The 120,507-nt window shown below is 41.2% G+C and overlaps 2 protein-coding genes across 4 annotated transcripts; both read right to left on the bottom strand.

Moving 5' to 3' along the window:
• Positions 1-642: 642 nt before the first annotated feature.
• SMC5 (structural maintenance of chromosomes 5) lies at positions 643-51,033 on the bottom strand. 2 transcript variants are annotated; one of them, XM_063129334.1, is made up of 24 exons: positions 50,815-51,033; positions 48,537-48,678; positions 47,056-47,108; positions 46,712-46,874; positions 45,048-45,182; positions 41,179-41,319; positions 39,998-40,159; positions 37,825-37,896; positions 37,016-37,271; positions 36,088-36,242; positions 34,398-34,511; positions 33,136-33,230; positions 31,419-31,551; positions 30,183-30,356; positions 26,358-26,527; positions 24,283-24,406; positions 21,899-22,021; positions 15,100-15,225; positions 11,910-12,005; positions 10,244-10,348; positions 9,260-9,379; positions 5,035-5,214; positions 4,851-4,946; positions 643-1,578 (listed from the first exon to the last, which is right to left on the bottom strand). In XM_063129334.1, exons 1-24 carry the CDS (start codon positions 50,988-50,990, stop codon positions 1,450-1,452), a joined length of 3,240 nt encoding a protein of 1,079 aa, XP_062985404.1. In that variant the 5' UTR covers positions 50,991-51,033; the 3' UTR covers positions 643-1,449. The 2 variants fall into 2 exon arrangements, with proteins under 2 accessions (XP_062985404.1, XP_062985405.1); XM_063129335.1 differs by lacking the exon at positions 9,260-9,379.
• A 7,500-nt stretch (positions 51,034-58,533) lies between these two features.
• Positions 58,534-114,000, bottom strand: MAMDC2 (MAM domain containing 2). Of its 2 annotated transcripts, XM_063128561.1 has the most exons (14): positions 113,912-114,000; positions 113,482-113,595; positions 91,186-91,457; positions 89,660-89,744; positions 86,856-86,993; positions 80,158-80,414; positions 78,636-78,729; positions 78,148-78,294; positions 73,452-73,717; positions 68,350-68,443; positions 64,539-64,691; positions 60,837-61,096; positions 60,622-60,706; positions 58,534-60,233 (listed from the first exon to the last, which is right to left on the bottom strand). In XM_063128561.1, the coding sequence occupies exons 1-14, from the start codon at positions 113,940-113,942 to the stop codon at positions 60,169-60,171; spliced, it is 2,061 nt and encodes a 686-aa protein (XP_062984631.1). In that variant the 5' UTR covers positions 113,943-114,000; the 3' UTR covers positions 58,534-60,168. The 2 variants fall into 2 exon arrangements, with proteins under 2 accessions (XP_062984631.1, XP_062984632.1); XM_063128562.1 differs by lacking the exons at positions 58,534-60,233; positions 60,622-60,706 and having other exon boundaries at positions 60,982-61,096; positions 64,543-64,691.
• Between the last annotated feature and the right edge of the window lie 6,507 nt (positions 114,001-120,507).

Raw genomic sequence — 120,507 nt, 5'->3', positions numbered from 1 at the left:
CGAACTTTTCAGTGATGGCCCCTCAACTATGGAACAATCTTCCCAAATGAGGCTCACCTGGCACCAACATTATCTTTTTGGCACCAGGTCAAGACTTTTCTCTTCCCCCAGGCATTTAACAGCATTCTAAATGACCCCTGGATAGTTGGTGTGTAGGCTGTTTTTATGCTTTTTATGGTTTCGTATATTGTTTTTTAAATGTTCAATGTTTTTAATCTTTGTAAACTCCCCAGAGACCCTCGACTATGGGGCAGTATATAAATGCAATTAATAAATAAAATTAAAGTCCTATGTTTACTCGAAGTAAGTATCACTGCATCCAATGGGGGTTCAGAAATCCCTCCCCTTTTCAATTGCAGCCCAAATTATTGTTCTGGGAATTGCAAACTGCTTCCACCCCTCCATAGTCTTCTCTATGGCAGACAATCTTTATATATGATCTTGACAAATACAAAATCCATGTATGAGTAAATCTATTGACCAAAACAATTCCAGAGACTTAAAAGCTGAACATATTCATCTCATTTATGATTTGAGGCTCACCGTATTTTTGTTTGCATTTTTCTCATATTGGAAGAATCCAAAAATTGAGTTAGTTTCCTGTTCCACTCATGGACAATGATTCAAAAAGTGAAGATAAAATTAAATTTCCAATATAAATTTATTATACAAAAAAGTTTGTAGGATTTTTGTATGCAGAAGATTAATCTTTTTTTCTAAATAAATAAAAAAAGTACATGGGATAAAATTTAAACATGTCCCAACTTACAAAGATGGTACATTGTATAAAATGAACAAATACCAGTCGAGAAAATAGTTCTTTCTGAGGGTAACATAAAAAGATATAGCATATTTTATGTCTTTGGCAAGTGTTTGAAAATATCCTCTTCTAGATCACAATTGAATTAAGAAGGTACTATAGCATCAATTGGGGAAGGTACTTTTTTATACACCATACCATATGAATTACATAATAAGAACTTTCAACAGCATGTATAATCTCTTTTGAGTTCACAACCATGGACAGTGACAACTGTTAAACTTACTTGTTAAACAGATTTGGTGAAATCTTTACCAGTTCACCAATAAAACCAAAAGCTGTATCAGAACATTTACAAGATATATAAAAAGCATTTAAAGACATCAAAGCTCCAAAGCTGTGAAAGATTACAAGCATGCTTCTTTTCTCAATCCATCACCAAAGGCAATTGATCACAGTTATGAAAAAATTCTTTCAATCACTTCCCAAAAGATTGTTGCTTGCAGTCCTCCAAAACGAGAAGGCCATTAAAAAGTGAAGTACTGACTGTAGTCACATAAAACATAGGCCATCAATGGCCACTTCAAGAGCTGTGCTTTTAAATAAACAAAGAAATTTAGTTTTTCAGTCGTTCCCAAATAATTTTCTTCTAGATTACAAAAAGCATCAGGAAGTTATCTACTGATTAGTCAAGGCTGAAATCGCCGCCGTCTCCTAAGGAAAGCCTTTAAGTCCCACTTGCTCGATTCTAGCATAGAGGATCCATTGTAGACCAACAATACAGTCATTTTTTCTGCATAACTTAGGTTCTGCAAGAGCTGTTAACAAATAAAAGAAAAAGCTCCATTAAAAATAGTTTGTGTACTTATAGTTAATATATATCAGTGCTTGTCACAGCAACTATATTCTATTTCTCAAGAACACATTGACATCCCACCTTCCCCATTTTAGTTCAGCAAAGCCCAGTAATATTGCCAGGTGGGCAAGACAACACATGTAGTATAAATTATGATTAGTGACAAACTTGTTTTCTGTTATTATTAAATTCTAATGTACTCTTTAGCACCATATCGACTACATAAACATCACCACACCAAGGACATTAACAGATGCAACCCAAGAGATTTCTGCTACTGGCATGTTTGCAAGATCCCATATTATAGAAGTACAAGCAGAAAGATAAGAAAAAATACATGCACAGGCAAGAAAAACAGGAGGATAAATAGAGAGCAAATACGGAAAGAGTCAGATATTAGATTATTATTATTTTTAAGAAAAAGTCTTTGAAAGAAGAAAACAGGGAAAGTTGGGATAACTCGAATAAATTATGTGATTTCCTATTCATATTATTTATTTATTACATTTATAGCCCGATTTTTTAACTCCAAGGAACCCAAGGCAGCATACATAATCCTCCTCCCCTCCATGTTATCCTCACAACAACACTGTGAGGTAGGTTGGGCTGAGAGTCTGAGACTGGCCCAAAGTCACCCAGTGGGTTTCCATGGCCGAGCAGGGACTAGAACCCAGATCTCCTGACTCCCAGTCCAACATCTTAGCCACTACACCACACTGGCTGGTGGGCACTGAGAATAAGGAAGTTAGTCATGGCTATGGCTACCTTGTGCCTTAGTGCTTCTCTTCACAGTGCTGGGCAAGGTACCTACAGCCAGTGCCACTGCAATCATCTTCCTTACTCATAATTTATTTGGGCCCTGCTGCTGAAGTGTTGGAAATGAAGCTGCTTTGCCCAATAATATATATGGAGTATTGGGATGAGGCTGCCACAGCTGCTCCTAACATCCTTATTCTGAATGCCTTGGGGCCCTGCCCCCAGGAATCAGGGGGTGGGGCCCGAGACAGTGAGAATAAGGAAATTAAGGCAGCTACAACTACCTTGTGCCCAGAGCTTTTCTTTATAGTGCCAGGTGATTAAAACATATTGAAAAGTGCTTTTTTAAAACAGGAGGCCAGTACCCTGCACGCCCCCGCATTTGCCTAACTGTTCCCTGTGCTGACACTGGGCCCAATTGTCATTCAGATAAACTATCTCCAAAGGTGCTAAGAGTGCCCTAGAATAACACAATGGCCTGGTTCAGACAACACGCTAAACCAAGCTGCTTAACCACAACATGGTTAAGGGAATTCCCTTAACCATGTTGTGGTTAAGCAGCATGGTTCAGCGTGTTGTCGGAACCAGGCCAATGTATGTATGATCACTTTAAAGCCCCAATGATTTCAGAAGAAGAGATTAAGTGTATGCTGAACTCCTGTACTGAAATCATTAAAAGTACTGAATTTCACCAGTTGTTCAAACAAGTTAATTCTTTTAAAAATCGGATATGGAAACTGTTTTCAAATAACTAGCCATGTAAATACCTGTTTACCCTTTAAATCTTCAAGTCTTCAAAACATGAGAATCACAATGGGTAGGATCCAAAAAATGTTCTTTATGTCAGTGGAAGGAGTCCTTTCAGAAGAGAACTCCTTCCACCTGAGGAAGGGAATGTTTGGAACCAAACCCAGTACCACTAAATGTTTCCCTCAGTAAAAATACGCTCAGCCTTTTCTTTAACATTTGCAGGGTTGTGGGACTCTCTTGGGAGGATGCTCTTTGGAACCTGGGCCAGCTTCAGGACCTCATTAACATGAGCAAAGAAGAGAAATAGGAAAGCTGTTTTCATACAGGTGGGACACAGGCTTGGATTTGTCAGTGCCAAGCATGAAAGGGTGTATCTAATGCTGGCTGCCTGCCAGCGTAACAGAAACCACTTCTTGATCTGGTTTCCTCTCCTCCTTAAGCATCCCACCCCTGGTATGGTCCAGAGCAAATGGGGCAGGGAGGAAGAGACCAAGGGCAAGTCCTGTTGCACAAATGAAGTCTGTTTGCACAATGTTGGTGGATGTAGGCCAAAGTGTTTTATGGGTTAATACGTACATCTTGAATTGAGCCTGGAAGTTAAATGGTGACTAGCATGACCCAGAGAGGTAGTGGTAAATCTGGATGTGCTGGAGCTCATCATGCCAGCCTCCATAGGCACATGCCAAAGAGGAATCCATAGTCATAACATCCCTCCCCACCCCGGGGGAGAGTTCAATTATTTATACACAAAGGAATTTTCAACACTGTGGCTGAAAACTCCATCATAAAATGTAGACATCCAAAAACATACCAGCAATAACACCTCCCAACTAGGTTTAAGGACATGACTGCAATTCTGTGCATTGTTACCTGCTCCACTGAATTCATGGTGCTTAGCTCTTATTTATTTATTTATTTATTTATTTAAGGATTTTTATGCCGCCATTCAGCCAAAAAAGGCTCTCACGGCGGCTTACAAAAGTTTCTTGACAGTCCCTGCCCGCAGGCTTACAATCTAAAAGACATGACACAAAAGGAAAGGGGATTGGGAGGGAGGAGGGGGAGGGGGGAAAGGAAAGCAAATTCAGGCACTACAATCTTAGTTGTAAACAGCAGTTACAGTTGACAGCAGGAGGGAGGGGGCTCTCAGCTGGAGCTGGACCCAGGCACGGTGGAGAGGTGCCTGGCTGCTGCTTCCTCCCTCACTGGTGGCCTCTGCAGTCAGTGTCTACTTCTGATGGCATAGGTTTAACTTGTAAAACATACTGAGCTTTAACAAAAGATCTTCAGACAGTTAAAATACAACCATTAGCTTTTAATAATGAAAATGATCTTCAAAGAAGTGTTGTCACTTGAACTGTTAAGTGTGAGGTAGGACCCTCCATCAAAGTAAAGGGAAGAATTGTCCTCACTTCCTCTATGCTAATATGTCAGAAACAATAGTAAACCTTGAAAGTTTCATTACCACCTCATCTCAAAGCAAGGAGTGTCCCTCAATTATCCTGGCACACCAGCAAATGAGGTTATCGCTCATGCTTTAAAAATAAAAAGTTTTGGAGCTGTGCTCAGCTGCATTCTCCCTCCTACACTGCCGATGTGACCATTTAAAGGCAGATTTTATATATTATGGGCAACCTACCTGGTAAGATATCCATGAGTATTATTCATTCTCTCAACAAATAAATCTAAACATAGCATGCACATAAAACACCATTTTTAGTCCCTCACCTTTGGTGTAATAAAGAAATACTGAGAAGTGCTCTCTTTGCAGGCAGTTTTTACCACTACATCAAAGACTCTCCTTTCATTAACTGGGTCCATCCCCTTTAAAAGAAAGAAAAGCATTAACTGTTTCTCTCCTGCTACTGCATACAGTTGAGGAAGTCTCTCTTTCATTACGGAGTAAATGTACCTGATTTATTTCATCCACTACTCTGAAGGGACATCTGTTGAGTTCCTGCAAAGCCATTAGGTACAACATAGTTGAGACACTTCTCTCCCCTCCGCTCTGATGGTGTGGAGTCAGCTCATGAAGTTGGGTGCTGCTGCGGAATTTGACTCTAATCCGAATCCCATACTTGTCATATTCTTCCTGTCAAAAAAGGACAGCAGTTCTACAAGTTGGCACGTAGTCATTGACAATACATCAAAAAGAGAAACACCCAATGGTTCAATTCAGACATCCCATCAAGTCAAGGTTTGTACTAACCATAGTTTAGAACCCAAACCCTGTTTTGAACTTCCAAACATAACACAGGCAAGCCATGATTTAGAGCTGCTTGTGTGCTTTTGTTTTCTATCGTCTTGGCACTGAGCTCCATATATTTATTCCTGTCTCCATGGTACAACAGTCTCTGGAGGCAGAGAAATAAACCATTCCCCATTCAAACATCACACCAAACTAGTTAGCACACAAACCATGGCTGGTAAACCAACTTCAAACCACGGCTCATCAACTCAGACATCACAAACAAACTAAAGCTTCAAGTAAGACAATGTAGTGGAATGACGAGACAACCATGTTCAAATCGTCACTCAGCCTTGAAGCAGACCTTCCTCACAGAGTTGTGAGCTACCCTAAACTCAGGGATGGGGAAATTGGGGCCAGGTTCATTTAGCCCACAGAGAATTGTATTCCTTCCATGCGGCCTTCCCCAGCCCCTGGAGGCTAATAAGGCCTTGGGGAGGTCACAGGGAAAGGAATCCCTATGATGATTGAAGATAAGGGGATACTCCTTACTTGGTACACCGTTTGCCCTCCTAATTGGGAGGGGTATGGGTGCTTAGCATTTTGCCCGCCCCACATCCTCTCCAATGGGCAGGCAAAGCCACCATGACCACGGCACAGGGTAGAGGAGCACTCCTTCCAGTGACGCCTCAGTTGGAGGGGCTTCAGCGTGTGCTGGCTTTCACCAGCCCACACTGAAGCTGAATGATATCAGGGTCCACGGCCCTGCCCTGATGGTGTTTAGCTCACAGAAAGGTCAGAGAGGGCAAGCCCTGACCTCTCCAAAGTTCCCCACCCCTGCTAAACTCCTTGAAGGAACAGCAAGAGACAAACATCATCAAAACATCTGTGACAATAATCAAAGTTATGCCTTTTATTTATGGTTCAAATTTTTAATTAAACAGATTAATCACTTAAAGAGCTTCCAATTTTTTTAAAAAAATAATCCCTAGATAATTTTAGAAGAGGTATTGTCATACTCATCGAGCCTGTTCAGACAACACTCTAAGCCATGGTTGTGCCACTAATCCTTTTGCAGCAAGTGGTTAGTGAGTGTGTTTAAACCGTGGTTATGTAGCCACCATGCTTAGGAATAGTTCACATGACACTCTAAGTCATGGCTCACATGACGCAATAAGCCATAATGTTTAGCTCAAAATGCTTAACTATCACGGTTTAGTGTGTTGTCTGAACAGGGCCATTCTATCTACCCAGGTTGCTGCCCGGGAGAACTGCTGACACCACTGCTGGATCCCTCCTCACCTGTTGGAGGAGTTGACTCAGCAAGGAAAAGGGATGACTAGCCTGCCTTATCATCAAGGCCAGGTACCACACTGGGCACTTCGGAGCAGGATGTAAGGCAGCTATTCTACTGATTGGTTTGGGTCCCACTGAAACCATTGAAAACTATTGCCTGAGTAAGCAGAAACACAAAATGTATTTTTCGTCTTCAGAAGAATTGGTTTTATGAGCATATAGATTTATGCAAATACAATAACAATGAGGCGATTCTCCGCTCCAATTTCCAGAGCAGTTGTCTCTCCACCCCGTCAGATTACCCATTGGAGAACTGTTTGTTTTCGGATAACCGCCCTATTACAGCCTATGGGAAACCAAAATGCTTACAGCTGTCATTTTTAAAGGTAAAGAGATGAAACTTGGCACTGTGGCCCTTTCTACACCATAAGGGTGTAGAGGAATGCAGGGAAGATGATCCCGAACTTACCTGCTTCCGGGATCGTCACCCTGCGTCCAAACAGCTGCATGACGTCCCAGGTGTCGCACCCGTCACAGCCGCCATTTTATTTTATTTTTAAGGAAGAGCTGGTGCGCACTTGCGCTCCAGCAGGAAAAAAAGGTAAAAAAAAGAAGAAGCCCTGACCCGGATTCCTCCCGTCCCGGCTCCTTTCCTCTACTGACCCCCACTACTCGGGATGATCCCAAGACTGCGGGAAGAATTGGGTTTTAACAGGAATTGTTTATCCCTGGGAAAACCTGTGCTCATCCCCCCCATTGCCCCTGGGACTCAGCTGTGACTAGCCCAGATTTTCAGGCTGGTGTAGAAACGGCCTGTGAGAGCTCTTAAGTAGGGATTTAGCCATGCCAAGTTTGAAGCTGATCCCTTCATCCTTTGATTTTTAGGGAGTGAGAGGAAATAAAAGATCCTCCTCAAACCATTTCTCCCCCCATATCCAAAACTGCGCAGGACCTTTTATCCTTTACTTTGCTGATGCACAGTTGTGCATCTTCAGTTTATAAAAATAGAGATCTGCTGCATTCCCTGATCGTTTGTTCTAATGGGGTGAAATGGGAAGCTGCTCTCCCTATGAGAGGTCAGACAAAAACAAACATAAATATAATACCCTTATTTTTATATATATTTTGAAAGCATACAGTCTTGAGTCTTGTTTTCAAAACGGGAGATACTAGTACTAGCAATAGCAAACTTTTCTCTTGCCGCTCCTTCTTCTCTTGACTTTATGCCCAGCCAAGTTGTGTCCATACTTGCAGTACACAGATCAGCCTTTGGCACAAGATTCTCTTCCGTATCCTAATACTGCCTTGTGAGACTGTATAGATCTACAATGCCTGCCAGTCATCATCACTTCTTGGGACAACTCATTTACGTGGAATGGTTTTCATTATTTTCATAATGTGAGCCATTTTTCCAAAATCCTTCCTTTCAGCCAACATCAATAGTGCACATGGGGAGTGGGACTATTTGTTGCTCCATGAGCTAGCAAACGAATGACTTCCAGTTTGGGGAAAAATGGGTTATATCATTTGCAATCCCTCCACCTAAGCAGTGTGATTGGAGGGGCCCACAGATGTCAATCTCAAAACTATCCCTCCCTCACCCCGCAGTGACAGAGTCTTCCAAATATGGAAGTGTTCAGCTAGTTGTCCATCATCATGAAACGACCCCTCATGTTGCCTAAAAAACTTTCAGATACTTACGGATCCATTCAGGGCTCCGAACAATCTTCTAACCGCACTACAGGTTTCCGACAGTTTTAAAACCTCCCCCTAACAGCACCGCAATTTAGGAGGTCCATTGGACTCCTGGATTTCGGTGCGGAGCACACACACCCAATTTCTATGTGTGTTGAGGGATTCTCCAGAGGGATTCTTATTAGTTAGGCCTGGGCCATCAAGTGTCCAGGATGAAAGGTAGGCTTTACCTTATTACAGGGACATTCCAAAGTGCAGCACCTCATTTATCCCCATTGGAGTGAATGGCACCCATTCATGAATATGTGAGAAAGAGGGTACATTCATGGGCACCATTGAGGGTAAACCTACCCTTGCTGTTCCCTATATTTGTGGGCTGATGGTCAGATTTTCCATTTTCTCCACTGTGTCTTACTCTGTCAAAGCAAACCTATACCTTTTTATTCAGTAGTAAGCCCAACTCTCTCTATTGGCTCTTAGTCCTAAGTAAGCCTGCATAGGAGTGCAGGCTGCACTTGTTTAGAATTCAACAAGAGCTACTGAGAACCGAGCCAGAGAATCTTTGCATAGCCCTGCTCTTTGCATCTACATATATCTGCTATCACTGTCTTTTCTTAGTCTGATACTGGAGTTTGACAGAGCCTTAGGAACTAGTTAGTATGTATATTGAGTGTTTAGGTGCTGCAAGTGAAACCACTGTTTATATTGTATCAGATAAAACCTATTAATAAAATTGGTTGCCAGTGTTCAACTGAGAACATTATTGTTAATTCCACCATGAAAAGAAATGTTTTCCCAAGAAAGAAAGCTATTACCTTCCAATAACTGTCTCTTTAGTGGCAATATGAGAAAGCACGTTATTCCTTATTCTGTAATTGAGATGTTTCTGTGTCTGAGTGTGTGTATCTATGCAGGGCAGAGATTTCCTCTCAGTGTTACTTCATCCTGATAACCATACCTCACTTTCTGTATGAAGGTCCACTTCCCCTGCACACTGCATGGAGCTAAAAAAGCTACTGAACTTCTCATTAATTTGTTCAACCAGCTGTTTCAAAGGGTTTAGCCACTTTTCCTTAACCTAAAAATAAAAAGACTCATGTTAACAGGAGTGAATTTAAAGCAGAGGATTCCATCGTTGGTACTATAGTAATCATTATATTGACATCTGAAACATGTTGTACTGGATCCAGACATAGTCACTGCTTAGAGTAGATTCATTGAAAACAATGGGACATAAGGTAGCCATGACTAACTTGCCCCACCGGTTACCATCAGTCTACTCTAAGTGTGAGTATGTCTGAATGCTGATTAGTGACCCTAATCAGCATTCTGCCCCATGGCATGGGGCTGGGAAAGTGCTGGTGCAACAGCTGTGCTGTGTTGAAACTACTCTTGCACACTAGATCCTGGCAGCCTTCATGAGCATGAACTGATATCATCTCCAAGTTGTACTGATTTCTGGAAGCTGCTGTGCAGGTGAATGACCCACACTGTATGCTCCCACCAAGCCCACCTCCATTCATCATTCGCACTTGGCGATGTGCACAAGTCCATCCTGCTCAGGTCTGCTGCACAGTGGTAGGAGGCTGCCAGGTCTATCCACCACTACCATCTCCTAATCCCCAGAATATCAGGCTTGGATGAGTCCTGGGGCTGTGTTGGTGGCGGGCAGGGCAGAGGGACACAGATCCTGCATTCTATCTGGCTGTCCCTGTACATGGCTCTTGGTATTCGTGCAGCTGTGCACTGCCTCTATGGGCTTGCCATTCACAAGCAACTCGCAGGGATGGGTTTGTGGACTGTAGGTATTATTATAGTTTGTTTGTTCTGAGGCCAACAGCTATTTATGCTTTCTTCTACAGTACAGTACATTAATGGATACTTATTTCAGGAAAAAAATAACAGTGGGAATAACAGCAATAATCACCAATATGCATAATACCTGTGAAATATTTTTCCTATAATTGTCCAACTCTTTTTTCTTTTCCTCCAGTTCCAGTGTCATCTGCGCTATTTCTTCTGTCCTTTTATTACATTCTTCAACAACCTGGAAGGAAGAAGTTGGTCTTTTTAAAAGGCATACTTTCCTAAATGGACAATATAAAACCTTTACTGTCTAAAGCTCAAAGGAAAGTACTTCAATACCTATTACTTGTTCACATACAAAAAGCACACGAAACATGGCTGCATGTGTATCTATATTCATAATACAAAATGTATTTCTAGTTCAAGTGCAGAGAACCCAAGGCACAGCTGCAGACAGAAACTCAAGCGACATGTGAGAATGGCTGACCTGTTTAAAATGGGATCTTTCATGATCAAACATAAAATGGGTATATCAGTAGGGCCCACTTTTAAGAGCAAAAAAAGGCATGTGGGTGGAGGGCTGAATATACCTCTCTTACCCCTCCCCAGTAAATCCCAAAAGATTTATTTTTCTCTCCAATTCTGGAAGGGAGTCTGGCAAAGAGAAAAGTGACTAGAGGGAGGGGCTGCAAATGTATTTATTTACTATATTTATTTGTATCACGCCTTTTGCCCAATGCTGGGCCTCAAGGCAGAATTACAAAATTTAAAACATGTACATTTAAAACCTATGGATATATACAAAAGTTAAAAATATATTAAATATGTTCCAATATTAAAACATTTAAAATACATGACAACTGGCATAGATGGAGACCCAGATTATTCGCCAAAGGCCTGCCAGAACCAAAAAAGTGTTTGCCTGCCTCCAAAAGCACATCATGGAGGGGAGCTAGTCTAGAGAGTTGCAGAGCACTGGAGCAGCCACCAAGAAGGCCTTCTCCCGCATTCCCACCAGGCATGCCTGTGATGATGGTGGGACTGGGAGAAGGGCTTCTCCTGAAGATCTTAAAGCATGGGCAGGCTCATAAGGGAGAATACGGTCAGGTAATTCAGGGCTAGACTACTTGATATGTTCTGTATGTGGCATGCAGCTTACCCTCTCTGTTTTTACTTACAAATAAGCGCAAATGGGGCCCAATCTGCCCCGGTACTACCACATGAGGGCAGGAGAAATTTAAACATTTCCCTCCCAATGGCTAGTTTTCCTAAATTCTCCCCAAAAGAAAAAAACCTCCAACGATGCTGATAGAGACCTTTTCTCGGGGGAGTGGTGGGGAGAGGGAGGAATTTAGGAAATATGCAACTGGAAAATGAAGGTCTAAATCTCTTCCATCAACACGATGATCCTGATCCAGGTCAGGGGCCTACATGCTTACTTGTAAGAAGAAGAAAAAAGACGGTACACTGCATGCTACATATTAAACATACTATGTAGTTTAGTCCTTACTTTATACAGATTAGGGTACACCTAGTATTGCACAAGTACATCTACCACTATCAAGTGAAACATGAGCCAGAGCTATTTCCCCTCCCCCCTTGCTTTTCTTTCTTCTTCTTTTTTTTAAGAACAGAAGCAGCATAGAACACCCTGGTCCTTGGGTAAAAAAACTATTTAGAATTCTAATACATTCAGAAACTGGCATTTACAACACATTGTTCCTGCTGCTTAGCTTATTATTGTTATTGTTATTACCAAGCAACCTAGTACAGTGTGGGAGTCATATACTGGGAGTACATACTGAAGCGCTGAGACCCGTGAAGCAGGAAGCTCTCGATTTCTCCTCATTCAGTAAAGCGTCAATTTCATCCAACGTATTTGGAAGAGCTCGGAATGCCTAAAAGAAAAGGACCTTTGTATCAAATTTCTGTAACATAAGATGCCAAGGACATGGAACAAGCTTTTCTGCTTTCAGCTCAAGCAGGCTTCGACCTCACTTTCCTGGTCAGAATCTCCAGGAATCCACAGACATGCTTTGCAAGTCACCTCTGGGAAGTTGATGACGACGAAGATGACGACGATTACAACAGCAAGAGCAGCTGCTTTCTCTGGAGCCTCCCACACCTCATACTGGGTCTTGGAAAGCAGAGAGAGGCCTTGCTGCTAAGCCTCTTTACAGGGATGTCCAATAGCTTGGAAATGGGGACAAGAATGGGGTGTGGTGTCACAGCTGTGCTGTACCTCGAAAGAGCTCTCCCATTGCTGTTCTAGGGAAAATCTTTCCTTCCCTGCCCCCTGGCTCCACAAATACCACAATTTAGTTAAAACTTATTTATGAAACTAGATTGCTGTGTTGCTGTTGCTGTATTGTACTGAGCTGTATGCATTTGTATCTTTTAGTACTTGAAAGGAGACAAAACCGAACTGAGCATGAAAAGGACAATAAGAGACAATGTCTTCTAATTCTACGTATGTTTGCTGTACCCATTAATAGTCACTGTCCTTTCTCGCAAGCTCCCTCCCTTGAGTCAGGTGACTCCTCAGAAGCAGGGTGGGTGGCAGGAGAGCAAGAGGGCCACAACAGACTTCCCTTGTCCGCTTCTGAGCTGGAAAGGGGAGCAGGGTATTGATTTAGTGCAGGCTTCTTGAGGTGCTCCAAGAGCCAGGGCAGCCCAGGACCAAAATGGCAACCCTAATTTTCCTCTCCGGCTTGAAGTGGGAGAGGGGATGGGGATCTTGCCCGTAGCTGTGCTGCATTTCCAAACACTGCTCAACAGCCGGGACGCTCACCTTCTCATCAGCTTCAGGCTGAAGGCTGGAACTCTTCTTGTCACACTTGCCAGAGGGCAATGTAACACGGGGAGTGGAATCTTCCCCTTTTATGATTGTCTTGGCGGCAACTACTCATAATATACCCTTGAGCAAAAGTTATGCTTCCTGCTAAAAGCTCCTGTTACACACAGATAATTTGGGACTTTAAAAAATACACCGACTGAAAGGGGTCATGACTAATAGAAAGATAAATTGGCATTTAAGCAATTTTATTTTATTTTTTCCAACGTGCAAAGGAAAATTATTTTGTAGAGTATATAACATGAGTGATAGCCCAGCATAATTATGATAATTATGTCTTCAATATTTTACAGGTATTTCTATAAGTAGTGGGCAGGGAATAAAGTGAACTAGATCATGACAGAGCCTTGATTAAAATCTATGCTCATGCTCTAGTGGTGAACGCTTTGAAAAGCAGTTCAAGAGAAGCCACCGAAAGGCTTATAAACCAGAGGTACTTTCCCCGCCCCCTCTTCATCCATCATACAAGTAACTAAAACGGAAGCAAGCTAGCTTACTAATGCATAAAAAACTATTCTACCCTTTGGAGGTTCTGCTGGAAAGAATACTAACGGAGAAGGGCTGGGACACTGTTCGGAGATCTGATGACACCAAGAACTATTTCTCTTTTATATCTGAATCGGATGAGGCAGTGGAAATGCTGAATCAATACCTGGAATCAGTAACGTGCTGGATGAGGACCTCAAGTGGCCTCTGTGGCACGGAGTGCCTTCCAGAAGCTAGAGCTAGTGCAGCAGCCACAGCCTTCCTGAACAGGGAGATCCATGCCTGGGTAACATCTAGCATTGACTAGTGTAATGTGGTGAGTTGGGCTGCCTTTAAAGACTGTGTGAAAATGGCAGTTCAGAATACAGCTGCTAAGGCTGGTTATTGTGAACACAACTAGCCAGTGCTTAAAGAGCTACACTGGTTTCCAAGCCATTTCCAAGCATAATTATGGCGTCGGTTCCAGAGAAGAACATTGGGTGACTGTGCATCAGCCTAGTCAATTGAACTGAAGGTGCCACAGGGCACTATTCTGTCTACAATATCGTTTAACATTTATATGAAGCCATTGGGAGTGGTCATTAGAAGATTTGGGGCAAGGTGCCATCAGCATGCTCTATTTCTCTGTAACATCTGAGTCAGGAGAGGCCATTGATGGATGCACTGATGGATGAGGACCAATAAACCAAAGCTGAAGCCTGATAAGACAGAGGCCTTTTGGTGAGCAGTTCCCTGGTCTGGGAACAGGGTTGTTCACCTATTCTGGATGGGACTGCACTCCCTCTGAAGGAAGAAATATGTAGTTTGGGGGTGCTCCTAGATCTATTTCTGTTATTGGAGGCCTAGGTGAATTCGGTGGCTTGGAGTACCTATTACCAACTTCAATAGGTGCAACAACTAAGCCCATTTCTGGATTCGGATAGCCTAGCCACTGTGGTTCATAGACTGATAATCTCAAAAACTGATTACTGTAATGCACTATGTGGGTTGCCCTTGCCCCGGTACAAAAGCCACAGCTAGTGCAGATGCAGCAGCTAGGATGCACAGTACGGCAGCCAACCATGTACATATTACACTTGTTTTAAAAAACACTGCAATGGCTGCCTATTAGCTACTGAGCCATGTTCAAGCTTCTGGAATGGACATATAAAGTCCTAAATAACTCAGAACAAGGATACCTAGTGAACTGCCTTCCCCTATATACACCCAGTCAACCTGTATGTTCTTCAGAAACAGCCTTGGTTCTGCAACCAACACCACCTCTCAAAAGCAGGCCTTCTCAGTAGTGGTAACCACCCTCTGAAACACCCTGCCCCACACAGTTCTGGAGGCAGAAAATGTGGTGTGTTCTAAACACCTCCAAAAACTGTACTTCTTCCCACAAGCTTTCCCTAACTTATAACTGACCATCACAATACTGTGCCATTTTACTGTCTGTTTTTATTGCTTCTTTTTATCTTACCTTTCTTGTTGTAATTGGAATTCATTCCTATTACATTGTATTGGATATGTATTTTATTATATTAAGTAGTACGCAAGTATTGCTACTAATAATAGTTGATTATATTTTATTGTTTACGTAAACTATCCTGGAGACATGGGTGGAAGGCAATGGCAGTCCGTGCGCAGGATCCCTCCATCGTGATACTTACTTGGCAGCAGTCTTCTGGAAGGTTTTGGTTTTGACCAAGGTTACAAGCTTGCTTAGCTTTCCTCATTAAATCCTTACATTTCTCCATAAGGCTGCGTTTCCTTTCTTCCAGCTCAAAAAACTGTTGCTATAATAAAAAGTCACAAAAATAAAAGGCAACATTGTTTTTATGAAAACATTACTGACTTGCAAGTAAACACAGTTAAAAGTTTATCAGTGCAAGGTCTTCAGAATTTGTGATACACCAGCTGAAACTTATCCGATGGCCACCAAATGAAATTATTTTCTAGCATCTAGATTTCCCTCCCCCCTTTTTTTTGTCTGTGAGTGGTGCTGTTCTGGTTTTGCATTTGTCTGGCTGGACAGGAACATTCCACGTTGCTTTTTTGTTATTGTTGGTTTTTCTCTGACTTACTTGTGCATGTTGAGGACTTTCCTGAACATGCATATACGCTGATCACAATGTAAGCCACAACAAATTTTGTCTATTTTAAATGGGCTGCACCTCACACGGACTGGGGGAAGAACTGCCATCTTAGCCAAGTGAAATGACAGAGTGCGATAGAGGGGTGTGTCCTCTCCTGAAAAAGTCCTCCCTAGATCTTGGGGTTTATACCAACTACTACCTGGTCACTAATGCTCCCTTTTGGGGAAGAAGCTTCAGGATGGTAGCTGTGCAAGGCACTTCAAAGATAAAATAGCTCAGTTTCATGCTAACTTGAATGCTGCTTTTAGAACTGTATCTAATGACAAGTCCTGAATCTGAAGAGGTTCTGAACCAGTGCCTGGTTGCAATGATGGGTTGGATGTGGGCCAACAAACTGAGACTAAACTCCAACATAGTTTGCGGGTGTTCCAAAGTGACTTTTAGTGGTGAGACGCGCCTATCGCCAGCTTTGGTTGGCATGCCAATTATGCCCTTCCTTGAACAGGGATACCCTTGCATTGGTCTAGGAGCTGCAACTGGTGCACAATGCAGCAGCCAGGATGCAGAATGGGACACCTGGCCACACACATAGTACACCAGTGCTGAAGCAACGGCTCTCGCTGCCAACTAGTTATTGAACCAGCTTCAAGGTTTTGCTGCTGGCATATAAAGCTCTGAAAAAATTGGGACAAGGTTACCAGACATATCACCTTCCCTATTAAGATCATCAGAAGAGGCCTACCTGGTGGTACTACAACCTGCAGGTTGCTATCTGGTAGCAGCCTGGAAGCGACCTTTCTCTGCGGCGGCACCCCTTTGTGGAATGTCCTCCCCTTTGCTATGTGGGAGACACCAACTATAGCATGTCTTATGCACCAGTTAAAGACCTTTCATCCAGGCCTTTTCTGGCTGGCTGTACTGCCCCAATTTGTTCATTGTTAGTTCTCTGATTTAAAATGGTTTCCACTGAGGATTTTATCTTTTATTTTATTAACAGATGTTTTACATTTACTATTTTAAAATGTTTTAACTGCTGACATTTTGTATTTTAATTTTTATGTTCTAAACCACTTTGAAATGTCTTTTTAGATATAGTCAAGCGGTGTATAAATTGATGAATGCAATTTTAGGTTTCAGTAATAGAAGAGCCATAGTTTCCAAGCCACAAGAAATATTCTGCACTAGTTTGACCTCATGTGGAACACTGTGTCCAGTTCTGGGTGCTGCACTTCAAGAAGAATGTAGACAAACGGGAATGGGTCCACAGGAGGACAACAAAGATGGTTAGCCCTATGGAAAAACTAGTTGTATGAGGAACGGTTAAAGGACTAGGTGTGTTTCACCTGAGAGGAGACATGATAACACTCTTCAAATACCTTTAGGGCCCTCTCACACAGACAAAGACAATCTGCTGCTTCAGAGACTAAGGGCACAATTCTATGGGTGTCTATTCTATGCCCTACTGGCCAGCGCCAGGCAGGGTGAGAGGAGGGCAGAGGTGATTTCGCCTCCACTGCTGTGCTTAAAATGCAATAACCAGCTAGGCGGTCCTCTGATGCATCCAGCTGACTTCCCTTCTGGTGGGTGGGGAGGGGACTGGAGAGCCCATAGGATCCTGCATATCGAAGCGTCTCCTTTCCCCTCCCTGCCCACCAGCATGCCTCTTTTTCTCCCTTGCAATTCTGGCCCTGTAAGAGAAGATTTCTGTGGTGGAAGTGGGAGGGAAGGCCAAAATGATTCTCCTCCTCCATTCTCATAGCTGTGTTTACGGGGAGGTGATCTGCAGCTTCATATGGCATCCCAGATGCTGTCTAGGGGCCATGGGATTGCTCTCTAATGGACTTAAACTACACAAAGGTAGATTTCAGTTGAACATTAGAAGAAATGTCTAATAAGTAGTTCGAAAATGAAACCAATTACCGAGTGGGTTGGTGGGCTCTCCCTTATTGGGAGGTCTTCAAGCAGAGGCTAGACCGCTGGACTTCCTACATCAAGCAAGGAATTAGAGGAGAAGGCACACAAGGCCAACTCTACGTTTGTGCAATATTCTTTCAGAATGTCACTGTAGTCTAACAGAACCATGAGGGGGCCCTCCAGTGGCAATTTTAAAAATATATTTTTTACTGAAAACAGTATAGTTTAGCAGCTACATAGCCTACACTTTGGAATCTATTCAGCATCCATTATGACGAGCTCCTAATAAGATTGCTTTCAAAATTCTTTTATAAGCTAGTTAACCTGGGGGGGGGGATAAAGTAAAACGTGTCTTCGTAAATAAGGAAGCCAAGGAGTGACTATGGCTGTAAATACTCCACTATATGACTGAGCTGTGGCAAGGCTCAGGCATTCCTCCCTCCCCATCTTTTCCATGTGCCAGTCAAGGAGACTGAAAGCTTTTGCTCCCAGTTTTAAATTAGCCACTGCTCCCCCAAGACATCTAGAGCTGGGAAATAGTGGTTGTTCTCAGTAACCCATGACTAAGGCCTTAGCTAGACCTAAGGATTATCCCACGCAAATGGAGAGGTCATCCCTGCCTGCTCCCGGGATCCCCTGTGTGTCATTTGGATGCACAGGGATGATCCTGGGACGATCCTGGGATATAAGCCTGGTCTAGCCATGGCCTAAGAGTTCAGGTGTCACAGGGAATAGTGGTTTGCCTAAAAACCCTCTGACCACCTCAAGAGTTCGAGAGAAAACAGGAGGTTGCAGAAAGTATGTCCAAGGCTCACCTTGGCTTTATGACAGAGCAGGAAACCATCTTTCCTAAGATGTCTGAACTGGATCACAGGGCCTTGCTAGACCTACCTGAAAATTGGTGCTTCAGGTGCGGCGAAGCCGTGCTACAATTAGCACAGGCCGCCGCACCTATCTACACGTCAGACGCGACGAAGCCCCGTCGCGTCCGCCATTTTGTTGTTGTTGAAGGGGCCGGTGTGCGCAGGAGCGCTCCACCGGAAAGGTAAGGTTTTTGGTTTTTTTTTAAAAAAAAAAATAGGGTCTCCCCCCGTCCCCATCCCCCAATTTCCCTCCCCTGGCCTGCGATACCCCCCTGTCCCCACCTCCTGTGTCCTGCTGCCGCCGCCACTGTCCCCAGCCAGCGTTTCCTGTTGTCGCCAACAGCAGGCATCACAGGCCAGACATGGCGAGCGCTGGGATGGGAGCGCTGTGGCCGCCCGCCGCTTTTCCTGGCTACTCACGCGTAAGTTCAGTAGCTGGGAAAAGCGGCGGAACAGTCCACACACCCGCGGTCCCGGCCTTAGCCCGACCTGAGGCCGGGACTGCGGGAAAAACCGGGCTAAATGGGGTTTCATTTACCCCACGCCCAGGGAGGTTTCACCCCTGCCTGACCCCGGAATCCCCTGTGCGTTATCTGGATGCACAGGGGCGAGCCTGGGGCGAGCACCGGGCTAAACCTCTATCTAGCAAAGCCCACAGTGAGTCAGAAACGAACTCCCTAAATAACTTCAAGAATTGGTACCTGAATTTGCTTGCTTTCCTCTCCCCACCGCCATTCTTTTTTATTATTATTATCGTGCCTGTTAGATTATGAGCCTGCAGCCAAGATTTGTCTTATCTTTTAGTCTCCCCTACAGTGCTTAGAAAAAATTAGGTGCTTTTTAAATGAATAATAAAATAATTACAATTATACATTTATATTCATTCATAGGAGTCATTTTAGAAACCCAACCATGAGGAAAATATCAAAGAGCTTTAAAAGTTAAAAATCAGCTAATTGATAATACTCAGTGGAGTCTACCAGACATGACTGCTCCATTCATTCCAGAGAGGAAACTGGATAGTAAATAGAGGAAATGTATCTCTTATCTGTCAAAAAGACAATATACATGAGGAAAAGCTTATTTGCATGAAACATGTACGTTGGACTTCTAATGAATAGTAATAAACTTTGCCCTTGTTTTGTGTGTTGGGATTTATAACCCTTCTCAAGTCACGAAGAGATAGTCTACGGAGAACCAGAATTGTTCCACCTTCTTTTTTCGTGTTGTTCCGTTGGCATTAAGAGAAGTTGAGGAAGGGGGGAGAGGTGGCAGGCTACCAATAACAAAAATTTGTAACCAGTAACCAATATTTCCCAGTAGAACTGATCTGAACGGACATGTGTATGAAAATTACTCCTAAATTATTACATATTAGCAGTGGGGGGAAATGATTACTGTGTTCTTAAACAGGTTTTAAAATAAATACCATGGTGTATGTTCTGAATAGTACTTGATGGACTTTTCTCCCCAAATGTGTACCGAGTACATGTACCAAAGTATTAAAAATCAACACAAGCCAGACAATTAACAAGTCTCTCTCAAAACAGTTGTCAAACACAAAGGTGACTGTGCCAATTATCTGATGAGCAGATGGGACTAACAATCCTCCCTACTGTTCCATATGGGTCACAAACACACATTTGTCACTCACATTCATTAAGAGAATTAAATAACCAAAATTGCCTAAGATAATACTAGGGTTCTCGACTTAAGGTGCCACACTGAACACTGAAACACACAAAATCGGCTAATGTTCATGGGGCATTTTTAAACGTACATGCATGTTAACAAGGAAAACATATTCTAATCCAATATTTTATTTTCCTTAATGAATCCCTGTGCTGACAAGCTCACAGAAGGCACATAGGCAGCATTTGTCTCCCACAGAAAAAGAAACTGTTGGGTTTTGCCTGCCTGCTGCAACTTGTACGAAGCAATTTCATACAAACTATCAACACAGTTCACTAATATAGAAACAACAATTCCAAAGCATATTAGAAGCAATGGAATTTCACTTGATTGTTCAGCCTTCTGATTTATATAAAAGCAGAAGTATTTAACTGCTGCTATTACCTGAATCCACAGCTCAGTGCAAGCCTTGGCTTTCTTAAGGAGACAAAAGAAACCATCAGGATTCTTCCTGCCCTTCCCCCTATTCCTGTCCAGTTATGTGGGTAAAAAGGATGTGAAATGCTGACCTACTCTTACTGAGGCAGTGTAATCTATGTGAGCACTGTGCCTCTTCATATTATTTTGCTGATGTTGATGGAAGGCTTATATGAGCATAGGAAGTTACCTTATACGGAGTCAGGATGTTATTGATCCATTAAGTTGAACTTGTCGATCCTGGCAGCAGCTCTCTGGGGTTTGAGCCATGGGACCTTCCCAGTTCTATCTGGAGAGGCCAGCTACTGAACGTTTTGCATGCAAAGCATGTGCTCTGCCATTGGACTAAAGAGCGTCACATATATTTAGTAGGTTTTCAAGTTCCCAAGACATGGTCTGAAGTAGGGCTGTGCACAGCCCCACCCCGGACTCGCCTCAGAGGCCATTTCAGAGCTTCTGAAATGGGGTGCTTTGCAGGGTGCCCTCCTCGCTGCCAAAGTGATATCCCACCACCCTGAAGCGGGTTGGCCTTGTGGGTTGCTGAGTGCCGGCCACATGGATGGCACCCAGGAAAGATGGCACAAGGCCAACTGGGAGTCCATGGGACTCCTGACTCCCACTCCTCCCCTCTCACAGCACCCCCCCCCTTCCGGCCCCCCAACCCACAGCTGCTACCACCAGGAATTAACTGCAAATTAAGTCTTCCTCTCAGAGAGCCAAGCCACAATTTAAAGTTAAGATCATGGTGGCTCTTTGTTTTTACTACATCTATGGCAGCATACTACAGAGGCCATAAAAGGGAATGGCCCTTTACAACTGCTGTAGTTTGTGGCCATAAATATAATAAAAACAGAGAACTGCTGTGATCTTAACTATAAATCACAGCTCAGCTCTCTGGGAGGATGTGATTTATAGGTAAGTCTCAGCAGTGGCCGGAACAGGAGGTGACCAAGGAGGGTGAGGAGGATGGGGAGGAAGAGGGAGGTGAGTCCAGGTGAGTCCAATGGACTCACCTGAACTCACGGACTGCCTTGCGATGTCTTTCTCAGGCAGGGGGGGGAGCAGCCCAGCACTGCCCTGAAGCGCTCCAAGGTTTTGGTGCCAATCTGCCTTGGGCCAAACCAGTACCGCCTTCAATCCAGGCCGAGGCAGGCTGATTGGATTCGGAGATTTGGCCTGGGGTGGCGCACAACCCTAGTCTGAAGGCACACAAGGCAGACACCTTTTCTGAAACTCAGCAGATCTGGGTCTGGTCAGGGCTTGGAGGGGAAAGACAGTGAACTGCATGTATTGGGCAAAAGGCGGGATACAAATAAATAAATATAATAATAATAATAATAATAATAATAATAATAATAATAATAATAATAATAATGTAGCCACCTTGAGTTCCACAATAGAAGAAAGGTGGGATATAAATGTAATACATACATACATACATACATACATACATACATACATTAATTCACCCAGTTTAAAAGCCTTACCTCTACAGCTCGAAGTTGTACAGTTGCAGCTTTATATTCAGCCTCAAGTCTGTTCTTGTGGAATGTTGCTGTAGTATTCCGTAGAACCAATTTTGTTTTGTGTTCATTCAGGGTCATACAATTCTACAGAAAGCCAATATTGTTTAGAACCGGTTATTCAGAAAAGGTTACTAAAGAGAAGGCCATTTGTCACAGCACCATGTACATTGATGGTGCTATATAAATAAATAATAAAATAATAATAATAACAGTAATAATTCTTCAATCTAGTGCAGATTCAGAGGCAACACCTTTTCTGTTGAGCAAGCGTTTTATGGCTGGAGATTAATAAGGTCCACTTAAAGTGGCATGATTTAAAACAGGTGAAGCTTATACTTTAAATGTAGAATTTTATGCCATTTTGTGTGAGCATTCTGTTATTACGAGTGTTTTATTAATCTAAAAAAAGACAAAACCAAGAAGTACAATGTTCATTTCACTAAAAAAATGTAGTTCAAAGGTCTCAAGTGTAGGCCAAATATAATGTTGACAACGCCTGTGTGAAAGTATGCATATCCCAGTTAGTTGCTACAAAAAACATGTAACAGTGTTTGCATAAAGTGTAATGTGGCTCTGAATCATTCTAAATCAGGAGATTCTCAGCTATTTACTGTTCTATCTATATCCTTGAAGCCTAAGAAGAGCTTTGGCTATTGGGCGGTATAGAAATGCAATAAATAAATAAATACACTCTAAGCCAACTTTTCCAACTTGGGTTGAGTATTCCACTTACCCTACTTCTCCTTCTACGTACTGATCTGTTGACTATAACCTTAGCCTACTGTTGTATAGGTTCACTAGTGCCATACCTGACACTAGTGAACCTATACGACAACCCTCATCTCTTCACATATAGTACAGAAGTGTGGCCCTTCCTCTCCTGTGACCCTCAGCCAGGCACTTAGATCTTTCTTCCCCATATCTGCTGAGGTGATAAACCTAAAACACAAGAGGGCCTAGCAGCAGTTCAGTCCACACAGAGCAGGCCCAAGCAGCAGCAGCCGCGTCAGCTAGATCGGAACAAATACTGAAAGACACTCACTAGCAACTGCACCATTATGGTTTGTTGATACAGGAGATGCTTTCCCCCACAGAGTTAGTCAGTTGTTGCATCAGGTATGTTGACACTGGGGAAAATGTAACGATTCTCTCTTTTAACATATCTGTTGTGGTAACTAGAATGGTTTGGACTATGACTGAACAAATGGCATGAGTAGCACCTGAGACATCGCAAAGGAAAAGCAACAGAACGGTTGCTGTTCCCCCCACCCGTCCCAAAAGGTCCATGACACATTGTGACTTTTTAAACGTATCTTTAAAGGGAAAGCACTTCCCATTTATAGCATGGATGCGTGAGAGCACTCATGAAGAACTTTTAAAGAAGCAAGCCTCAGTAAAGTTGCAGTTGCCTCCATAGGAATGCTTTGCACATTTGTGAACCTTTTTGCACTGTGAACCTTTCCCATGCTGTGTGTCTTTAGAAATGGTGCAGTCTACCTCTCCAGTGCAGGAGTGCAAGTGGTAGGAAGGATGAAATGTCAGCAAAGGACAAAGTGAGTATGTGCTATGAGCAACTGTGCAGATTTTGCAGCAAACGTGGAAGGTAAAGGTTCCTTCCTCTATCAAGCCCTGGCTAGAGGATCTTTCGGACTTAGCACCAAAAGAGAAGGTGCACAACAGAAGAGGGGCTCTGTGTATTTAAAAAATGGGAGTTATTCCTTGCAGTTTATGAATCACTAAAAGATACTATTTAATTTAAACTGTTATGCTCTTCATGTGGCCTTAAGGATTCTCAACCACCCTTTTCACATGCCTTGGGTCTACTTTATTTCCATTTTTTCCTCCTCCTCATTGTCTTTATAGGTACAACTAACAATAAAATAGGTCATGTTGGGGGTGGGGTGGGAGGAAAGGGGGGTATAAAGCCTGTTCTTGTTTTGTTGAAAAATAAAAAATGTTAAATATTTTAAATAAAGTTTAAAAAGTAGGAAGGTACTCACTTTCTCTCTCTCTCTCTCTCTCTCTCTCTCTCTGCAGCAATATTCTGTATTGCTGGAATATCATCCCATCATGACTAACATCAAGTGGTAACTCACATATCACTGATCAAAAGCTTTCATTATCACCTAGTACCACTCAACAGAATACTTCTAAAATGGAGGCAGTAACTGAGTGACAAGCAACTAAGAGTTGAAATTAAGTAATCAATACATGTGCCAATCAGCATTTTAATCAATACCTTTTTCAACAGGGGAAGGAAGAAGTAAAAAATAGTAATTCATCATAATTTGAACCATTTCATTATATGTAGTAGTAACAGCAGCCCTTGGGAAAGTTGTGTTTACCTTTATTAGTTGCATAAATTCTGTTACATGTTTTACTTTCTGGATGTTGATTTTTTTTATACTAGCATTTACTCGCTCAGACTCCTCTTCCAGGTTGATGGCATCTTGCTCCATCTGTCTTAAACTGTGTAAGAAGGATTTATTGGAAAAGCTTTGTGAATTATGATGAAATTCCCACTTGAACATTACAGAGGTTGGATTAATGAATATTTCTGACAACTAGAAGGCAGGATAGCTACTTTTCAAATACAGGAAATCAAAATATGCTGTGTGAGCCATTCTATAGGCCCTAAAAGACTCTCCAGAGCTTGTTACTGTTAACAAAAATCTAATTTTCAATCATGCATCTAGAACAAATCTATCCCATCACCATTCCATTAGCAACTTGTATCTTGTTTGAAACTACTAAGCAAAGGTTATCCCCCTAGACAATACAATAATGTTTTCATCATCATTATCCCAATCCCCAAACAGAATTCAATTAACTTTTACCCATCCTTAGACTGTGTAATCACATCACAAACACACTCACTTTTTTTTTTTTTAAAAAAAAAGAGGTGCGTGCATGCCATGTTCAAGGATGTCAATTATCTAGCCATAGTTAGGGACTTTTAAATTTCACTGTCCTGGAAACAAATATGTGCAAGCAGTACTCTGTGCAATGGGGCTTCCCCACATCCTCCCCCCCCCAAAAAGCCCTTAAAAAGCTGCCTCTGAGGATCAAATCTCTTTGGGCTCACACAAGAGCTCCTTTGGATCTACAGCACTGATTTCAATCGGAAAGATTTAGACGATTTATATGAATCAGACTTGAAAGTGCTGGATTTAACAGGATCTTGCCCAAGAGTAGCATCCTATTGTGCCTATGTACTCACGCGACCCACCACTTGCACATTTGCATTCCTAAAAGTGACCCCTAACAAGTGCAAAAGGGACAAGGTAGCAGAACGGGGCCGGTCAGCAGAGCTCGCAGGAGGGAGCTTCACTGACCTGTCTGGATCCAGAAATTAGTGTTTCTGCTTGTTTACGGGATCATTTTTTAAAACACAAAAGCCCCGGTGCACAAGATTTGGGTCCTGCAACCACAGTGGAACTAGCAGAGGCAGATCAGCTTCACTGGATACTGCCCCAGTATTTTTCTTCCAGGTATTTAAACACTAGCTCACATGTGATTTGGCAAGTACATGGGCTGTTTTCTGCAAGTTAATGTCCAACAGTTTCTAAAGGCACACACATGGACATACTGTTCCTAAAGTTTTCCTCAATTTATGTAACTTTTGTAAACAAAGCAATTTAATGAAATTGTCCACACTGCTTGTTTACATTTGATTTACAAACAACACAACATGCAATGGACAGGTAAATATAGTTCTCTGGTTGCTGCCAGGTGACTGAAAGGTTTGCCTGTGCCATCCAAACATATGTTAAAGTGTACATTTCAGTCACATTTCCAAGCCATCTTCTCCTCCCTGTTTCCACTAATTATTGCTGATCTTTACAAGATTATATAGTAGCTTCTGTAGCCTGCCATTGAAATCTAAGCAGCCAAACTAGAGCTGGGCATGAAAGGAAACGCTGTAGCCTAAGTTTAGGCCAAAGGAACCAAACTGCCCAGGCTGCTTGGAGATACTGACAGGATGAAGAAGCTAAGGAGGAAGAACGGAAATGAATTTCGGAATTAAAAGCCAAGCAAATCTGACTAAGATCAAAATCTAATTATGTTTGAATTCAATTTTTAAAGTCTTTTTGTAAAATTCCATGTTCCAGTCTAGATGGGCTTCAGATGATCACACAACTGCTATATCAAAGCAACACCGAAAAAAAAACGTGATAGGCAGCTATCACAGTACAAACATTTAGTATGAGAACGAAGAACTCATTGCTAAGCTGAAACCTGAAATAAATAAAAGGCTGAGAAGTCAATGTTTTAAATCAGGCTAGTCATTCAATAATCCCCAATTACAAATTAGATCTTGTGTAAACTTTTTCAGTAGTAGGATAACCATTGTTAATTTTTTTTAAAAAAAAACCTCCTGATCCTAAATAATTAGCATGTAATATATAAAAATGTATACCTGTCATGTTTCATGCTGATTTTTGATTCAAGCTGCTTCCTTTTGTTTTTCTGGTCCAAAAGCTCTTTTTTCTGTTTTCTTAATTCATTGTCTCTGTGTTCCAGACATTTCTGTTTCTCAAATAATGCAGCCCTATGAGAATCCAATGACTGCAACTGCCTGTTAATTTCCTGAAGTAACCAGCACAGAAGAAAACCCAATTTTACAATGTTCTCAGTACAACCTTACAAAGGCTGTGTGTGGACTTACTGCTTTAAACCAATCCACCACCTCATGCTATTCCCATGTTGAGTAAAGCATCAATTTTGATAAATTTGCTTAACTACCTCTGTTCTTTGCCTTTAACACTAGTCAAAGGGTTCTCTATTATCTGCATATTTACTCAGAAGTAAACCCCACTGCGTCCAATAGGACTTACTCGTAGGTGTGTATAAGATTGCAGCCTTAATCTATTAATTTACTGACCTGCTGAATTATTCTCCTGCATAAATAAATAACTTGCCAGAACACATGTCCTGCTGAAAATCCTCTTTACATACTTGCTTAATATCAATTAACCTTGAATATTCCTCACATATTTCAGATTCTCAGAAACCAAGCACATAACACTTTAGCTACCTTATCTTTTAATATCAGAACAACAGAGGAAAAATATTTTAGCAGTAACTTTACAATAGGTCGAAATACAATGTTTCCTCACCCTGGGATTTAAGATCCTCAAGTGATGGCCATCTTCAGAAACAAGGCAGCTAAGAGCGTGGCCTTTTCTGTGGCGGCACCTTCTCTGCAGAACTCTTTGCTCAGGGAGACTATTACAGCCAGCTCACTGAGCTCATTTAGAAAGTTGGTTGAGGTTTCTTTTCAGGGCATTTAGCAGAGTGACTAATGCAACTGCTGAGGCTTATTTTAGCTATTTTTATCAGTGATTTTCATTTGAATTTTAAATTGTGAGCTGTCTGACTAAATGATGGAATAAAAACATTTTAAATGAATATATGGGCAGTCAGTTGGTCTTCAGCAAGCGATCAGCAGGAGCAGTAACTCATTCAACCACATACATTGTTAATGTATGAACACAATCCGCCAAAAATTAGTTTCCAAGGGAAATAGAAGGAGCTATTCTAAAAACAGGAGTAAAGGTCTACTAATCCTAACTGCTTAAAGCATTAATGAAAGGGCCTTTAAATGCATGGCATCTTAAAAGGTCAGATGGCCATATTCTTGTCTTAGATATTACAGTTTGTGCCAAAACATACTTATTTGGAGTTTACTTTCAAGGAGTTGTGCTTAGAACTGTAGCTTTACAAAATGGTAAAATGGATATAAAATACCAGTCAAATTGTTGAGGCCAAAGACATTACAAAGAAGGAGCTGCCTTGTGTTGTACCACAAGGTGAAATCCTTTCCCCAATGCTATTTAATATTTACATGAAACCACTGGGAGAGATCATCCGGAGGCATGGGGCGGGGTGCTATTTTTGTGAACCGCCCAGAGAGCTCCGGCTATTGGGCAGTATAGAAATGTAATAAATAAATAAATATCAGTATGCTGATGACACCCAAATATATTTCTCTATGCCTTCAACAACAGCGTCAGCTAAGGCCAGTGTTTCTCCTGTGAATGAATGCTTAGAGGCGGTAATGGGCTGGATGAGGAAAAACAAACTGAAGCTAAATCCAGAGAAGACGGAGGTGCTTGCTGTCAAAGGTCATAACCTGGGTTTGGAGGTGTGTCAACCAGTTCTGGATGGGGTTACACTCCCCCTGAAAGACTGTGTTCACAGCTTGGGGGTGCTTCTAGATCCGTCACTCCAAATGACAGCCCAGATAGATGCGACGGCCAGGAGTGCCTACTATCAGCTTCGGCTGATATGCCAGCTGTGCCCCTTTCTAGAGTCGGAAGACCTAAAGACAATTGTGCACGCGTTGGTAACTACGAAGCGCAACTTCTGCAATGCGCTCTACATAGGGCTACCTTTGTGCCTAGTCCGGAAACTTCAACTAGTTCAAAATATGGCAGCCAGGTTGGTCACCAGTACACCTAGGAGTGACCACATCACACCAGTCTTAAACTCCCTTCAGTGGCTGCCAATTAGTTTCCGGGCGAAGTGTAAAGTGTTGGTTATCACCTTTAAAGCCCTACATGGTTTGGGTCTAGGCTACCTGCAGGATCGCCTTCTCCCGTACAATCTGTCCCACACACTCAGGTCCTCTGGGAAGAATTTACTCCAGCCAACAAAAACAAGGCTGACAATTTATTTATTTATTACATTTCTATACCGCCCAATAGCCGGAGCTCTCTGGGCGGTTCACAAGCTCTCTGGGCGGTTCACAACTATTACCCAGAGGACCTTTTCTTCTGCTGCTCCCAGTTTGTGGAATGGCTTGCTGGGGAGAGTTTCGTCAACTTAACAGTCTTCCAGAATTTAAGAAAGCCATGAAGACTGATCTCTTCTGGCAGGCCTACCCAGTTGAATTTTAAGATGCCTTTTTAATGGTGTGCTGCTTTTAATGATGCAGTGGTTTAAAACATTTGAATTAGTTTTATGTATTTTATGGTGTTTTTATTTGTGTTGTACACCGCCTCGATCTAGAGGGAGAGGCAGGTAACAAATAAATGTATTACCCTATTTCTTCGATTCTAAGATGCACTTTTTCCCCATATAAACATCTCTAAAAATGGCGTGCGTCTTAGAATCGCGGGTGTGTCTTAAGGTGTTTTTTTTTTCTGTTGGTGGTACTGAAATTAGTGTGCGTCTTACAATCGATGGTGGCTTACAATCGAAGAAATAAGGTATTATTATTATTATTTATTATCTCCCAACTTTTCAAATCATTGGCTATCTATTTTCCTGAAACATAATCGTAAAAATTTTTGACTACTGTTTGTTTAATTTCTAATATGGTTAAAGCTGCATTTTAAAACCTCCCTTTCCCAAGTTTTAGTTGCTCTGTTATTTATCTTTCTTTTTAAAACTAATTCAAATTATTGTTGCTGTGCAGAGGCAGAAGAACAATCGAGACTTTTGTAGACTTGCCGCCTTCCACCCTCCTGTAAAAGTACTTTTAGGGAGCAATTCTATGTCCTCTAGACAGTGTCTGAAGGGACATAGGATTGTTCAATTTCCTAGCTCTGAGCTTGTAGACAGGGCTCCGAGCTTGGAACCAGGAAACCATGCTCCCCACCTCCTCCCCATTCCCCTTACAGCTAGCATGGAGTGTAGCGCGTTGGCTACCTCTCTGCAATCAGAAAACGGAGCGCAAAGACGGAGAAAAAGCTTGTGTTACCAGGGGCGGGAGGGAAGGTGACCAGTGGCATTACGCTGTCTCCTATGGCCACCCCAGCCTCCTTCTCCCCCTCTCCAACATGCTGTTGCTAGATGGGCAGGGTAGGCTGGAGCTCCCGCTCTGCAAAGGATCCCTATTTGGAGGCTAACGGGAATCACGACAGGACTGTGCCCTTAGCTAATCAACTTCAAGCCTGCCTAGCCTGTTTGCCCTCCTTGGGGGCAGGGCTGGGAATGGGGAGGCTTTGAGATCCTGGCGACTCCTCTTTCCTCCTTGGAAAGAGGAGCCACTGTGGACCTTGCCATAGCAGCTGAGGGAGGGAGGGGCGGAGATCCACAACTGCATCTTCTCCTCCATGCTTGCAGCTCTGTCTACAGACGTGGAGGTGATCCTATGGTGTCTCAACACTGCCTAGGGACCATCAGGTTTTTCTGCATTTTTAATTATTTTGTATTTTAAAAAATTATATATGTTGTGCTGAGAGCTTCAGCTATATGGCAACTCATAAATGGAAACAACAACAAAAAACCAACGTACGTTCTTTCGATTTTCCAATTCACTTTTTCTTTCTGCATCCACCGTGACAGTAAGGAACTGTGCTGGCCTCAATGCTGAGTTACTAGAAACAGTTTGATTTGTGTACGAGGATATTTTTATCGCATATCTTTCTTCTGCTGTGTAGATTTGTCTAAGTTTGGTTTCCTTTATGACCTAAGCATGAAAGAAAGCCAACACTACAATTATACAAAGTGATTCTGAAAGAAAATTTAAAGAATAGGCAAGAAGTTGTATTTTTAGCAGCTAGAACACAGGTAGTAACAAAATAAAAACAGTGTAAATCTATAGATCCCAAAACCATAAATTCCCCACCCCCACGCCCCATACAGTAAGCAGAGGGTTAAAGGAAGGGGGGAAATAAACTTCTCTAGTCTTGCTCTGCCCAGTCCCCATAGGAATCCCCTTTCCCCAACTTTCCTACCATGTCTGTCTGACACTGTAAAAAAGCAAGGATGCTCCTTTCATTCGTCCCACTATTCAAATCCCTCCCAAAGAAGGCTCTCCGGCACTGCTTTTGAAAGCCTTTAGGCCAGGGATGTTGGAATTCTGCCCTCCGGCTGAAAGAGCTTCATTTCAGAGGAGCTCTTGGGGGTTGCATTCGAGGGGTGGGCAGGGCCCGAGGCAAAAGCGGTAGAGCCAAAGTAGCAGATATACCAGCATATTTTAGCTTAAAAACTCTTCATAAGCTCTTCAACTAAGCCTCAGAGACATTTCGGCCTTTTTAAATGGAGAAAAAAACTGCACAATAGCTGGAAACTACTACCAGGCAAACGGTGATCTGAGGAAAGGCAGCATGACCGTCTGGGGAACCCCAGACAGCTGGATTTGGACTTTGAGCCGGACGTTCTGCACCCCTGCTTTAGTTGATTGGGAAAAACTCTGCTAACCTTCTGAGTTATGGGCGCATGAGAGATGGAAAGGAAGTGGAGTCTTAACTGCTGCTGTTTTAACTTTTTTGTCTTCTAATTTCTATATGTGCGAGCGTATATATGTGGTTTTAAGCAAGTGGCTTTTTAGATTGCTTTATCTATTTTTTTACATATTATTACAAATCCTTTTGAGAGCACCAACGTGAAGTAGCTTAGATATTTAAATATAATAAACAACAACCAGCAGCTATAAATATCCAATCATCAAGCACTAGTTATTTTCAGAATTAGATAGCAGACGTCCTAAGCCCTACAGCTCCTTCCCACATTTGATAACATGCCTCACCCTTTCAATCATATTTCTGGTCTTTTCTGTTCCCACAGGAACCTCATGAATGCGATACTGAAAGCACAGGTAACTCATCACAGGTTGGGGAGCATCAAATAACTCTCGCAAATACGACAAAAATCCATATCGGCTGAAGGAGGAAAGAGAGGCAGTTAGATACTTTCCCCACTTATCATGAAAATTATCTATCAGTTCTCAAAACAAGATGTCTTGTGAGCAACATATATCAATATTGCATCAAGGGATCTTGCTTTGAGGTCCAATTTATGCAACACCAAAAGCCAAATATTGCAAGTTTTCCACAGCCAGAATTATGCAAATAATGATTACTTAATCAACTAACTGAGGCTGATTTACCAGTCAGAGACTCCACATTTGCTGCTCTTCCCTAATTTCAGAACAATGCAATATCAGAAAGGAATTCTTGGAACATTGACAGGCAGTAAGGAAGTTGTCAGAGAACTGTTAACAACTGCAAAACCTCTCTTCCCTCCATTAACGTTATCGAGTCTAAAAACCTCTGGCAGACACTGTTTTCACTTAAGTTTACTGGTACAACTAACCAGGAAGGCTAGAAACCCATGATTTTTTTAAAAAAAAAGTTTTTTATTAACACAAATTAAAATACATCAACTTCACATTAAAACAATCAATCAAAAAGAAAGAAAGAAAATATTACATAAGTTTGCTCAACTGTTAACATTTGTAATTTATCAATATTCATAATCAAACAATACAATACAATTGCTCCCCTTCACCCTTTGGGATCTATTCCTGCTTCCAAAATCTCCTTACTTCTTCTGGTAGTGGTTTTCCACTTCCCTTGGAGAACACATATACCAGGAACTGTTTCCAAATTCCCTCAAATTCATTCGTATTTGTTATGCCTCTTCTTACTTTTATATTACATGTGAATTTATCATTAATGGCAATATCCCAAATTTCCTTATACCATTCTTCAATACGATAATCTCCTTGGACCTTCCAGTTCCTAGATATAATTAATCTCGCTGCTGTCAGCAAATTTGTTATCAATTCTTTAATTTCCTTATTACACTTTAAATTTCCATATAATGATAGTAATGCCACACTAGGTGTCTCTTCAATCTCCATTCCAACAATTTCTTTTATCTCATTAAACTCTATTTTCCACAATTTTTGTACATATTCGCATTCCCACCACATATGTAAATACATTACTTTTTTCCCACAACCTCTCCAACAATTTGCTGAATACAGCTTATTTATTTTATTTAATCTTACTGGGGTTAGATACCACCTCCATATAATTTTATAATAATTTTCTTTAATTCTCACCGACATGTTTCTCAACACTCTTTGTCTCCATATTCCCTCCCAACTCTGTTGCCCTATCTGTACCATCAAATCTGTTTCCCAAACCATCTTTCCCATATTCTCTATCTCCCCCTTCCCAACCAATATTCTATATATTCCACTCGTTAAACCTTTTATCCTTTTATTTTATCCCTTTTCCTCAAATTTTGTCAATTCTCTGCATTCACCATTATCTCTTAACCATTTCTTCGTCCATTGTTCCAATTGCCAATAATTTAACCAGGTTAAACCCATGAATAGGATTTTCAAATATCTGGTTGTCATTCCAGGTGCAAACAGCCACTTGAGTATAATCACTTTCACACAGTAACGTAAGCCCATTCATATAATGTAAAGTTTTAAGGTAAGTAACACTTACAGTAGTTCTTCAATTGGTTTTGAAGGTAGGTTTTCAGCACACGATTCAGGAGGTGCACACACAGCATTCACTCTTAGTTTCTGTTTATCGCGTATCTAAGCAAGATTACACCAATGGAGAAAGAACACAATTCTTACATTGCATGGTAGCAGTGGTCTTTGGTTGTTCATAAATCACAAAGGAGAGTGGTTTTCTTAGAAAAATTATAGCTGTGTTTGAACAACACAGTAATCAATACTGGGTTAACTCAATTCCACGGTTGATTATTGAGGGGGTACTCCCTACACAACATGATTATAATCAACTGTGGTGTGGATTAAGGTCAGGGTCAAGTGGTACTTGATTGACACATAACCTGCCCTCTCTCTCCCACTGGTATCCCATCAGCCATTGTGAGTTCTGCTTGGTGAATTAGAGCAGTAACCACTGCTTTGGTCGCTCTTGCCAGGGGATTCTGTTGTCACCGAAAATAACCAACTGTGTGTGACGAAATAGGCAATGCTGCCTGACAGACGACAATAACCAACGGTTGTTCAAATAATCAATTCTGCAGTGTTGGTTATTTGCGTTGGTTATTTCAGCAGAATAACCAACCGTGGTGTGAAAAAGTTCCAACAGACAATACAATAAACCACTGTTGACTATTTAACCCACCGTTAGTTATGTCGCCGAATCCAGTTAAAGTCTACATAAACAGATAGCCCCAGTGGCTATCTTTCACAACTTTCTCAAGTAGTAGGAGTAACAAGAGAGGGTTTTTTTACAACTATCAGCATTTCTGCACTTATTTGCATCTATAAAAGACAGGATCAATGTGTGCCTCATTTACTCTTTTTTAGTTATCTACACCCTGTTTATTTAAAAGCAAAATGAGTTTTCTGACCTGGAGGCAGCAGCCTAGCAACAGTGAACTTGGTAACAGAAGAATAAAGAAATTGACACTGCAATCCTGTTTGTCTATTTAGAAGTAAGAGTTCAATGAGACTTTCACTTCTGAACAATCATATATTCACCTTTAACAGGTAACAGTCGAATCGTTTTTTTTCCTCTCTAAAGGATACAATATTTTAGGCACTTCTCTTAATTGGGGGCGGAGTGGGAATACTATTTAATTATTCATTTGAGAAAAGAAAAATTAGCAGCTCTCCATCATTATTTCATGCTACTACCATGACAATAAAAAGACACAATGCTGACAAAAGAACAGCCTACTTATTAGGGGACTTCTACACCAACCAGTTTTTAATCATATATGTCCTTGCCTCTCTTAGAAAGATTTCCATATCTTCTCTGTTTTCAAAGACAAAGGACCTCATGTCATTGGATGAAATGTGATTTTCCACGTATTTGGCATGCTTATGATCTTTCATATTGATCTGTGCAGAAAGAACACATCAACAATTACAAAAGGAAGTGAAAATTCATAGGAATACGACAGTAACATTTACGTGAAGGTTAAGGAATTATACTGACATAGAATCAGAAAATACTTGGCTCTTACATGGACATTAGACCAGTAAAAAGTAACCTGGCTGGACATGCCTGGATAATGAAATACTGAAATAGGCAGGAAGTACTGAATATTACATAATATTGTATAAGCATATCAGATTCATATTTGTTTGTGTAAATACTTGCCCTTGGAGAATCTTTTTTCATTTTTCGCAAGATATAATTTCAATGTCGTTTTTATTAATAAAAAAATAAATTAAAAATCTGGTTTAAATGTTTACAAAGAAACAAAATGTAATTTGACTTATTGTTTAAAAATGTATAAGGCTTACTACATTCTAACTATTATTACAAAAGTGCCTTAATTTATAGCTTGGGTGTTTGCACTTCAGCCTTATTGTGTATTCTTGTGTCAGTGGATAAACTATCTTTGTGTCAGTGCAGCTTCTTCCTGATGTGCTCAGGTAACAGGAAAATGGGGAGGAGCACACACAAACACATTTCCCCACAGCAATGTCAACCCAGATTCTGGAAATGGAGCATTGAGCTGCAGTGTGGAGTTTCTCACGTTACCTGAGCAACACAGGAACAAGGCATTCCACAGACACTTCCGACGAGGCAAAAGTCATGAGAGAAGGGAGTCTGAGTTTATGAATAATATATGGCATACCTCAAACACAACCTTTGTGATGCATGATAGTTACGTGGTCAAAATTACAGAAGGAACTGAATACTACATACTGAACTATACAACTCTTTGCTTGATATATCTGGAGGCATCCCACAATATCCTAGTTGCAGGAAGCGAACTTGGGGGCCATCCCAAAACAACCAGGTATTCCCATGAACTTCTGTCCCAATAAAGGTTGCTTTGAACAGTACACTTTAGAAAAACCCATTTGATTAAATTAACCTAATGATCACCATATAGTCTCAAAACTAAACAATCTCAAAAAGATAAACATATCTCACTTTTAATTCTGATAACTTAATTTTTTTACATTCTCAGAAACAACATGAAACAACTCACTCAAAAGAAGTGATTACATTTGGTAATCTCATCCATAATTAGCTGCAGAACTGAACACAGTCTCACATGCTATGCTTTTAGTGCTTAAGAGGAAGCTTTTATTTCACCTCAAATGGCAATACTTTTCTGGAACTTCAGTGATGGCAAGGGTAGGGCGGGGTGGGGAACAGTCTCCCAACTGGAGCAACCCAACAAGAGAGAGTTACTGAACATGTCTTTGTTATTCACAGTATGTAATACATCATCTTCAAAATACAAAGGCTTCTGTAAGTTTTGTACTAACAGTTGCATGAGGCAAATTACACCCACACTACCAACTCAAGACGTCAAGGTACATGCATGCTAAGTTTGATCACTCATGTTAAAACAATGAATTATTTAGGAAAGGTTTAAAAAAAGGGTTATAGCAGAAGTGTCATTTAAATTTTAGTGATGACGAAGTCACACAATATTGAAGCAAATCAGCTTACTGCAAGCATCATCGGGTCACAGACACGTCCTTTAAACCGGTCTCTGTTCTGTCTTAGCCACAAAAGAGCAGTGTGTGTGTCTCGGTATCTTCCTTTGAGCTTCTCTTCCTTCATATTCATCATATTTTCAAATTGCACAATGCGATCAGTTACCCCTGTAATTTTGAGACAGCTTTAAACGTCATGTTTTCTATATTTCATTATCACAACAGGCACTACTTAGTTACTAGAGTGATGAGATGTCTGGGATGAAATGCCTATAGGGGGACCCATAAACTTTTCACTCTCTTCCACCAGAGGGGGATCTTAGCAAGCAGCTGACTGACAAATTTACATGGAATTTTTGTGAAGGGTTCAGCATCAGTTTGGTCCCTACATCTACACAGGAAGACAATTTTCATTTTTTACTGCTCCATTCTAAGGAGTTAAGTCCTATAGCAATAACCAGCCTGCTCACCAATATCAACAACTGTGCTAGCAGAAATCTTAAGTAGAGACTTGGGCAAGGATTTAAAAGGCTATACAGAGAGGTTCACTAGCTTGAAAGGGACTTCAGAGCCCCTTCCCCAAAACTGACTCCAGACACCTGGCAAATCATCCCCCAAATCTGGAAGGACTTCAGGATCACCATGAGAATATAGCATGAGATGTGATCTGAGAAAAATATTAGGGAAATCTTGATAGGTTGAAATGTTTGGTCACACTTAGGGCCAAAATACAAAACGTTTCTTAGGAACTAAGCTGCTCCTTTCCCCTTCCTGGCTATGAAATTCACAGGCTGAAATGAACCCAATGGGGCTGTTCACACAACACGCTAAACCACACACATCCGAGCAAGTTGAAGGGTATGGGCTGGCTGTCAACTATCAAGCCAATTTATTCCTATGGAAGTAGTATTAACAGCAACTCCAGAATTAAGACCATTTACCTCTTTTGTCATTCAGCAACTTCTCATTTTTTCTGTGCAGCTCCTTTAATTCACCATCTATATTTGCTTTCTCTTCCACCAACTGTCTAAGGTCAGCATTAATAGAATCCACTTGAGGCTGAACATTTACACAATTGTCTGTATTTCTTAGCTCATCAGTCAAATCTTCAATCATTTTACAAGTGTTCTCTATTCTCTTCTGCCGATCCATTTCTGTCTCTCTCTTCATTCTCAAAGCTAATTTAATGTCTTCAATCTAAGAAAAAACACAGAAACGTTTTGCTATTGGCATGCTTGGAAACAAATTCCCACTATAAAGTAGCAAATTGCATCTTAGCTAGAAATTAGGAAACATGAGTAAAAAAATTTGGTTATCTAAATGCATTCACCCTAATTCCCTCCAATGCCAAACTTGGGTGGCTGCATGTCTATCAGTTTGAAAGCAAAATGGAGAGCCCTCCAAATTAAACCAGCTTGCATTATTGATTCTGGGAATTGATGCAGCCAAATTTCAGAGGAAATATTACCTACACTTTACAAGTCTAAGGTGCATGCCTGTGTGTCTAAATAGTTTTTAGACACACAGGCCTTTGTCTATTTAAAGTGCTATAGAAGGAAGTTATCCTACTGATTTTTAATAATAGCCTGAAATATTCGCCAAGATCAAGGAAATTAAAAATGCAGGCTTCATCATCACAGAATCCTCAATATTTGCATTCACAAAATTTGTGACAAAACTGAATGCCACTTCCAAAAAATTAACATATAATCAACACAAATTAAGGGGTTTAAAGCCAAAAAAGTCTTACTTCTTTGTCTTTTCTCTCCAAAGCATCCTGTTGCTGTTTACATTTCTGAGAAGTTTCTTTGATAGCTGCAATCTATAAACCAAGAGAATTTTTAAAAAGAAATAAACTCTAATTATATATTTTCCAAACAAAATGTGTTAAAGAACCACAGCCAGCATGAACATGCTGCTTTTACGCTAAACATTTATTGAATGGAAGACAGCACTTCTACTTGATAGTGACTATATAAGGAGAACAAGAGAGATCCAGTGATGTAATTGTTACAGTGCTGGACTGGGACTGGGGAGACCCGGAATAAAATCTTACCACTGAAATGACTGAGACTTAAATTAGTCATGATTAGCTTAAGTTCTATTAATTGCAATGGGTCTACTCTAAGTAGGACTAAAGTTGGATTTTACCCCCTGGGATCTAGTTCTCATTTAGCCATGAAGCTCACTGGGCGACTTTGGGCCAGTCACTGCCTCTCAGCTTAACCTAATTTACAGGGTTGTTATAAGGATAAAACGGAGGAGGAAGATCATATCAGCCATCTTGGGCTGCTTGGAGGCAAGGTGGGATAGAAACGTAGCAAATAAATAAACAATAGCTGCCTCTTATTATAAGAGTTCATAAGGTTGCAATTTGAATAGCTATAGTCTTATTGGAAGACCCTTGTTAGATGCAAAATTACAGAATTGGAAGGGATCATGTAGCCCAATCCCCTGCTCAATGCTGGATAAATTGATGAATATTTCTATTTTGGTACTTCAGTTAAACCGCACTGGAATCAGAAAGTTTTTGTTTTCTCCACAAATAATATTGGGAGAGAGCTTTCCTTCCTTCCTTGCGACATCATTGGCTACCTCAACTGAAGACAGTGACCCAGTTCCCATGACATGACAGACCACTGAAGGTTAATTTATTTATTTATTACATTTCTATACTGCCCAATAGCCAGAGCTCTCTGGGCGGTTCACAAAAATTAAAAACATTCAAAGTATAAAACAGTATAAAACCATAATATAAAATACAATATAAAAGCTCAACCAGATAAAAACAGCATCAATGCAAAATTACAAATTTAAAACACCAAGTTAAAATTTATTTATAGACTGTTAAAATGCTGGGAGAATAAAAAAGTCTTCACCTGGCATCTAAAAGCATATAATGTAGGTGCCAAGCAAACCTCCTTAGGGAGCTCATTCCACAGCCGGGGTGCCACAGCAGAGAAGGCCCTCCTCCTGGTAGCCACCTGCCTCACTTCCTTTGGCAGGGGCTCGCGGAGAAGGACCCCTGAGGATGACCTTAGGGTCTGGGCAGGTACATACGGGAGGAGGCGTTCCTTCAGATAGCCTGGCCCCAAGCCATTTAGGGCTTTAAATGTTAATACCAGCACTATGAATCAGGCCCGGACCTGGACTGGCAGCCAATTTACCTTCGAGGAGCTGAGGCACATGCTCGGCGCCATTATAAATATGGAAACCCAAACTTGGGATTATTTTATCATGCAAAGCCAGATGGCAGGGGTTATTTGAGGGTTAAAAAAACCTTGCATAACCCTACAACATGCCAGCTCAGTTGGCAGAAAAGGCCATTCCCCAGTTGGGGATTGAATATTCATAATGGCGACCCGTACACACCACAGCTCCTCCACCTCCTCGAGGGTAAATTAACCCTCAGTGGGCTGGCAATTTGTGCAAACCTGGTCAGAGGGCCAATGAAATCAAAACACTTCCTTAGAAAGAATGGGTGGATGAAGCTTTCTCTTGTATGTCTCTGGGACCTGAACCAAGACCCTGACCTGGAGAACACACCCTCTGATTCAAATTCCGATAAAGCTAGCGGCCACAGCCTGGCAAGATCTGAGTACTTAATTTGATTTGTGCAGATTGTTGCTCAGGTGATCCAGGACATCCTTCTATAGTGCACTACCCTATACATTGTGGTTTGAACTGTGTGGGATAAAATGACGCCTGGCAGGCTAAAGGCCTGGAAGCTAGACAACATGAAACGTTTCAATCTACAATTCTAGTACACTGACTCCTTTCTAACTCCCTGTTTATGAAAACAGCTTCCATTTTAAATTTCATATATCTCAGACTACTATCTTAAACCTCTTATATGTGCATTAATTATATTGACTTCTATGAGACTTACAAGCAAAGTGACACCAGGAGTCTAAAATACATACCTTCTCTTTGATCTTGGTATCCAAACTCGCACACTGCTTCTCAACCTCTTGGATCTGATGTGTCATGGGAGACTGTGTTTCTTTTAATGCTCTTAATTCGTCCTTCTGACGATCTCGACTTTGCTTCACCGTTTCATACTGCTTACGGACATCTTCATATAACTAGCAACAAATACAAACAAAATCTACAACAGGGCAGGCAACAAGTGGCCCACCAAAGCTGTTTGTGCGGGGGGGGGCTATGAATCACAACTGCCATCGCTGTGCCATCTTGGGCTCCCCACAGCCTGTCAAACAGCTGTTTGGCAAGCTCCTTAGAGCACAATTCTACTGGGGGAAACAGCACTTTTCCGTGCACCTTGTTTCCCAGTAGAATTGCTGTTTATGCAGAGGAGCACAGGGCACATGAGGATTGCACATCCTGTTTCCAGCAGAATGCGATTCTCCACAGCCTGCCAAACAGTTGTTTGGCAAGCTGTTTGGCGCCCCATTCTGCTGAGAAACAAGGCACACGCACCCCCGCACCCACCCACCCCGGCTTATTCCGTAGCAGAATCACTGAGATTCAAGTGGTACAGCCCCCACCCCAAACTTCCAAAGTTGCCCAACCAAATCTACAAACTCAGCAATATCAGTTCTGAATCCAATACAACAATTCTGCACTTACACAGAATTGCAGCATACACAAAGACCGGAATATAATATTAAGCAAAAGCAGCAAAGATAAATAAATTTAAACCTTAAAGAGGCTACTATGATATTTCAAAAACATACAACTTTTATGGTCGGGCAAATACTATTTTCTCTTTTTTGTTCAGCACATTTGTTGTTCTTATTTCCCCTGTTACATCGGCCTGAGTTCGATCCCAGCGGAAGCTGGTTTCAGGCAGCCGGCTCAGGTCGACTCAGCCTTCCATCCTCCCAAAGTCAGTAAAATGAGTACCCAGTTAGCTGGGGGAAAGGTAATAACAGCTGGGGAAGGCAACAGCAAACCACCCCGCTATAAGGCCTGCCAAGAAAACGTCAGCGAAAGGTGGCGTCCCTCCAAGACTCAGGAATGACTCCGTGCTTGCACGAGAGGTTCCTTTCCTTTCCTTCCACACTTCACTCAAGTACATTTGTTGTATACTTTTGTTTCTTTTTAAAGACACATTTCCAAAAAACTTTTAAAAAGAACTTACCACCCAGGGCCTTTTTTTCTCAAGCATTGCAATTAAATCTAGATGGCGCTTATGTTCATGATATCGCTCCACGTCTTGCTTATATCTTTCATTCTTTTGCTTCATTTTTTCTAAGTTGTTATTTTTCTCTGTGCATGAATTCTGTTAGAAAATAGATTTTAAGATATTTACTTGGCTGATTTAACAAAATTAAGTCTTATTTTGTAATTGCTCCATGCTATATTTGCAACTCAAATGTTCACATGAGAAGTAGGATTTCTATCCTAGTAGTATGCTACTTCTTGAACTTCAAATGGATCTTATTCTGCAGAATGCACATAAAAAAAAAAGGAACCAAACAGTTTGGTATCAATAAACCCATCTAATTTAGCCAAGAAAGCTAAATCATTACAGCATCACTACCACAAGATGTAGTGATGGCCACCAATTTGGATGGCATTAAAAGGGGGTAGATAAATTCCTTGAGGAGAAGGCTATCAACGGCTACTAGTCCCGATGGCTCAGTGCTACTTCCAGTATCAGAGGCAGTACACTAGTTTCTGGGGAACATGGGTGGAAGGGTGCTGTTGCACCATGCCCTGCTTTGTTGGACCCTGGTAAACAGGTGGTTGGCCATTGTGTGAACAGAGTGCTAGACTAGATGGACCCTTGGTCTGATCCAGCGTGGCACCTCTTATGTTCTTAACCTTAGCCACAAAGAGGAATTCTGTACTTTGCTTTAAGTCCTCCCAATCCTTGCAAATGGGAGAGTTAACAGGATAGAAGACACTGAATGGCAATATTTAACCAATAATATTCTGTACCAGTTATCTCCTCTGGTTATTGCTGAACCTTTAAACTATACATTTCCTTTTCCCTAGATGCCATATAGCAGGGGTAGGCAACATGTGGCCCTCAGCCCAATTTCAGGCAGCGCTCTATGTGAGATCAGTTGAGACCTCTGGCAAAAGCCAGCTGTCCCTTCCCTAGCCATCCACTGAGCAGGAAGGAAGAGGGAGAGAAAAGGGAGCAGCAGAGAGCGAGAGAGTGCAAAGGGGTGACCCATCCACTTTTGGCTCTGGCCCTGCCCTCTGCTGACGTATGTCCCCTGATTACCAACAAGAGAAAGCAGCCATCAACAAAAAGAAGTTGCCCATCCCTGGGATATAGCATATGGAAATGAGCTAGAGGGTAAACAGATAGTGCCGATGTAACATCTAGAACTCTCTTAAACACAGTTAAGAGATCTGGAGGGGGTCACAGTACCATGTTCTTTACCTCTCCTCTTCAGACCAAATCCCCTCTTCCCATCTTAATTATGGTTAAGCATTACGTTAACATGATTAAGGTTCGCCTGGGTTTCCACTTGACCAGGATTTGAAACCAGAAGAATTTCAACCATGATTAACAACAGAATCAATATAACTCCTAATATACAATTTCATTACATGAAATGTTATTTCCCTAGTTTTCCTTATGAAAGGAAGTCCGAAGTGGCCAACAATAAATACAACACAATATATTATTTTATAAACAATAAAATATATAAACAATAAAGCAGTTTAATACCATACCAAATTCAGGATGACAAATCAAATAAATTTAAATATAAAACAATATTTCAGTAACATAAACAATTAACATCTAACTAACTTAGCCAATAATATACCTCTGCCACCAGCTAGGGTAACTGGGACCACTAGATGGCTGCAACTCCTGCTTCCCAAAACTTGATGGCAAAGGGGAGGCTAAACTAGACCCATCCATGAGCCAGAAAAGCAGCACCTGCTCCGATGCTTGCTTGTCTTTCCTTTCCTATCCCCATTTGTTTTTATTCTTGTATTGTGTCTGCAAGGGTTTGTGCACAATTACTCACTGCCAGCTCAGGAAGAGCAAACCCTTAGCAAAGTGATCCGCAGGGCTTTACGTGTTGCACTGACCCTTGGGGGGGGGGTCCCCTTTCCATTTCACAGCTCCCCAAGTGTCCAGCAAGTCATTTTAAGATTTATCTAGAGTCCACACCATTTTCATGGCTCTCGTTACTGCGAATGGTAGCTTTGAGAAGGGGGTGGACCCTAGATCACCCTTAAAACCACTTGCTGGAGAGGCAGGGAATCGTGCAATGGAAGGGGGAATCAGCAATGGTTAGCAATGGTTAGGGATCACCTTGCTAAGGGGACGATCTGGTTCCTTCTTCCTGAACTGGCAGTGGGTAACTGTCCACAAATTACCCGCTGACAGCTCAGGAGAAGGGGCCAGTGGCCATTCGCAGTAACAGTTGAGCTGCAAAAATGGGGTGGGCCCTAGATCACCTTTAAAAAAAACTTACAAGGGACTTGGGGAAGTGTGCAGTTGAAGGGGGAAGCCCCAAGGGTACGTTCCACATTTCAAAACTTGAGGGAAACTTTGCTAAGGGGTCAATCTGGTCCCCTTCCCCCCCCAACCAGCCAACTGTCCAGCTGTCAAACTAGCCTATATACAATCATGTCTTGTCAATTACCTTGTATGTTTCCTAGTACACTTTGTTCCCTTTGACAGCTGAAACATACAAGATGACAGACAAGACAAAATTATATACAGTTTGACAGCAGTAAGTGTGGACTTTTGCAACTATAAAAAACCAGGGAGAAATATAAATATAAGTATATATATACACACACACACACACACACACACACACACACACACACACACATATATATATATATATATATTTATTTAAAAAAACGATCAGGAAGATATTTGTGCACATTCCTGGGGCCAAAAATAAAAATAACATAAAAATATGGCCCCATTTGTGCAAATGTCAGGGCCTGAAAAAAATGGCCAGGGAACTCGACTGGGGGAATGATGAGAACAGGGAGGAGGACTGGGAGGCACACAAGGTGAGTACTGCTGCGAAACCCTCCGGGGTTCCTGCTGGAGCCAGCTGGAAAACCGAGGGGAAAAGGATGGAGAGAATAGCCCACAGGAAGCCCAATTGTCTGTTGGGCTCACTGTGGATTGTTCTGCGGACAACCCATACTGCATGGCTTATCCGCCGGGGTGGTTTGTCAGGTTGTGCAGATTCATCCTATGTATTAAAATCCAAAATGTGCTTTCCTGTTTCCAGCTGCTGCTCAGACTTCCTCAGCTTAAATGTCTCTTCCTGGGATTTGTAGTCATATTGGGGAGAAAACAACAACATGGAAACTAAAAAATAAGCCTGCTGAATATGCTAATGTCTTGTTCACCACCACCAAGTGAATGACCTCCCTCTCTGTTGTCCCTCTGTTGCCCAGCAAGCAAAGACCTTTTTATTCAAGCAGGCTTTTGATGTATAAATGGGTTGGATGCAGCTTTTATTCTGCTGATGTGTTTTTAATGTATTTGTTTTTATTATTGGCTTAGCCAAGTTTTATCTATGAATGTAAGCCATCTTGAGTGCCATTTCTCTTGGTAGAAAGAAAAATGCCTAAGAGGCAGGAAAGAGGGGCACATGAAAACCAAAGAGGGAGAGTGATGAGATACAAGAGCCATAGTAAGCAAAGAAAAAATCGGAGGACAAAGAAATTTGAAAAAGTCAGAATGCTAAAGTCATACTTGTTTTCCAGTCTTTAGACTAGGCTGACAATTCAAAAATAGCACAGACAGAAAACATTATCCCTTATTTATTTATTGCATTTCTATACCGCCCAATAGCCGGAGCTCTCTGGGCGGTTCACAAAAATTAAAAACATTCAAAGTATAAAACAACAGTATAAAACCATAATATAAAATACAACATCCCTAGCTTAATGAAGGGGCTGCTATTGGCACACAGTCCTCCTAGAACTGAAAAACTATTACGTATTTATTTTAAAAACAAGAACAGGCTGAGAAAATCTTTCCCATACACTTCAACCACTTACCTCAAGTTCTCGTTCTTTTTGCCTACAGTTTTTTAGGTCACAGTGATATCCATACATTTCTGGAGGACCAACTGATTTCTCTGTGGCTTCAAGGAGCTCAATCTTGGATAATTTTGCAAATTCCCCAACTTTGTCCTGCAAAGCAAGAGTCAAAATATTTGCAGTACTTTGTGTACAAAAAGGCTGTTCAAGTAATAGTCTTTAAAATAAACACTTAGATTTTAAAATGATGTAAAGATCCAGTACACTATTTCTAATGATTCCTAATTATAAGGAATGCACTCCTCCACTCAAGGAGTACAGGCTGTGAAGCAGCTTCCATAGGCCCTGGGACAACCTTCCCCCACCTCACTAGATACTTGCTTGCATGAGCAAACCATGACTTAGGCAGGGCCTTTCAGCATCTCACCAGCAGCGCCCACCCTGTCGCTAACTCTTCTCCATGCAACTCTTCCTCTACTGGGAGTAACCTGTGTATCAGAACCTGGAGAAAAGCTGGGAAAAGGATGCTGCCAGTGAGACACAAAACAGCTTCAGTTGCTACTGAATGATCTTGCTGGGTCTCACTGTGTTCAGAAGAGGAGCAACACATCACAAGCAGAATTCAGTTCACTTAGTAGGGAGGGTTAAACAACGGGGCTCTGGGGGAGTCACTTCCCACCCTTCACAGAGCGCAGGGTTGTACCCGAGGTGTTTATCCCACAGAATTTCAGCTGTACCAGTGCCAGGTAGCAGACAAACAATACAAGTGTAAACATTTGGGTTAATTCTGACAGGTGAAGTGGTATTATAAGGAGTTATTGTGTTGCATCAAATATCATTCATTTGCAAATATCACACCTATTTCTTGCACTAGATTTCTCAAAATTGCTTTGCTTTTCCACTGTACTGTTGCATTCCCACAGCACGTCATTCTTTAGAACAGGGCTGGGCAACTTCCCTCGTTTCAACGGCTGCATTGGGTCTTGGGCAGATGGCTAGGGGCTGCACAACCGTGCATGCACACAGTCACATATCAATCCTACTGCAGATCCCTGGGGTGGGGTACTATAAGAAGACTATTAAGTAGCATGGAGCAATGTTAAAGCCTTCCTCCCACCACCACCAGCGTTGCAGTGATACTGCTGAAGATTGCCATGGTGGGGAAGAGGCTTTAAAAGCTCCCCCCATCCCAATGATATTGAGTAGAATTGCTGAAATGAGGATAAAGTCTCCCCACCGCCATCACAGCAATGATACTGAAGACTGATGAAAAGAGGAGGAGGCTTTTATCCTCACTCCTGTTGCAGCAGTTCTCCAGGGAAAGAAGACATACAGGGATGACTCACTGTACACCCTCTTTCCTTGGAGATTTACTGCAATGGGGGCGAGATAAAGCTTCCTCACCATCACAACAATGCTGTTGAAGATCACTGCAGTGGGGAGAAGGCTTTCACTTCACCCCATCAAAGCAATTCTCAAGGGAAAGAGGGTGCGAGGGGAATCACTCCTCTTTTCCTGAGGCACTGAGCTCCTGCCAAACCACCTCACAGCAGTTTCAGATGCTGGTAGGAGCCTACAGTGCCAGGATAGAACATGCAGGAGCCACACAAATAACCCTCAAGGGCCACATGCCCACGCACAGCTAGTATTTACATTCTCTTAAAAATTAATTCCTTTCGTACCTGTGGAAGAAACTGGCAAAGATTGCTCACTTGAATATTTAAGGCTGAAACTTGGTCCTCTACCATTTTGAGAGTGGAAGGCTTATTATTAAGAAACCATGTTGATTGGTTGTTTGTAACAGACATTTCTCGTGTGATAACAAGATTGGTTGGATTCTTAAACCTAACAAATAGAAAACAATTGTCACTTTTTACCCCTATCCATAAAATATTTACTAAAACAAAATCAAGAAGCATGCCCCTCTAGTATCTCAATGCTGCAACCTGCTCAAGAATTTTTTAGTAAGGTAACTTATTATACGTATTTATACAAATAGAAAAAATGAACAAGTTTGATTACTCACACCTCAATTTCAATTACTCCTTTATTACAGCCGCGCTTCACATAGTGACCAACCTGAGGAAAAACAGAACGTAAAAATAAACATAAATGCACAATTTTATCATCATCTTATCAACTACAAGGTGCCTAACATTTTCTAAGTGCTGTACGGACATTTAAAGACAATACAGCCCCTGGGTTCTAGACACAATACAATCAAATATATATGGATACAAAAGGAAAGGAAGCATATATGGGTACAAAGTCTTGAAGTTAGGTAATATCAGCACCCAAGGCAGCATTCCTTGGTCCCCTCGCCAATGGAAGAAGCCAGAATGGGCTTCCCTTGATTCCTGCAGTTCCAGCGCAACTAGCAGTTGTAGACATGTATTTTCTGGGGAGGGGAGGGTGGGGAGCAAGAAATGTAAAAGTGATGGAATACGTTATGAAACTAGCTTCGAAGCCAATACAGCAAAATTAATCAAGATCCTAAATTTTCCTTTGTCTTAGAGCTGATAAAAATATCTAGGAAAAGCATGTTGTACCATCTTCATGGTCCTGTAACCCCAGAATATAGCCTGGGTTCATTTCTTCCTGTTCAGTTACCTATCCAAAAGCAGAGAAATTCTGGCACTTTCAAAAACATGATCCTTATATACATTCCAAGGTAAAACATGCCCATAAGGATAGTACCACAGTGCTTTTTCTCAACTGGCTCTTGTTCTAAGAAAATGTGAGCTCTAATGTGGACTATGTTCAAAAATTACAGCATACTGCCTAGCGGTTGTTCCTATTTAGTTATTCCTCCTTAATAGGTTATTCTTATGGTATCTACACTATAATCTTTCAGACACCAGGTGAAGAGCTTTTTATTCTCTCGGCATTTTAACAGTTTATAAATTTAATTTTAACTTTGCTGTTTTAAATTTGTATTTCTGCACTGCTGCTGATTTTATCCTGGTTGTGCTTTTATATTGTATGTTATATCATGTCTTTATACTGTTTGTTTTGTAGTGAATAGTTTTAATTTTTGTGAACTGCCCAGGGAGCTTTGGCTATTGGGTGGTATAAAAATGCAATAACTTAATAGTTACAGGATTGCTAGAGCAGTGAAATAGCCTCTCAGCTTAACTGAACTGCAATCTTTTGGGATAGCTCAATAAAAACCATGAGCAGCCTTTCTTCTGAACTACATCCAGACACTCAGTATGTCCTGTGCATTGTACACAAGATTAGCAAGCAACTTTATACCCATTCTCTAGAGCGCTACAGTACATAATAGTCACCAGAGTATATCAAATCTTTGGAAGGAAGTCATTTGGGAAAGGAGGTACTCAAAACGTGGATATGGGAGTCAATTAAGAAAACAGAGCACAGTATATTGAATTTATTCTGGCATCTATTTTCCACTTATAATATGAAAATAATCTTATGTGGTTTAAATATGCTATCATAATTGACTTCACTAAAATCCAATATTAGGTTACAAAGAGTTATTCTCACCTTGTCTGCTCGACCTATGAAAGAAGGTTTTCCTGCCAGTCCCAGGCATATGGCACAAACAATGCTTGATTTACCTGTTCCATTAGCTCCCAATATCATATTTAAATTAGGTCCTGGATATATCTCACAGTTATCATAAGTTCTGAAAGGCAACATTATTAAAAAAAACTAATGTGAGAAATATATGAAAATAAATCAAAATTTAGACTACAAAAACAATTCATTATATTAAAGTGGTGCTCTGCTTTTCAAAACCACCAAAGAAATCCTTATTTTGCTTACTGTAACGTCAGGGATGCAGGACTAAGTCTGCAATTTTATACCCACTTACCTGGGATTAAGTCCTATTGAACTCAATAGGAATTACTTTTGAGTTGACATGACTGCAAGTAATTTTAAATACTATAAGCAGCATAAGAACTCTGGGTTGACACTGGAGAAATTAGAATTTGGCATCACCTGAAACACAGCCTGTGCCTAGGAAATAGAATGGTAAAAAAAAAAAACCAACCTTTGCCACCTAGCCAGTTTCTTAAGAAAAACAGCAGATTAAGGCATGGAAAACAAAATATTCATGCAAATGGAGTCGAGAAAGGAATCATATTTTGACAAATCAAACATCCTAGCAGAAACAATAATCCTACCTAAAGCTAATCCTGATTACATGCCCTTTTCAATGATGGACCTTCAGAACCCTTCCGGTCCATGGTCCTGCATCAGGAATTAGAATCAATAAAACTAAGCAAATGCTTGTGTAACTTGCTGTCAAAAGACCTCCAGAGATAGTGCTTCCTAAGAGCAATTGTAAGAACAAAGGGTTGAATCCAATATTAGTCCTACTAATCTAAATCCCATTCATTTTAATGGGTCTACTTTAAACAGGATTAAGATGGGATTTAAGACAAAATCTTTATCAGACCAGTAAACAGTAGTGCATTTCCAGGAAATCAATCAGTTACTGTTCATCTGAGTATTTGCAAAGCAAGGCAGTGGTGAACACGTCATAGGCAAAAAAAAAAGCAATTGCAAAACCACATTTATTCACAAACTTCTCCCTTGAAGCCTCTATTTAATGGGATTTACTCCTAGATAAGTGTGCACTGAATTTAAGACTGCAGTTCAATTATGTACATGTTTACTCAGAAGAAAGTGCCCCTGAATTCAACAGGCCATACCCTCAAGTAAATCTTGATAGGAATACAACCTTCGGCTGAAATCCTATACCCATTTACCCAAGAGTAAGCCTGACTAAACTCAATGGGCCTTAGTTCTAAATAGGTATGCAGAGCAGGTTTGGATCCACTGATAAATGTATGGAAAGAAATTAATAGATATTTTTCCTCCTTCCATCTGCATCCCCACAAAAGCCTCCTTGGCGGGTTTGGGTGCCCACCTGAGTACATGGGACAGACCATGGAGAAGTGCAAGAAAGGAAATCATCAAAACTGGACAAGCCTATACAGAAATCTGCCCAATGTGAAACAATCTCCCCACCCCACCCCCAATTCTGAGGCTTTGAGTAAGGAATATGAAACCTTCCTTTCATAAACTTCTTTCTGCTCACTTATCTTAGGACCCAAGAAATATTACAAGCCCCCTCATGAGGGCAGTGCAGCCTAACAGGCAGGCTGAAAACCTTTTAAATAAAAAAGGGCAGAATGCTAAAGGGTACAATTCCCATGCTTGGAATTGCAGGACTTTTTCCCTATCCAAACGTGCATAGGATCCAAGTATGTTCATGTTTTTTATAATATGGTAAGGCAACTTTGTGAACCGCCCAGAGAGCTTCGGCTATTGGGCGGTATAAAAATGTAATAAATAAATAACTTGGGAGGGCAGTGCAGCCTGAGAGGCAGGTTGAAAGCTTCGTAAAACCAATAAGGGTGCGATCTTGTGCATGTTTAGACAGAAAGAAAAGCCATACCATTGCCGAGCTGGGATCTGTCTAAACATGCACAAGATGCACAGGACCCTAAATTGCTGCTAGAGACACTAACAGGATCCAGGGCCGCGCCTTCAGGCCTGCTGAGTCTGTGGGCTTTCCATCACGGCGTCAGGCCCGAAGGTGCCCGCAGAAGGGGGCTCCCAGGAGCGGCCCAAGCAGCAACGCCCTCCTCTCAGCTCTGCTCCCGCTTCTATGGCGGGTGGGAAGCGCCTTCTCCAGGGAGATTGGAAGCTCCGCCCTCCACTTGCGGGAGGCCACGCCCCTTCCGTGGTGTCACCGCCTCGTTATTGACCAGCCGCCCGGCGGCTACCCGTGTCTCCCTCGCGCACTCACAGGAAGTTCACCATGGAAATCTTCACGATGGCACCCTCCACGAAGGGCGTCTCTCCGTGCGGCCGACTGGCCGCTTCCGGCATGGCTGCCCCTGCGCTTCGCTTATTACTACGTTTGTTGCCACCGCGTTCTCCCGCATCGTTACCCCCAGGTTTGCGTTTGGCGGCGGCCGCCATCTTACCACCTCCAACAGCGACCAGCACGAATTCTGAAGTGCGTTAGCAAGCCGGCAACGCGCGCCCGTCTCCCATTGGCTGTCGCGACGCGACGTCAGGCTGCGAGCGTACCTCATTGGTTACGGCAACCGTCGGGCTTGTGAGTATTTCCGTTGAATAGAACTGGGCGATTATTTCCTGTTACTGTTACGCAATCTCTAGGTAGGATAGTTCAGTAGAAGTCAATTCCTATTGGCTAGTTCGGGAACGGGCATTTTTACTGGCTGGTAGCATGAAATGGGCGTTCCTTTGAAGGGTAAACTACTCTGTGGTAGACATCTTTGTGCCAAATAGCAGATGGCACCTTGTTCACGTGATGTAGCTATGACTGCAGCATTGGCTGTTGGAAAAGGAGGTGGGTTACGCTGTCTAGGATATCTAGAAAATGATAGCTGCGCTGGTGCATTGTGGTGGGGACCCAAAATCCATAGATGAGCAATACTTTTAAACGCCTACCAGTGACTAATCCAGGCAGCAGCGTCTATGTTGAATCTAAACTGCAGACTTGATATTTGTACCTTTTGTCTCTCTTCCCTTTTCCTCCCGCTTTTTGTTCAAGGCTGTGCACAGCTATTATTATTATTATTATTATTATTATTATTATTTGTATCCCGCCTTTTTGCCCAATGCTGGGCCTCAAGGCGGCCTTACAAAGTTTAAAATATACATGGGGGGGAGGGAAACAAAACCATAAACAATTAAAAAATACACAACAAAATTATAAAACATTAACATAGATGGAGGGCTGGATTATTCTCCAAAGGCCTGCTTGAACAAAAAAGTTTTAGCCTGCTTCCGAAAGCCCATCAAGGAGGGAGCCAGCCTAGCTTCCCCAGGAAGAGAGTTCCAGAGCACCGGAGCAGCCAACGAGAAGGCCCTCTGCCATGTTCCCACCAAGCGTGCCTGCGAAGAAGGTGGGACTAAAAGAAGGGCCTCTCCAGAAGATCTCAAAGCACAGGCAGGCTCATAAGGGAGAATACGTTCTTTCAAATAACCTGGACCCGAACCATATAGAGCTTTATAGGTCATAACCAGCACTTTGAATTGTGCCCGGAAACAGACTGGAAGCCAGTGGAGCTGTTTTAACAGGGGAGTTGTCTGCTCCCTGTAACCAGCCCCGGTCAACAATCTGGCTGCAGCTCTTTGAACCAGCTGGAGTTTCCGAACACTCTTCAAAGGCAGCCCCACGTAGAGCGCGTTACAGTAATCCAATCGGGATGTAACTAAGGCATGTGTCACCGTGGCCAGGTCCGACATCTCTAGGAACGGGCGCAGCTGGCGCACTAGCTTTAACTGTGCAAATGAACTCCTGGCCACCGCCGAAACCTGAGCATCCAGGCTCAGGGCTGAATCCAGAAGCACACCCAAGCTGCGGACCTGCGTCTTCAGGGGGAGTGTAACCCCATCCAACACAAGCTGAATCCCTATTCCCTGATCTGCCTTTCGACTGACCAGGAGCACCTCTGTCTTATCTGGATTGAGCTTCAATTTGTTCGCCCTCATCCAATCCATTACTGCCAACAAACAGTGGTTTAGCACAGAAACTGCTTCCTTGGAATTGGGTGGAAAGGAGTAGTAGAGTTGGGTGTCATCAGCGTACTGGTGGCACTGCACCCCACAACTCCGGATAACCTCTCCCAACGGTTTCATGTATATGTTAAATAGCATGGGGGACAAAACAGAGCCCTGAGGGACTCCACAGGCCAATGGCCAAGGAGTCGAACAGGAGTCCCCCAGTACCACCTTCTGGGTCCGTCCATCCAGGAATGAATGGAGCCACTGTAAAACAGTGCCTCCAAGACCCATCCCAGCAAGGCGGCCCAGAAGGATACCATGGTCGATGGTATCGAACGCCGCTGAGAGGTCCAGCAGAACCAGCAGGGACATACTCCCCCTGTCCAGTTCCCGGCGAAGATCATCCACCGAGGCGACCAAAGCTGTTTCTGTCCCATAACCAGGCCTGAAGCCAGATTGAAATGGATCTAGATAATCCGTCTCATCCAGGAATCCCTGGAGTTGGGAGGCCACCACACGCTCCAATACCTTGCCCAAAAATGGGATGTTGGAGACTGGCCGGTAGTTATCCAATACAGTGGGGGCCAAGGAGGGCTTTTTCAGTGTGGGTCTTACCACTGCCTCCTTCAAACAGGCTGGGACCCTTCCTTGGCGAAGGGAGGCATTGACCACTCCACTTACCCACTCAGCCAGTCCCCCTCTGGCAGCTTTTATAAGCCAGGAATGGCAAGGATCTAGTATACACGTGGTGGCTCTCACCAATCCAAGGACCCTGTCCACATCATCGGACTGTGCAAATTGAAACAGCTAGAAACTACAAATCCCAGTGTGCAATGTTCCAGAATTGGAGGCGGTTTGATTCAGCATGAGCTGCCGGGATATGTAGTCCCTCTGGTAGTAAAGGTCTTCATAGCTCTCCTGTGATCCTGGAGACTGCAGTAGGATAAAGTTTTTCGGGTTCTGAACATGAACATGAACCTACTAGTCGGTTTCAGTGGAAAGGGTTGTGCAACATTATTTATAATCTTGTTTAGTGGCTATTTCTGACATGAGTAACAAGGAAAGGACACTCCTGACATGATCAGAGGTATTCCCTTCAGATGATGTGGCCGACGACACCACATCACGCCAGTCCTTTTCCAGCTTCATTGGCTACCAGTCCAGGTCCGGGCCCAATTCAAAGTGCTGCTATTAATATTTAAAGCCCTAAACGGCTTGGGGCCAGGCTATCTGAAGGAACGCCTCCTCCCATATGTACCTGCCCGGACCCTAAGGTCATCCTCAGGGGTCCTTCTCCGTGAGCCCCTGCCAAAGGAAATGAGGCAGGTGGCTACCAGGAGGAGGGCCTTCTCTGCTGTGGCACCCCGGCTGTGGAATGAGCTCCCTAAGGAGGTTCGCTTGGCACCTACATTATATGCTTTTAGACGCCAGATGAAGACCTTTTTATTCTCTTAGTATTTTAACAGTCTATAAATTAATTTTAAATTTGTATTTTTGCATTGCTGCTGTTTTTATCTTGGTTGTGCTTTTATATTGTATTTTATATTATGGTTTTAATACTGTTGTTTTGTTTTGAATTGTCTTAATTTTGTAAACTGCCCAGAGAGCTTCAGCTATTGGGCGGTATAGAAATGCAATAAATAAATAAATGATGCTTCGCATTTGCGAAACATTCAAACTCTACATTTGTCCTAGTCCAGTGATGGTTTGTGACTAATTATTCAATCCTATGCACACTTACCTAGGAGTGAATTATTGTTGTTGTTATTTTCATTTCTATATTGCACAATAGCTAAAGTTCTCTGGATGCTTCATAACAGTTAACAAAAATTACAAATAATAAATATATAATACACATTATAGTTTTTACAATATAAAATAGAATATAAAAATGCACAAAATTTAAAACAAGTTAAACAATTTAAATGCCATTAAGTTCAGTGGGATTATTTGTTTAATTATATTATCTCACTCTTTCTCCAGGGAAGTCAGGGCTAGGTGTGGTTATTTCCCCTTGCATAGAGAGCCAGAGAGGTGTAGTGGCTAAAGTGTTGGACTGAGAGTCAGGAAATTGGGTTCTAGTTCCCACTCGGCCATGGAAACCCACTGGGTGACTTTGGGCCAGTCACAGACTCTCAGCCCAACCTACCTAACATGGTGGTGGTTGTGAGAATAAAATGGAGAGGAGGATTATGTATACCACCTTGGGTTTCTTGGAGGAAAAACACCAGGTCATAAATGCAATAAGTAATTTAAATAAATATCACCTTCATGACGACCCTGTAAAGAAGGATTCTCTGAGATACAGTGGCTGGACCACAGTCACCTAGTGAGTGTCATAGCTAAGTGGGGATTTGAATCTGGTGCTCCCCAGTGCCAGACAGGATTTATCGCGCTACCAGTCAGAAAGCATTGGGCAGATAATCTTTTTTCCTTAACAGAAATGATGGGAAAACATGGGAGGGTTACGAGTAGAAAATATGATTGTCCAGACCCCATCTTCTTAAATTCCATGAATGAGGCAGAGCGATGGCATGATAAAAAACTGATCTGAAAACATCCTGAGTCATGCACTCTTATGAGTAAACTATGCATGGGACTTTTAAGTCCCATTGAAAATAATGGGATAAATTAGTCATAATTAACACGTCCCATCGTTCCTTTCCATGGGATACTCATAACTAACTTCAGCTAGGTTTGGTGCCATTATCTCAGTAATCTTTGCTACAAACCTGTAGGAAGATGCAGAATATTATCGTCACATGTAGATGGTAAACATAGTTTAAATTAAAAGGTAGTTACTTGCCTTTTATTACAACACCTGTCCCAGTAATGAACATGTAGAATTTTGCAACAGGTGAAATCCAGTAGTGAGCCTTTGCTCAAATTAAATCCTCTAAAGGTGAATATTAACATCTACCTACCGTTTATATGGAGCAAAAGGGAGGATGATAAATATGCATTATGCACTAAAAGAAACATTGCTCCTAGGATGTGAAGCTTCCCTAGATCAGTGGTGAAAGCTAATTATAAATTTGCTGAAGAAAAACATGTTTTATTTGTATTTGTCCACTTCTACCTACCACTTGTCTCCCACTTCCCAGTATTTTTTTTTCATTTACTGATAACATGGGAGTGGGTGGTTGTTCCTGTGAAAGCTGGCATTGCAATAAACTACCTTTATCCAGATTTATCCAAATAGTACTGTGAGAGCTAATCACTTAATGCAGCTTGGTCTATCCCTTTGTTCTTTTCTTTTTCTTTCTTGCATCCATCAGGTGTCTTTTCAGTTTTTTTCTTCTCCAGCTATCACCAAGCAACATCTTTTAATCTTTCTTTACATTCTATGTCCCTTCTCATGCCCTGCATTCTGAGCTTATAACAGTAGGGGGAAAGGGTTATTGCAGTTACACATTTTGTTGACCTGGAGGATGATAGTTCTGAAGTGTCCACCAGATGTCATTCTAATATTAGTTACAGAAGAGACAGAATTTTTACAAGTATATTTTTGAGACATTTAGGGGTTGTTTTAAAAGACCCATTTTTAAGAAAAAGGCACAGTAGAATATATTGTCAGTCCACAATGATAATGGGGGAAATGTAAATTGGTTTAAATTTATTTTGTTAAGAAAGGAAGTAATTGGAAACATTTTAGTATAGGGTCATAGCAAACAAGTAGAAAAATGTTACAGGGAATTAAAGGAGAATTGATGGATATAGTGGATAAATGGCTGGATATATATATTTGCACCACTTCGCCAAGAACCTCACTGAGGAGCACTACTGAGCACATAGTTCAGGCAATCCTCATTTTCCTGAGGTTGCTTATGAGGATGACATTGCACAAGAATGAAAAACACTTGGTGTACTGAAGTTCTGTAAAATATTTTTCACTGTTTCTCTTCCCTATTCTAATGGCAAGCTCCATACATACTCTCATCGCAGTTAAAAAGATCACATCTCAGTCTGCACTAACACGGAGCTGTTTTACCACGTATGTGGTTTTTGCAAAATCCTCTTTGCAAGATGCTACAAATAGCTTACCAAGTGATTACATGCATACTGTTGTAAGTTACCACTAAGTAAATGGTCCTCTGTATCCTTCCAGTCGTCTTGGGTCAGGCAGTACAAGGGAGAAAAAATATTTCCTTGAACTGCTGCTGCGCCATGACTAGTATGGCCTCTGAAAACCAGTTGCTAGTTGAACTAAGAAGAGAAGTCCAGATTAGGAAGCTCATGCCTCCAGCTCCTCAGGAGACCACTAACAGCCTGACTGAAGCCTACTCTTGTATTATGAGTTGGTTGGGGTGGGTGGGTGTTATTTCTAGTGTTTAAATTGTAAACTGCCTTGAGTGCCTTGTTTTAAAGGTAATGTATAAATGTAATAAATGTGTAAATAAACTAGAACTATTCAACACATCTGTACAGCAAAGCTGTGTTGCATCAGAGATGCACCATTCTGGCACAGGGTGATAAGGGAAGAAACCCAGCAGTAACAATTTATGCTGCATCCATATGTTGCATTGGTGCATCCAAATACTTCAGATGGGCAGTAGAAAAAGCATTCTACCATTATAAAGGGGTAATGGGATTCTAACATTCATAAAATCAAAAATGTTTCACCAATCTTCCTGAAATTTACATGTTCCAGAAAGAAATGTTGGTTTTATATACCCTGAATATTTCAAGAGGATTGGTGAAAGATTGAGGGAAGGAGGGGAGTTTAAAGTACAAAGGGGGGGGAACCTCTGGATCAAAATGGTTCTAATAATTTAGGCTGGTTATTTTTTTTTATCCACAAATTTGGAGTGTTCAGCCCCTTACCCATTAATCCAGTGGTGGTGTCTTCTTCCTCCTTCATTGTAGTTGGTGGAATGGCTTTTCTTTTCTTTAAATTACTCACGGTTGATTTTTAATTAATATTTATTCATCCTATCAGAGTGAATACAGAGGCTTTCCTCAGGCATAGCGCACACTTGCTCAGTAGCATCGCTTTCCCCTCCTGCCTCAGATAGATTAGAATGTTGAAAATAAAATGGCCGCCTGCTTCCTCTGGCAGACATTTCCTTAGTGGAATTATCAAATTCCATTGAGTGTAATGGTCTTACTCCCAGGTAAGTGTGTAGGGGATTGTAGCCTTTATAGTTAGTAGGTCTGGATAAACGTTGAATGGCCAGTGTGGCACTCTTCTTGTTGTTCTATACTGGATTCTTCTTTAGCTGCAGTATCACAAAACAATAGAACCCTTTCATAAAGCCTTATCCCACTATTGCTTTAAGTGTAGATGCCCACTATAGCTCAGACCACATTCTCTTGCCAAACAGTGCTGGCTCCCAAGTACTGTGGGGGGCGGAGGGTTCTTCACACCAAATACCCTCTGTGGACCCCTCTCCTCCCTGTAATTGCCCATTTGCTCTCACTCTGGGCCCAATCCCTACTGAAACAACAGACAAGTGAGGAGGCTGTGGCAACTGCTGTTCCATCTGCTCACTGCTGCTTTGGCCTTGGGAAAACAAGAAAGTAGCAATGGGAAGAGAACCAGCAACAGGGTGAGGAGGCTTTATTGGTCAGCACTAGACCCCTCCCTACTGTAGTATCCCTCAGGCATAGGGACCATACGGGTGAGCTTACCTGCTCAGCCTCCTGCTTGCCCCTAGACTACCAGGCAATAACTTCAGAGCCTTTTCCTTACTAGATTCCTTTATTATTGAAACCTCCTGGAACAGTGACACAACAAACTCCCTGCAGCAAGGCCCACACCACCAAGTGGATGAAACAGAGGCCCCGCCCAGGCCTTCGATGAGGACCTGGAGACTAGCAGCTACAGGCCACTTATTATTATTATTATTTATATAGCACCATCAATGTACATGCCACATATCACACCTGCTGAGACTTGGGCCTCAACAGGTGCTCAGCAATGTTGACCCCTAACACTGATGCTAATAGCATAAATGAGAGGGCTTTTCAGGAGAAAGAATAACCCAAGTATTTTATTTTTAAAAAAACCCATGTTTTCATTCAGAAGTACTCAAGGCAGCTAATAAAAACCATTCCAAGAAATAAAAATGAAGTCATCAAAACTGCAAACAATAAAGTATCCATTAAAAATACAGAATTCCAAACAGCAAAGAGTTTCCTGCAGCCATTTATCATCCTTCTCTTTAAAAGACACTTCTAAACCAATTTATCTTTACTTGCCACCTAAAAAAAAGGAGGAAAAGGGCCAGGCAGGCTTTTGTGGTGAGGATATTCTAAAACTTAGGTGCCACCACAGAAAAGGCCCCGTCCCTGTTCGCCACTTGCCTCACTTCTGACAGCAGAGTACTCTGAGGAGAGCCTCCAATGATAATCTTGGAACATGGATAGCCTTGTTGGAAGAAGAAGTCTTTCAGGTATACTGTTTCCAAATCTTTTGAGCCTTTAAAGATCAGCACCAAGAGTTTTAACTGCACCTGCAAGCTAGCTAGGAGCTGGTGAAGTTTTTAAAGCAGAAGTGTTCATTTCCAAAAATGCAAGTTTCTATACTGTCCGCCACATTCTGGATCATCTGTTTTTTCCAAATGCTTTTCAAAGGAAGCCTGAAGTAGTTTGATCTGCACGTCATTACTACATGGATGATGCTGGCATGATCACCTTCTCCTGAGGAAGGAAGCTATTGGTACACTAATCAAAGCTGATGAAAGGCATTTCTGGTAACCTTTAATTGGATCTGGAGAAGTTACTTAAAATTACATTTTATTAGATGGTTCAAAATGTTAGAAAAGGATGTATACATGTGCACACACATACATATACAAAATACAATCCATACATATTTATAAAATATTCAACAATCAAATGTGTGGCATCTATATCTGACAGGAATGCAAATCATTTGTGATAAAGTATGATATAAAGACCATTCTGTGCAAGTCCACTGATATATTTTTTTAAAAAAAAACTGCATTCCAAACTGAGCTTCCTACAATGTATGCTGGTCAGTGCTGATGTATCATAATTACACTTTTTACAGAACACTTATAGAGGTTCATCTGTTAGTTGCTGGGATGATGAATATACTCATTTCAATAATTGCTGACAAGCAATAGCAAAAAATAATCATTTATATGGGACATTTAATGCATTACAACCAAGGGATTCCTGAAGAGATTGGTTTTCCTGAACAACAGCTGAAACGGTTTCAGTCTACAGAATATTACTAGTCTTCAATAATATTTTCTTAATTATTTTAAAATTCTTAAACTAAATCCATTATTTGCCCAAGACAAAACATTCACTGAATGCAGATTTAGTTAACACAATGACAGATTGTGTCCATTTTACTTTTTGTAATTATGTGCTTAAAAATATTTATTTTTTAAAAAGCATTAATGTCTATTACTGCACACTGTGCAAAATGAATAGCCCTTTAGATTAACTGATGTCACATGCAAAATAAAATACAACAAAAATAAAGTGAGGGAAGCCCTGAGTCAGTAACTCTATTACTAAGGTCATCAAAGTTCAGTCTTTGTTGAATTCTTCCCATGCCTTAAGAAAATAGTCCAGTACTTATTACTTTGGATGGGGGGAAGCTGTGCAGTTTCTCCTGTACCTAAGCAAGGTGGTGCTTCTGCAGAGCTCAGTATTCAATTTCATTAAAATCAGCAGAAAATCCAGAAGATTGTAAGGTGGTTTCTCCCATTTCTAGAAAGGGAAGGGAAAGAATATTTGAAGCATCTGTATATTACTATACGAGAAATAACCTGGGCTAATATGGGGCAGGGTGGGTACACTTAACCAACAGACAAATAATAAACTGCTTTAGCTCAAGAGAGTGACCTAGTGGAACTTAAGCTGTTTGTAACATTTGGTAAGAAAATTTAATAATTACCAGTAAGAGCTATTGTAGTAACATCTACTTAGATCTGCAGAGTATCAACACCCAATTACCGCTAGCACCTGACTCATGTGATTTTTGTATTTGTGATCTAAATAGTGTGTAAATTGCCTAAGGAGCTTGTGAGTGGAGATGGCAACTCAAGTACTAGAAGTGAAGTAAAGTAAAAAAGATCTTTAAGCAAACTACATTTACCTTTACAAGGTCCTGGCTGAAACAAAATGTCATCTATAGCAATGTCACTTCTTATTGATACTCCACGAATTGCTTCAACTATAATCTGCATTAAAACCAAAAACACAATTTTATTAATTGTTCAGCATTAGAAGTGAATTAAATGGTTATTATCTTGGGGTAACAAATCATGAACATTCCCTCTGATGGGATTAATCCCTTAAGTATTAATTTACCTGATGAGATTTATCACATGTATATTCTATTAGGCCTCGTAACCATGTGACGCTTTGTTCACCTCGCCTTCTCCAGATAAGGGTTTCATCCTTAGCTCCATTCTCCTTCACATAAATATTTAATAGCCCAGTCCCAGCTCCGTACATGTGATAAAAAAATATAAGACACTGATGTCCGAAGGTCCGTCGTAGTAACCTTGAAATAAGCCGTGCTTTCTGTCCATAGATCATGTGAGATGCCTCTATATACATATAATATCCTTTAAAAAATAAAAGATAAATTTTGTAATTGGTAGCCTAGCTTGTCCTAGGAATTATGTTGCTCACTGTTTAATTAAAAGAAAAGGCACTAGTTGCTTCCACAAAAGAGCTCTTTCGTGCTGCCAAGACATTACTTTTTTGCAGTTAGTTGGAAGTAGAACTAAAACAGTGACTCCACGCAGCACTTAATGTAATACTAAATTATCCAACAATGTGCAGATAATTCTTTAAATTCAGTATTTACCCATAAGTCCCATTCAGCAAAAGTCCCCTTACAGCTTCAACTCACTGAATCCTCCTTTGCATGACTGGAGGATTAGTGATGAATTTCCCCTTCTTAGACATCTGCTGTCCTAGATGAAATGGTGTCTGTAATAATTTTTCTTTTATAATTAAATAATACTGCTTTTTTCTTAAAAGCAGGGTGGGTGTGGGGAAAAAAGGAAAACTGCAATTTTTAAAAAGTGAATAGAAAGTGGCACGAATGAGCATTTCATTCAACCATGATGTACAGGAAGAACTAAAACAGCTTAACTCTGCAAACAGGAGGTTTTTGATTAAAGGCAAGGTAGCCCTTAAAAGTCTCAATAGCACTCTGCCTGTCCTCACTGGACCAGCTGTAATTACATGCTATCACTTTCCCAAAAAATGCAAATTACAAGAGGAGATCACAGAAACCATGTACATGCAACAGTTTGTCAAGGGCGATGTCTTAATTCTTTGTTGTTGTTGTTTAAAAAAGAGTGAACAAAGGATAGAAATTCCAAAGGAAAGGGCTTGTGTGGAAGCAACTGCTATGGTCGTGATAATATTTACACTACAATCAAATTGCCCATAGCAGTGATAAGTGTATGTTAAAAAATTAGTAACAAATGTGATAAACAAATTTGGAAGTGTATACTTGGAAAGGCTTTTCAATCAGCAAACACGTCAACTAACAGAAGGGGGGGGAGCGTTTTGCTCACTCCCCCTAAAGTACCAGCTAGTACATTGTTCTGGAGAGATCCCCAACCCTCAAACAAATTTGGGTGAGGCTAAAGAGGCAAGGGTAAATCAACAAAAATTCCCCTCTCTAGATCAAAAGCTGTTCCACATATAGCACTGATTGGATCCCACCCTCTGCATATAATACACACTAATTGCAATATATGAATATGTGCAGAATTATTCACTTATGTCTATGCTTTCTGGTCAGATCAGAGATCTTCTTAGCCTCCACCAAAGGAAGTCAAAATATTCTATTTCAAAAAACCCTTGCCTATGTACTTGGAATTAATTATGAAAATTATTAACAGTTTTGAAAATGTGTTTTGTATCCATATATGTTGTTCCCTCTGTAAATATAGCACTGATTTTTCCCCTTTCCAAGATGCAAATGGTATGATACGATGGGAGAAGGAAGGTATGTAAGAGGTAGAAGGGGGGCATTGATCTGTTATGTACAATAGGCAAAAGTTTATTGGCAGAAGGTTGTTAAAACACAAAGGGATTGTGAAGAGCTCCAAAGGGATCTCTCCAAGCTGGGAGAGTGGGCGTCTAAATGGCAGATGCGGTTCAATGTAAGCAAGTGTAAGGTGATGCACGTTGGGACAAAAAAAACCAACTTCAAGTATAACCTAATGGGATCTGAGCTGGCGGTGACCGAACAAGAAAGAGATCTTGGGATTGTGGTGGACAGCTCGATGAAAATGTCCACCCAGTGTACGACCACTGTAAAGACAAACTCCATGTTAGGCATTATTAAAAAAGGAACTGAGAATAAAATGGCCAGTATCATACTGCCCTTATACAAATCTATGGTGCGACCATGTTCAGTGAACAAGATGTTGATTCAAATCCATAAAAACTGATGAAACTTAAACATATGGAAGGTTGTGCTGTGAAGTCCAAGCAATAAAAATAATTTATTATAGAAGACATAACTTTTTACTCTGAGCACCACGGATTCAGTGCTTTTCAGGTGAGACGTAAAAACGTACCAGAAAAAGATGGATGCTATCACTGTCAGCAGGAGCAGGTTTGCATATTCAAACTTCATCCTACCACTAATAATCAGCAAGTTCATATTTTCCACCTTCTCTTGTATGATTCTACTTTGATTTGCTCCTTATATTGTCAAGAAAAGTAAATTCTTTCCCTTCCCAGTGGCTGCCCCAATCAGTCCTGAAAGTAACAGAATCAATGGCATTCTCCGAAGTTGGAAAGAGAACCAAAATAATCAGGAACAGCTGTTAGATACTAAGAATGACTCTGAATATGTACTGAATTGTATAAATTACATCAATTTGAAGTTAATCCTTTTTATTAGAGGAATGTTATGGGTAAGTGGTGTTATGTATTTTCCTACAGAAGAAAGTGGGGAATAGGGGTGTTGGTGTGCATTTTCTGGCTGTCTTCACACTAGAGGCCTTCAAGAGGCAGCTGGACAAGCATCTGTCGGGGATGCTTTAGGGTGGATTCCTGCATTGAGCAGGGGGTTGGACTCGATGGCCTTGTAGGCCCCTTCCAACTCTGCTATTCTATGAGTCTATGAAATCTAGTATTTATCAGAATGAATTCAATATTGAAAATGACCTGACGCCAAGACATCTACCTCATCAATTGCCAATGTACAATAGTTTCCGATGTTGCTTTCTGCTTCTTAAGACTGGCTGGGGATATTCTACTCTAGTTACCTTCCTCTACAGAGATAAAGTCTATAGATGCTCAGGTGAAGTCTTTGCTTTCTGAGTGATGGTACATCATTTGTGGACTAGCATTATCAGGAAGCCCACCAGGTAACCTTGGTATAGTTCTTATTGCCAGGATAAGAGTTTTTCATTCTACCATGTTTTTACTTGTAATAGTTTAAGTTTAAGTGGACTGACTGGATATAGTAATGTTATGTTGCATTTTAAGCTTGTTTATGGATTTCTGTGCGTGCACGCACTCGCGCTCTCGCTCTCTCTCAAATCCAAAGTGAGCTTTTTAGAAAAAGAGTGGAATAATTAGGAAGATTTCTCAAGTTTTGAAGCTATTTGAAAGGAATTTGTTTTCTTGAGTGTGTTTAAGGAGTTGGCATCAGGCACCATAGCTGCCACCTTTCAATGGACCCATTTTGATGTGTCATATATGCATCTCTCCAATACACAAGGCAATCAACCACAGTAAAGTGCAATTAGAGCAAATGTTTGTTATTAACAGGAAAATAGCAAACATTTTAGCAGAGTTGTTTTGTCTATTTTTTTATTTAGCTCTGCAACTCACTTTACAGTATAAGCAAGTATGGTCAATGACTGGTGTACATAATAGAAAGGACGTTGACTCAAAGGACTTTGGAGGCTTCTGCTTTACCTGTAGTGTGCTGCTTTGCATTAGAAAATGTTCAGTACCCTTCTATGACCTTCCATATTATAGCCAGTGCCATCTCACTGAAAGCTCACAATTTGAACTGTAACTCACCTACCCCAGTAGTGTGGTCTCCTTTCGGTCCAGTGTAAGATGTAGGAGTCTGACCTCTTCGCCTATGCCAGCCACTCCGGTTTCTCTTTTGCTGAGTAAATGCACACTCATTTTGTTCAAAAGTACATTCTCCAGGAAAAGCAGGCAATATATCTGCAACAAAGAATTTGCAGCATTACAGTTTAAAGTGCGTTTGAACCAGTCTTATATAATTAAATTGTGTGTGTCTGTAAGTGATTAGATAGATAGATAGATAGATAGATAGATAGATAGATAGATAGATAGATAGATAGAGTAGGACAGGCAATGACTGCCTTCACACAACACAACATCATGACTGGTTGTGGTGTCATCCAGCATGTTCCGCAGGGTGGCCTATTTTTTGGGAACAAGTTATCCTGAGAACCCATGGCTTGTTGTACAGTTATTTTCACCCATAATGGGTTATGTTGTCCAAACCCGGGAGACTGATTTTATTGTGAGTTGAGGTGATAGGCTATGGAGCCGCTCAGCAAGAGCATTAAAAAAAACTGTGCCACTCATGTTTCATGATCTCACCAGTGACTGTCCTTCCAAAGTACTGAAACAGCACTTTGGAAGGACTGTCACTCATTCTCTGGCATTTTTGTGGTCCCAAAAAAATATGGAATTGCAGTCATATTATTAGTCTTTTGTACGTGTGCATCTATGGCTGACCGATATGTGTAGTCTTGCCTGGACAATTTCCTTATCTGTTTCAGCTGTCAAAGGCAGAGGAGGAGATAAGATACAAGGAAATGGGCAAGATGAGGTTGCATATCAGCTAATTTGAGTATAGTTTTGAAGGGCTGGGGGGAAATGGAGCTGGGAGCACAATTCAGAAGCACTGAAATTGGGAAGGAAACGGAAACAGAAAAAGAGTAAGTGCACCAAAAGCGGGAGGACAATATGCCATCCTTGGTGATGTGATCCTCTCATTCTTAAGCACTGGACTGACACATCTCAGTGTCCCAACCTTTTCAACACTTCTCTGAATCTCTACCTACTCCAGAAAGGGAAGATATTAACTCCCTTCCCTTTTTGCAGCTCCTTTTCAGGGCAGTTACTGCTGCAGTTACTGTGCCCCTCTCCCATTTTGATGCACTTACTCCTTTGGCTGCCTCCCCCCATTTCCACAGCTTCTTAATTGTGGCACTGGATCCCTCCTTTCCCTTACTATTATTTCTCCCCTGGTCCATCACAATTGTACAGGAAGTAGCTGATATGCAACCTCATCTTGTCAGTTTCCTTCTATATTATCTACTCTCTTTTGCAGCTCCTTTTGACAGCTAAAACAGATAAGGCAAGGACTACACATATCAGATAGCTCTAAGTACACACTTACACCCCCGTGAAAAACCATTTTTTTAAAAAAAAAATTGTGACCACAATTGCGTAATTTTGAGGCACCATTTTTTTTAATGAGATGAACAGAAAGGGGTACTGATCAGAGCAGTGAGGGGAAGACAAGACAGGTTTTAACACAAAATCCCCTGAGATATGTGATGGAACAGGATAGAGGGCTAAGGAGGAAGGAAAGAGCGGACAGCCCATGGCAAGCTTGATTGCCTGTCAGGCATACCATAGGTTATTCAGCAAACAAGCCACGCTGCATAGCTTATTCACAGGCGTGGCTTAGTGTTATATGGAAACCCACCCTGAGTCATCAGTTTTACCTGTTAACTACACAAATCTGATGTTTAGCCTTATCTTTTTTCCTGAATTTGTCAATTTGATGTCTTTTTTCTGGTCACTTAAAAATAACCCACTGCTTTCTGAAAATGCCAAGCAAAATAGCATAGGATTCCTAAGTATAACATAGATTAAACCACCACAAACAAAATAGACCTGATTATAGATTTAGAGGAAGAATTTAAGTCTGGAATGGATTAGGTGCAGACTGTGAATATATCATAGTCTCTACAAATACATCATAGGCAGCATAGTTCATTATGACCTTACTGCATTCCCATTCTTCAGTGCAGACAAGAGAAGGGAATTCCAAATGAGCTCAGTCCATTTTCCACTACCACTGAAGTCCAATTTGAATGCTTCTGTTACTACTCAATTACTCGATGTGTGTGGAGAATAAGCTGCACAGTGGTTGTGGTTACCAGGAAGGCCTGTGCGCCAGCTTTTAGTGCCTGCTACAGCCAATGACAGCATTTGGCTGCACTAACTGCTGGCATGACTTGAAGCTGGGCACTTTTTTCTCCAGTGCCCTCTGGGGCTCTTCAGCAGACTACAAGTAGTTGGTGAACTCTGCATAGTCTAGGTCAGCCCAGCTTGTTTGCAAGGGTAATTTGGGGCTAAAACGAGGCATGTTTTGGGGTGGAGGAAGTGGAAGGAGTCCTTGCAAGTCCAGGCCAGGAATACTGAGATCTTTATGCACAGCAATGCATGTGACTACCCATCTGACATGATGAACCCACATGTGCGAACAGCCTCTACACCTGTACCACTGGACAAGCGAAAGGCATGGTTATTTGACTTCAGTTTGTGCCCTTACAGCTAACTATATAACAATAATGTCATACAGAATGTCATATGATTAGAGATGTGAAGGCCTGGGGAAAAAGCGTGAAAATTCAAAAAAAAAGTTCTGTCCCCCATTTTTTTCCTGAAGCTGTTTTGTGTGTTTTTCCGAAAAATTGGAAGAATTGAAAATAATGAAGAAAAAATGGATTGTGGGATGTTTTATTTTAACGTGATGAATAAAAAGTTTAAGACAAAGTGTTCAGATATTTACTTCTCCAAATGATGTCTAAAAACTATAAACAGTACAGTATCAGATTATTACAACTTCTGTGCACCAAGGACAAGCAAGTCCTAGGTTGCAAACTGAGACTACAACTCTCAAATGCAAGAGCAAGATGCATTTCTGCCTCTAGGGGGCACTGCCATTGAAGCAGAGACTGAAACTGATAGTGATAGCTAAAGCTCAGAAAAGGAATCTGATTAAATTTCATGCATATTCATTGAATCTTGGTCTCCCCCACCCCTTTTTCTCAGTTCTTTTATGGGAGTGGGTGCTTTATGTCTGCTTGACACTGTGGAGGACTAGCGGAGAAATAAATAATTTTCTTTGTTACTAATGTTGATGGTTTCTTCTGTTTGTTTGTTTTTTTAAAAAATTGCCTGTTCCTCATAAACTGGCAAAACCAAAGAGGTTCCTTACAGTTCAGGAGTTTGTAGCTCCATTTGTTACCAAAAAATAAAAATTTAAAAAAGTAAATTAAATTTGTAATAATTGTTTGAATACACTGTACTTTTAATATACCAAATTTTATGCCAAACCAACTTGAACATAATCACATTTTATGTCCCTTAAGTAACAAAGTGACTTTCAATCTGTAAAAAGTGCTAATATTGCATTATTCCATTTTTTTCTGGGGGGGAAAAACCAGGTTTTTTTCCATGGCTTCAAAATTTCCGGAAAATTTACATCTCTACATATGATACCCTGAGAGAAAAAGATGGAGTGGAATCCATCATTGTGCAAGTGGAATGCCACATATGGCAGGACTTTCTCCCTCTTCAGTCCCCTGCCCCTCACACAAATCTGCTGTGGTGGGTTCCCTAACCCTCCAGAGTAGATTTAGAGGGCACATATGGTTGACGGGAAATGGCCTCCCCTCCTGATTCCACTCACAGTAGCAGATGCAGCAGCAAAACTACTTCATTGGCTTTTGTCAATGAATTCTATGCAGCAAGAGATTATTGTTGTTGGAGAGTACACCTCAACAGTTGTAACAAAGACATCATATGGACATCATATGCACATTTAGCTTACCAGCAGCATGACAGCTTCCTAAACTCACTGATACATCGTCTAATGCCACTAGTCCACAATCCCAAAAGCTTCTACACCAGCTCACAAACACCACCTGAAATTTGCAGAAAACATATGCCAACCATTTTTAAGGGCCTTCATTTTAAAAGTCTTTGTAGTACACTTAATTACAACTTTATTACATTAATAACTGATGGCTGAGTTTTCTTGTTTTCCTAACCCCCCTCCCCACCCCATCCATCCCTTTTTTCCTCTTGCATTATGCCATTTTAGATTGTAATCCTGAGGATAGGGACTATCTTGTTTTCATTGATCCATAGGCCACTCTGTGAATCTTTCCAGCTGAAATAAAGAAGTTCCTTACCGTTCAGGGGTTCCTAACAGTTCCGGAGTTTGTAGCTCCATTTGTTACCAAAAAAATTAAAAAGTAAATTAAATTTGTAATAATTGTTTGAATGCACTGTACTTTTTATATACCAAATGTAATAATTTTGTGCCAAATCAACTTGAACATAATCACATTTTATGTTCCTAAAGTAACAAAGTGACTTTCAATCTGTAAAAAGTGCTAATACTGCATTATTCCAATTTTTCTGATTTTTTTTTATTATTATTATTTTCCAGGAAGAAAACTTCCCCCCGCCCCCAAAGGCTTCAGAATTTCTGGAAATTTTACATCTCTATATATGAACCCAGTCAATTATTGCTACATGGTAGCCTGTTTCCATTGCTTTTCATAATGGCTTCTCTATGCACAGTAGCACTAACGGGGATTTTCTCCATACCTCTGTAAATCAAATCCTTAATCTGTGGCAAGCCACTGCAGTTGTGTGGACACAGCCACCACTGGGAATAATTTAGAGTAGGCTTCATGTAATAGTGCAAGAACAAGAATAACAAACATGTAATTCCTGGTTGCCGCTGTTTTCAAGAAAGCAAGGTATTTGTTTCCATGAAGAATTGTTATTGAGAGGTAGTAGACAGGTGAATAATGCAAACTACATGTCTGACTTTAAGAAAAGGCCATTTGTTGCCTTTCGTTTTACACCTGAAAGCGATTTCTTTCCTTTTTTTAGAATAATTAATTGCAGAATCAATGCATAAAGGCCAAAGTGTGCTGAGTCTCTTACAGCTGGCTGAGTTTCCATTGTGGGCTGTAATTTTTCCACCGTTACTTGGCTGGTTTATGCTCAAAGCAAGAAGCCCTTTTGCAAGAGACAGCAAATGCAATTATAAACGTGTTGTTTTCTGGGCAGTGTCTGGAACATCTTTGTAATTACTTTTCAAATTAAATTGTAAAGAAATTGACTTGAAATCCTGGTACACTTTGTCAACATTCCAAATCTGGATGAGGGCCATTCAGATGTATTAATTAATCCACACAGTCCTATTTGCAGCTTGAACTGGTTAAATAGCTTGCAGGTAACTGGTCAAATATGAGTTGTATCACTAGGCCCTTTTGGTGAATGCTTATTTTCCAACTATTAAGTGGCAATCAATTGTTTCCTGGGAACTGTACAGAAATTAAGACTGGTTATGACTGAATATTAACTTAGAAGTGATTGATTTTTAAAAAGTGATTGTTCTAATAATTCTTGGAGAAGGTATCTAATTAGATTACATATCCTCAAAGGGTTTGAATTTTTATAGTCTTCTGTTAATTTAGTATCATGTATATATCACATTTTATCAGACCAAATAAAATAAGTTGTCTTACTCCCTGTGATAACTTCAACATTAAATCAGAAACAATTACTACAAATAATCAGTCATGGATATCATTATTGAAGGTAAATAATGCTTTGTTTTTCCACTACCTGCTTTTCCAGAACTAGCACAGGCATTAGTTAACCATATTTTTTTCCTTTTTTTCCTTTTTCCTTTAGTAGCTGAAAGCCTGTGATTTATGTCTGTTGGCTCAGCTGATTTTTTTAAATCTATGCAGTAAATACAAAATAAATTATAGTTTCCAGTCGATTATCTCCTGCACTATCAAACTCATTGGCCACAACACGATGCACTACAATTTGAAGCATAAAGTGCATATGTACACAATGGTTTTTTAAAAATAAACAAATCCAGATTTAACTACAGCATTTCCATCTGCTATTTCCCCCACACACACCCAAACAGAGAGAGAGAGAGAGAGAGGTTATATTACAAGAAAATATGGTTACAGTTGGTAAATGTGCTAAGTATTTACTTCCTATGGTTGCAGCAGGGTGAGTCAAAATATTTTAATAGGATCCACTCTGAGTCTTTCTACCAGATGATGCTAGGAAAGTGGTCAAGTTTCATTCTTTCCAAGAAAAAAAGAATAAGGTTTTGAAGATGAGTTTTGAAACTGAGGAGTTGGGCACTGAACTATATGGCCCCGTTCAGAAGACACCTTAAACCATAGCTTTAACCATGGTGGTTAAGCTAGAAAGCCAGGCTATGTTCAGAAGACACCTTAAACTAAGGTGTTCTGTTTCAAGCAGCACACATTACAGGTGTTCTGTTTCAAATAAAGAAATGAGATGTCAAGCTGGATCCTGGTGAGCTCATGTGTCCAGAAAGATTTAATGGCTTCCTTTATAAAGAAAAACAGCAACAGCAAAATCAAAGATAGTTGTGCCAGTCCATGGGAAGACAAAAAAATAATAATCCACAATGAGGCAATACTTTTATTAAAAACCAAGCAGCGGCCCAGTTGCTAGTTTCCTGTACAAAATACTCCAGCCAGCAATTGCTTCAGTGGGCTAATTCAAACAAATCCTACAAAAACCTACACATCCTTAGACACAGAGTTCATTCATTGGTCTGCTATGCAACTTTCCCAACTCAAAGAATAGATATGTTCTCAAATTGCATAACCAAAAACTAAAATATGAATCTAATTTAATATTTGTATTACAGACAATTCTTTGGGATGAGGAAAAATATGGAGTAAAATATCTTTTCAAAAAGTGTTAAAGTTCTTTCTTTCAACTGTAAAAGTTTTATAACTAGGAAGGCTCTAACAGGAAGAAACAAAAGAGAGATCTGATTCTCTCATTCTGTCTGACATTCAGGGACAGCCAACAGTCAACTTGGCTGCCAGGGGACTGTTTACTATTTCCATACACAGCCAGAAAATCAAAGTTGCATAAATCAACTACAGGCCAGATCAAACAACTGCTAGCCGTGCACCACCAGGATATTTTCCTGCATGAGATTTCTGAATAGAAGTTACATGAGCACACAACAATACCTATTTATTTTAACAGGGTTTGTACAGAGGAGATTATTATCACTTTGTCATCATCCACTATGTTGGTGGGTTGTTGTAGTTTTTCTCATATGTAATATTTTACCATTTTTTCCCCAAATGAAAAGAATCTGTTACATTTATAAGAGTCCAGCCCTGTGCATGTTTAGACAGAAAAAAAAATCTGGGAGTTGTAGGACTTTCTTCTGTCCAAACATGCATAGGATTGTGCTCTGAGACATAGAATGAAGCCCACCCCACCCTGCCACTGGTGATGGTGGCAGGGGATCACAAAAAACTGATGAGGAAACTTGCAGCATTTTGTCATGCCTTGCTGCTACTTGTCGTTTCCACTGTTATTTTGTAAAACACACTGGAGAAGTATTACTTATGAGAACAGCACTTGAATCCAAGTTAAAATACGATCAGAAATGGGCTCAAGCAAAATGAAAGGACACAAAGGCCTCATGCTGAACCACATACTGGACATCCTACATGATGTTTTGACATTTATTTATTTATTTATTTATTTATTTACGGGTGCAATCCTATTGGATCCATCCTTGATATTTGTAAGCCTCTGTACTCAGAGGCTTATGAGTATCCAGTGCAGAGCAGGACACACACAGGAGGCAATCTTTGCCTCCGCTGCGCCTCCCACTCTGTAAGTTAGCTAGATGGCTTTTTAACCTGTCTAGCTGTGGTGTCAGGGAGGCGGAGGGACAGAGGCTGGGGAGGCCTGGCGATACAGTGTGGCCGCCACCCTTCCCCTCCTGGTCCACCAGAATGTCCCAGCTGTGAGGGAACAGGTGGGGGCAGGAAGCTAGGACTCTTGGGTTTGAAGTCAAAGCACTATCTCTGACCTCAGATCCAGGAATCTGAACTATCCTATGAACCCCTAGGGGTCATAGGACTGCCACCATGGGACTTTGAGCACATATAGGCAGCCCCCAGGTCAAACCCAGACTGGAATGTGTCTAGATCATCAGTATCCTCCAAGAATGCCTGCTGTTGCAAGTCATGCCCTGTTCTTTGTTAACTTTCATGCATAAAGGCTAACACATACACACACAGCCATAGTTACACAGAGGCAGAATCTCTCGTTTCTCCTATCCGGCAGTGTACCCAAACCACAGAAGGTAACATAGCCATTCTTCCTCTGATCACTGGTAGTAGTTACCACCATGTGTCAAAAATCTTAATGTCACGGCTACTGTATATCCTTTCAGTTGAATTTGAACTAAAAATGCTGAAGGCATCTAATGATGAGCAGTTTACAAGTATGCATATTGGTATGGCCATCTCTTGGCCTTCTTACGTGTAAAAGCCAAATGATTTGCAGCTAGTGCAGGCATTGCTGCACGCACAATAAAGGCTTGTTTTGATGGGATTCTGGAAAGACAAATAATTCCTCAACTATTGAATTGCAACCCCATCTTCTCAGTCTTTTGAGCAGTCAAGTATAGTACAATTGTCACATGACGGGCCTAAATTGTCTTGTTCATTGTTGGGCTCTTTCGTCAGTAGCCTCAGCTGTAGAGTTAACAGCAATGGGCGAGTTCAAATTTAAGTGAACAGATATAAGCAAAAAGATAATGGATGGAGCCTCTCTTTCCAGGAAGAGATCAGCATATTACATTCCATCCAAATAAAACCCTCCATTTTAGTTTGATTAATTGGGAATTCACCTCCTTTAGAACTGCCTGCTGTTCAAACCATTTAGAATAGCTGTGCTCACATTTCTCTCTGTGGGGGAAATTTCACTAGACAATATAGAAGAAAAATGTCTGCCTCTTGCTTTAAGGTCAAACCATCATGACTCATTTAGGACAAATTGAAAACAGTCACCCAGACAGAAAACATTGGTTGTTACCTTGCAAGGCATAGGCTTTTTGAAGGTGATTTCAGCTTGAGTCCAGACACCTCTGGGAGTATCCAAGACAGACCAGATTTTTTCTTGAACCACATGGTTCTCTTCAAAGATGTAAACAGCCAGGGTATCACGCATTTCAAAAAAGCCATATAAGGCATAATAAAACCGCAGACAATACTGTAAATTTCCTGGCAGAGTGAGGCTGTATAAACGGCCAATGTACCCAGGCTGCGATGTAAACTTTGTGTTTGCCAGCAAGTAGTAACCTGCAAAACAATACAATGTTTAAAACACTTGTAAGAATCCCTTGCAACTACTCATTTTAGGACACTTCTAGGCATTTTGTCAGACTTTGGTGCTACAGAAAATTTCCACTGGCAAATTTTCAAATTATGACCGCTGCATGCAGATTATATAATACATTTCTTAAGATCTGTTTAAAATAAAGTCTCCTAAATAAGCGTTCTGCCATTAGTATATTTTTTTCAGTTGCACTTAGCCAATTTCCAGTTGTCACAGGAGATTAACTCATTTCTATTTTACAATGAGTTATTTTCCTGCAGCCTGGCTTCACCAGCTCGACCAGCAGGCAGTCTCAGTTCCAAAGCCACCACCATTCCCTGACTACAGGATTGATGCTATGTCACACAGCACGTAGTTTTCCTCCACCAGATCGTCAATGGATAGCCCATTTTAAAAAGCCAATCTGGAATAGATTGTTGGAGCTTGAATTTTATATAGCACTATACACACAGCATAAGAAATTATAATATACAAAGGAGCCAGGAACATTGGTACCCAGGTCGGCTGAACTAATATCATATCATATTGCTATGTCATTGACTATACTAAATGCTAATGTGACTTAGCCTCAATCATAATTCATTTTTACTAAAAAAATATTTTAAAAAAGCTATTCCAAGGCTGTCCATGAGGGTCAGATTCTAAAACTGGGGCAGCAGCTATACCACTACAGTGATTTCATAAGGGAAGATTAAATCACATTTGGCCTCTCTCTTGCTATTTTGTCCACATTTAGTCATTATTAACGTGGACAAGGAAGTGGGGGAAAAGGCATTTGTAATGCAAGTGAAGATCAGCCAATGTAGTTACCTAATTAGTGAAGCACGAGCCCATTCTAACCGCATATGTGAAAATGTTCCCTAGAACCTGCACCCTGAAGGAGCAGGTTCGTAGGTTGGGGGTTCTTTTAGATCCATCATTGTCACTTGAGGCTCAGGTGACCTCAGTGGCACGGAGTGCCTTCTACAAACTCCGGTTGGTGGCCCAGCTACGCCCCTATCTAGACAGGGATAACCTGGCTTCAGTTGTCCATGCTCTGGTAACCTCCAAATTAGATTACTGCAATGCACTCTACGTAGGGCTGCCTTTGAAGACTGTTCGGAAGCTGCAGCTCGTGCAAAATGCAGCGGCCAGATTGATTTTGGGAACCAGAAGGTTCGACCATATAACACCTGCTCTGGTCCGCTTGCACTGGCTGCCTGTATGTTTCCGAGCCCAATTCAAGGTGCTGGTTTTGACCTATAAAGCCTTACACGGCTTGGGACCACAATACCTGATGGAATGTCTCTCCCGGCGTGAATATACCCTGTCACTACGTTCAACATCTAAGGTCCTCCTCCAGGTGCCTACTCCGAGAGAGGCTCGGAGTGTGGCAACGAGGGACAGGGCCTTTTCGGTGGTGGCCCCCAGACTATGGAATTTATTTATTTATTTATTACATTTTTATACCGCCCAATAGCCGAAGCTCTCTGGGCGGTTTACAATATATGTGCTTCTGAATAAGGGAAGGGGTTACTTGATACCTGAATGTACATAACAGTTTAAGTCTATTTCATGTTACATATGAACAAAGTCGGTGAACATTTTTGGAAGCTCTGAATCTCAATTAAGAAGTGTCTACACTTTCAGAGAAGAGTGTCTTTGATCCTCTTACATGCCACTGCATTTCAACTCAGGTTAGACTTCAACAGTAAGCCGAGCAAATCTGTACTGTAGGGATGCTGGATTTCTTAACACCACGAGCCCTTTCTTGTCTGCTGGTTGCCCAATCAACATTTGCAGCAATCCTGTCAGACTAACAAACCCCAGAGCTTCACCACAGCCAGAGGCTAAGGAGAAGTCCCCTTGAGTGACAAAACCCAAGAGGACTCTGGAACAATGCGATGCAACTTCTGGCAGAGAGTCAGGCCACAGGCCCAGAATGAGATCTTCGTGTTCAGCTGGCATTACACTCATGGCATTGGAAGCACTACTTTCTGTGGCCTTTCCAACGTTCTCTCTTTTTTAACTTCCCTTTTGTTTCGACACTTTGCTCTTAAATCGATCCCTGTGTTTGGGTTCCTGAGTTCCACAGAAGTGCTGGTCTTTGCAGAGCTCTAACAAGTCTTCTTTCGCTGGAACGCAAATCATACTGTGTAATTCGGGGCTACCTTTTTTGAGGAAGGACAAGCTGACCCACACTAGTGCCCTGGGATAGCGGAGACAGATAGGCAAGAGGGCATCCCCTGCCAGCTCCTTCTGATCTGGTTTGGAAGCAAGGCGCTGGATCTTCCGGTTTCTGGCGGATGTAGGCTGACACCAGACTGAAACCTGCCTTAATAATTTTCTGCTCCTGAGAACACAGAAAGCCCAACTTGATGTGACTTTGCTACCCAAGAGAGATGCAGCCACTTTTTCCTCTTCTTCCATCTGCACATTTTGGGAGCACGTCTCCGTTAGCTGATCTGATTCGCTGGTTATAGAAGATGTCACCACCTCTGCTTCAGTGCTGGGGCCACAAGAATGCTCTCCCTGACGAGGCTCGCCTGGCACCAACGCTGCTATCTTTCCGGCGTCAGGTTAAGACTTTCCTCTTTGCCCAGGCATATAGCGGCACAACTTAATCACCCACATGTTTAGTATTTTTAACGGTTTTTAATGCTTTGTGTGTATGTTCTGTGTTTTAGAATTTTAAATTTTGTATACTCGTTTTTATCTTAATTTTAGAATTTCTGTAAACCGCCCAGAGAGCCCTCGCTATGGGAGCGGTATATAAGTGCAATAAATAAATAAATTGTTCCTGGCAGTTCTGAAATAGTACTTCATTTAACAAGCCTATGATAAATCAGCCCTGCTGATTGCTGGTTGCTGTTTCTCTTTAGGAGGAGCTTTAGGTTATCAAGCAAATGTTGCATGTATTATCACTTGATAATCTTGCTTGTCTGTTTATTATCACACGAGTATTACTTCTTACCATCTCAGGAAACTGCTTAAGCAAGAAAGCCATGCAGTCACATATATAATACCTATAAAATCATTCCACATGCTTCAGAAGGTAGAAACCGTGGCTCAGTGGTAGAGCATCTGCTTTGCATACAGAAGGTCCCAGATTTAATCCCCAACATCTCCAGAGAGGGCTGGAAAAACTCCTGCCTGAAACGCTGGAGAGCCACTGCCAGTCAGCGTCGACAGTACTGGACTAGATTGAGGGGCTGTAGTTCAGTGTGATAGAGCACATGCTTTGCATGCAGAAGGTCCCAGGTCTGATCACCAGCTCCTCCAGGTAGGACAAGGAAAGACTCCTGCCCGAAACCCATGAGAGCCACTGCCAGTCAGTGTCAACAATACTGGGCTAGAAGGACCAATGGTCTGAATCAGTATAAGGCAGCTTCCTGTGTTCCTATTTCTCAATTTACCAGTTGCTGTTTTCTGGTATCTGTCCCTGATAAATCATTGTCCTTAGTTTTTGCCATTTGGCAATGCCTGATTGAAATGTTCAAAAAAAAGAGAAGGTGGCTGTATTGGTCTATAAGAAGAAGAAAAAATCCATAAACCACAGTATCGTAACGTCTTTATTAGGACCAACAAACGATCACAAAGTCATGAGTGATTTAGTATGATTTGCCAGCATTGTCATTCTTCAAGGTTGAATTCCATCCCCAAGACCTCTGTGCAGACCGAAACAATCATTACTTTAAATCTGTATCTAGCAGCTACACTTTTTTAAAATTATTTTTACCCTCAATGAGGGACAAGGGGCCCCTATCCCTGGATCAGCACCTTGTACCTACTCTAGTGTAAAAATGGAGTGGGGAAGAGAAAGACATAGCTGCTAGATACAGATTTAAAGTTGAGAGACAGTGTGGTATAGTGCTTAAAGTGTTAGACTGGAACTTAAGAGATCTGGATGCTAGTTCCCACTTGGTCATGAAGCTCATTTTGTGATTTTGGGGAAATTACTGACTCTCAGCCTAACCTATCTCACAGGTTTGTTGTGAGGATAAAATAGAGAGGAAGACAACCATGTAAGCCACCTTGGGTTCCTTACAAGAAAAGAAAAAGGTGGGATGTAAATGTTGTAATAATAACATTAACAACAATGGAGGTGGTGGTGATGATAAATAATCAAATAAAACAATAAAAATAAGAAATTAATGTCTCATTTGCCCCTATGTTAAATCTGGATCTTATTTCTTGTGAACATGTAAAGTAATGCATGAAGACTAAGGTCACTACCAGGGTTCCCTCCCAAGGAGCCTGACCATTCTTTGTGACAATCTAAGACCTGTTGGAAAAATTCCTCTGAGTTCCAGATTTTCCACAACGCTTGTGTGACAATCTGTAATTCAAAATACTGAGGAATTTCATTAGCGTATCCCATGTGTTCTTCCAATTAAGAGGATTTTTCACTTACCCATGCCAGTAGTATGGTCTCCTGGTCTGTATGCATTAGGCTTTACTTTTACCCTGCTCCAGCCAGGGCCATCCTTGTGATCCTGATAAAAATTGCAAAAATCCTCTTCAAAATTGCAACTTGCCAGTGTGGGACTGAAGGAATTTTCTGAAAGGTAACAAAAAGAGACAGAGCAAGAGGAGAAAAATAAAGAACTTCTGTTTTTAGCAGGAGCATACAGATCAGTATCAATAAGCATTAGAAGAATAAGGATGACTGAGTCAATTTGTTTACTTTTATTTGAACATTTCTAGCAGTTGTATTACTATTACACAAGAACAACAGGTAAAAAGACACATGAGGATTCCACTGAAGATCCTCAAAGGGTTAAAATACTTCCTCCCCCACCCATCTGTGTACACATGGAAGTAATTAAACAAGCCAGTGGAGGGAATGAGGACTCTTGCATATCCCCATCCAGCTCTCCCCCTCAGTTCAGGGAAAGTTACCTGTCTGATTGCTGCAGAAAACTGGAGAGAAAGAAATGTCATCAACAGCAATATATCCCCCTCTGGCACTGTTGAAAGCAACTTCAAAAATAACCTGGGAACAAAATCCAAGCACATTACTTTATTGCTATAAAATGATTTATTTCATTGCAACCTGCATAACACACTTTCATGCAGGAAAACTTCTCATTTATTTTGCCTTCAAGTTATTGATCACAAGTGCAGATTAACATCCTGATGACACCAAATCTCTTCAAGAAGCAAAATTCTGCCCTTCACAGCTGACCCCTGATACCATGCATGAGAGGAAAAACTGGAAACCATGCTGAAATAGCTGGCTGAAAGACTCAAGGAAAACATAACATTGGGTTAAAATTGAAATACGACTAAAGGGAGAACATAAGATTCTCAAAATATTCAGGAGCAGTACATAGGAGATTAAGGCTGAAATCCTAGGCATGCTTTCTTGGGAGTAAGCCCTACTAAAATCAATGGGGTTTACATGCTAAGAAGCTCACCTGCTAGGGGAACATTAGTGGGATAAACACATTCAGTAGCTATTAATCCAAGATCAGAGAATGTAAGAAAATGACTTCAGCTTAATCATACTCATCACATCATACTAAGGAATTGTATTGAAAGGCTCAAACAAAATACAAAGCAAACTTTTTAAGGGATGCAGTACTTGAACCCCACAATGATTAGCTGAAAACTCTTTTTCATGTCACTAAACTAGGGCAACTTCAATGGGTCTGGAGGTAAATTTCCACCCTCTCCCCCAGAACACAAAAGAAAGGCAGGTGGCTTTAACCAGAGGAGCTAGCTTTATGCAAGGAAAAAAAATGTTGCTCCTTCCTTTTCATTCTTAAAACCTTTGTTTCATTTTTACTTTTCAGTTCCACATACACAATTTTGAAATGGGCACTCTCACAAAATGGCTGCTATAAGGATGGGGCTTGTCCAATCATAAAATTGCTGCTACAATGGGCATGACTGGTCACAAAACCCTCATTTCCCAGAAGGCAAACTGGTGAGGTGGAAAAAAAAGTAACCTAATTATAAGGCAGAGGTGAGTTTTGCACTCCAAAACAAAAACTACTCTTTCAAACCCAAATAAAGGTGGCCCTAGAGAGCTGCTCTTCACTTTGCAGCATGTCAGCCTCCCAGTTAAAAAGCATTTTTAATTTTTAAAAAATCTTAAATGAAATCAGGAGGGCCAGGAGCTTGGTGGGTGCCAAAAACGTTTCCCTGGGCACATTGGTGTCCATGGGTACCACCTTGGAGACCCAGATCTAGAAGGGGCTCGTGCCTCTTTGGAAAGAGCCACAGCAATGCTGGGGGAAGAACAATTTGTGAGACAACATTTACTTTCAAGTGAAATCCACAGGATGTAACAGTTTTTAAAAAAATTCCACCATACTGGAGAGAAACAAATGGCACAAAAATGGCGTTTTCATGCCATGTTATTTTGTAAAACTCGGTAATATGCAAATATGGAAGTCAGATGTTTTGGTGGGCTTACCTCCATTGGGTATGGTGCACTGAATTCAGCTTCTCCTAAAACCCAGTCATTACTCATGGGACTATCTGCTTTCCAAAGCTCTTCATAAAAGCCATTAAAATCTCTCATGTAGATGGTGAAAACAATGCCACTTTCCTGCTGTACTTGGTAATAGAAGGACAAACAGCCGGATAGAGGGGTTGTTGTTCTAGGTGAGACTAGCTGAGCCACTTCTTGGAAATGCTTCACATAGAGGGAGTCCACATACATGTAGTGACCTAAAAATAAGAGCAATCTGTTTGTGCACAATGACATGGTTTCTACAACACAAGGGGCAATATCCAAGGGAGTAATTCTGCTAGTGCTATTGGGAACTAGGTATCAAAGAGGAGAATCCAACTAAAGTTGTGGTTGCTCAAGTGCGGTTGTGCAAGCAGTTGTGCAATTTGCTTGTATAACCCATTGTGCTACCACTTGAGCAAGCATAATGCGCTACCACTTGCACAGTGGAAATATTTGGCTGAGCTCTGCTAGTGCTACTTGAGTTTGCAGAATGACACAGTTGGATAATACCCTGAAACAGTGGTGCATACATTGGATGCATAACTTTTATAAGAAATAAATACTGAACATACAGCAATGAGCTCCTTAGAAATGCCAGGGCGAACAAGATTGACATTTTTATGCTTCTCTTTCAACTTTTTTCCTCAAGGACAGCTCTAGGTTTGAGTATGAGTTTATGTTCCTCTTGTTCAAGAATTAGAAAGATAAAGCAATCAACTGTAAGTCTTTTTTTTCTCCATTCCCTCATCTGTTGTTAGTTCATCATAATATTCATGACAGCACCTTACAAGTAATAAAATGGATTGAAAAGAGATGTTCTGAAGAAAAAATGACCTTGTTTGCACATAACATTAACCCACAGTTTATTTAACCCTTGGTTTGTTGCTCTACCCTGGATTTGTCTGGGAGATGATCAAATGAACAGTGGTTTGTTTTCTCAGTTGCTGAGTTATTTCCTTCTTCCTTTGCCTGCTTTCTCCCTTCCTCCCTTTGCCTGCTTCTTCCTTTGCCTGCTTCCTGCCCAGCAACAAACATTTTTGTGTTTGTTGCTAGGCAGGAGTTTTACAATTGTAGAAGTTATTTATTGATGTTTTTCAAATTGCTCGTTTAAGTTATTGGGACACTTGCCCTTTGGAATATGAAAGACTTGGCTTGACAACTAATGCCTCTTTTATGGCACCGGCAAATTCCTGGTTCCCTGTGAACTTGCAACACAGATTTTATGTTGACTATAATTTGATCAGGACATCTTTATTTTCCTTTATTATTATTTTTTAGTGCTAGCAATTAGTAAAACTGAAGTCAAATTATATGGAGCCAACTTGTCCAAAAAGAAATAAAAGTGTTTGCTAACGCTCATCTACGTTGCAGCATAGATGATTTAGAAATTTCTGGCCTATGTGTACTCAGCACAAAACAATAATAATATTCTGTAACCAGAAAAGCTGAGCATTACTTGCATAAATTATGTAAATTAAGAAGAACTGCACATAATTGCTTATTTTGCATTATTTATTCTGCCTTTATAAGTCATGAGGAAAGACAAGAAGCTATGCAGAGAAATGAGGCCTCTCCCCTACCCTTAAAATCCTACTGAAACTGATTATGGATTCAGAGATTTCATGAGATAATACCCCCACGCTTCTTTGCCACTACATGGAATAGAAATGTACTTTAAAAATAAAATTAAAATGGAAGGTTTTTAATTTTCAAGATATCAAAGTTTGGCCCAGAGGGAAATTTGGAACTTGGAAGCAAAGTGACTGAATTCCTCCAAATCACTTGCTGCATTCCTGAAACTTGCCTCTGGTTAATGTAGACTTTTTAAAAGTATGAAAGGCTTTTACAAGTTTGTAATAAGTTGTAATCCTTAAATTCAAGTCACATTTGGTAATAGTTTCTTATGTGTCCTGGAAGCAGCATCATATGATGTCCAACATTCTAAAGCCTCCCACTGCCTCGGTGTTTCTGAAACACATCCCCGACCCCAGTGAGCTTGTGTAGGATCCCTCGGATGGGGAGGGATCTACCCAGGGATCTACCCACCCCCATGTGTGCATGCATGCATGCACGTGTGGCTCCTACCAACACCAGATGCAGCCCATGGGGCTAAAAAGGTTGTGCACCCCTGTTGAGCACTCAACAAAGCCAAGAGAAGAAAACAGTGGGCATAGTGCCATGAGTTAAAGAGGACATGTCTAGTTTAATTTTTCCTTCTAGGGTAACTATGGAGTCTTATTTAAATATGTATTTAATGCATTTTAGTCACCTTTTTAGAGTCTTCTCAATATTTATCATTTATGTTCATTTTACTGTACTAAGGCCTGCTTCTTATGAATTATTTTATATTCAGTTTCAATGCCTCCCGAATACAAAATATAATGATATTCTGTCAGTTATGGGAAGTGCAACCCTTTTTAAATCACCCCTTTTCCTTTAAAAGACACATACATTCTGATTGGGAAAGGATAGTATTTTGGAAGGGGAGAAAACACCCCAATTTAAAGAAAATGCATTCTTTATAATTGATGTAGTATACAGTATTTGAACCGGAGTACAAAATCTCTTTATAAATAGCTCTCAGAAATCCTTCAGCTCTTGGGGGGGGGGAGGTTTACCGTTAAAAGATGCTCTTCTTTTTGGAGCAAAATAGTGGAAAACTACTCCCACTAAACTAATGCTCTACGTGGGCACAACGTCAAATAATTCCATGTGTCTGGCAATGCTGTGTCTCTTCTTATGATCTAATTCAGTAAATCATCCCCTTCAACTTTCAATGTTTGATTCATTTCATTATTTCATGCCATTGCTGTACAAAATCAAGCAAATGCTTTGTAGTTTGGAAGGATGAGAACTTTAGGATGATTTAAAAGCTGTGTCCAATTTGTGGCACTTCATTAACTCTATCATTTAAAAATGCTGAAAGAAATGTCAAAATTAATGTTTCACTGTAAAACATTTGCATTTTTGAATGAGATATAACAATAGCATTTACTGCAAAATGATGATTTTATTACAACGCTTTAAATTTCTCTCTCTACTATTTTGGATATTGTCCATCTAGCTCTGTGCCTGCAGTGAAGCATTTGAGCTGTTTTTCATAATTGTTGCTTCCAGTATTATATGACAGGTTCCTGTTAAAATTCAGGGCTGCTTCACACATCAGAATTTTATCTCTTTATGAACTATTCTCTATAAGATTAATTTTTCTAGAAGTATGTTAACGTATTTGTGTGGTCTACTCTCTGCCACCCCCTTCAGTGATAGCATTTTCTCAAGTTTAACACCCTCTAGCTATTCTAACAAAGATTTAGGAATGTTACTATTATTAAAAATAACTCAAGAGTCCCAGCCATGCACCTAAAGGTTCTCTCTGGTTTCTGACCTCTCCAGCTCTGCAGGAGAAAAACAAAGAAAACAAATGAAGAATTCTAACATAAAGGTTACATATGCTCAAGTCAAAGTCATAGCTGTAGAACTGCCTTTTTCATCAAACTCAAAAGACCACATGAAAATGAGCAAAGTCTGCTGAATGAGCAAAAGTAGCCACTGGTTTTGACATCTGCTCTAGTTTTAGAGCCAAAATGCATCTGTTGCACTCAGTCTTTCCAGTGAATAAATATAACACTTTGTGGTTTAACATCTCTGAAGAGGTCTCTAATTCAGAATTTGAGAACCCTAGTTTGCAAAACACTGAGGACACAAATTTCACCAGTAATGCAATCTTTTGTAGAAGCAATGATATATTTCCAGTTCGAGACATAATATATCACAATATTCTCATGCTCCCTATAATTTTACAGACTAGTTTCATGTCGCTTACATCAGCTCATTACAAAACTGCTCTGATCTGTGTTCAGTAGATGCATTTCTTGTAAAGAAACATACTTTTTATTGTATATGTTTTCAGCACTTTGGGGAAGAAAACAAATTAAGAGACAATTTTTATTTTTCCTCCTCTGAATGTCCAAAGAGGGGGGGAATTCTATATCTGACAACACTGGAGGGATTTACTCTTTTCGCAGAAGGGATTCTGATCCAGAAGAAGCTGCTACAGGAGGAAGGAGGAGGGTATTTTCACATATTTTCCCCCACCCAACGCTACTTAAGAGGGTCACCTGAAACATTGGAGGAGGCACTGAGGGAAGAAGAAATCAGTGAACATTGTCTTCTCTCCCCTTCCTCCAGCAGCATGATCCATGACATGTTAGCCGGCAGCTGGGCATCAGGCCAGGCTCTGCACCCTCCCTGCTATTAGCAGCCATACGCTTGGTGACTTTAAGAAAGTTTGGCTTGAGCTATGGTGGACAACTTTGCCATTAACAAAGATTACTCAGCAGCTTTGGGTCATGTAGAAAGCACTAACTATGGCATTACCTAATCAATTGAAGCTGCATATATTCAGAAAGCCCGAAGACAGGCAGGAGGAAAAATTAAATCAAACATGGGGAAAAACAGTCTTGGGGTAATTTCTTCTTATGAGTAACACCCTCCAGGTTTAAGGAAGAAAAGTTGTAATTTGTCAAGGTTTCACAACCTTGCATAGTTGGTAAACAGCTCTTCTGGAAAGAGTACACATTCCCCAGAAGCACCAACCTTTGTGTTTATTGATGGCTCTGGTAGTTGGGTGATCAACCACATTGTTTTCAACTGCAATTCTAGGAATTTTCATGCAACATTTCTGCTTTTTGTCACAATAACTATGATGCCAAAGTCTTTCTATAAACTGGATTTTTAAAAAGTGTTGTGCACTTAGTGTGCAGAATCGTGATTGGTACTAGCCATAGCTGATGGACCTAAAACATCTGGGTCCTTGCCATTGGATGCTTTGGACTCTTGGCCATCAAAGTCTTTGGCAGGAGCTCCAACTGATCAATCTTGGAGAGAAACAAACCCCAGAATCTCACCGCCCAGAGAGAATGATCTAAAGGGCACTGGCTCTGTCACTCCTCTACTGCTTATTTTGCCCAGACAAAGCGTCATCTGACTACTTTGATCCTCGCCTCCCTGCAAAAGCCTCTTTTAAAATACACATTTTTACTCTGTTGAAGAAAAACAGGAGTTTTAAAGTGCCCCAGTCTTCAGCTTCTAGCATGGGTCAACCTGAACTAGGGAAAAGTTAACTTTGAATTCCTATGCTATCTTCAGGAGACCCTTCTACACATTGTGCCCTCCTGCCCTACAGCCCCTTTTCTATGGTGGGTGGGTGTTTGCGTGAGAGTGTGCATTCAGATTTGATCTAACTGTGCACTGTATTTAGTCAGAGCCCCAGCCACTTTGTGTGGCCTGCCCTGGTGTTTCAGTGACAGGGATCGCGTCTGGGACTCCTGTGCCTAAATTCAATGCCTAGTGGTAGCGGTGTCCAGGGAGTTAAAGATGTAGTAAAGAAATTTAAACTGGAATGCAGCTTGTTCTATCCCCTTTTGTTATAGTGACTGTGTATCCAGATTATTCTGAATTCACAACCCCTCAACTTCCTAGACGGTGTCATGAGAGAGATCCACAAAAATCCGTGAGAGCCCAATAACAAGCGTGCTATAAAACACTCGTCAGATGACACTAAGACCATTGCTAGACGAGGGTTTAGCCCGGGCTGATACCCGGGCTCACCTCTGTGCGTCCAGATGACGCACAGGGGATCCCGGGGTCAGCCCAGGCTAAACCTTCCCTTGGCCCGGGATAACTGGCACCACTTTTGGCCCGGTATTTCCTCAGCCCGGGGCTGCGGAAGGTCTAGCCCATTCCACATCTTTTCCCGGCTACGCAGCTTACTCATAAGTAGCCAGGAGAAGCCGAGCGCTGTGCCCATCAGGCGGGGGGGGGGGGGAATCGCAGGGGAGAAGGAGATCAGGGCTGGGGGGAGAGATGGGGGCCAGGGGCAAAGAGCGGAGTCAGGGGACATCAGGGGGGGGAATCGTGGCCCGGGGGGAATCGGGGGCAGGGAGAGTGTGGAACCCTTTTTTTTTCAAACCTACCTTCTCGTTGATGCGCTCCTGCGCACATGGCCTCTTTAAGCTAAAAAAAAATGGCTGACGCGACAGGGCTTTCCTTTACCCCGTCATGTGTTGCGTGTAGACAGGAGTGACAGCCCGCGCTACTTCTAGCGCAGGCTGGCCCCTCCACACGCCGGGATTTAAAGGTAGGTCTAGCAAGGCCCTTAAAAGACCTGGGAAAGTTATGCTATGTGAAGTTCAAACAGGAATACTATGAATGAAACTAAAAAACTAAGAAAACAGGCCTGAAAACATTTAGTAAAAAAATTAATTCACAGTTTATTTGGAACCTATACAAAAGTACAGTTGTACTCATACATGCCATTACCATATACATCAATATTTTAGGGCAGGAGCTTCTATGGAATGCTGGCCCTTGCACGTTTTCAGGTTTTTTTTTCCAGATGAATGTCCCTTTTATGTCAAAAATGCCATTAGTTAATTCGGTTTGCCATTTCTCCTCCATCCTCTCTTTCTTCAAGCGTATTTTCTAAACCTCTATACTATGCAGTTTCAAAAAATTCAGTCATGGTGTCCTCTTATTTCAATCTGAACAAAGGTCTTTGGACATAAACATGTTTTTTTTAATTTAATACCTTTTCATAATAATAGTTACAGATTTCCTCCCCACCCCTTTCTATGTTAATGACATCTCTTGCTTACCAAATTCACTGTTAAGAGTGTGATCTCTTGGAAGGATGGATTGCGAATTTCCCATGTTTCCTCCACCAACAAACCAGTTCACGTTGGGGTTCCAGCGGTTCATAAAACCACACAGATGATTTTCCTCAAAATTACATTCTGCAGTTGCAAAAGAGTATTACTGAAGTTCTGAGAGCACAACATTCATTGCACAGCACTCCTAAACATCTGGTGCATTGGCTACAATCAGCTCATTGTATTGCTTTTTGCTGTAGTCGTTTAAATTAAATGCAAACACGACATTTCTATTTTATTCATAGAGATATCTCACAAAGCTTCAACCATACCCTCTTATCATCATATTCCCATCCACTCTGACTCATTAAACTTTCAACCAAACTATCAGTCAACACACATAATAGTAAAGAGGAAAGAAACGGCAACTAGTGGACAGGGAAGAGGAGGTGAGTCATATAGGGATTTAAATTTCAAATAGTTCCATAAACTCTAGACACATGCTGTCCAATCTGGTACTAACATCTGTTAAGTGCCAGATGCACCAAGACCACCCTATCTCAAGAGATCCTCTGTCCAGGTCCCTATATCTGGAGGCTTTACTGCAGTGCTGCAAAGTAAGTTGTTTGGCTACCAATAGTGTATCAGGATTTTTCAGTCTACGCATAGCTACAGATCTTGTCATCAGTAATGAATAGAAGCAAACCTACACATTCACATAAGCTCTGACCTTCATTATTTCACAAACAGAGCTGGAATTGAAACCACATTTCCCAGGTCCCCCCAGCTCTAGATTCTTAACTGGACAACCTGACAAATGTGGCTAAGGGCACAATTCTATGCATGTTTAGACAGAAAAAAAAGTCCCAGCAACTGTCTAAACAGGAGGAATTGAGGTCTGATACTACAATCTAATATATTTCTTAGCAGATGTAAGTTTCACTGAGTTCAATGGGGCTTGCTCTCAGGTAAGTGGATATAGGACTGCAGCCTTGGGAGAAAGTCCCAATGAACTCAATGAGGCTTACTTCTTAGTAGGCATGTACAGAATTGCACTATAAATACGCTATTCCACTAAGTCAAAACAGTACTCAAATCTGACTTACTTCAATCATGAGCAGGAGGGTGCTAGTGTATTCATGTCCTAATTGTGGGTTTCCCACAGGCAGCTGATTGGCCACTGTGTTAACAGAATGCTAGATTAGATATGCCTTTGGTCTGATCCTGCATGACAGTAATGTTTTTATAAATAAAGCCAGTGTGGTGTAATGGTTAAAGTGTTGGACTGGAAGTCAGGAGATCCGGGTTCTAGTCCCCATTCAGCCATGAAGCTCACTGAGTGACTTTGAGCCAGTCACAGACTCTCAGCCCAACCCACCTCACAGGGTTGTTGCTGTGAGGATAAAAATGGAGAGGAGGAGGTTTATGTAAACCACCTTGGGTTCCTTGGAGGAAAAAAGGTGGGAATATAAATGCAATAAGTAAATAAATAATCTGGCAAAACTGACCACTGCTTTGGAGCGCCCGTATGTTCTGCTGCAGAACTCTCTAGCATTTGCACATGCACAAACCAATTACATTACCAGAACACACCAGCTGCTAAAGGCTTTTGTGCAGATGCCAATCTATGCGGATTAGTCCTTCCCTGCCTCTCTTTTGGCTTGTGTGCCCCTGACATGCTCCAAGGTGTAGAGTCTACTACACAATCAAATTGCACTGGTATGGTTGCTATGTCCTGAGTGTTTTACTGTAGCAACATTAAACAGGTGCATAAGAAGTGCCCTGATGCTGGAACAGACCGAGGGTCCATCTAGTCCAGCACTCTGTTCACACAGTGGCCCACCAGCCATCGGCCAGGGATGAACAAGCAGGACATGGTGCAACAGCACCTTCCTGCCCATGTTCCCCAGCAACTGGTGCACACAGGCTTACTGCCTCAAATACTGGAGATAGCACTCAACCATCAGGGCTAGTAGCCGTTGATAGCCTTTGCCTCCAGGAATTTATCCAACCCCCTTTTAAAGCCATCCAGATTGGTGGCCATCACTACATCTTGTGGTAGTGACTTCCATAATTTAACTACGTCAAAAAACATCATACCAGTATTATAAACATGTCTTGTTGCAGTACTCAGAAGACTCAGGCAGGATCTACACTACTGCTTTATAGTGGTACTGAAGTGTACTGACAACTGTTGGGGGCCATGACACGTCTACACCAAGCAGAATATAACACTATGAAAGTGGTATGAAAGTGATATGTGGCATGTGTCGAAAGCAGTAGTGTAGATCCTGCCTCCATATACCGCTTTCATACCACTTTCATAGTGCTATATCCTGCTTGGTGTAGATTTGGCCTTGGCACAGGTCTCGATCCGCCAGGACAGACTATGAAGAACTGGCAGTTGCAAGAAAGCCAGCGCTGCAGCAATGTGCTCCTCCTGCTTTTGCCTGCTGCAGGATTGCTGCTTGTGATCCTGAAACTCTAATTCCTCCATTCCAATGCAGAGCCCTTCTGACTATTTGGGCTGCTGCCTCTTCTCAGGGATGGAAATGGCTATTAATCAGGCCACCATAATCAGATGAAGATGTATATGTAAAACATGCATCACTTACTCAGGTTAAAATTAATACAATATTTTGACTTTATTGTGGAGTTTTAAAACAGCATTGCTATAATAAACTACAATTTAAAAAATCAATATAAATGTTATACTAATCTGAACTAACGTTCCTATTTCAAGTAGTTTCACAATTAAATACCAAATTCATAGATGTTAACTAGAGGTAATTATTACAAAAGCTACCTACCTATACAGTAGCCAGTAGTTATTCTAATTTCAAAAATTGCTATGCTGGCAAAAATATCTCTTCCCAATACACCTTCTAGTATAATCTACAAAATAAGCCAAAAACAGAAGAAAGTAAATACTCATATTTTTCACAGAATTGTTACCATGAAAAAAAAATAGTTGCATGGAGATGTCTCCATTTTGTGCCAGACTACTATGACCCTCCTTCTTGCAGGGTTCTATGGATGAATGGGCTAGAAGTGGCAGTGCCTTATGGCTCTAGCAAAGAGAGAGAGAAACCCAAAATCAGAGGTGGACAACCTCTGGAGGTCTGCCCCCCCTGCCCCATGGGCCGCACTGTTCCCCCACCCCCTGCATGTGCCAATTTTTTAAAGATAACATCCGTAGTGGCTACAGGGCACTCTGTAGCAGGTGCGCTATAGCAGCTACCAAGCACTAAGAGTCAACATTAGCTTGTAGAGGAACTAATTTTGATTCTTTTGGCACTTGGTTGCCACTACAGATACTATTTAAATATATAAACTGAATTTAGAGGGCAGTGTGGGCAGCAGAGGTTGCATGTAGCCCACGTGTTGTCCATTGCCCACTCCTGCCCTGAATGTATGGCCAGAGAGAGAATGAGAACCGTCACTGTGCTCTGTGCTCATGGTTTCACAAGCATTTCACATATTAATGTATCATACCTGAAACCACCACCTGCTCCATTTATTTTAAGATTTAAAATCAGCCAAAAAAGGTAACTCCAAATGCAGTCAATTACAGAAACATTTGTAGTTTTTATACAGCTCTGTAAACAAGGTCAACATGGGAAAGAACCCTGTCTGTATTCCAGTGAATAAGCTATAAATTTCCACTAGATTTTCTTTGATGGTTACTGCAACTTCCTGATCAGTTTTGCTAAGAAAAACATGAGATGCAATCCAACAATTGGCTGTAGCTCTTTTCACTGTGACACAATGAATGCAAGGGAGGGGTGGCAGGCCCCACCAATATGCACACCTTAATTAGAGTATCTGTAGCTACTCCCCACATATAAAACTGTGTACATCTAGGCTCCCTGCAGATGATCTAATGAATGTGTATATGTTGAGGGTGCAGCTCCGGATGCCTGAAAATGGATACAGTTGTTCCAGATGTTTAAGGCACTATGTCTTCATGGGAAGGGAGATAAACACAACCAAGAAGTCAAGGTATACATGCATTTCCCTGGAGCTCTTTATCCATTTATCAACAACTATCATGCTCTTGTATGAATAAGTAAAGTAATTTAACCCAAAGAAGTCCCTATCAAATCTTAGCCTTATTCATGTTTGGATATAGTTTACATATAGCCTTTCCCAGTCTGGTGCCCTCCAGATGTTTTGAACTTCAGTTCCCATCAGCCTCAGCTAGCATGGCAAATGGCCAGGAATTCTGGAAGTTGTGGTTCAAAGCCTCTAGAGGGCACCAGCATGGAAAGTCTGATATACATGATTGAAAGCCTACAGAAGTAGATGCAATGACTTGTTCCAAAGTTATGCTTACCTTGTATTTGTTTGTACTGTTTCTTATATCTAGACTGGCTATAAGCCAGCTCTCTGAGCGTTCTGTTGTTGTCCAAAGCAACTGATCAAAGCTTTCACCTTCTACCCTAAGGTACAGATTTAAGGTAGTAGGATCTATTGGCAACTCTGAAGATGCTGCAATCTGATATATAAGTCTAATACAGCTCCACTCTTCTGTATAGAGTTCAGGACTAAGCAATGCAGCCGTGTCGCCATGTGTTCCCTGTGAGGTGTCCACAGAAATGTAATGACCTGGAAATTCGCAAACAAAATTGGATTGTTAACTGGAAAAAAATGTGACATTTACCACTGTAGCCTTCTCCAACATGGTACCCTCCAGATGTTTTTGATTAGACCTCCCATCAGCCCCAGAAAGCATTGCCAATGGGAATTGTAGTCCAAGACATTTATTTATTTATTTGTTTATTTATTTATTTCATTTCATTTCTATACCACCCATAGTCAATGCTCTCTGGGTGGTTCCCAACAGTTCAAACCATGAAATATAGCAACATATAAGCAATCCATTTACAAGTTTAAAACTACAGTATAAAACCAGCGTAAAAACCAGAAGCAGTGTAAAGATCTAAAACTACAATAAAATATTTAAAAGTAAAAATTTAAAATGCCTGGGAGAATAAAAAGGTCTTTACCTGGCACCAAAAAAGTAAGTGCCAGGCAAACATCTCTGGGGAGGACATTCCACAACTGGGGTGGCACAACTGAAAGGGCAACTGAAAAGACATCTAAAGGGCACCATGTTGGAGATGGCTGCATTAGATTATGTGCTGCATTCCCCTTCCACACCCCCGCTTTAAAAAAGAATTGGAGAAATTCTAGAGACAAAACTGGGAAACATAGGCATGTACCCTTCATACATGATGCTTCCATATAACTTAAGAAACAATAGTATTTACCATGTTTATAATTCCAATTCTAATAAGCAGTGAGTCCCACTGAGCTTACTGGGGATTCCTTCTCTGTAAACACGCTCATGATTACACTGCATGAGTAACATCAGAAGAGGTCCAAGTCAAAAGGGAGCCGGGAGTCAGTAGTTTGATGAATAAACTATACATCTATAATGATTTCTTCACTCATTGTGTTCTCTTTCCAATACAATTAGGGCAATGAGTCACTGGGGAGAACATACATCCTACACCAAAGGGCAACATGCTGTATCGTTTTCTGGCAGAAATCCCTTTCAGGACAATTGCCAGCTAGCACAGTTCGTTTTAGAATTTCCCCTCCAGGCTGTTGTGAAGATTGCCAAAATCAAGCAAAGAATCAAGGAATACTCAGCACAGCAAGGAATCAAATTAGCAGTACAGAACTTTGAAAGATGACCAACAAAACATTTTTAGTTTGATCGTTCTCAAAATAAATATTTAAGAATGCAGCTTGTCAGAATGGAACTCTCCACACAATTGGGCTGGTATTTACTTGCTATTTACTGTGTAATCTGTACAGCACCATGTACATTGATGGTGCTATATAAATAAATAATAATAATAATAATAATGGTAGAAGGAAAGCTTTCCCACAGATACAGGCATGATCAGCCCAATGCATTTTGCTGCCAGAGGCAAAGTACAAGATAGTGCCCCCTCCAATTCCATGTACAAAAGACAACTGGGATGTCAGTTGAATCTTTCGTCAACATTGGCAATGGGAAAGATAAATGGCAAATACAGATTTTTATTTCTAAATAGACTTCTAAAAGCGCATGCTAATGTCTTTATGAGTATACATAATCAGGTAACATTCAATTTAAAACAAGACTTCCAAAATAATCTTGCTTTTACCCAAGATCAACATATGATTATCAAAGTAACATATACTTCAAAGTGCATACTGCAATTGTAGGTTAGAATTAGTCCTATTTTTGTTTGGGACATATGAGAAAACTTCCTTAGACACCAACCCTGACATTCCACATTTTTGGTACATTTACAGCAGCACTACAGGCTGGATTATATCTAAGTGGAGACCTCAAATAAGCAAGTGGAAGGATTAAATGTTTTGCTTATTTATAAGCAGTCTAGCACCCATCTATCCTCCTCTTCTTTCCTTCCATATAGGGCCATATTCTTCCCCAAAATGTCATCTGGGGTCTTCTCCTAAGTAAAAATTAAAGCCACTATAGAGTTGATTTGATTAAATTTTTCCATCCCAAAAATACAATATGCACTACTTCTCAATAAAAGGGCACATTTAATTGGGATTAAGCAATACCATTTATCTCTCTAGCTATGGTAAATGCAGGTGATTTTTGTTGCTTTACAGTTATGTTAAATGGACAAAAACTTTATTCCATGTAGAGATAGTGTTGCTGCATACACTACTAACACAAATTATGTTGAACTAGCACAAGGGATGTCTAGCTTAACACCAGTAGTGTCAGTTTGCATGATGGGATTCCCCAAAAACCCTGTCACACAAGCCAATGCAACTGGCATTGCACTAGACGTCCTTACACTAGTGAAAACATCGTTTGCGTTGGCAGTATGACACCATATGGTACCTTTCCTCTTTCATACTCATTGTGTGAAAACTGGCAAATACAACTCAACAGTTGTTTATCTAGGGGGTACTCCCCACACAACATGTTAATAATCAACCATGGTGTTGATTAGGATCAGCATTGAGTTGACTATTAGTCCACACTGAGTTGACTCACTCATCCCTTGCCTTCTCTCCCCCCATAGTCCTCCCACTAGTATCCTCTCAGCCATTGCTGCTGAAAATCTATCCTGCCAGCTGGACTAGAGCGGCACCCACTGCTTTGACCACTCTTGCCTTGTGATTCTGTGGCTGATGAAATAATCAACGGTGGCCAAGGATATAAGCAACAGTGCCCTCCACACAGCATGATAACCCATAACCAACCATCGACTATTTAAACCACCATTGGGTATCATGTTGTCTAAACCCACTCACGATCTACAAGGGCTGAGTGATCATTTTTGTGCATCATACAATCAAGTACATTTGCTAAATGTATCTAAACTAACAGAACAATAATTGTTTCACAGAATTGCAATACATTGTGTTACATCACCATCTGTGTGATATTATTAGAACGATCAGCTAAGCATGTGATGCACCTGCCAAAGCATTAAATCTCTTACTAAAAGTATTGGAATAGAAATGCATTTCAAGACATGTGGCACTAAGGACAGCTTCCATCTGGAGGTTAATAGTAGCTATGGGTGGGGGACGATTTTCAGCATGGCTGTGCTGGGTTGGGAAAGGTTTTTTAAAAATACTTCCCCTGCATACCATAGTTCCAATCTTGATCATGCACACACTCTGTCTGTTACTTAGTGGGGGAAACAAAACACATTTTGTTTCCTACATTTAACATCATATGAAGTTTGGCCCTGTGCTGAGGTCCATGTATGGAATGGACTGAATGCATACTTCCATCTTTCAAAGAAAGCAGATTTGGACCTGTTCAAAGTACCTGGATGGAAACTAAGTACCCCATATATGCCACTGTAATCTGCTTGCTGGATGAGTGGGATACAAACATAATTAGTAATTATTATTAATGCATTCTTACAGATCATGCTAAACATCAAGTCCTAGGTATTTAAAACTATAATCCCAGAACTTGTTCTAAACTTGAGTTTAATCTGGTTCAGATATAACAACAAACATGGTTTGATTACCCCATGAATTGTTGCCTTACCCAGAGTTAACCCACAATTTGGGTGCCAGACAACTGAGCAAACCATTGGTTATTTGGTCAATTCCTCGGTTGTTTGACATTGTGTGGCACAGAGCGGTAAAGCAGCAGTTTCTGCAGCTGAAACTCTCCCCACGGCCTGAGTTCGATCCCAGCAGAAGCTGGTTTCAGGCAGCCGGCTCAGGTCAACTCAGCCTTCCATCCTCCCGAGGTCAGTAAAATGAGTACCCAGTTAGCTGGGGGAAAGGTAATCACAGCTGGGGAAGGCAACGGCAAACCACCCCGCTATAAGGCCTGCCAAGAAAATGTCAGCGAAAGCTGGCGTCCTTCCAAGAGTCAGTAATGACTCAGTGCTTGCACGAGAGTTTCCTTTCCTTTTTTCCTTGGTTCCCTCCCCTTTCAGCCCTTTCTTTCCTATCCCAAATGCCTTTGCAACTCTGTAGTACTGGCATGTAGAGCACCTGGATTTTTAACTGCTCTTGCTTGCCACCTCTGTAGCCTGGTGAAACAACCCATAAACAATCCACAGTTCTGGGTTCGCACATAACAACCTAATTTATTTATTGTATTTCTATACCACTCAATAGCCGAAGCGCTCTGAGTGGTTTACAAAATTAATTCAACCTATGGTTGAAACAACTAAGTTCTCAACCCAACAACAAACCATGGGTTCTCTTTATGGGTTGTTTGTGGTTAACAACCCTAGTTAACCCGTAGTTCCAGGTTCGTTATATTGACAACCCACAATTCAGAAATCGATAGGCCCTGTTTACATGTAACAATAACCCATTGGTTTAAAAACAATGAGTTGTCATGCACAAGTGTTGCCTGCAGAATGCCGACCGCTTTTGCTTTGCTGCATAACCCACAATCTGCTCCTTTGAAGGTTGCTCAGCACGAAATGCAACCCCAGACCACTGGGTTGTTAAGAGGCTAAACAACACAGCTGTTAACCCAAGAACAAACTATGGGTTACCTTGGGTTGTTTAGCCCCTAAACAACCGAGCGGTCTAGGTTTGCATGTCATATGTCACAACCTACAAAGAAGCTGATTGTGGTTTATACTGCATACAAAATTTAATGCATACGAAAGCAACAATCAAGACAACATTGTTGTACCAAAACAGTAGTGTAGAGCCAAAAAGTATTGGTAGTTCAAGAATTTGGAAAGAGAACCTCAAAAGTATCACTGCCTAGACCTACGCATTGAAGACCACATGCTGAACACCAAAATGACTTCAATAGGGTTTCTCACACAACTAAAGTTTACACAGTATCAGATCTCAAAAAATTATAAAGTTGACTTAAATTGCTGAGACATAAATACTAAGAAAATTAATTCCTGTTTGTAATTTAAATTTCCATTGGTATGCATACGTTAGATTTTAGTTCTCCAAGCGTGTTTGTTTAATAGAATATATTTTAAAATGATTAGGTCATAGTTGTTGTTTTTAAAGGCATACACAAAATGCTATATTTGTACAACACAGTCTATTTTAAAAAATAACTATCATCAGTGTTTTGAAATCCAAAGCTCAATCAAGCATGAAGCATAAATTTAATTAGCATTATGGCATTGGGTGCTTCCAGACAGATGGCTTCTGGCCCTGCCAGTCAAAAGACATTGTGCAGCTATTCCATCTCTCTCTCCTTAAAAGATTTTCTGTGGTAAGAAAAAGGATGAAAGAGGTGATGGGAAAACACAGGAAGGATACAAATGGAAGATGACAACATTTGGATGCCCTGTAAAATTCCATGAATCAGGCAGGATGATTGCACAATAAAAGCCTCATCTGGAAGCACCCCTACTCTTAACTTTTAAAAATCAAAGTAAGTAGGAAACCACAAATCTATCAGCAATCTGAAGAGAAAAATGCCAGATATCACTGTTTTTAATTTGTTTTATTGGCTATCACAAAAAAGAGCACAAAACATTTGGTAAAACTAACATTGCCTACAAACTCATACTGATGTAAATATTTGGAACTATAACCACCAAGATGTTCCAGGTTTTTGGCCTCTGAATGGGGAAGCTATTCTGTTAAGCCAAAAGCACTGCAGTTAGCAAATAAAAAAAGAGAGGAATCATGAGAAGGAGGGGAGAAGACTTTCAAAGCTGCTTTGAAATCAACAGGAGTAACGGCTGGTTCACGAATCAGATTTCCTTACATGCATGCAGCTACCAACTTCCCCCCTCAGCCATGCATGTGGAGAAACATTAGGGCAAGAATTAATTATATTAATGCTTTTGCTTGTAGTAAACACAGTTCCAAAGCTACTCTAAGATTCATTCATTTCAGTGGCATTAAAGCATGCCTAAAAAAAATTCATCGCATCCAATGCCTTAATTTACCTCTTAAAGGAATATTAGAACTTGACTATTACACTTCCCCCTAGTAATTCAGTTAAATCAAGAAGTGCTGCTGTCTTTTCCTTAGTTACACTTAAGCCCATGTACTTAAGTCCCTACCATGCATTAGTGAGAAGCAAACTCAGTCTTCTACTTTGGGGAGGAGGACATTTTTTTGGCTGTTGGAGAAAGGAAAGAATTAAACAACTTTTCAGCTGCAGCAGCAGAGAGCTCCATCTCTACATCAATAAAAAGTGTTTTGTAAATGGTGAAAAATAGAATAGGTGATAGCTGGTGTTATCAGTGTAGTAAGACAGTGTTTAAAAACTTTCACAATGGAGTATATTTTAACAAGGTTCATTCTATATATATATATATATATATATATATATATATATATATATCACATTCTACATCATTTACAGGGGGAGAAGGAGAAGAAAAATTTCTTACAAAACCATAAATCTGGTTCCCAATAGTAATTAAAGGCTGCCATTTCTGAAAATAACCACATAGCCTTGATTGTCCATTTCTTCAATTAACCAAATCCATGGGTTTATCACCTTCAAGGGCCTTTAAAGGTCACTCTTTTATGGTGGGCATAGACTTATAATTTCCAGCAGCGAGCAAGAAAAGTGGTTTCTGCAAGGGAGTTAACATCCCTATTGTCTTATTAGCATATTTTATTGAATTATTTAAGATAATTGTTAAGGCATTCAATATCTAGGATCTTACCTGTCATCTGAAAAAATACCCAAGTCATATTCTGGGTACTTCTGGACAAATACTTCTGGACTTTAGGGAAGTTCAGCATACATGGTAAAAATCTCCATCCTGAGTCATACATTTCCAGCATCTAATAGTATTAACTTAAAATATCTACTTAATCTTTGCAGAGTCATATACTATTTGTAACTTACATTGGGTCACTTATGTACATTGATGGTGCTATATAAATAAATAAATAATAATAAGTCCAGCAGGGTTCCATCAGGGCCAGAGGCAAGGGATGTGGTCACAACAAAACAGAGGTTCCAGCAAGACAGGGTCCAGAGGAACAGGCTACAGCAGATCCAAGAGATCACATTGCTGTGGCAAAGACTAGAGCAGAAAGGCTGGTCCTATATAGCCCTTACCCTAGCTGCTCCCAGCTGATCCACATCAGCCCCCATGGAGTACTGCTGGCAAAGGGCCTGAGTCCAGCGAGCACTCTACAGCAGAACAGCTCCTGACAGTGGACCTGGGTCCTGCGAATACTCTGCACTAGCACAGATCCTGACAGACGGAGATGTATTTTTCCTCAATTACTTTGAAAGTGTGGTGCTCCAGCCATGTTGCACTTGGTGGCTGTGCCCATTCTACTGTGAGAATTCTACATTCTCAGTGCTCATTCTACTAAGTGGGACCCTAGATTTCTGTCACAAACTCTTTTCCTGAATGCACCATTGTTCTGGAGAAATTTTTAAAAAGGCAAACAACCTTTTTAAAAAAATTTTAAACAACCTTTTTAAAAAATTTTAAAAAGGCAAACAACCTTGAGAGCTCTGGGGAGCATTTTTGCTCCCCAGACACATACATACATACACACACACACATTCCATGGACTGCACATATACACACACCTACAGGTGCTGGGGAGAAATGGCATCCATAGCAGCTACAGAGCACCAGAAGGGTTGATATGAGCTTGTTTGCAAGCCAATTTTTACTCTTTTGACATTCTATAGGTGCTACAGATGCCTTTTCTGCTCTGCCCCCATTTTTTTAAACCAAATTCAGTACATTTGGGGTGGAGTGGGGGGCACAACAGGGGAGGAGTAGGGGCAGGATTACATATGGCCCACAGGCCAGATCTTGCCCACCCCTGACTTAAGTGCCTGCTCATAGTTTAGTCGGTCCTAGTAAAGGTGTAAGCAATGAAGTTCAGAGCAGCTGCCCAGTATGTCATGTCAAGTGGTTCAGGGAGGAGAGCTAAGGGTGGTGAATTGTTGTTGTTTATTCGTTCAGTCGCTTCCAACTCTTCGTGACTTCATGGACCAGCCCACGCCAGAGCTTTCTGTCAGCCGTTGCCACCCCTAGCTCCCCCAAGGTCAAGTCTGTCACCTCCAGAATATCATCCATCCATCTTGCCCTTGGTCGGCCCCTCTTCCTTTTGCCTTCCACTTTCCCTAGCATCAGCCTCTTCTCCAGGGTATCCTGTCTTCTCATTATGTGGCCAAAGTACTTCAGTTTTGCCTTTAGTATCATTCCCTCAAGTGAGCAGGCTGGCTTTATTTCCTGGAGTATGGACTGGTTTGATCTTCTTGCAGTCCAAGGCACTCTCAGAATTTTCCTCCAACACCACAGTTCAAAAACATCTATCTTCCATCGCTCAGCTTTCCTTAAGGTCCAGCTCTCGCAGCCATAGGTTACTATGGGGAATACCATTGCTTTAACTATGCGGACCTTTGTTGTCAGTGTGGTGTCTCTGCTCTTAACTATTTTATCAAGATTTGTCATTGCTCTCCTCCCAAGAAGTAAACGTCTTCTGATTTCCTGGCTGCAGTCAGCGTCTGCAGTAATCTTTGCACCCAGAAATACAAAGTCTGTCACTGCCTCCACATTTTCTCCCTCTATTCGCCAGTTATCAATCAAGCTAGTTGCCCTAATCTTGGTTTTTTTGAGGTTTAACTGCAACCCAGCTTTTGCACTTTCTTCTTTCACCTTTGTCATAAGGCTCCTCAGCTCCTCCTCGCTTTCAGCCATCAAAGTGGTGTCATCTGCATATCTGAGATTGTTAATGTTTCTTCCTGCGATTTTAACTCCAGCCTTGGATTTGTCAAGCCCAGCACATCGCATGATGTGTTCTGCATACAAGTTAAATAGATAAGGCGAGAGTATACAACCCTGCCGTACTCCTTTCCCAATCTTAAACCAGTCCGTTGTTCCGTGGTCTGTTCTTACCGTTGCTACTTGTTCGTTATACAGATTCCTCAGGAGGCAAACAAGATGACTTGGTATCCCCATACCACCAAGAACTTGCCACAGTTTGTTATGATCCACACAGTCAAAGACTTTAGAATAGTCAATAAAACAGAAATAGATGTTTTTCTGGAACTCCCTGGCTTTCTCCATTATCCAGCAGATATTGGCAGTTTGGTCTCTAGTTCCTCTGCCTTTTCTAAACCCAGCTTGTACATCTGGCAATTCTCACTTTGCCATTATTTCTCCATTATTTGCCATTATTTCTCACCATCTGTAGAATGGGACAATATTTTTAACTCCACTGGACTACAGTGGGGATGGATAAAATCAGGGTTATTAAGCACTTCACATATTTAAAGTGCTCTGTTCATAATAAAATGGTATGAACGTTCTTTGTAATCATATAAAAATTATGGCCATGTGAATTTTCCACTTAAATTGGCACACTTTGCTGTAAACCAGCTTAGTTCTATTTATTTAATTGCAGCGAAACGTTGATGTGAGCATTTAAAAGGTATGTGGATTGCAAATAATAGTCCAGGTTACAGAAATGTTAATGGGACTGTTGGAATTTATCCTCCTATATATTTTGCAGGTTCACTATTTCTTCTAAACAATTGAGTGGAAACATGAAAGTGTCTTTTAAAATCAGTAACAGAATGTTCCCTAAATGTAGTTACTTTGGTGCTTATTTTAAAATAAATGTTAAGCCAGGATTGTTATGATAGTAACTTCTATTTTAATATGGTCTTTGTACTACAATTGTCTTATATGGTCATGATGACAAAGAGAAGGCTGGAAATATCCTAAAATTAAGTGTCAGTGTCAAGACTTTCTTTTTCTTGCTATCATCTCTTTTTTAATGATTTTATACACAATCACTGGGTCAATGCATTTCACAGACAGAAATTATACATGAAGTGAACCTAGTTCACTATTATCTACATTGCCAGGCACAAATTCTTCAGGGTTTCAGCCAAGCGTCTTTTTCAGTCGTATTTGCAAATGCTAGGAAGCGAAGCATGCACTCCACCAATGAGCTATGGCCCTTCCCCATAAAAGGGCAAGGCAACAAACTAGGAACATGGGACATTCCCATGCAGATATGCTCCTTGGATAATTGCATGGCTAACATATAAGCTTGTAGGCCATGCCCAGAGTTCCATGTTGTTACTCCAAATCCCTGAATAATTTTTACTATTCACTGAATGTTAGTCCTTTTGTAATACTTGGACTACAGCTGGATCATCTAAACCAGATTTAATACTAAGTGACCAGAGAAGTGTGAATTCTCCAGAGACATTGGCACTTCAAAGAATAGTACCAACACTCAAAAAATGCTGGAGTTCCCAGCAAAGTGCCCATCGGTACCAATGATGCCTGCCTGGCTCCTCGCCCCTCCTAATTTATATATGGAAGGCTGGTAGGTTAAGAAGACCATAGGCCTGCTCCAGGATCTTCTACCATCAACTGTCCCATGGGAAGAATTACAGGTTAGAGGAAGATAGGTGAGGATGACTCACAGGGCAGGCCCTAGGATAAATAGCACTCTGATCAAGGAGCAGCTATGCCCATCCTCTCCAGTAGTCAGTATTGCAGGGCCACCCAGAGGATTTATGGGGTGTGGGTGCAGGTGTGATGTCCATGAAGAATGACATTGTCCCAAATCTTGCAATGTCGTTTACTGTGCGACAGTGGCTGTGTTTTTTTAATGTACTGTCTGCACTGAACTATGGTGGCACAAAGCAAATGTCTGTAAACTTTCTCTCAACGTTCTACAAGATGTTTGGGTACTAACTACAAAAATAATCTTCTGTCAATTAGCCCTAAAGTAGGTTTCTTTTTCAAGTTCCACTCTGTCATTTGTGCTAGTTAAATATCAGTGGAACACAGTTTCGCTTTGAGGCAATGTTACGAGCACTTAGCACTTCAAATACTGTAAACACTATAAGCACTATATAAATAATAATAAAATAAAGCCAAAAGGTATAAGAGGTCAGCAGAATACTTTTTTATGTATAGCTCTTCTTTATTATTTTTTATTATTATTTTAAAGCTAAGGCAACAGATATTCTAAATTAAAAACATAGGAATTGCCACAAAACAAAAAAATATTATAAAAAATATTTTAAGTAAAATCTATGCTAGTTCTGCTGTGCTGCATAATGCATTACCACTGCTCAGAATGCAGTGTTTTGAACTTTGGCTTGTGCAAACTGTAACACGATGGTTGAGAGATCACGGTTTGAGCTAAGTAGGTCTCAATGGACATCACACCTGCACTAGGCCCCATAAATCCTCTGGGTGGCCGTGCAAAACTGACTACAGGGAGAGGGGGCACCAAAGGCACTCCTTACGCAGGGCATTATTTACACTAGGGCCAGCCCTGGCTGTCTTTGAATGGTGGGTTGTTGTTGAATTGTAGGTTGTTCCTATGTGTGAACCTTGCATTATGGTTTAACTATGGATTGTTAACCAATAGTTAAACTACAGTGCAGGGTTCACACATAACAGCAACCCATATTTCAAGGACAATACTCAAACCATACTTTGGATTGTTGTGACGTGCAAACCAAGTCAGAGAATTTCCCTTACAGAATTCTTTCTGGTGGTATGCAAATATATTTCAATTTAATCCATTAAAAACCAGGTGATTAATCAAGTCAATTTTATTTTATCAGCCTGACCAGCTTTGTTCCTGGTTAAACCCCAAGACATTATTCCAAAAGGTCATTGATGTCAGCACTATGAGTCCGAGGAAGGGAAAAAGCATCTTTCAACATAATTTAATATTTGTAAATATTATCTTGTTCCCAAACATTTCACAAGAGGCAGCAGGAACAGTCCCAATGTGCTCTCCCAAGCCTGGCAAAGAGCAAACAGATAATGCTTCTCTCTCCCTTTCTTTCTTTGTTGTTCCATTAGCATAGGGGGTCCAATATCTAACTCTCATTGCTTATCTCCCAACTTGGGGTTACCATCAATCAATACTGCCATCAAACAGGAACGGACTTTGATGCTACTGGAGATCTAATTGTTTTAGTTTAGAGAACTAAATATCCCTCAAACTCTTTGTTATAGGGTGCAGTTTATACATACTTAGAATAAAATGAGAATAAATAAGATAATGTAGGGGGATTCCACACGTCGTACTGAGGGCGCTTCCATGCGCCCCCTGTGCGCACCCAAAGCGATCGTGTAGCTTGCCTGTTCGAAGAGACGAGGAAGAGGCATCCTTGCCGCCGCCGCCACCCACCTATCTCCTCGCCGGCCGGGTCGGAGAGCTCGGCCTTCCGCTGAGCTCTCCGACCCGGCTGGCGAGGAGGTAGGTGGGTGGCGGCGGCAAGGACGCCTCTTCCTCGTCTCTTCCAGGCAAGCTACACGATCGCTTTGGGTGCGCACTGGGGGCACATGGAAGCGCCCTCAGTACGATGTGTGGAATCCCCCTTTGTGTTGTCATTCTTTGTCTATATTTAGGTTCTCCGCTAGAATGAGCCAATACAAGTACTTAAATTAGTAAGAATAGTACTCCACAATTAATTATGTGTTTCTAAGAGAACCAAGAGACAATAAACTCCAGACACAATGAAAGCATCAGAACCTTCCTTTAAAAATTCCCATTAAAACCACCTCCTGCATGTGTGTGGTGAAAACCAATGCAAAAAGAGCAAAGGGGAAGCCATAGAGTTATTTATGTTATCCAGGAAATTCAATGTTAGTTACAACAGTAGGAAAAACCAACACAAGAGCCAATTATGCCTTCTGTTCAAGAAGCAATGAAATCATACAAGTTGCTGTGGTGGATTCCATGTCTAAACTAATCACACTTGTTATGGAGCGGAGCATTAGCTCCAAAAAGGAATAATGAACAAGACACCACACTGAATAGCGTTTCTGTATTTGTAAAAATCCCGAACTGCCTGTTTAAAGGATGAACTTGTCTTTTTCTTTAGCCCTTTCAAATGACCACACACAGGCCAAAGGACACATTCCGTTCTTTGAAGTATTCTGCTTGCCACCCTTGCCCTGATCTTTGCAGTAGGATTTCTCAATGATATGTATTAGGAATAAGTCTGCTATACATGTCTGAATACACACATATAGCATGTATAGCGTTGCATTTTGAATGTTCAGCTGGTCCTGTGACAAATTTCCCAAGGTAGACACATTAAGAAAGAATAAATTGGGGAGAGGGTGGGGGTTGCTCTCTGATCATTTCATTTTAGATACATCTTAAGTCTCACCAGCCTTCTATGTTCATTGTATTTATATGAGGGTATTTATAAGATTTGGGTCTGAATAATAACTAGAGTCCCCATATTTCACACTTGACTGACATTTACTGAAATTTTAGCCAGGTCAGCTTGTGCCTGTTTTCACTATTAGCTGAGCCAGATTCCCAGCTTTCATTTTTTTTAATACAGTTTAGCCCTTGTAGAAGTAGATATATGAGGCAAAATGTGCAGGCACTATCTGCCCATTTTTTTGTTTGAGACACACGCTCACTCCCACCTTTCAGTATTTTTAGCCAATGAGTGATGTCACAGCTCCAATTATCATTTAAAGCAGCACTGATAGCCATAAACCAGCCTTCCCCAACATGCTACCCCACAGTTGTTTGGACTTCAACTCCCAGCAGCCCAGCAAGCATGGTCAGGAATGCTGAAAGTTGTCATCCAAAACATCTGGTGGGCACCAGGTTGGGAATGGCTGCCATAAACAAATGTAGAGTGATACAGCCAATGTTTCAAGAAGTGACTTCATGGTTCATTTTAAAATCCTTATTTATTTGTATAAGGGACCACCTGTCTTGTTATGAATCTGCCTGAGTATTAACATCTGCCTTTTTAACACCTGCAGAGTGTATTTGTCAGGCACATGTGAAAGTGCTTTCTCCTGTGTGGAACCCAAACTATGCAATGTGCTTCCTCAAGAACTATGATAGGCCCCAAATTCCTTGATCTTTACAAAGGGTGCAGAGATGCATCTTTTCAATTTAGCCTTATATGAGTTTGTTAATTAAAAAATGTTTTAGTGTTTTTAATGTTTTCAACATTCTTGTTTTTATAAATTGCTGTACACCGCCTGGACAGCTTTTTAGCAGATAGGGCAGTATTTATTATGTTAATAATACATTTATTAAATTCCTTGGTGACACCATCACTTATTATTGTTGTTGTTGTTGTTGGGTTTTTTGGAGTACTCTGGAATATTTTTGTTACAGTGAACAACACATGTTCGAAATTCACAAAGGAACTTATGAAGAGAACTCTAAGTTGCCCTTAAATTTCGAACTCTTCAGTAACTATAATCGTTGTTGAAGAACTTGTGCCTTTAAGGACATTCACTGAGCTGTTGCAAATGGAAACCCAATTACTATGGTTCATGGATTTTCTGATATTTAGACTTGCACGTTTCTCAGTACTGGACTTTTGGAGGCAAAGAATCTATTGATTAAGATTACATTTTTAATCTAGAGATTTATCAATATAAGGCAACAATTGAGGTGAGGTGAATGAAGGCAGTTACTTTGCCTCCAAAAGCAATCCATTAGAGCCACCCTGGGTCATATTTGCCAAACTAAACATGTAATAAAATAGCAACATATTCTAGAAGAAAAGCAAGCATTAAAATAGCTGGCATATAATTATTATTATTATTTATTACATTTATATACTGCTCCATAGCCGAAGCTCTCTGGGCAGTTTACAAAAGTTTAAAACAGTGAACATATTGTAAGAGGCCAAGAGAAGGCAAATGGTGGGAATTCCAGCAGCAACATTTTAATACAAGTACTGTTTCAAAGATGGTATGGGAAATTGCCTTTTCAAGTAGGGAAGATGGCTTTCTGCAAAGGATAGCTGAGAATACTCCTTGAGGTTCTACATTTAATGCTTATAGTGAGCTCACAGCAGCCATGCTGACACCAAAAGAGGTGCCACCGATGTGGAAGCAGTGTGGTTGGATTTGTCTTGGGTGTGTCTCACAAGCTTCCACCACCAGATCTTATGAGGAGCAGCAACAGGTTGCAGAGGGAGCTTGTCTAGGGGAGCTGGCATACATCTCCAAAGCTGAGTAACTCAGACCTTTCCACTCCCCTCCCACCAGCCTCCTCTCTTTCACTGGAGCAAAGGGGGGGGATGTGTGACTAGCAACCTCAGCCCACCACAACAGTGAGCACATGTATTACTAGTCTGGCTGCTGGGTTGGTTGGTTCTTTCTTTCTTTAGGCTAGAGTCCAAATGGATAGAGTTAATGTTGCGATACTCAATTGGAAATTAAGGGGAAAATACCTCTTGCTATTTTGAGCTACTCTTTCTGATTTAGAGTGTAATCACACAGGGGGAAATCGTGTTTCCTTACTGTCACTTCTCTGTCCACACATTTGTCCGTCATTACTTCCCCTTTTGAAAGAGGAAGTAAACAACATGCAAGTGGGACATACTAAAACAAATGACAGTACTTGCCCACAGGGAAACCATACTTGCCCATAGAAAAACCATATTTGCTCATAGGGAAACATAGGACAGTACTTGTCCATAGGGAAACATAGGACAGAACTTGTCCATAGACAAACCATACTTGCCCATAGGGATCCATTGGAAAGCACTTGCCCATAGGGAAACATAGGACAGAACTTGTCCATGGGCAAGTATGGTTTCTCTATGGAGAAACCTTTTACAAAAAAGAACCATTAAAGATTATAACTGTTTTCAACAGCATCAGAGCTTGCCTCCCATTCTTTTTCTGATTGGTGTCCACCAGGAGAAGAACCTTGAGCATAGTGGCCCCCTTCCTTTGGAACTCCCTGTTCCTGGAGGTCAGGCAGGCACCAACACTGTGTTGCTTCTGGCCCCTCCTAAAAACAGCTCTATTCCAGGAAGCATTCCTTGACTGACAGCCATGGATTTTATTGGTGTTCTGTTTTTTATAAAATATAATTGTAATGGTTTTTTTTTTAAAAAATGTATCTTTTACTTTTTGTATTTACGTCTCTGGGATCTGTTTCAGATATAGAGTGGTATGCAAATATAATAATAATAATAATAATAATAATAATAATAATAATAATTCCAAAACAACTAGAGGGCAACAAGACTATCTTGTTTCCAGCAGAAATAAATCAAATGGACAACTCTCAAATTACATTCTTAACTAAAGAAGAAAACAGAACAAAATCAATCTTATTTTAAAAACTGAGCTAAATTGCTTTCTATGATCTATTTAATGAAGTACAGGTTTAAGCAAGATTTGGAGGATTTAGCTTGTAATATCCATTCAGTATATGAACGTCTTTAAGCAACTGTTGGTTTCTACGGCTTCCAATAGAAAAAAGCCTTCCAATATCCCATGGAAGTTTCTTAGATAAATATGATATATATGACCAATAAGACTGGTATATGTTTGTTAGTCATTGACTTAGGACTGGACCCAGCTCCCCATTGCACAAGTGGATAGAACTCTGTACGGTTGGGTGCTATACATAAATGGGAGGTAGCATAGAATCTCTACAATTTGGCATGATGCCATCCTATTAACATCTTATTAGCATACAAGTGCCCCACAATAGGTTTAATTTCATATCTGAAAATGAAAGTGCTACATTAATATATTAGCCTTTAGAAATGCTTTGAATCTTATGTGAGTGACTTCTCATTATTTATTTGTTACATTTATATCCTGCCTTTCCTCCATGAAGTCCAAGATGGCATTTATTATAACAATATGAAAGAAGTACTGGATGCAGCCTGAGTGGGATGTGATTCGTGGGAGGAAACAGGAAGTGGTTGTGGGCAACACCCATGGCTTTTGGCCTCAGTAGAGAAAGGATGCTGCCTTGAGAGAGCTCAATGGAAATACTTCGTTTAAATAAAACTTCGGTTTGTTTGGAAGTCTGTGGGGTGTAGTACATCAACTTTGAAATATACATGATCCTTTTCCTCTCTTCACTTTATCCTCACAACAATCTTGTGAGATAGGATAGGCTGAGAGTCAATGACTGACCCCAAATCACTCAGTGAGCTTCATGGCTAAGTGGGGACTAGAACCCAGTACTCACGAATCCCAGTCCAACACTTTAACCGCTACACCGCTCTGGCTCTCAACGTCAGACTTTTTATGCAAGTTCTAAGTGTGTCTGTTGTGCCAGTGAATTCCAGTATGTGTCCCAACTGAACCAAAACTCCTTCACTGACCTAGAAGATACAATTTCCCAAAATCTAGGTTATATACTCAACAACAGATCACCATCCTTGTCAAATTGATGTTGCATGCTCGAAATCTAAAGCTGGCTAAACCAGGCTCAACATTTTCCCATAATGGAATATTTTTTCAACGATACTTTGCCAAATGTCAGCCAGAAACAATTTATTGCAGATTTACAAACTGCTGGAAAACAGTGGTTACAATGGAAATACTGACAGGTCCTACCTATTAAGTGAATTAGTAAGCCAACTGTCCTATCAAAGTTTAATTAGTAAGCTAGCTCTGAGAGTTTCCAAAGAAATTTTGTAATGACAGAAGCTTAGCTGCATCAAGTCTAGAAGGCAGCCTGTTTTCGGATAAAACAAAAATATTGCAGCATAAAAGCAGTATTCAACAGGATAGAAAAGTATTACTTTCTTTTCTGCAAGCAGAAATCAACATATCTAATGCTTTATCACGTTGCTTTAGCCAGAGCATTTGCTAACAATCTGCCCTTAATATTGTACAACTACTCTAGGATTGATTTTATTTTATTTTATTTATTGCATTTTTATACCGCCCAACAGCTGAAGCTCCCTTTTACTTTGGCACAGGTATAATATAAAGGTATAATATAATGCTCCCCAAAAAACTGAAAGAAATAATGACAGTTTGTCATCATTTACTGAGGATTTGAAAAAAGCCACAGATGAAATCGCTAGCATACCATCTTTCTTCAAGAGTATTCCATTTATAGGCACATTGTATAATTTTCACACACTATAATAGTTGCATTGGCTATTCATTTATTACTGTTTAGGCATGGAGCATCCTTCCCTACTACTGCTGCTACTCCCAAGCAAAACCAGCAGAGAAACATGAGATGGGTGGTGCTTTCACTCATCGCTGCTATTCAACCCATCTGCAGCAGCAAAGCCCATGGTCCCAGGAGGAAGGACACCAGGTGAAGTGAGGCTGTGTAGATCTAGGGCTTCTCTTTAAAATCAACCAGCTGCCAAAGCAAGTGGCTTGTCAATGCACAAAGAGAAACCATCAGATGTGCACAGTGTGGAAATCTAGTACAATCCAAGATGTGGTTAAACTAGTGAGTAGACGATTACAGAAACAGTACTTTTGACTCAAGTTGTGCCTTCCCCTTCTTTCATCTCGGATTTACAACTTATTAATGTGTGAAACGCATAGCTGAGCCTGGCTTCTGGCTCTAGATAGGGGAAGGGAGAAAGAAAGGCAAACAAGATGAGAAATGCTCTGGGGGAACTCCACAAACTTTTTGAAGTTTATGTTAGTTTCTGGCAGTCCTCATGTTTTAAAACTAAGCTAATGCATAAGAGATCAATCTTGGTGAACGTAATCTTGGAGAACTATTGACAAAATTAGCAGTGTCTTTCACAAGTGGCTTTGTTTTGAAATTGTAAAAAGTCCCAGTGTTTTTGCCAGCCTTGGAATTACAGAGCTGTACTTGGATCATCCTGGAAATTACACAACAATCCCAGTCTGCACCTCAGCTCCAAGACTGAGATGAAGGCTGGGAGTGGTTTGGTGGCTATATTGCCAAGGCAACTGGTAGTGCATAAGTCATGCTGGGCCAAACCAGCAAGACTGCCCTTCCCCTTTCCTGCTCCAAAGCAGGAAAGGGTTGCCAGGGGTGTGCGCCTTGGTTGCAGTGCCATGGCTGAGTGGCTGCCAGACAGGCAAACTTTGCCCCCTGTTTGGCTAAAGTGCCTAGCTGTCTGGTGGCCAAATCAAGAAGGGGTTGGGCAGGGACAGATGACCATGATTTTTGGCTTGGAGTTGGCTACCAAGGATGTCCAGAAATTGTGAGCCTCTATTGCAAGCCTTAGACTAGAGATGGGGAACTTCTGGTCCAAGACCCACAGGGATTCCTCCAGCATGCCCAGCAACTTCTTCCGCTAGTCCTGCCCCCTCTTCCATGGAGGAAAAAGCTCTTGTCTCCTATCAGCAGCTGATCAGAGGTAAGTGATTTGTCCTGCTTTACAAGGGAAAAGGCTCCTTTTCTAAGCGCTTAGCAGGGCAAAGCACATCTCCGAGAAGCTGCTGATCAGAGTTAAGAGCTTTTCCCTGTAGGAGGAGTCAGAGTCAGAGCAAGAAGCTACTGAGTGATTTAGTCCTGCTTCCTTCTGTGCCATTTTCTGCAAAGATTTGTCCTTCTTATTTCTAAGAAAACGTGCAGAGTCTTGCCCTGCTTCCTTGTGAGTAGACATGATGCTCATGTTTTCTTCTGAGTAGACATGCAGAGACTTGGTATTTGGGACAGTGCTGCTGAATAACTGCTTCCTCTTTACAGCTGAGTAGATATGCACCTACTTTGCCTTCAGCCCCACTCGTAGATGGAAGGCAGGCCCCGACACCATTTCCAGATTGGAATTCAGTGTTTAAGCTGAAAATAGTTCCCTACCCTTGTCTTTCAGTTAGGGCAGTATTATTATTATCCCCCAAAAGCAGACGGATGACTGAGCAGAGTGGATTGCTTAAGATCCCATAGCCCTGCAAATGGCAAGATTTGAACCATGGATTTACCATATGTGGCCTGTAGCCACATATATGTCAGGCCTCCAGAATGTATGACCCACCAAGACAAATACAGCTCACCCACCAGGGTCAGTATAAAACTCTTATGTTTGTTTCCTCTTAGGACTGAAAAATCTTGCAGATGTTAAGCATTTGGGAGGCAGGTCACAATACATGGCTGATGGCCTTCATTTGGCTTGGTGGGTCACAAATTGATATTAACATCTTCAAGTACATACTCTCCATGTATGAAAATGTCATCATCGATAAAGGTTTCATTCCTCCTCAAATACAACTCATTTAAGAACATAAAAAGAGCTTTGCTGGATCAAAACAAATCTCCATCTAATACAGCAGGAGTGCAGAGCTAATCTTTGGTGGCCAAATTGCCCACCACCATGCCCACTATGGGCCAGATGATGTCAACAGGCATGGCCACATCCATGAATGTTATTGTCCCACGCCCATCTATTTTCATTTTCTCCATGCTGAGAAGCAGCATGCAGTTCTGTGCCTCTCTCAGGACAGAGAGAGAGGCTCAGCCTGCACTGGGAGATGCAGCTCCTCCCAGCACTCTGAAATACAGAATATTGTTTCTAACATAGGTCAAACAGATGCTTCCAGAAAAAAACACAAGAAGCTCTCCCCCATTACCTAACCTGCAGCAAAGGTATTCAGATCTATGTTTTGTCGTCTCAGAACCTGAAGATTCTTACCTGCCATGGTCACCAACAGACATTGATACATCTGTCCTCCATAGATTTGCCTACCCCCCCCCTTTTAAAGTAATCTGAGGCCTGGTCTACACACACACCAGATTGGCAAGGGTGCTAGAATCCTGAGATGCAACCCTGCTGCAAACTCTCCTGCCACCTCCATCACCCCCATTCCTACCACATTGCTTCTCTTCCCACTGCCACCAAATTGTGCCCCCTTCCCCTGTCACGCACTCCCCTTCCTTGTACCTTTGCCGCAACTGCTTCAGTTACATGGCTGGCAGAAGCAGTGAGGGGCTCTTGCTGAGAGCTTGTCCAAATCTCATAAGAGCCCTGTGGCTGCTTCTTCCAATGGCATGGCTCTCCATAGAGCTGACACGGTGATGGCAAAAGTAGGAGGGGTTGATGATGAGGGTCACAGAGGGCAGGTGCTGCTCCAGAGAGCCCCATTGGCCTGCTCCTTCGCTGTGGCAAATGCCATGGCAGGAGAGTGGCTGGCGGGACTCTCCAGACCACCACTGGAAGTGGTGGGGCAGCAGCTGTGGGCTCTCCTGGCAGGGGAGAGTAGCACAATTGGCTGCTCCTCCTACTCTGCCATCAGATGCGAGCACCTCACCCTGCTTCATGGGAGGGCCAGCTCTGCTGAGTGGAAGAGTGGACTGTACCACTTCAGACTGCAGGGGGATGATGACACCTTTTCTAATGGTTTCTCATCTCCAGGTCTAGTCTCTCATTCTTTTCTTTACTTCTGCGTAATTGCTTTCAACAACACAGAGAGTGGGCATGACTCTGTGTGAGAATCATAAATATTAAGTGTATGTGAATTCTGTGTGTGAGGCCAGCTCACTGAATCCAGACCAGATACCTTCATAACTTTTTAAGGGCAGTATATAAATATTGTAAACAAAATAAATAATAAAGACAATACTATACTGGTACCTGAGTCTTAAGCATATGAACACAGAAAGTTGCCTCATTCTGGGCTATTGCCCTCATGTTCTGCTTTTGGGTTTCTCAGGCACCTGGTTGGACAAGTGTGGGAAAGAGGACACTCTAATGGAGGCTGGTGGCTCCAATGTCAGTAGGGCTGTGAATCTGCTCCGAGTTTCAGTTAGAACCAGTCAGAACTCTAAAGGAGCTATCCAAGGTGTGCTCCTTTAGAGCTCTGATTGAAACCCAGAGCGGATTCACCATCCCACTGACATTGAAGTCATCAGCTACCTCTGCTCTAAAGAGGCTTTTTATCTGATCCAGCAAGACTGTTCATATATTCCTTAGGTCAAACATTTTGTCCACCGAACCTACTACTGTCTGCTTTCACTGGCAGAAAATCTCAGGGTGTAAGGCAGCAGAGGTCTTTTGTGTCACCTGCTATGCTATCCTTTAAAACTGAGTTACCAAGGATTTTCTACATGCAAAGCATGTGCTCTGCTCTACCATAGAGCCCCTTCAGTATGTGTGTATCAGAATAACAGCCTGTGATAATGGCATAATGCCATTTTTAAGAATTTACACTGCATTCCCTATGTGCTTATGTACTTGGGAACAGACCCCACAGAATTCCTCGTGGGATTTAATTCCAAGTAAATATATATGGGATTGGGCAAAACGCCACTGAGGTATTTTAAAAACTTGGCTGACAACTAGCTTCCAACTTGTAAACTCAACCAAGGGAACGATGGCACAATTTTTAAATATAATTGCCAGGGAAACATTCGGTTTTAAGAAAACAATTTTAGAATAACCCAAGCGCCACAACCGTTGACCCTAAATCCATGCAACAAAGGCCATCCTGTTAAATATGAAAAACATCGTGCTTACCTTCCTCGTTCAAAACCCATGGCATGGATGTGAGGTCTGATTCATAGCCGCAAGTGCTGTCTTCAAAGGCACAAGAGCCAGCAGAGAATTCAACAGCCTCGGCTAACTGCAAAACTAGAGAGGACAAAGCCAGCTCAGTTCCTAAGGAGCACTGGGTGAACGGGGAATGAAAAGAACTGTGTCAAAAATCCGCTCTTCAGGAAAGCTGAACTCAAGAGGCGCAGGCATAGCAATACATGCACGGAACCTGTTGCATTCACTTGCCTTCTTGGGCTATTTTTAAAAACGGTCTCCCTGTGAGGAGGAAAACGCTGTCAACGACCTCCATTAAAAACAAGGGTGGGGAGAGCCCCCCCCCAGCTATCCACATCTGCAGATGGAAGAACCCAGCTGTTTTCCCATCCCTCCCTCCATCCCTCCCTCCCTTTACCTTGCACGGTGAGGAGATACAGCAGGATCATTGTGGCTCTTGCAGCGAGGAAAAGCAAACGGCGCTTTCTCTGGTGCTGAGGTAATGCAAGTGGGGTGGTGGGGGTGCGAAGGGGCCTGAGAGCTGCCTCCGCCGCCTCGGGGGAACGAAGCTGCTTGTCCAAAAATAAAATAATAATTACTAATAAAGCGTGTGCAATGTCAATGAACGACTTGAAGCACCAGGGCGCTGAAGTGGAAGCAGGAGCAGCAGTTAAACTCGGGGGCGGGGGGCAGGGTTGAGCTTGGATAGGCTTGAGGGAAGCCCGCCAGCCAGCCAGCTGGTCCCAGGCTCGAGTGGGAAGAGGGAGGGGCCGCTCGGCGTTTTTGCCTGGGCAGCAGACGCTCCGCGACGGCGAGGGAAGCCCCGCAGCCTCCAAGAAGTAGCCCCTGTCCCCCTCCTCCTCCTCTCCTCTTAGACAGCCGCTGCTGGCAGCAACTATACAATCTCCCGTTCTATAGTTGCTGCTGCCAGAAGACAGAGGAAAAGGGGGCGGGATTCCTCTCACTGTTCAAAGAGCAAAAAGTTGTTGTTGCTAAGACAGACGATAACCAGCCAGTGGAACAAGTTGTTGTCATGCGTCAATTCCAGATAACTTTGTTTTGTTGCCGGGATGCATACATTGCATCTCTCCCTCTCCATCGAAAGCTTTGGGTCAATTGTGATTTTAGTGTGAAATATTATTTGTTTTGAGTATCACTGAATTGTGTCCATTATGTTATTGCTCCCTCGCTTGCTTTCTCTCTCACACACACATATTCTAAAGCCCTAAACCATTTCAAGATTCAGAGGCCTATAACATAAAAATAAAGAGAAACACGTGTATTGCATTATAACAGAAAGGGTAATGAAAGGGTACCGCCCAGCATTAGAGGGTGCTTGTAGTTTAGCAGTGTTTTAGATAGGCTTCTCAGAAGATGGCCTGGTTCAGAAGACACCTTAAACCACAGTTTCAACCATGGTGGTTAAGCCAGAAAGCTAGGCCATGTTCAGAAGACACCTTAAACCATGGCTTTAACCATGCTGAATAACACTTTTTAACTTAGTCACTGTGGTTACAGCTGTGGTTTAAGGTGTCTTCTGAATGGGGGTGATGCCCTAATAAGAAAAGTTGATTTGAACTGGCTCTAGTTTTGTGCTTATTGCCTCCAATACTAAATGCTGTGTTGTCACGCTTTCTCAATATATGGCAACTCTGTTGTAAGTCAGACGTTCCAACATATTTAAGCCAAAGCAATTTCATCTTCGTTATCTTACATTTTAGTTATCTCCAACATGTTTAGAGTCCCCTCACAATGAGGCCCTAAACCATGGCTTACTTGCCTTGTTCCTAAATCTCTCTCTTTCTCTCTCTCTCTCTCTCACACACACACACGTATATTTTAGTGAATTATTTTATAATTTAATTATATTGTTCTTTATTCTTGTAAAGGATTACAATGGACCAAAGCAATGCTGCTGTGCTCATCTAACATTTTAACCTGCCATTTTCATTCTTCCTTTGTTTCCTTTTCTTGAGTGCTGAAGGATACATCCCTCTGCTCTGTTTTTAAAAAGTAACTAACAGTAGGGCTATCTCTCTACAACATCTATCTCCCCCTCCAGCAAGTCTACTCTCATCCTTTACGTGAGAATAATACACAACAAGACTGGTGATGGTTTAGGCTAATGCATGAATAAGACTTTAAAAAGAAACCATTTTAAGTAATCTCAAAAGACTTTTAAGAATAAATGTTTTGCAAATCAACAGAGGTTTGCCATACAGTGTCTCCCACTGCACTGAAAGGAACTTCTCGCTTTGCTTTACAACATATCTCATGTTATATAAAGCATGTGTACAAGTATTTCATGGTCTCTGGAGGCAATCTAGTGCAGAAGGTATATGTCCAGATGTTTTGGACTTCATTTCCCAGAAGCCCCTACCACCATGGCCAATAGCAGGGAAAGCTGGGAGCCGGGGATCTATTTTCTGCCCAGCCCTGATCTAGTGCACAGGTGTGCATGCATAAATAGATGTAAGGAGGCATCATTTTTCAGCCTAGGCTTTACCTTTTTGTCCTTTTTCTAGCTGTTATGAATTGCTACAATGGAAGTTACAGACGTTGAGTGAAGCAGGGATCTTAAAGGCTGCTTCCACGCTAGCCATTTTCTCTGCAATTGCTATGCTTTGCTCACTCATTTTTATGGAGCATCTTCTAGAGAATATCATTCCCAGCCCATTCCAGACCAGTGTTTTTGGTGTGATCTTCCTATATTTTGCTTTTTCAAATCTAATTTGTGATGCTAAATAAAACAAAAGTGGTTTATTTATGGCAATAAGTCAGAATGGAAAGAAAAGTTCTATTAGGTTTTTTTTTAAAAGGCTCCTATGCTTGTAAAATTCAGCACCTTCTCCTTGCAGATGCATCAATGTAATGCTTCTTATTATAAATAAAATAAAATAATAATTAAATAAATAATATTGATTGTGGCTGAGGAATTACTGATGGATAGCCTGTTATTTGGCCTTGAATAACCTATCTGAATTACTCAAATGCCAATTTCTCTTCCTGCAGGAATGGTGGTGGAAGGCTTTAATTACAGATTTCCTCTCATTTTTCTTTTCTTTTTATATAACACTATTTCACTATTTAAAAAATAAGAAAAAACAATGAGAGTTAATCAAACACAAGTGAACACCTCCACACACACTGTTGGATACAGAAATGGGCATTGGGGCAATTCAGAGAGGCTATTCAACACACTTGTCTAAACTATATAGCTTTACAAAACAAACAACTATATAGACAATACCACCCCATCTATCCTAAGTGGATCAATTTATCATATTTCCCCATTTTTAATAAAATAATGTTTCCCCCCTTAGTTAAAAGCAATTTAATCATTAAACCTCATTACAAACTCCACATACTCACTGCGGTACTTAAGTAATGTACATTTGGATTTAAACTATTACTTACAGCTTTCATCCTAAATTAATAGCATCTCTAAGTTCTGATCTCCATATGAATTATAAGTGAAACACTGCAGTTTAAAAGTGGGCCTATCCATCTTCACAAATTCTGAATAGAACTCTTTCTTCTCCATATATAATGTCATTGGACATTTTTGGATTTAAATGTATTTCTCCTTACCAAGCACTAAAGTAAAAAAACTAGTTTTGAGATTTATTTATCTCTTAAAAACCAGCCAGGCTTGCAATTGGGCCAATTTTAAGTCCAAACACTTCCACAATACATAAAACATCAGTGCATCTACAGTGCTCTACAACAATGTCCTTTTGTTCAATATTCGAAAAAATATATTTAATTTATATAATATTTAAATATGATTTGCAAAGCCCTGGCCACTGTATTCCAATCTTTACTGGACATTCCCCATACCTCAGATTTTTAAGATGATGCATGGTGTTGGCATCTGTCTCAGATTTCCCACTACGCCAACTTTTACTCAGGGCAAACAAAACAGACATCTGCTTTAAATGTATACACAATATGATGTATATTTTAATGAAGTAGGCTGCAGTTCTGTAACTGCAGGCTGGAAAGTGGATACAAGTTGTAATGCGAACTTGCTTGATGAATATGGCCAGCCCTGCCATGAGGCAGGGTGAATCCTCCACTTCAGGCGGTGGGTCAGGAACGGCAGCAGATCCTGTGCCCACCCCCAGGAGTCCTGATGTTGCTGCTACCATTGCCACCACACTATGTCTCTCAAACACCACCTTCAGAGGCGCATTTGGAGGTGATCTCAAGGGAAGGACCTTTTGGTGGCTGCTCCCAGGCTGTAAAACTCCTTCCCAAGGGAGGCCAGGTTTGCTCCCCCTTTGCTGTCCTTTTGCTTTATTCAAGAAGACCTATAAGTTGGTCTATTGGGTTGGGTCCTCTTTTTAATCTGTTCCCCCTGTAATTGTGTTTTTATTGTGTTTTTAATGTATTATTTTATTGTTTTAATCAATTTTAATAGTGCCTGCAAGCTGCCTTGAGTGACATTTCTTGATAGAAAGGGGTTCAAATAAATAAAGGAATAAATAAATGTGAGGCATAAGATGGGCTGAGGGCCAGAAGGCCCACTTGCCACTCTTCTATTATGGCAAATGCAGCAGCAGGAAAACAGCTGTTGTGGCTCTACAGAGCAGGAGCTGGAGCTGCCGAGCTGCTTCACTCCAAGTAAGATGTAGGTGGCACCCAGTGTGGCTCTTCACAGCATCACTCTGAGGGGTCTTTCTTTCGTGTGAGGCATTGGCAAGAAGATGACCCTGGATATCATCTGTGCTGCAGTGGCACAGACAGGCTCTAGGACCAACAACGCCTCACTCTAAAGGAGCCCTTAGAGTGAGGCATTGAGGGAAGGTGAGTAGCAGCTCCTGCTCCCCTCCAGCAGTAGTGTATGCCAGTGCTGGCAGCTTGCACAAGCCCGTGCGGTACACAGCACTAACACACAAATCCCACCTCGGACAGTGGTGCACAGAGGTGGCTCGACTCTCCCCCACCCACCCAAGTAGCGATGTGCAGTGGCAGCTCATGCTTAATCCACACATAGCTAGGACCTGTGATTATGGCTCACACTCCCCCACCCAGGAGTGGCAGATGGTCTTTCACCATCCCTGTTGATAATGTGCCAGCATAAGAGCCATGCTGGATCAGATCAAGGGTCCATCTAGCAGAAGAAGAAAAATAATCCACTGACAGACTTTAGGAAAACAACTGAAAATTCCCATACAAAAGATGAGATAATATTGTACAGATAGATTGTGTGCTTATGAAAAAGTAATAAATTTGGATTGGAGCCAATGTCTCCAACACAACACAAGTTTTGCCGGTCCAATGGAACTTCTCTTTCCCTTCCTCCCCTTTGGGGAGTGCAAGGGGCTGCAGGCGAAAGGGAAATCCAACAGTTTCCATTCTGTTGGATTCGACCCTTTATGTACATTCATGGGTGGCAATAAGTACCAACATCAAAGGACTAGGGATTGAGACCTGGAACGTGCAAATAGAGAGATGCCACTCAAATATAATCTTGCGCCTTCAAAGTGGCACAGACCAATTTGGCAGTCCTGCTTCTAGAAAACATCTACCTCATCCCTTATTTTTAGCCTTTTAGAATTCTGCACAAAAGACTGGAGAGATCCCTTATTCCTCTCTTCTAGTATTGTACAACTGTGTTAGGACAGACATTATGTGGCTCTTATGAGGGCATGGTTCTGTCCTCCATCTGTTATGGGTAACAATGCACAGGTTGCACAAAGACATGCAAAGGCATTGTGCACGACTTCTACGTGACGCCACAGAAGCATATGCTGAGCTAAGCTTACTGAAGCTTTTTGGAACCAAACCCTAGCACCTTTCTGCAAATAATCAAATAGGCTATTTTGTCTCTTGCGTAGTATTGGTATAGATTCAAGTATGATCTAACATGCAACAAAGCCAGAACTGAATAGATTGCAAATGAAAGCCTAAGCAGCAAAGCAACAAATAAAGACCAGAACCATTAAGTTGCAGTCTTGAACATAGAAGCCGAGCTGAAATCATTAGAGGGATTTAAATATCCAATAACTGGAAGCAGCAAGGATTCCAGCAAGCAAGCAATAAAAGAACAATGTTTCAATAAAGAAAAAATATATTTTAGTTATATATCCCTGGTTAGTTATTCTGGTTAGTTCTTTACTCCAGCCTATTAGCATGTTCCAAATTGAAGAGTGGGCACATAGTTTCTTCCTTAAGGAAATTGGCTTATTGGGGTGGGGGGCATGTTTAATCATGCACATTTCAGTGCAGCCTGCATAGGGTAGTTTCCTGGTATGTCATATGTCCTTGTTATACAAAGATTATTTCCATTCGGTTTCCAATAGCTTGGCCACTATACGAGTATACTGTTCTCCGTGAGTTTCAGGTCTGTTTGTGTGTTTGTTTCATGGCCACGAAACCAGTCAAGCCATGTAGCAACCACATTTTAGTCTTCACATGGTACTCCTGTTAGGTATCCTTCTACAATCAGAGAAGCATCAAATTTTGGGTGGTGATGTTGTTTTTATTGTGTTTTTAATCAATTTGCTTTTATGTCTGCCTGGCGCCTACACTGTACTCTTTTCGGCGCCAGCTGAAGACCTTTTGTATTCTCTCAGTATTTTAACACTTAATTTTAACTTAAATTTAATTTTACTTTACTAACTTTGTATTTTAATCTTATATCAATTTTGCTGCGTGGTTTTATCCTGGTTGTGCTTTTTATATTGTATTTTGTATTCGTGTTTTTAACCTGTTGGTCATTTTATTATGGTTTTAATTTTTGTGAACCACCCAGAGAGCTTCGGCTATTGGGTGGTATAAAAATGTAATAAATAAATAAATAAATAAATTGTTATGTTTTAATTACATTTAATCCTGGAGGAGAAAGCTATCAATGGCTACTAGTCCTGATGGCTATGTGCTACCTCCAGTATCAAAGCCTATATACACCAGTTGCTGGGGAACATGTGTGGGAGGGTGCTGTTGCACTCGTGTCCTGCTTGGGGGTCCCCGATTAAGAACTGGTTGGCCACTGTGCGAACAAAGTGT

Source organism: Elgaria multicarinata, chromosome 6, assembly GCF_023053635.1.
Source record: "Elgaria multicarinata webbii isolate HBS135686 ecotype San Diego chromosome 6, rElgMul1.1.pri, whole genome shotgun sequence".
NCBI classification, from domain to species: domain Eukaryota; kingdom Metazoa; phylum Chordata; class Lepidosauria; order Squamata; family Anguidae; genus Elgaria; species Elgaria multicarinata.
Note: the sequence above shows the minus strand (reverse complement) of the source record. Positions and strands in the feature narration are given on the sequence as shown.

Bases quoted from the DNA above. Each gene is read 5' to 3' on its own strand.
- MAMDC2 (XM_063128561.1), bottom strand. From the start codon at position 113,942: ATGATCCTGCTGTATCTCCTCACCGTGCAAG. The intron at 113,596-113,911 runs GTAAAGGGAGGG...TGTCCTCTCTAG, and splicing joins GTATCTCCTCACCGTGCAAG to TTTTGCAGTTAGCCGAGGCT. The intron at 86,994-89,659 runs GTAGGTAGCTTT...TTGCAACTGCAG, and splicing joins AACTACTGGCTACTGTATAG to AATGTAATTTTGAGGAAAAT.
- SMC5 (XM_063129334.1), bottom strand. From the start codon at position 50,990: ATGGCGGCCGCCGCCAAACGCAAACCTGGGGGTAACGATGCGGGAGAA. The intron at 45,183-46,711 runs GTACGAAAGGAA...CTTGCTTTGCAG, and splicing joins TTTGCCAGTTTCTTCCACAG to GACAAAGTTGGGGAATTTGC. The intron at 12,006-15,099 runs GTAAGTATCACG...CTTTTCTTTTAG, and splicing joins TTCCAGAAGACTGCTGCCAA to GCATTCCGAGCTCTTCCAAA.